Source organism: Furipterus horrens, unplaced genomic scaffold, assembly GCF_987537825.1.
Source record: "Furipterus horrens unplaced genomic scaffold, mFurHor1.1.pri manual_scaffold_13, whole genome shotgun sequence".
NCBI classification, from domain to species: Eukaryota; Metazoa; Chordata; class Mammalia; order Chiroptera; family Furipteridae; genus Furipterus; species Furipterus horrens.
This window is the reverse complement of record NW_028327183.1, coordinates 51,958,927-52,075,210: the sequence shown is the minus strand read 5'-3', so window position 1 is coordinate 52,075,210 and position 116,284 is coordinate 51,958,927. Positions and strand designations below refer to the sequence as shown.

The window sequence follows — 116,284 nt, the reverse complement described above, 5'->3', positions numbered from 1 at the left end:
AGAGGGACTCCGATGATTAGCAGGGAGTCCACCCCGCCCCCCATGATTAGGGGCTTCTTTTCGCCAGGGATGATGCCAATATCTAGGGTGGGGCTTTGAGAACCAAAGGCCAATATTGCTAGAAGGCATAAATAAGATAACTACAGAAAGGATAAAAAGTTGTGCAAGGAAAAGTAATCACAGTATAATACGTGGCTGAGCGGTAAGTAGTTTTACATATCCATTGTAATGTAAACACTAAATCTGATTTTTAAAATTGTGGAAATGTAGCAAGGAAACGGTTTTTCCACGTTTTGTGGCCATTTTCGTAAATATCAAACGTGAGATGGAGTTTATGGAAGTTCCTGATTTATAGTCAGTGCATTAGAAATACAGGCAGCCCCGCCTTGTAATTCGCGTATGAAGAGGTGCAGGGGAAGGGCGGGGTGAGGGCATGGGTAGACCCTTAACCTGTGGGGTCTGCCCTGACTCCAGGAAGATAGTATCAGAATTTAATTGAATTGTAGGACACCCACTTGATATCCACAGATAACTAAAGAATTGCTTGATATGGAAAAAAACCCATACATTTGGTGTCAGATATATTGTGGGATAGAAGGTTTCCCTTTAGTTGGTTCTCCTTTTATGCAGCCACTTTGGAAAATACTCTGGCAGGTCCTCAAACAGCTAAACACATTTGCCACTTGACCCAGCAATTTCACTCCTAGGTTTATATCCAAGAGAAATGATAATGTATGTCCACATAAAAATTTGTGTATGTTTATAAAAGCATTAGTTAAAATAACCAAAAACAGAAACAACTCAAATACCCATAAACTGATATAGAGAAAAATAAAATGTGCCATACCCATACAATGGAATATTATTCAGGTATTAAAAAAAAGAAGTACAGAAACAGGTGTAACATGTATAAACCTTCAAATGTTGCATGAAAGATGCCAGTTACAAAGACTGCATATTATATGAGTGCACTTATAAAATGTCCAGAATAAGTCAATCTATATAGACAGAAAGTAGATTAATGGTTACTTAAAGGTAGGGCTAATGGAGGTAGAATTAGTAGGTATAACTAGGTATAAATATGATTAAGAAAAAGAAAACCAACCTGAAATAGAAAAGAGGGAATAAGCAAGTAATTTATAAAATAAGAAATAAAACTAAAATATTTACTAAACCTTAGGTTGGGCAAACTTTAAAAGATTGATGAGGTGGTGAGGAAATAGGCATTTTGATAGACTTAGCCTTTCTGTCTTTTTTTCCCCCCATATAAAGCGAGGATGATATTTATATCCACCATCTATAGCTTTCAGAGTATTAAATAAGTATTAATTTAATTATTACCCTTGGAATATTTCCCTGTTAATGTGTACACACTAAATAAAAATTAGCTATTAGCTTTATTGGCGTTCTTGAGGGAGGAAGGATAGCATCCAGTAAAATGTAGAGCATTTTTGGACAACAATCTAGAATCGCCTACCCAATTAAAAATTTTGATTCCCTTTGACTTGACAATTCCAATTTTAATAATTTCTTCACTAGAAATTATATATGGAAACATTTGAGATAAAGACAACACAGAAATTTCTACCAACAATTTCTGGTCTTTTTTCCGAACTCAAGAGTTAAAGATGTTAGGAGGGTTTTTAGGGTACGTAACTGGCCACCTTCTCAGGTCGCCAGCATCTGAATACAGCGCCCATAAAGATTCAATCCTTGTCTCCTGACAGTGACAGGCAGCACTAACCCGACTTTCCCAGTTTCAAAGTCACAACCCTCCACCTAGGTGAGGAACACAGCCCCTCTCTCCCTGTTACCGCTGTTCTCCCACTAGCTCTCTCACCTTTTGCTCCCGTCAACTGGTTAAATGTTTACTCTGTGCCCACAGTGAGGCATCCCGACTTCCTCTTAACACCTTGGCTTCTCCAAACCCTATACTGGTCTCGAGAAGCATCCCCAAAGGCCGTTCTCCCTGCTCCCAACTCCCTATCCTGTATCCCACACAGACACAACTTCTCCACGCTGGCCCCGCCCACTGTAATGTGGGGCAGCTTCGTCGGTATCAGCGGCAAAGCAAAGCTTCACGCGCCCCGCTGAAAGGGAATAGATCCTGGTCTCCCGAGAGACGGGCGAGAGAGCGTGCATCGCCCTTTGTGACGCCTGCGGTGGACGTTACCTTGTGCAGAAAGAGCGCTCGTACGGCAGGTGCTCCGAGATGGCGGCTCTCACAAAACTTCGCCATACTCCATCCTAGTGTCTCCGTCTAAAGGACCCTAGGGCTGAATGGCATTTTCGTCTGTGGAAGGACGCCCCGCGGTGGTGGTTGGCAGCCTGCAGTCTCAGATACCGCAGAGGTTAAACTTGACCAGCGAAGTGAGTCTGAAGCGGAAGTGATGGACCATGGCTCTTCCCATACAACTGGTGCGCGAAGGATCTGTTAAGGGTCTCAATTTGGCGTTCAGGGTTTGTGGAGATTTGGGGTTTGTTGTACAGGAGAGCTGTGGGGAGTCCTTGAGAAGAGCAAGCTGTTGTGGGGAGGGGGATGGTGAGCGATGGTGCTTGCCTCGGGGTGGTCAGGGACTGGAGTGGCTGGGCGTTAGCCTTTGTTGGGGGAGGTCAGTGATTGGCGTGACCTAGGGGGTGGGTCAGTGATTGGGATGCACTTGGGGGACAGGTGCGGGGCCAGGGGGTTGGGGGGTAGTTCATTGACTGGGGGGGAATGTCAGGAGGTCAACGATTGGGATGTCCCTGAAGGAAGTCAGGAATTGGTGTGTCAGTGCCTGAAAATGTCTGAAGATCAGTTCTTAGGATGGCCTTGGGGAATGGCAGCATCCCTGGAGGAAGGTCAGGGACTGGGGCACCCGTGGGAGTGTGTCAATGGGGGAAGGTTAGTAACTGACACAACCTTGGAAAGTAGTGCGGTCAGTTTTGGGGACTTCCTTGGGGAAGCGGGTCAGTGATTGGGGCAGCTTTGGGCTTGGTCTAAAGGGGAGGTCAGTGCATGGGGCAGCATTATTTCTTGTCATGTGGAGTTCTCCAACGGTCACCGAGAGTCATGGGGTCTGGCTGTTGGGGTCTGGATGCGCCAGCAACAATCTGATAGAACTCATGAACTATGAACTGAAGTAGGCATGTGGCCTGTGTTTTGGGTATGATGTTGTAAGGCATTGGTACCTGAGAGATTTAGGGGAGTTGGAACTTGAGAGGTCTCTGCATGTTGGAGAGAGCTCTGGGGTTTTAAAGCTCATCGACTTCTTGTAAGTTATATTGGTGCCTTCTTCAAAACCTGCTTTCCAACTTCCTCTGTCTTCTAAATCACCTCTCCCTCTCAGTCTCCAAAACATGAAAAATGCTTTGAAATGATCAAGGTCTATGCAAATCTAAGATAAAATGCTTATTATGAAAGATTGGTGTCTGACCCTCTTGTCATCAGATTTATTGCATATTATCTCTGGGATCTTTTTCTCGTCAATTCTGACATATGAGAGGGACCTTCCCACATCCCAAATTCTAGTAGTCAGAAATATATTAAAATTGTGGCATATTTTCTTCTCCACACTTTTCTATGACTTATTTTATTACAAAGATGTGGTAATACTGCATGAGTTGTTTATAATTTGCTTCTTCAAAGAAACTTAACCATAAATAATAAAATTATTCCAATATTACCGACTTATGGTACAAAGTCTTATTGACAGCTGCATGGTATTTGTTATTGTGATCTCCTTTCAATGTTGACTAAAGTTACATTATATCTTTGCAATAATTTGGATAGGCATGATGCATTAAAATATTCATATATGTCTGGATATTGCTTGTTTATTCCAGATCATATCTTTGTCTTTCCCTTGAACTGTTTTTTCTTTTTGCTTCCCCCCTCCCCTTGAACTTATTTTTTAATTTCTTGGTAGGTATAAAAAGTTTATCTTTCATTCCCTTACTGAACTCTTATCACTACTGTGTTTCAGTGGCAAGTCACAACTCACTTTACATCAAAGAACTCATATGGGAGAGAAACCCTACAGATGTGATGAATGTCAGAAAAGCTTCAGCAATAAGTCACAGCTCAATACTCATCAGCAGTCTCACATGGGAGATAAACCCTATAGTTGCAATGAATGTGGAAAAACATTCCCCCTTAAATTTAGCCTAATTTTATTTTAAAAACAAACAAACAAAACTCACGCAGGGGAAAATCCTTATGGATGTAGTGAATGTGGGAAAGCCTTCATCCGGAGATCTGAGCTCATTAGACACCAGAAAACTCGCACAGGAGAGAAACCTTATCGTTGTAGTGAATGCGGAAAAGGCTTCAGTGTGAAGTCGCTCCTCAATACTCACTGGAGAACTCATGCAGGAGAGAAACCTTTTGGATGCAGTGAATGTGGAAAGATGTTCTCTATCAAGTTTAGTCTCCTCCTACACCAAAGAACTCACACAGGAGAGAAACCCTATGAATGCAGTCAGTGTCAGAGAGCTTTCACCCAAAAGTCACACCTTGCTACTATGCATCAGAGGCCTCACACAAGAGGAGAAACCTTACCAATGCAGAGAATGTCATAAATCCTGCAGCTGGAAGTCATATCTCCTAATTCACCAGAGAATTTGCTCGGGGGAGAAACCTTAGGAATGCTCGAAACTTTCTCTCACAAGTTTGTAGTGTCATTATTCATCAGAGAATCCATACAGGAGAGAAACCTTACGGATGCAGTGAATGTAGGAAAGCTTTTCCTATCAAGTTCAGTCTCATTTTACATCAGGAAACACACAGGAGAGAAAACTCATGAATGTAGTGAATGTCAGAAATCTTTTGCCCAGAAGTCACATCTGATTATACACCAAAGAACTCATACAGATGAGAAACCTTATGGATATGGTGAGTGTTGGAGAACTTTCTCCCACAAATTTAGCCTCATTTTTCATAAGAAAACTCACAGAGGCAAGAAATCATGAATGAAGTAAATACCCAAAAGCTGTTATTGAGAGTGAATAGATTATTACACCACAGAGTTTACATAGGAGGGGAACCTTAAGACTGTAGTAGATGTGGACACACTTTATTTTCAAACTCACACGTCATAACTTATCAGAGAATGGTACTGGGTAGAGTACCAGACAGGAAATACCTTTCCCAAATAAATGTTCATTGATTGCAGCCCAAAGGGAACAAATAGGAAGCAACTTCTTTGTATGTATTGACTGTGAGGATGTTGGCATGAAATTCAGCGACACTGGTATCAGAGAATTGACATTGAGGGGAAAATTCTATACAGAATCTAGGGAATCATACTATCATGGGTATGATTATGAGGGGGGTAATGTTCTGTAACTGTTACACAATAAGCAGCATTACAGAAAGTATTAAATATGTAAATAAATACACTTGTCAGAAAAGAAAGCAAAGATTATAGCAGAACGGTGTGAGAATGTTTTGTACCTATTTTTATTATAAAAATGATTGTTCATATTTTGGAATTGCTTATGTTAACATAACAATGGTAACTCCCTAGTACATGTACTTAAATGTACATAAAACTTTCCCATAGAATACCTGCATCGAATTGTATCATTTCAGTGCTACATAAATTGTAGTTGAACTAATTCTTCATTATTTAATAAGAAATCTCTTTTCTAAAAAAGATTTTATCTATTTATTTTTAGAGAGAGGGGGAGGGAGGAAGGAGAGAGTGAGATACATCAATGTGAGAGAGAAGCATCGATTGGTTTCCTCTTGTACACACCCCCAACTGGGGACTGAACTCGCAACCCAGGCATGTGCCCTGACCAGGAATCCAACCAGCAGCCTTTCGCTTTGTGAGGTGATGCCCAACCAACTGAGCCACACCAGTCAGTTATAAGAAATCTTAATAAAATACTGGATATTCCCTCTCCCCTCCCTGCTATTTGCTGGTAGTAGTAAATGGGGCTGGCAGATTTTCAGCCTTTGTTGACTAACTTTTATTTTCATTGATTCTGAGCTGAAAAATTTCCCTCACTACCAACACTCTTGAAGTTAAAATGCATCATATACTGTTGATGGCTTGACATATTTAAATGGAGAACTTGGTACATAAAATAGTGGTGTATCATACAACCAAGGGTGTCTTAGCTTGGATGAAATACAGTAGAAGTCATCATCTTTATAAAGAATTTGTTTCTCTAACCAGTTGATGTTTATGGTTTGAATATGATGACCACTCTCAGATTGTATATCCATTTGAAATATAAACTGCTTGAGAGAAGGTCCCTGATATCAGAAAATGGAAATTAAATGTTAGCTTTAGTCCTGGTGTTGTTTGATTGAATAATGTGGCTTGTTTTTACGATCAGATGAAGCAGGCTTCTATTTCCTCCACACTGCACAAGTCATGCTTCCCTTTGAAAGGGCATCAGCCAAACTTTAGAGATCGTTTTATTAATCCCTCTCTAGAATGTAGCCGGGAAGTTTAATAAATTATTTTCTTCAATGTAAGATACAGTGAGCTTGTTTTTTTTTTAAGTGACTTAAAATTTATTGATTCTTAGAGAAAAAGGAAAGGAGAAAGAGAAATATTGACTTGTTGTCCCTCTTATTTATGGGTTCACTGGCTGATTCTTGCGTGTGCCTTGACTGGGGATCGAACCTGCAACCTCGGCGTATTGGGACAATGCTCTAACCAACTGAGCTACCCAGCCAGGGCACAGAGAGCTTGGTTTTTATTTTTATGATTTACTGATTTTAGAGAGAGAGAAACATCAATTTTTTTTGTTTCACCCTTTATGCATTCATTGGTTGCTTCTTGTATGTGCCCTGGCCAGGGATCAAACCCAAGCCTTGGCACATCAGGATGATATTCTAACCAACTGAGCTGTCCAGCCAGGGCACAATGACCTTGATTTTAATTTACAAAAGTAGGTTTCCTTTTCAAGCACAATGTTTCACATTAAAATGGGGGAACTGCAACTATAGCAGTTACCCTGTTTAAGGTGACTGAGTGAGCTCAGAAGACTCCACAAGTCATATTTATGTAAAACGCCAATAAAGACAAAAACTACAATATAGCATGAGGAAAAAAATATTACAGGTAAATATCAAAGTGTTCTGCAACATATAGGCACAGGTTCTAGCCACCTTTTTCAGTCACTATCCATCTCCAAATCACAAGCCACCAAAATGTATGTGAAGTCTCTTCGTTTCAGGGGAACCAAAGCGTAAGTTTACTGAGAGATCTTTTACTCACTGGTCCCAGAGCCAAAATCTTTAGAGGTATAAATCATCCATCTCCGTATTTCCAGAAGCAATGTAGCCAAGCTGGTATTTGCACCTTAAATGATACAGTATGGCAGGGTAAAAAAATGAAGGGCGGACATTAATTCCGGGGACAATAACAGACTTTCTATTTCAAACTCAGGAATCAACGTCTTCCACATGGAGAAAGTTTGAGAATCTTGGGGTTGTGAGGGGAGATATTCGTATCTCAAGTACAATACGACATATTGGTTAGCAAAACAAGTATTACTGTTCTTCTGTCTGCATTCCCGAAGGGTTTGTTCAGGAATGACTGGCCAGGAGCTGTCCATGGTGCTGAGTGTAAAGCTCGGGAAGTTGACCATGACACGGCCTTTTCTGTTTTGGTTTGATTTGTTTGTTTGTTTTTAAAGGCAAGGATTCTTAACTGTGAACAGCAAAATCATTTTAGTGACTTGGGAGTCCTCACGTACCTTGTGCCTCACCAGCTCTCACCCCGGAGCACTTTCCAACAAGAAAGTCACTGTACCGACAGTCAGCTAAGTACTTCCCAACTTTTCCTTCACATGTTCAAAATACCAAAAGAGGTCCCAGTGGAGGAATCTTTTCATTATAAAGGTGGAAGGTATCTGACTCATCTTCCCTCATCTTCGCTTACTTTCAGCCTCTTATATTCGCTCTCAGGCCCTATTTACAGGAAAGTAACTCCCATTAGATAACAACCAAGAGTTGGAAAGGCCTACTCTCTCCAGGTTAAATCTTAAACTCAAACTTTAACCTTTAATATACTTAAAGCATCCATTTTGTTTTGTGAGAGTGAAGATTAGATAAACTACCTCTTGCCTGGCAAGCCCATTGGCAATTTGTCATGTGTGATTCATTCCTGTTTCGCTATGATGTGAAACTGGCAGCTAACGATCGTATTGCTGACCCCATCAGCTCTTTCCTTACTAGCCCTGATCTGTTCAGGGTGCGAGGAAAATATCACAATGAGAAAGACCATTATGGACTGCAGAATCTTATCTCCCCCCCCCCCCCCTGTTGCTTACTCTCAGCCGTGCAGGATAAACATGCAAAGGCCACATCACGAAGAATAATTATTGCCCTGGCTGGTGTGGCTCAATTGAGTGCTGGCCCATGAACCAAAGCGTTGCTGGTTTGATTCCCAGTCAGGGCACATGCCTGGGTTATGGGCCAGGTCCTCAATTGGGGTGAGGGAGAGGCAACCACACATTAGTGTTTCTCTCCCTCTCTTTCTCCCTCCCTTCCTCTCTCTAAAAATAAATAAAATCTTAAATAAAAATAATAAATATTTTAAAGTTTCCCATGATTTCTTCTCATGACATGGTACAGAACCCTCCAGGTTTACCTCCCCATCCTATCATAACAGGTAACAACCTTACACTGGCAGTGGGTCTTCAGAACTGGTATACTGAAGCTGTATCTGGTGATGATTTATTTCGTGATGGTCTCTGTGTGCGTCCTTGTCATCACTGAGTGAATTCAGGTGCTCTTGGCATTTCGGCTCACACTGGAGAGTAGCCCTGTGACTGCACTGAGTGTGGGAAGGCTCGTAGTGATTTCATACAGGAAAGATTCCCTTTCTGGGTACCGAATGTGGAAAATCCTGTTGGCAGCTATCAGGACTCATTAAACAGCAGAGAATCCACACAGGAGAGAAACCCTATACACGCCTTCACTGGAAAGACAGTGCTCAGTGTCCATCAAAGAACTCACACAGGGAGACCTTATGGATGTGATGCATGTGGGAAAGCATTTTCCCATGTGTCATGCCTAGTGAAACAAGAGGACACACGCAAGAGAGAAACATGTAGATTCAGTGAAGGTGGGATATCCTCCCACAAATGGTCACAGCTTATTAGATGCTAGTGAGCCCTGCAGGGGGAAAACCCTGCTATTGTGTGACTGCGGATGCCTCAGACATCATTAAATATTGGTGAGCTCCTGGTAGACAGGAATGCAGCCACTGTGGGGCAGCCAGTTGCTGGATATGCACCCTCAGCAGAGAGTTCGTACAGGAGAGAAACCTTATGAATAAAGTGAATGTGGTTATGATCAATTACATCTTATTTAACGTCACAAAAAAACACAGGAAAAAACTGGTACATTCAATTTGGAAAGCCTTGAGCAATAATATCTGGCTAACTCTATGGTGGTGTGTCAACAGAAAGCCTATGAATGCAGCAGCCAGGAGAGCTGTGTTTAGGAAGACAGACCCTGTCTATCATCATTGGTCAGCATAGGTCATCAGTGAGCTCCTAGTGGGCAAATGTCCTTGCCCTCAACAGGTGTCAGTATGGACTGGAGAGACTGTGTTGGAGGGCAGGGAATGTGGCAGGGTTTTCAGTGGTACATTCTGCCTCAAATCTTGGCAGAAGAAATATACAAATAAACACTATGAACAGGGTAAATGTGGAAAACTTTTAACAAAATATTACAGTTCTTGTGAATCAAATAAGGCCTGTAAAAATGAGGAATGTTTGAGAGCTTTGTGTACTATAGTCAAGTTCACTGTACATCACATAACGCACGTGATGAAACTTTTTGGACAGGATACGTCGAACCATTTTCCTAACATTTACTATGTTAATGACTCCATAATTTAAAGGAGAGAGTCTCTACTCCACATCACCAGTTAAGATTATCACACAGTCACTTCTCAATTTGTGGATTCTTTAAAAAAAAATTATTTCCAATATCCACCCAATATACAAGTATGATTAGCTATTGCATTTCTTTGGCTTTATTTAAATATATCAGACAACTAAAGTTCTTCAGAAAGTAAACTGTTAAATTCATAGGCCCTGGCTGGATAGCTCAGTTGGTTAGTCATCCTAATATGCCAAGGTTGCAGGTTCGATCCCCAGTCAGGGCACACTCAAGAATCAACCAATAAATAAGTGGAACAACAAATCAGTGTTTCTCTCAATCTCTTCCTCTCTAAAATCAATTAAAAATTTTTGTAAATGTAACAATGTCCGTAGATGAGTTTAACATCAATTTATAAATAAGATCAAACATAATGTCACTGTAAATATGGTTTTAAGAATTTTCTAGACTTCAATGGTAGGGAAATCAGGGTTGCAAAATGAACTGGAAGCCCAAGCACAATTATTTATTTAAACATATAAATAACAAAATATGTTCCAACAGAGCTCTTGGTAGTTTTTTTTTGAAACCACAAAAAAAAAAAGAAAAAAGAAAAAAGAAAAAAAGATAAGGTGATTATAGCACAAAGTTTTAGTTGCGTCTACTTGACTCTAACCTAGCTCTCCCCCTTCCCTGCATATTGAAATTACTCCTCTCAGAATCCTGCCAGTATGAAGTTCGAACTACCCAGCTGCAGTCTTTCCTGCAGAGGTAGTTCCCTGCCTAACCCCTACTCTGCCTCGCTGATGGAACTGCCCCGACCTCCTTCCTCACATCTATTCCCATTTCCTCTCAAGTCAGAGGGACCCAGAGTCTTACAAATTCTGGTGTCCTGTGAGGAAGAGGAAAGTAGATCTTCACAGGGAAATTCACCTTGGCTTGAAAACTCATATGACAGACACAGAGCTGGAGAGACTGAACTGGATCAGGAGTAGACAAAGGAGATCTAGGTAAGTGGGCTGGATCTGGTTCTAAACTGGAATACTGCAGGCCTTTGACCAACCTGGCAAATATTTTCAGAATCTGATGTCAGTAGGGGCTGGCATAAAACTGATGTAGTGTAAGGTTTATAGCAAGGTCTCTTAAGGAGGAGATAGAGGTGGAGGCCTGTCAGTAGGTGAGGTATCCTAATGGCATTGTAAATGCTAATTTAAAAAAAATCAATGCATGATGTAAAAACTATTAGAATCACTTGTACAGAAAAACTCATTTTTAAAAATTTATTGCCTTTGGAGAGAGAAACATCCATTTGTTGTTCCACTTACTTATGCATTCATTGGTTGATTCCTGTATGTGCCCTGACCCTGCAACTTTGGCATAGTGGGATGATGATCTAACCAGTTGAGCTACCCAGCCAGGGTCAATTGTTTTCTTAAAGATTTTGATATGGGATATATAAAGATCTTGGGCCATGTATGAATATTTACTCACTGTATCAATCTCAGTACAAATCGTATGAGAACAAACAACTTCCTGGATCGCTCAAGTATAAGGTCATGTTATAGACTGCAAAAGTTAGACTGTAAACTCTGCAAGGGCAGGCAACTTCTGTTAACTTCTATACACTAGATGTTTAGATTACCAGGCATGCATAAAAGCAGGCAAGTGAGACCAATGTTGAGGAAAATATAAAATCAACAAAAAAACTGACCTAAGACTGCTAGATTGAGCAACAAAGGACATTATAACTGTGTAAACAGTTATAAAACTATTTTCATTAATGAAAAAAGTGGTGACTATGTTAACATTGTTTATGGGTTTATAAGATATGCAATACATATATATATTTTAAGATTTTATTTTTAGAGGGGGGAAGGGAGGGAAAAAAGAGAGGGAGAGAAACATTGATGTGTGAGAGATACATTGAATGGTTGTCTCTCCCACACCAACTGGGAACCTGGCCTGCAACCCAAGCATGTGCCCTGACTGGGGATCGAACTGGCGACCTTTCAGTTCTCAGTCTGGCACTCAGTCCACTGAGCCACACAAACCAGGGCAAGATATGCAATATATTTTCCTTTTTCTTATCTTATAAATGCTCCCAAAGTATTGTTTTTCATTCACTATCTTGATCAGAGAACAAAGGGAAGTTGGAGATGTTTCCACTTGGCACACCTCAGAATGATACCTCTTAACCCATTGGCCAAGAATTCAAGGCTTTTCTCTTACAAGCTTGTATTAGCTTTTGTTCTTTGTACTTGAGTTTGTATACTTTCTTTTGCCTTGTCATCAAGTTTACTGATCTTTTGCATACAAAAATATTTTAAAATACTGTTCATATCTTTTTTTGTTTTCCCCGTTTTTCATTTTGGATAGTTTCTATCTTCAAATGCACTGGTCTTTTATACTGTAATAACTCATCTGCCATTAATCCCATCCAGTGTATGTTTTATTTCAGGAATCATAGTTTTCAGCTCTACAGATTTGACTTTGGACTTTCTTTATATCTTCTGTGTTTGTTTGTTTATTTATAGAGAGAGGAAGGGAGGGAGAGATAGAGAGGGAGAGAAACATCAATGTGTGGTTGCCTCTCGTGTGCCCCCAGCTGGGTACCTGGCCTGCAACCCAGGCATGTGCCATGACAAGGAACTGAACTGGCAACCCTTTGGTTTGCAGGTTGGTGCTCAATCCGCTGAGCCACACCAGCCAGGGCTTTTGTGTCTCTTTCTAACACGGTTTACTTTCAAACTATTTGTGACTTCATATTTAAAGTGGGTTTCTGGTAGGTACCATATAGTTGGGCCTTGCTTTTTTAAATTGACAGTGTCTTTTTTATTGTATTTAGTTAGTATTTATTTAATGTGAGAATTAACATGGTTAGGTTTAAATTGGTAACATGTAATATCCAATTTATCAAATCCGTTCTTTGCTTGGCTTTTCTTCTTTTTCTACCTTCCTTTGCAGTAACTGAGTATGTTTCATTATCATTTATCTCCTTTATTGACTTATTAGCTGGAACTTTGTTACTTAAGTGGTTCCTTGAGTTTTCAGCATATATCATTAGCTTATCAGCCTAAGTTCAAGTGTTATATACCTCTTCCTGTATGGGAACAGGGTCTTTTTAATTTTAAAAATATTTTATTTATTTTTAGAGAGGAAGGAAGGGAGAAAGAGAGGGAGAGAAACATCAATGTGGTTGCCTCTTGCATACTCCCAACTGGGGATCTGGCCTGCATCCCTGACCTGTGCCCTGACTGGGAATTGAACCAATGACCCTTTGGTTCGCAGGCCGGCACTCAGTCCACTGAGTCACACCAGCCAGGGCATAACAGAATCTTATAATAGTATACTTCCATCTTCTGTAGCAAGATCAGCTTCAATGAAGAGATTATTTTCTGGGTACTCCTGGGATACATTTTTAGGGATGGGAGAAGCTGATTTTACATAATAAATCCACATTATCATTCCTAACTGCATATACCTTGGATACTTTGCAGAATATGAAAAAATTTCTGGCACTCTGAGTTCACACATTAGAGCCAGCATCAATTCACAGTAGGTCCATATTATTAAATTTGCTTGACCCAAACTTATATTCTAACAAGATCCCACATATATTTCCCAGATTCCGACTGAACACATATGCAATATAAAAATACTTCATGACTCCATTGGGTTTATCCAAAGAATGCAAAGTAGGTTAAAATGTGTTTACTTTTCTAGGCAATGTAATTTACCACTATATCTGGCTACCATAACAAATACTACAGAATGAATAGTTTAAATAACAGAATTATTTTCTCACAGTTCTAGAGGTTAGAAGTCCAAGATCCAGGTTCCAGCAGATTTGGTTTCTGGTGGGGACCCTCTTCCTGGCTTGCAGATGGCCACCTTCTCACTATATTGTCACATGGCCTTTCCTTTGTCTGCACTGAGGAAGAGAGAGTTCTCTGGTGTCTCTTATAAGGACATTAAACTTATTGGATCAAAGCCTCATTTTTATGACCTCATTTAATCTTAATTACTTCCTTAGGGGCCCCAACTCCAAATATAGCCACACTGGGTATTAGGGCTTCAACGTATGAATTTGAATGGAGGCAAACATTCAGTTCCTAACGTTTCACCCTTGCCCCCTGCCCCCATTCATGTCCTTCTTGTATTTAAAATATATGAATTCCATCCTATCAGCCACAAAGTCTTAACTCATTCCAGCATTAACTCTAAAGTCTGCAGTTCAAAGTCTCATCTAAATATCATCTAAATCAGATATGGGTGAGACTGGAGGTACAATTTACCCTGAGCTGTGAACCCATGAAACCAGAGAAGTTATGTGCTTCCGAAATACAATGATGGGACAGGGGTGTGGAAATTAATAATTGGAACTTTAAAAAAAATTGGAGTTGGGACGGCCTATAGGGGGAGTTCGCACACCGTTACCCATTGTTAAGACCCCAAACAGGAAGACACACTTTCCATCTCCAATAGAAAGATGTTTCTAATTTACATCTCCAGCAGGAACATCTCTCCAGGCAACCACTCAGCCAAAGAAAAGCCAAGGGGCTTCCAACTGCCAGGTCCTCCCATAGACTGTTTTCAACAGCCCTCTAACTGCTCCCTCACTCTTTGCTGTTTCAAACACGTTCCTCTCCTTTGTCCCCCAGACTTGTCTACGGTTCTGCCCTAGCTTGCTTGCATGTCGAGCACTGTAATTCTTTGTTGCTCCTGAAAAAACTGGAGAAATACCTGGCTGTCTATTTATCTAAGATCAACAGGGGTAGGTTCGACAGTCCCATTCTAAAAGAGAAATTGGAAGGAAGAAAGGAGTGATGAATGGGTCCCTAGCAAATCTAAAACTTAGAAAATTCCATTAGAACTTAAGGCTTGAGAACAATCTTCGGTTCAGTGCTCTGCCACCCAGGCATTGTAGGCAGAATCTTAACAGTCGTGCTAGAATGCGGACATCAAATCAACAACTTCATGGGATAGCTCCAGTGGAATGTAAAGCTCCACAAAGAAGGGTATTTTTTTCTATGTTTGACACGTAGTAGGAAGTAAACATCTGCTGGCTGAATGGGGTGATTAGTCCCTTTATTTTGGAGGCACTCTCAGCCTCGTTGTATAATTATGGGGATTAAGTTTTGCACTGGGGACTCGTCAGTTTAATCAGCTGTGACACAATATTGAACAAAACCCCTTTCTTTTCTCAGGTTTAAATTTTTTAAGATTTTTCAGCCCTGGCTGGTGTGGTTCAGTGGGTTGAGCGCCAGTCTGCAAAACAAAATGTCACCTGTTCGATTCCCAGTCAGGGCACGTGCCTGGGTTGGGGGCCAGGTCCCTGTGTGGGGGTGAGAGGCAACTAACTGATCCATGTATCTCTCGCACATGGCTGTTTCTCTCCCTTTCTCCCTCCCTTCCTCTCTCTCTAAAAAGTAAAATAAATAAAATCTTAAAAATAAGTATTTTTCCCCTAAGTTGACATACAATATTACATTAGCTCCAGGTGTACAATAGAGTGATTACACGTTTACATACTTGGCAAAGTGTTCACCCCCATCAGGCTACTACTGCTCTGGCGCCAATGCAGTGATTACAATATTACTGATCATATTCCCTATCCTGTATTTTACCTCCCAGTGACTGTTTTTATCACTGACCACCTGTACTTCCCAATCCCTTTCAGAGAAACAGGGAACACTTCACGGAACTTGCGTCACCCTTGCGCAGGGGCCACGATAATCTCCGCATGAGTTCAATTTCAGTACAAGCGCTGCAGGAAAGGCGCATTCTCGGGGCTTTTGCTTCACTCCCGCCCCCGCCCCCGCCCCCGCCCCCGGCTGAGGGAGAGCCGGGCTTCTCCGCTGGCACTGCCGTTTGCCGGCCCCTGAACGACCGTGTTCTCCGTCTTCCTCCACCCCAAGCATATCGACAGCTTTATAATCCTGCGGTTTTACTCGCTCTCTGATCAATGCTATACGGTCAGCGGGTCTCTAAAGCCTTGACTGGCCTCAGACGCCGCTTTCTCCACAAAGCGCCCGCCATCCAGAATCCTCGGGCCAAGAGCCGGTTCCCTTCCAACTGTTCGAGTTCCGCTCCGGTCCCCTTCCGTGGAACTTACTCCAAGATGACCGCGTCCACTTAGCCCTCTTCTAGCCTTGGGCTCAAAGAACTTAACGTCGAGACCACCTCTCCGGGCCGGCTTGAGCTTCTAAGCAGCTCAGTTTGCGGAGCGCCCCCGGCCAAGGTCGCAGAGTCGGGGCTCCGTGGCTCCAGTGGCCGGGAAAGAGGGGGACACAGGTCGTTCCCAGCAGCTTCTCACGGTTCTGAGCCTGCCCGGGCAAAGCGAGCAAAAAGAAATCACGCCTGCGCTGAAGCAGCAGGTACGACCGCAGTTGCTCCGGGTGAGAATAGCGTCCGGTTGGGCGCGTCACATCTACGTCATAGAGAGGCGACCCGGGCCCGACGCCGAGACCCCGCCCCGACGCGCGCCGACCCTCGTCGGCCGCCATCCTGCCTGCGTCTGCGTGTCCTGCCGGCTGCGGAGGCGGGGCCGCGGGCGCTGCGGCAACGTGTTCAGAGAAAAGGCTTCGAGATTTGGGTCCGGCTGCAGGACGGAGGTCGGTGTCGGGCTGCGGGCGCTGGGTTTTCTTGTTGTTGTTGAAGCGGCAGCGGTTGGTGGTGGGGAAGCGGGTGGGAGTCCGCGCGGCGGCGGCTCCGTGTTGGGGCGAACGCTTGGCTTGTCAGTGTGGGAGGTCGCGTTTGGGGAATTCGGTGTTTATTGCTGATCGCGGGCTTAACGTTAGCGATGGCGTTTCTGGTCGTCCCGCGGCCCTGTTGACTGTGTAGTCCTTAGAAGATTTGTTTTCGGGCTCTGTTACGACCCAGGTAATGTCACCCCCATCCTCCTAAAGACCCCTCCAGAAAATAGCTTGTTAAAGTTTAGTGTATATACTTTTTAGTGTTGGGATCAGGTGTGTGGGTACTGATAATACTCAGTACATGTTTCATCTAACGTCTTATTATAAGCATTTCCATATTGCCAACTCTTTAGACGTTTTCTTTTCTTTTTGAAACTGCTGCAATTCTGTTTCAGGTGGGTGCTTTAATTTTGGTAGAGCTGACGGAGATTTAGATACACTTCCAGGCGCGTGCGATGGATTTCCTTTAACCCGAGTTATTTGTTTCTGACCAGCTGTGGTGGTTTTCCTTGTGTGTCTTGGACATATTTATTCCTAAATGGTTTTGACGTTTGTTGTAATTGTAAATGGTGTCTTTTTTCTCCATATAGCCCTACCCCCTTTTTGTTTCTTCTAATTTTATGTAATTTATAAAAGCAAAAAACAAAAAACACTTCCTCACCTCATTCTGCTCATGTAATTACTAATAGCTTCTAATCTGATTTCTTTATGTTTTGTCCTCTGCAAATCATTTTGGCCAGGTGGCAAGTGGATGATATGGACTGCGATGTAAGAAGAACTTGGGTCTGCTTCTGACTTGGGTAGGTTAATGTCTGAGTCAGGCTTCTTCATTTTTGCGGGGGGAAAACTCATAAAAAAATAATAATTTCTACTTCATAGAGTTGTTACGAAGATTAAATGAGCTAATTGTACAAAGTATAGTGTCTGGCAGAAGGTATAGTTTGAATAAATGGTAATCGCAATTTATCAAATTTTTGTTCCTCTTTCTCAAAGGCTTCCTGTTCTGTAAGTTTTTAGGTGTAGTGTTGATTTGTTGCGCTTATATATTGCAGAAGCATTACCACCAGAGTGTTAACTATCACCTGCATCATGTCATGTGATTACCATTTCTTCTTTGTAGTGAGAACATTTAAGATCTACTCTCTTAGCAACTTCCAGGTATGTAACAGTGATATTAACTGTAATCACTATACTGTACACACTAGATACCCCTCAAAGGCGTTTTAACATTAAAGTTTTAATTTTTAATTTCTTTCTCTTTAAAATTTCTTTATGTTGCTAGATTCCATATACTTGTGTGTATATATATATATGCATTATACATATGTATTATTTTAATCCTTACCTAAAGATATATTTTTTTATTGAATTTATAAAGAGAAGGGGTGTGAATAGAGAGACAGAGAGAGAGAGATTGATGTGAGAGAGAAACGTCGATTGGTTGGCTCCCGTATGTGCCCTGACCTGGGATCAAACCTGCAGTCTAGGTATGTGCCCTGTTGGGAATTGAACCTACAACCTTCTGGTATATGGGATGATGATCCAAATAACTGAGCCACCCGGACGTAGCTAGATTCTCAATATCTATATATTTTTCCATAATGATTTCTTCTTTTAATGTGGTACTGGATTCTGTTTAGTAGTAGTTTACTTAATATATTTTTGCATCTAGAAATGAAAAGGTATATTGGATTTTCTTCAAAATAATCCAGTGGTTGCCCTGGCTGGTGTGGCTCAGTGGATTGAGCACTGGCCTGCAAACCAAAAGGGCACTGGTTCAATTCCAGTCAGGACACATGCCTGGGTTGTGGGCCAGGTCCCCAGCAGGGGGTGTGTGAGAGGCAACCAATCAATGTATCTCTCACACACATCAATGTTTTTTTCCCTCTCTTTCTCCCTGCTTCCCTCTGCCCCCCACCCCCACCCCCCCAGTGGTGAAGGGGGAGTGAGTGGTGGGTATGCTGCATACAAGGAGAAATGTCAAATGTCCAGTCATAATGAGAGATTCTTAACATACCTCCCAGTAACAGAACAAGGAGACAGAAGGCTTGAAGGCTATAGCTTCGCAAGGGTCAGCAAACTTCTTCTGTAAAGGGGCAGAGAGTAAATATTTTAGGCTCTGCTGGCTTGATGGTCTGTTTGCACCTACTGAATTCTGCCATTGTAATCAGAAAGTAGCCACAGAATACATAAACAAATGGGTGTGGTTGTGTTCCAATAAAACATTATTTCCAAAAACAGATCACCAGCCTGCCATAGTGCCAGCCCCTGAAAGGTTCTTATAATTAACAAACTTGGCCAATATCAGATGCTATACCCCACAAATGTTTTCAAATGCATATGGAACATTTATAATGGTGGGCCCTAAAGCAAGTCTGAACAAATTACAAAGGACTGACATCATACAGACCGTCTTCTCTAACCATAGTAAAATTAAGCAATAAAGCAATATAAAAATGGTAAGTAGAAAATTCCCATTCAGCAAATACGGCATGCATGACTGAATAATCATGAGTCAAAAAAATATTACAGTGGAAATGTGCTGAACTGCACTTAATAATGATCCTACATGTCAAACCTTTTTGACTTCAACTAAAGCAGCCAGTGGACAGAATTTATAGCCTTATATGCATGTGAGAAAAGAAGGAAAGATGAAGTCAGTGAATAAGCATTTATGTCTATAGTTCTCTCTTTTCCTAATCTGTTGATTAGTATATTGAAACGCTGGCTTCATACAATTAGTAGAGTAACTCTCTCTTTGACATAATATAGGAATCAATGTGTATATAAAGATGAAGTAGAACTCATCAGGCCCTGATAAGTTCTTATTTTTACTTCTTTTCCATGGAAATTCAGAGGATAGAGACAATAGTATAATAATATGTGTCTATCACTTAGGTTCAGCAGTTATCAACTCATGAACAATTATGTTCATCTGTGCCTCCCCCCCTTTAGATTTTCTTTTGGAGAACTTCATTGTAAATCCAAGGTTTCATGTCCTTAAACCTGTAGACATTCCAGTATGTATCTCTAAGTGGTAAATTTATAACCAGCAGGTCACTTTCAAATGTATCAGAATTAGTAACTGTTCTTTTATTTCATCCATTACCCAGTGTGTAGTCATTTTTTTCCTGATCATCTCAAAGTTATCTTTTAACAGTGAATAATGATCCAAATAATGTGTGTGCATTGCATTTGTTTGTTACATCTCCTAGGTCTCTTATTCTGCAATAGTTCCTCTTCTATTTTTTTCTTTTATCTTTATGCTTGTTAATACATTGCAATAAGCAGTTTACAGCACCATTAATGAGGAATTCTTGCCTAGTTAAATATGGAATGATTACCCCAGTGTAATAACCAAAAAACTTAGGCATATGTGGGCACTCCTAGGTGGTTTTAAGTCCATTTCCAGCGCTACTGCTTCTATGCATTACCTTTCCTAAAATTGATCTATATGAGAACTTGGCAGTGGACAAGACCATGAGCTGGTTTTTGTTTCCCATCTTCTCTTTCACATCTTCTTTATTCCTCCTTCACGCACACACACAAGGGCATCCTTCTTGCCCATTCCCTATCTTCCTTAGGAGCATGGGCCCCATGATGTAGAAGCGTCCAGAGTGTCAAAGATGCTGATGTACTGTCAGGGCCTTATGTTAGAATGAGTCCATGCAGTAAGAGGGCTGTGGACCCAGGCGCATGTCTTCTCTTAACTGTATTTGCTTTTGAATCCACAGGTACAGGTTCTGGTCTCTAGGAACAAGAGGTTTTCAGTCTAGAAGGAGGAGGTTGCAGGTTTGGGAGATCATTTTTTGACCTGAGCTATCTGACTACAACTTCCTGGCAGACCCAGAGACACAGGACGGAGCAGACCGCAGAGCTTCTAGTATTTTCTTCAGAACTTGAGAAAATGACCAAGGCCCAGGTGAGGTTTGTTTTACCTACTTTTTATCCTTTGTTTCCCTGTGAATGTATGGAAGCTTCTAATGTTTGATGAACCTATACGGTATATGTTGATAAAAATCGGGATCTGTCCAAAAATAAGTCTTGGTTATATTCTTAAAATCGGGACAAATTAGGCAGTGTGAACTGTGTAGGCCGTAGTGTCCATATAAAGTTCTTAAAGTTGGAACATAGGTAAGTAACTGTGTAAGACCCTGTGGATTGCCTTAGCTTTGAACTTGTGTCTACTTTTCTTGGCAGCAATACTAACAAGAAAAACATGAAAAGTAACATGATTTGCAGCGTCTGAGGAGAAGGCAATCTAGTTCTTCAGGGGAAGCAAACATTTCATTGCTCTTAGATTGTAAGAAATTTCTTATTCTAGGTCTTTGTAGAGATTTTGTAGTGGACCCTGTACTCAATATTAGTCATGTAATAGAAGACATAAAATGACTGCTTTGGCCTTTTCTTATTATTTTCCTCAGAGTAAGCTAAGGGGCTGAGGCCAAAGCAGAACTTAATTGGACAAAATTCTTCACAAGCAATGTGCATTGACCATAGAGCCTTGTGGGAATCTGTACCCAAAAATAAAGCTTGGATTATTTAATAGAATGAATGAGCTGCTCTGAGTGGTCTTTCACGAAAATGTCTCTCAACCAGATTTTTGTTACTGATTTGGCAGGAGACAGCTGAAAGTTCTCTCTTTGAGGACAGGTTGGTTTATAGACATTGACAAAAATGCTCCCTTTATACCTTCTTTACCCCAGGTTCAATAATGAAGTCAGAGCCAATTGTTTTGGTCTTTGTATTTTTAAAGATATATATATATATATATTTTTTAGAGAGAGAGAGGAAGGGAGGGAGAAAGAGAGGAAGAGAAACATCAGTGGGTTGCCTGTCTCTTGTACACCCCAACTGGGGACCTGGCCTGCAACACAGGCATGTGCCCCGACAGGGAATCGAACCAGTGACCTTTTGATTTGCAGCCTGCGCTCAGTCCACTGAGCCACACCAGCCAGGGTTGGGTTTTGTATTTTTAATTACTCAAATTATACGTGGATACATTTATATGCAAGAAATTCAAGCAAATACAAGGATTTGCATCAAAAGGGAACATTTCCTTTCACCTTTTCCCTGCTCAACTCCCAATCCAAGGGATGACAAATGTTAATAGTTTGGGTCTCCAATCAGTTTCTTTCTATAATTGACATGTAGTAGAATATATCTATACTTATATATATTTTTATATGCATAACTGTGTATATATATATATATATATAAAATGTATAGAGATTTTTTACATGTCTGGGATATTATACTATTTGGGGCTTTGATTTTTCATTTAAGAGAATACCTTGAAGGTTATTGGTATCAGTATGTTTACATCTACCTCCTTGATTTTAATGTTTGCATATTATTTTATAGCAGGGAGGTGCTGTAATCTGACCCTGTGTGCTTTTGATATATTTAGATTATTGGTAGTTTTTCAGTTGTAAACAAATGAACACTCTTATTGCACATTGTTTTCTGTATGCAAATATTATTCTGGTACTCTTTTAGCCTAGGAAGAACTAATTAGTAGAATTGCATAGGGTGGTGATCTGTGTGCCCCCCAGATGCATTATGTTGAAATCTTAACCCCCAAAGATGATGGTATTAGGAAGTGGGGCCTTAGGAAAGGACGTAGGTCATGAGGATGAAGCCTTCATGAAAGGGATCAGTGTTCTTGTAAGAGAGACCCCACAGAGCTCCCTTCCACTATGTGAGGACGCAGCAGGACGGTGTCCACTGTGAACCAGGAAGTGGGCTCTTGCCAGATTACAACCATGCTGGCTCCTTGATCTTGGACTTCACAGATTCTACAACTGTGAGAAATAAATTTCTGTTTTCATAAGCTACCCAGTCTGTGGGCTTTTGTTAACAGCAGCCTGAGTGGACGAGGACACATGGCCTTATGGTATGTTAAGTGGTCACAGTGCGCAGGACATCTGGGGGAAGGTGATCAGGTTGTGTTCCTGTCCCCCTTTTCCACGTCATCTCTTTCACCTGATTGCCTTGACATTTGTTCTTACAGGCGCTGTTATCATTTGAGGACGTGGTTGTGGGCTTCACGTGGGAGGAGTGGCGGCTCTTGGCTCCGTCTCAGAAGGAGCTGTACCGGGATGTGATGTTGGAGAACTACAGCAACCTGGTGTCAGTAGGTGAGGCCAGCATCACCATCAGTTGCCTTTTCCTTCTCATTCAGTGAAACCTGTAGGGTTCCGGAGATATTTTATGGTGAGGACTAAAGCATTGTCGGTGACAGACTTTTACTCTCCTGTTTGGTCCTGGAGTCTACGCTCTGCCTCTCCAAGTCAAAGGTCTTTACCAAAGTACAACAGATGTGGTCCCCGACATACAGCTTTCTTCAGTTTTCATAGAGTCTTCAAGCTTAAATACTGGGCGCCAAGTGCTCACCGATTTCCCTTTCACAGGATATGAAGCTCCCAGCCCAGATTCCCTCTTCTGGCTGGAGCAAGGAGGACCGCCATGGATAGCAGGGGGAGCAGCGCATGGTCCAACCTGTCCAGGTAAGTGAGTGAACTTGACCGAGGAAGTGAGGAGAGAGGACACTGAATTTCCAGTCAGTCAGTAGAAGGCTGACACTTGAAATGCTTAGAGAACTTTTCTTACCCCAGTTGGTGACCCAGAAACCTACCACCTTTCCGTATCTTTGTTCTGTCTTTGGGATGATGTCTCCCTTTTTTCAGTTTTCTGGATCTGATTACATTCTGTCACCTAGAACCTTGGTTTCTGACTTGGTTCCATTCTTCCCAGCCTGCTGGTTTTAGTTCTGCAGCAGGCTCATGTCCTATTCTCCACGTTACTTACTATGAAATTCCTCTCGCTACCCATACAGCTCACTTTGCACTTAGCACTGCTTTCTACCTGCAGGGAGGGCCCGTGTCCATCCCTGACAACCCACCTCAGCTTAGTTCATCTGAAAAGCGCGCACACCTCATCTCTCAGGGTACCTCTACCTGCTTACCCACTGCTGCCCCAGCCTCCGGTTGTTGGTTTGTTTTTTAAAAATCTGCTTGGTTCTCCTGTTAAGTTTACTTCATTCTCAAGGCCTAAGCCCTCTGTTCTGTTCCGGAGTCTCAGATGGACTGCTGCTGCTACTGTCGAATCTGCACTCTAACCCCCGGGTGCTGTTGGCCAGGCGCCCGAGGCAGCTGCCCTGGGAGGCCCCACTTCCTGTTTGTGAAACCAGGGTCCTCCTTTCTCCCAGATAACGTCTGCATCATCATAGAGTGTATTTCTCTATACCGAAGAGTGACGCTGTCAGTACCCCAATAGATATTCCCGAGCTGTCATCTCTCTACACTCTAATCTGCCCTCTAATTCTACATTTTGCCTGCACCTAGGATAATTATCCAGGGAACTCCTTTTTCCGTCAGCTTCACTGTCAGAACCTGAGGACATTTTTCAGCCTGGTGTATCCTTTTTTTCCTTGTGCATTTTATTCTTTGTTGTGTCGAAAAGGCCTTTGCACCCTGGCTGGTGTGGCTCAGCGGATTGAGCACCAGCCTGCGAAATGAAAGGTCACCAGTTTGATTCCAATTCCCAGTCAGGGTACATGCCTGGGTCGCGGGCCAGGTTTATTGATGTTTCTCTCCCTCTCTTCCTATCTCTCTTCCCATCTCTCAAAATAAATAAAATCTCTTTAAAAAAAGAAAAAAGAAAAGGCCTTTGGAAACTTCCATTGTCTCAATTCCCATCTTAGGGTGGGGAGCCATCATTTAGACTTGCATTGTTCACTGCTACATACACCTGCTGGTTTCAGGTTTCTCTTAGTGCCTGCGGGTGTCCTGGCCGCATCCCGTAGAGGGTGGGCATTAAAGCAGCAGAACTTGATGAGAAAACATGAAGGTGAATGATGGTTGAAAACACAAGAGGTCCACATATACAAGGGTGGGCAAAAGTAGGTTTACAGCTGTTAATACAGAGAATGCAGTAATAACAATACAGGAATAAATTCTGTGTTTCATGTACTCACACCTGTAAACTCCTTTGCCTATCCCTGTTTTTAAAGCTTGAGAAGGTAAGTAAAATGGGAAGTATGTGGGGCCCTGGTTGGTAGCTCAGTTGGTTAGAGCATCATCATGATGCACCAAGTTTGTGGGTTTGATCCCTAGTCAGGGCGCATACAAGAATCAACCGATGATGCATAAATAAGTGGTACAACAAACCAATGGCTCTCTAAAATCAATTAAAAGAAAAAAGTATGTAGGCTCTGGTAGGAGGAGGGTCAGAAGGTGATGTCACAGAAATAAGTGATGAGCTTATTTCCAGGAGGAGGCAGTGATGTATTTTATTGAATATGAAATAACCTGAGGAACTGGCATCTCCACACTTGATTATGTTGCGTTTTTACATCCAGATACTGGCTTCTTTCACTTAAGCTCTTTCTTTCCAAGTGCACTTAGAACTTCCTCTTTCCTGACTTCCTGTCTGCTACCACACTTAGTCATGAGCATCTTTCATGGTATTATTTTACCTGTGGGTATGAGGGTTCTTTTTCCATATGGAGAAAAGGGTCTGTGTCTTACTCCCACTTAGTATAGACAACATTACTTGCATCCATTCATCACACCTTTCTTGAAAGCAGGTTTTGTTTTCTTTTTTGCTTTAATTTGTTTTTAAATAAGGGATGCGTGTAAACTAGGTTTGTCTCTGGAGATTTGGCTTCTGATTCGTTAGATATGGGGAGTTATCTAAGCATATGAAGTTTGAAAGACTTGCCGGGAAATTCTGCCACGATCCCTGTAGGTGAAGAAGCACCATGCTCCCCTGATCTGGTAACTCAGTTTGTTAGAGCACTGTCCTGATACGCCAAGGTTGCAGGTTCGATCTCTAGTTAGGGCACACAGAAGAAACAAGCAATGAATGCGAATTGATTCCTCTCTCTCTTTCAAATCAATAAGTAAAAATTTAAAAAGAAAAAAAAAAAAAAGGAAGCACCATGCTCTTGTCATCCAAGAGAGATGCAGATGTAGTAATGGATAGAAATATCTTCCAAGTTTTAAAGTCCCATTCAGAATGGGTTGACAAGGTGCATAAAATGTAAAACTTAGCATTTGATTATGAGGCACAGATAAGGACTCCTTTACAAAATTAGAGAAAATTGAGCTTCGATAAAATGTTACAGAAAGAATAAAGTGGTTTTTTAGGGAAGCATGATAAAATAATTTCTGCCAGAAAGGTTTTGCAAAGAAGTGATGATGGAAGGCCATGTGTGTCAGTAATACAAAGACTCTGAAGATGGGAATGAGAAAGGCAATGTGTGAGATTCTTATATATTGGTCTGTAGGAGACTGTGTGATTACTTTGGATTTTATGTTAATTAATGGCTTAGAAAGTGTAAATTAGGTTTTATCTTTTTTTTCTTTCTAGTTTTAGAGTCTTGTGTGACAGCTGGATTGTAGCAATAGAAAAACATAGCTTGGAGTTATAGGATAAATGTGCACTTTTTGGAAATATCAGTTCAGAGTGTATTGTATTCCTGCTAAAAAATGTTCAGTGGCTTCCTGCCGCAAGTCTTCCTACTTGATCTGTATGTTCTCAGTTGTACCCACCTTTCCAAACTTGTCCATTGCTACCTCAGTCAAGCTTGCAAGAGTGTAGGTACACCAGCCTCTTTTATGTGTCTTGGTCCTGCCTAAGATTTTCTACCTCATGGTTTTTGCACTGCCTATTATTCCCTCTTCTTGGAATGTTCTTCATGTAGGTATTTGCATAATATTGCTCATTCTTATCCTATGATGTCTGTTTAACTTTTCTTGTAGGTGACTACTATATGTAACTTTGACCTACCACTACTCTGCCCCCTCCTTCCTATCATTTTTCACATTCTTTAACTTAGTTTTTTGTTTGTTTTTTGCTGACCTGTTGATTCTCTTTCTCTCATTACTGGAATGACTGCTCCATGGAGAAAGAATATATTAGTCACTTTAAAAGTTGCACTAAAGTGACTATTCTAATATTCTAATATAATATTTTAATGTATCCTCAAATGCCTGCCCATTTGATGTTTGTTAGATGAATGGATCCATTCTCATCTTTTTTTGTTCTATTTCAGTTGCAATGTGGTTTTCTTTCTTTTCTGCCCACTTTTCAAGATCCTATTTGGAAAGAAGCCCAAGCAATACTTATTTAGTATAAACTATGTACGTTGTTTATACAGTAGTCCTTTTTCCTTTTGCTGTCTTATAATACTGTCTTTCACAGAGCGTAGGATACATTTCCATAAGGTACATTGCTCTTAGATTGGGATCTTATAAGAGCTAGCCCAAAACATGGCATTCTGTATCACCCCCCCCCCCATAATTATCATGGATGTTTTTATTGTTCTTTTTCCTAGAAGAAATATGGGAGAGTGATCATACGCAGTGGCACCCAGAAAACCAAAGCGAGATTAAAACTTTGGAAAGATGTCAGCAAAGTTATGCACTTGGAAATAATTTCGATTTATGCAAAAGTCTTGTTTCTTTAACAGCAAGACACAATAAGTTTGGCTCACACTGTAAAAATTTGAAGTCACACTTAGGTTTTGTTAACCAGAATAGAAGATATGCAGGAAAGGATTCTGATGAATTTATTGGTTATGGGAAACCATCTCTTTACCTCCAGCGTGATAAAACTCACACTGCAATTAAATACCATAGATGCGTTAAACCCAGTAGCACTAACTCACAGCTCAGTGACCATCAAAAAACTTACCCAGGAGAGAAACCACACAAATGCAGTGAGTGCGGGGAAGCCTTTTCCAGGAAGGCACAGCTCATTAGACATCAGAGAATAGAAAGAGGAGAGAAACCCCATGGATGCAGTGAATGTGGGAAAACATTCATGAGGAAGATTCAGCTCACTGAACATCAGAGAACTCACACAGGAGAGAGACCCCATGAATGTCACGAGTGTGGAAAAGCCTTTTCCAGAAAGTCACAGCTTATGGTACACCAGAGAACTCACACAGGAGAGAAACCCTATGTGTGCAGTGAATGTGGGAAAGCCTTCAGCCGGAAGTGCCTGCTCAATAGACATCAGCGATCACATACTGGAGAGAAACTCTATGGATGCAGTGTGTGTGGGAAAGCCTTTTCCCAGAAGGCCTACCTCATCGCACATCAGAGACTTCACACAGGGGAGAAGCCTTATAAATGCAGTGAATGTGGAAGAACCTTCTTTTTTAAGTCAGACCTGACCAAGCATCAGAGAATTCATACAGGAGAGAAACCTTATGAATGCAGTCAGTGTGAAAAAGCCTTCAGAAGCAAGTCAAAGCTCATTCAGCATCAGCGAACTCACAGTGGCGAGAGACCATATGCATGCACTGAATGTGGCAAAGCCTTTGCCCACATGTCAGTCCTCATTAAACATAAGAAAACTCATACGAGAGAGAAAGCTACAAATTCACTGATAGTGGAGAAAGCTTCTTCAGGGAGTCGTAGCTCTTTATACATGAGTGAACTTTTACAAGAGCAAAACCCGATGAACACAGTTCCTGTGGAAATGTCTTCTTCAGGAACTCAGCCCTTCTTAAACATTGGTGAACTTTTAGGGGATAGAAATGTGATTGTGAAACAGCCTTTCCCAAGAAGTCAAGCCTTAGTAGGTCATCAGGAATTTGCACAGGGAATAAACCTTGCAAATGCAGTGAGTGTGGCCACACCTCCAGTAATAAATTATGTCTTGTATGTTACAGATATTGTGTAGGAAAAGGTCCTGTGGTATGAGAAATGTGGGAAAGCCTTTAGCAAGAATCCTATGCATGTTCTGTGTCAGAGGTCACATAGGACAGGAATGCTGTGGGTACAGTAGTTGTGGAAAACACTTCTGTGAGAAGTTAGACTTACTCAGTGTAAGTGAAATCATTCTGGGCAGAAATGGCAGGATTGTGGGGAAGCCTTTGCCTGGAAGTGATAATAACCGTTGGTGTCAATGAATTCTCACAGGTGCAAAACCTTAGGAAAGAATGTGATGGTTTCCAGTGATAAATTGTACCTCATCACATGTCAGAGAAGCATAGAAAGACCACTCTAGAGAAACTGAATGTGGAAAACATTTTTAGTAAGATGTGGAAGAACACATAGGGAAAAAAATCCTGAAAGCAATAAAAGGTGGAAATTCTAACACCAAAGTAACTCATGTATCCCAATTTTATACCTTGGGACTCTGGGAAAGACTTCTCTATTAAATGGACAGGAATTGCATTATGTAGTGAAAATCTATGAATGAAAATAGAAGTACAACTGTATTAGTTTCTTATGGCTGCTGTAACAAATTACCACAAAGTTGTTGGCTTAAAACAATACAGATTTATTTTACAATTCTGGAAGTCTGCAGTCCGAAATGCAGCTCACTAGGCTAAGAGCAAGGTGTTTGTAGGGCTGCATTACTTTTTGGAGGGTCTAGGGAAGAATCTGTTCTTCCAGTTAATTAGCAACCTTACCTCCACCTGCTACTTTGATTTTCCTTTGCCTTGGAACTTAACGTAGTCACCAGTTCTGTAGATTAGGATGTAGACCCTCTGGCCCCCCGTGATTTGTGTCCATTACACATGCAAAATGCATCCACCCTTTCCCAACATCTCCAAATGTCTTAATCCACCACAGCACCAACTCAAAGTCTAGAATCTCATCTAAATTTTACCAGCTCACAAGTGCCAAATTTCATCAGGTAAATCAGTATCAGTGAGGGCTCTGAGTACAACCCATAATGAGACATAATTCTCTGTGAACCTATGAAACTCAAGAAACAATTATGGTCCCAAAATACTTGACTTCATTTTCTACTTTAATTCCCCTTTGTTATTGAATGTAACATAGTTGTCCTGACTGGTGTGGCTCAGTTGGGTGTCATCTGGCAGACCAGAAGGTTACTAGTTCAATTCCCAGTTGGGGCACATGCCTGGGTTGTGAGCCAGGTCCCTGGTTGGGGGCGTTTGAGAGGCTGCCCATCTGTGTTTGTGCATATTGATGTTTCTCTCCCCGTAGTCCTCCTTTTCCCTCTAAGAAAATAAAATCTTTTAAAATATTAAAAACTGAATGTAACATATTTACAGTTTCGCGGGGTTAGGACATACACATCTTTGTGAGGCCATTACTCTGCCTACCACAAGAATATTAGATTTCAAAAGAAATCACACTACAATAAATTCCTAACTAGCCATTAAATTTGAAAAAGCATGTTCCTAGAGAAGCAATTGTCTACAGTAACTATGACCTAAACACATTTACTTCTATAGGGAGAGAATCTTACACTGTGATTGTTATATATGGATACCATGGAATGCTGTTGAAATGTTTAAATCAAATTATCAGCGTCGGAAAAGAACTCTTAAATATCTTAAAGGAACATGAGATCTATGCTGCTGGAAATGTTGCCAAACATACAAGGGGGGACAAAAGAAACAACAACCCTAGAACTTATTTGTTAACAATTGTGTCTTTATTTTTCCATGTTTAAAGTTCAGTCACCTTCAAATTAGTTTTCATTTGATACAATACACCTATTAAGACGTTTTTTCCACTGCTCAAAAGTTTTTGAACTTGTTGATTTTGAGGCCTTTTAGTGCTTCTGCCATTTTTTGTTTCACTTCTTCCACACTGGCAAAATATTTCCCTTTGCGAACTCTTCATCCAGGGAAGCAGAAAAGTCACTGGGGGGCGAGATCGGGTGGACAGGGAGGTGATACACGGGCGTCATGCCGTTTTTGGTGAAAAACTGCTGAACACTCAGCATGGTGTGAGCAGTGTGCTTGTAAATAACCCATCATGCAATGGGCAAACGCACGGAAGTCTTCAAAAAAAAAAAAAATTCACTGAAGCTGAGTGCAGCGTCACAACACCAGCTGGTGCACTGATACAGATGGGTTCCTAGAACACTCACCTAGTCGGGGGAAGTCTACTACAAGGGGCCAGTCCTCTAGAAGATAATTCCAGTTTTTACTTTGGGTCTCCACTCATGTTTGCTTCTACTCTGAAACTCCATAAATTATTCTATTCTGAACATGGGATGCATATACCATAATGAACCTACAGACGGGCCAGCCAAGTCCAACAACTTTAACAACAAATGTGTTAAGGTATATACCCTTCACCTTAGATAACTAAAAAAAAATAATATTTTCATACATTAGGTAATAGGGAGCCCAGGACAGCTGTCACAGAGAGAAAGGGAACAAATGCAGTGATCCTTATCATTGTCCCAGCTTACTGCCTGGAAAGAGATTTCATTCTGCAGTGTAGGGAGGAGAAACCCAAACAGATCCCAGCATTCGCCCAGAACTGAGATGCGAGTTTAAGGTACAGAGAATGCAAGGTGGCTCAAATTCACGGGGCTCATTACAGCAGAGGAGCGACCTGCACCCAGTGTGTGAGTGCCCCAGTGTTCTCTAGAGCTCCCCAAGTTTTTAAGTTGCAGTCAGCACACATATGTGAGGAAACTCCCTAGGCTGGAGAAAGAACTGCTAAAATGAACAGGCAGAACCATCCTTGGAGCTAGCTAGCCCAAGGTTGAGAATAATTTGTGTTCCCACCAATAGAATGGAAACACCTCTAACATTTGGAGAGTCCTGGTGGAACGTCGGAAGAGAATTGCCTCAGTGGTTCAAGTCACATCTATACTAAAGGCTGCCCATAAACCCTCTTAGCAAAGCATAAATGCAAACCACTAAAGGACTGGTATCCAAATAATTTAACTGCTTCCATGAACAAAGCCAATAGTATTTAAATGACTAGAAAGAATCCATTGTGTAAATTTAAAGTGTACAACACGCTGATTTGACAGATTGTATTTCATAGTATGGCAAGATAGTTTTAATGACATTTTATTTCTTCCCATAATAATGGAAACTTACACAGAGACTTATGGTAAAACAGACATATATTGTACCTACAGGTCTTTGCATATCAGTAATGACCACCACAAACTGCATGTGCTACTACAGGGATTAACGTCATTTGAGGATTTGTTTGTGGCCTTTAGCTGGGAAAGCTGGTGGCTACAAGAACCTGTATCAGGACGTGATGTTGGAGAATTATGGCAACCTGTGACCCTGATTATAGATGACTGCCCTGTGTCGTTCAGAGTGTGCACAGCCAGTAGCCTTTCCTTCTCCAGCTGCCTTGGCTTCCAAAGAGCTGCCAGGTACTGGACTTGCGTTTCTGGGCAACAGATTCTTAGTCCCTCTTCTGTTCCCCTATAGAACTTGATGGCCTCTCACCTTGGATAGGTCTTTAATCTGCCAAGGTAAATTGTGTCAAGTTTCTGAAACATGTTATGCTCTTCCTGGACACCCCCTACCAAGTCCAGTGATAAGTGTCCAAGTCTTTGTCATTTACCATGAACAGGCTATCAAGCTACCAAACCAGACAGGATCCTTAATTTTGAGAACGGAGAAGAGCTGCAAAGAGAAGATGAAATGCAATGTCATTGCTTCGCAGTGAGTGAGCAACTGAGAACAAGCAAGACGAGGGACCCTTTCAAGTCTGTCAAGTGGCCACGGAGGACTGACCCCTTCCAAATGTGTTTAACAACTTTGAAGGTCATTACAAATACCTAAAGCATTGATGAGGCTCTATTTCAAGGAAGATGAGCCTCTTTCTCTCCCCTTTGGATTGCTCCAGTGTTCCGTAGAATATTGTCTTTGCAGCATCCAGACTTCTTTCCTCCTCTTCGACTTTATCAAAACGTTACTTCCTGTTTTCTCTGCATCTCTTGTTTTCACCCCTTTCACCTGATCATAAACAATTCTTTCTGACAATTAATCCTGGGATATTTGGCCCACTGTCCATGCGGTCTTCTGTGGGTCATGTGAGGTTGTATCAAAGCAAGTTAGAAGGTGGGGTTGGCCACAGTGGTGTTCTCTAAATATGATATCCAAGCCTTGAGAAGGTTAAGTGTCTGTGGCATGCAGAAATAGAGAAGAAAATCAGTAAGAGAGGATCCTTCAGTCTAATCAGCTTCCCCAGATATTTGGTTCAAGACTTCAGTGTCTTTCCTTGGTAGCCATTGTGCTTAATGGATAGATTTTCTCCATTCTCTGGGCGTCTTCTAAAGTTTCAGAGTCGGAGAGCATGAAGCTTCGTCCTTCCCTATTTCTATCATTTGTTCCCACTGTGATATCATTCAATTTCATGGCCTTAGCAATACTGATTATATGGTGATGATTCCCAAGTTCCTGTCCACAGGCCAGACCTTCCCTTATCCCCACATGTTTACCTGGCTATTTCATTTCTGCACATGAGTTATAAATGCTACCTCAAACTTCACATCACTCTTGGTTCCTTTTACATCACAAATTAATTTATAGCAAGTCTAGTATTTACTTTCTCTTTCTTATATCCTGAGGGTCTCCATGTCTTTCTGTAACTGTTGTTTTCACTCAACCCTCAGTGTACATTATCTCTTGCCAATATTTACTCTGGATTCTCTATTCTCTATATAATACCCATAGTTTTGTTTTATTTTACTATTTTTATTTATCTATAAAAAGGAAGTAATGGAAGTCAGTGTTTCTATTTCCCTTCACTCTGAAAATTTATGAACATAAAAGTAAACCAGAAATATCTGGATTTTTAAAGACAGTTACCTGGGTAGAAAAAAGGCATATATAAGATAATTAAACCACCATACAGAAAGAACAATAATTTGAGTTGGAGGATGGAGGGAAAGACCTAAAGTATAATCTAAGAAAAACTCTATATGACATGGCAAATTTTTACCAATTTTCACAACCAAAGTCCACAAACCTACAAATAGTATTTATGTCACAATATTTAAGACCCTGCCAATGTGATAACTGATGCAGATACACACAGGATGACATTTTAAAAATGAGAGTTAGGTTGGTGTCATTCTCCCCCACCAGTACCTTGAATGGCATCCCTTTACTCTTAACATACTATACAAATTCCTTCCAGGATCCTCATCATGTGTGAGCATTTTCGCACTTCTGCCTAAATTTTTGTTTACTTCTTTATGTAAAAAGATTTTGAGGTATACCATACTCTCAGAAAAGTATACTAATATAAGGGCACAGCTCAATTTTTCTAATCAGCACACTGTGTAATCAACACCTAGATCAGGAATCCCAGAGTACTGTGCTCAGTGCCACTGTGTGATTAAAAAATGATTTATCCATTCTGTGTTTAGGCCATTAAAAATAATGTAATTCTCTTCCTTTGTTTTTAATTTTTCTCCTTTGAAAATATTTATTTTTAAATCAATAGTCCGAATTCTCAAAATTACACACAAACTTCTTACACATTCTTTTTGCTGATTTTTCTGAGTGGAAATTTTTTACCACATATCATTTATCACATTCTATCTATCATCTCATACACACATGTACATATGTATTGTTTTTTGGAACTCTTTACCTTTAAATAAATGTGTATTTCCTAAAAACAAAGTAATTTTTTTACATGACCAAAATACAGTTCTCAAAATCAGGATATACACACTGATACAGAGCTACTACCCCATCTCCTGAGCTTACTCAAATATTCCTGATTGTCTCACTGATGTTTTCTATATTGAACAAAGTTTTTTTCTGCACCTCTTCTTGTTATCTAGATCACTCTGTTGTGGGTATACTGCCTTCCATCCAGAAGTCAGAGCTCACTGATTATGACTCAGCTGCACTAAGGAAGAAACTATATGCATACCAGGAATATGTGATGAATGCCTGTGAGCCACTTATGACCATGCCTCAGAGAACTCTCTCAGGAATGAAATCCCACAAATGCTGCGATTGTAGGAAAACCTTTCCCAGCAAGTTGAAGCTAATGAGTCATCAGCAAACTCACATAACGGAGAGACCATATGCATGCAATCAATGTCAAAAAGCCTGCATCACAAAGTCAGCGCTCACCTATCATCAGAAAACTCATCACAGAGAAGGGAAATCCTATGCATGCAGTAAATGTGGGAAAGCTTTTCCTTGGAAGTCAAAACTCGCTTTACATCAGAGAACTCATTCAGGAGAGAGACCTTTCAGGTGCAGAGTATGTGATAAAGCCTTCATGGCTCAGACACATCTCACTGTGCATCAGAGAACTCATACAGGAGAGAAGCCTTATGAGTGCTCAGACTGTGAGAAGGCCTTCTCAAAAAAGGCTCAGCTCATGGTCCACCTGCGAGTTCACACAGGAGAGAGACCGTATGGATGCAGTGAATGCCAACAAGCTTTCATCCAGAAGTCAGACCTCACTAATCATAAGAAGACTCACCGTGGACTAGGGAAAGCCCGTGAATGCAGTGAATGTGGGAAGGTTTTGTCTTCTAAGTCAACGCTCATTGTACATCACAGAACCCATACAGGGGAGAAACCCTTCAAATGCAGTGTGTGTGATAAAGCCTTCACATCAAAGGCACATCTTATTGTACACCAGAGAACTCATACAGGAGAGAAACCATACGAATGCCTGGATTGTGAGAAAGCCTTCTCTACGAAGGCACATCTCATGCTTCATCAGCGAGTTCATACAGGAGAGAGACCTTATGGATGCAATCAGTGTCAACAAGCTTTCATCCAGAAGTCGGGTCTCACTAACCATCTGCAAAATTGTCACGCAAAAGTGAAATCTTACAGATGCAGTGAATGTGGGAAGGTTTTGTCCTGTAAGTCAACCCTCATTATACATCAGAGAACCCATACAGGCGAGAAACCCTTCAAATGCACTGTGTGTGATAAAGCCTTCACGGCTAAATCCTATCTTACTGTGCACCAGAGGATTCATACAGGAGAAAAACCATATGCATGCTGTGATTGTAAGAGAGCATTTGCTACTTTGTCAACTCTCATTGGTCACCGGAGGACTCACACAGGAGAGAGGCCCTATGGATGCAGTGAATGTCAAAAAGCTTTCTTTCGGAAGTCAGCTCTTACTAATCATCAGCAAACTCAGCACAGAGAAAAATCCTCTATGTGATGACTGTGGAAATGTGAGCAAGTTTTTTCGATGAGTCTTATCTGCTCAAGAGACTCATGGAGAATAGAAATGCCCTAATTGCTGTGTTTATAATAGACCCTGCTGATACTTCTGAAGGAAAGACACCTTATAGATGAAATGAAAGTGGCAAGTCTTCCATTTGAAGACATCCCCTCATTTTACCCTAGGGAACTCACCCCTAGAGAAATATCCTAAATGCAGTGATTTATCAAAAGGTTTCACTTGAAAGTCAGGGGCTATGCATTTAGAAGCCAACACCTACGGATGCAGTCAAAAGTAGAGGAATTTTTTTTCAAATCGTATTTGTTATACATTAGGATATTCATTCAGGACAGGGACTCTACAGTTGTGGCAAATGCAGGAAATCTAAGAAAAATCACATTAAGTTGTACATAAAAGAAAAAATATCAGGAATGTTGTGATAATGAGAGCATTCCCCAGAAAGTCAAAACTCAAACATTTTATACAGGAGAGAGACCCTATAGATGTGGTGAATGTGGTAAAGTCTTCCCAGTTAATGCATATCTTCCTTATATAAAAATATCTAGATGTCAAAGCTCACTAATCATCAGCAAACTCATATAATACATCAATCCTATTGAAACAGGGGATGTGGAAGGCTTTTGAAAGGGGGATTTTATACCCCAGATACTTAATTCAGGAGAGAATCCAATGGATATTGTTTAAGTCTGCCTTTGACCACAAATCACACCGCACAGCAAAAATGAAATAGCATGAATTGCAGTGGGGTCTAAAATTCTTTATTTACACATCAGAGTTCTTTAGTTACCCATTAGCTCACATAGCAGAGAAACCCTGTTTCCAGATAAGAAAGTAATTTCTAGATTCCATGAAGGTATTAAATCCTTAATCAATCCTATTTCAATTGTACTCCATCACGTATATTACAGAAATACTGTGATTATAGTCACTGAAAATGCTTTCTGTGGAGGACTGGCTACCATTAAGTATCATAAGCTCTTAAAAATAGAACTTGGTCTACACAGAGATTTTAAGAATGCAATGAATGTGGCAAAAGCATTAGTAATGTCACTTTTTATTTTTGTATGTTGAGGATTTATTTCTGCACATCTAGCTATATTCTAAATTGTGATGCATGTTACAGTTGATGGAATGTCATTATCGGGGCTTTTCTGTGTTTGATGGAGTTTTAGATTTGAGTGATTAAGTAAACTTGGAAACTATACACAGAATGAAGTAATTTCAGAAGGGTTCAACATAATTGTTGTAGGAAGGATTCCAGAATATTCTACCACAAATACTAAACATTATCACTGTGCAAATACAATGCCATTTGATTATATGAAAAAAAAATAGAACATAATGAGGATCATTTGAATAGTGACAAAGGTTTATAGGGGTTATGTTATGGTCTCTACTATCTGACATAGGCTTTTATGTATTTAACTTTTATTTTGGGAATTACATGAAGGAACATAATGTTCAAGGTTTACTTATTCTAGAATACTGAGTAATATATTCTAGTATAAATAGCAGTGTTCTTTCTTATAAATCAAAATATCTTGTAATAAGTTGAGTAATTAACAAGAAGTCTAAGAAATTTTTACCACAAAGTTTGCTCTTTGCTTTTACTATCATTCTGCCAATTGTGATGCTCCATCCTGACTTGAAGCCTGTATTTTTCTAGAGCCTTAGTTCTTAAATATCCAAAGGTAATAAAGACTTACATGAAATGCTAAAAACAAGCAATTGAAGGGGGGGGGGAAGACTTGGAGTTACATGTGCAGAGTTCATGTGTATATTTCAAGTGCTGTGTCAGCCAGGAACTTTATATTTATTATGATGATGTGTCCATGGGTGGTACAAACACTTCCTCTCTTAGCATTTCCTTAAATGCCTGGTGTTAGGAATAACATTGCAGAAATTGGAACTCTTGAGCATTGCTGGAATGTAAAATGGCTCAGTTGCTGTGGAAAACAACTCGGCAGCTCTTCCAAAAAGTTAAACTGAGAACTACTGTGTGACCCAGGGTTTCCACTTCCAGGTATATACCCAACACAACTGCAAACAGGCACTTAAATACTTGTACATGAACGTTGATGCCACTGTTCCCAGTAGCCAAAATGTGGAAACAACCTAAATTGCCATTGATGGAGAGAGAATAAAAATGTGTGTACATACATACATACATGTACATACACACACAAAATACTAAACTATACAAGTATTAATGCATATTATAACATGAATAAGCCTCAAACAGTATGCTGAGTGGAAAAAGCCAGGCATAAAAGACCACATATTGTATTTCTACTTACAGGAAATAATGTAGAACAGGTAAATTTATAGAGACATAACGCAAGTTGGTGGTGACCAGGGCCCAGAGGGAAGGAAGCATGGAGACTGATAGATTCTTGGGTACATGGTTTTCTTTTAGAATGATGAAAATGTTTGGGATCTAGATAGAGGTGGTGTTTGCATAACACTGTGAATGTAAATATCACTGAACTGTGTATGTGAAATGGTTAATTTTATATTATGTGAATTTGTACATCAATAAAAAAATTTTTTAAAAGAATTAACATTTCAAGAACCCTGGCCCTCAAAATGCATTAATCATCAACATCTGTTTATGAGGGGGGAAAAAACTGCTTGGCAAAACAGGTGTAAATATATCTTCTTTGACTTAACAGATATTAGCTACCAAAATGTTAACAGCTGACATATTTAATGATGAAATTTTAAAGACGTCTGGCAATGGGACACACACACCTGCTGCCACTATTTCTGCTAAGTCCTCTGTTCGGGGGTCTTAAGCAGCACAGCTAGACAATAATAAAAACTAAAGGACTTAAAGCTGGAAATGAAGAAACACAGTTGTCAGTATTTGCAGATGATGTAATTGCCTATGTGGGAAGACAGAAGAGTGCACAGACAACCACGTAGAATGAGAGAGCCCAGTAGGATTGGTGGGTACTTGGTCAATCTGCAACTTCAGTTGAGTGCTAGGTACAAGCAACAGAACATTTTGGAAAAGTACTTTGTTTACAATAAAAATTACAAAAGAATTTGAAAAATTTCTACTACTTTACTGGAAGATCTTTAGGATGACAAAATAAAGGAAGACATGGACTGGTTATTAAACGTAAAGGCTCAGTATCACAAAGATAACTTTCATTTCCAATAATTGTCTGTTAAGTACCAAGATGCAGACACTGTTGAACATGCAAGAACTTAGTAAAATTCCTAAGAACTTGCTAACAAAATTACTGGAAGATGAATTTTACCATAAGATACGAACAGATAAATAATGGCAAAAGAAATGAGCGGAAACACTGAATCCATTTAACCACAGGTAAAAATCCTTCGGTAGATTTATTATAACTTCTGCATGAGAATTTTAGTTACAGAGCCTGATGGGTCTTGTTACAATTCATGCTGAGGGGGAAACGTGAGAAGGAAGACATAAATAGATCACAAAATGCAGAGATACTGGAGGTAATAAAACTGATTTGCAGGTGGATCTAATTAGTCCCAGACTCTAACCAGAACTTTGACTATTATTCTTCAGGCTCAGCTGCTTTCTTTACCTTTGGGGGCACAATTTCCATTAAGTATGTGTGTCTCTCATGATATCCCAACAATACTGCATTATATATTGATGCAAGATCTTATTATATATGACTTTCTTTGTTCCCTGGTATACTATACTCACATTAAAATGGAAAAAAGCAGAATCTTTAAGGTACTTGCTACTCACCGACATACAAACATCCTTGTCGGTGAAGATGGTATTAAATCCACCTCCAGGGGTATTTTAAGCCTTATGTGTGTTTATGTGTGGGCATATTGCCTAGAAAAAGACTCAATGTAAAAAATTCAGTCATAACTATGGTGCCTCCAGATATGTGGTTGACAGCCACATGGGAGGACGGCTGAAAAAGGTACAGATGAAATTCAGTTACCATTGTTTCAAATATATTTGCTGACCCTGTTCTGTGGGCCAACTACTCTGCTGAGTGCTGGGTCAGCAGAGGCAACAGAACAAAAATGCCTCCTGCTAATACTGAATTTGAGCTCAAGGAGTGAAATAAGAATTAACTACAAAATCTTATGTAAATAGCAGAAAAAGACCTGGAGGAAAACTAAAGAATCTCCCCCCCCCCCACCCCCCCAGCTCCTGAGAGAAAATAACTGGTAGTACCTAACAGGATGAAGCATTAGTGATGGCCTCTCAGATAGAGGCATTAACTCAGACCAGAATGACTAAGAGTGATCTGGTCCACACACTGTGGAAAATGTTGCAGCAAAAAGAAGAGGATGTTAGATGCTCTTAAAGTAGGAACAAGCTTGAAAACTCCAGTTATCAAAAGAAACACTGTAACTGGAGTGTACTGGACGAGAAGTGGGTGATGAAATTGGGACTTTGTCTTTTTTCCTAAATACTCTAGGAAACCATTTGAAATCTTTTCTGTTTCTCCTAAGTTTGTTCCTAAGATGTTTAACTTTTGGTTGGTTTTGTAAGTAGGATTTTCTTTTCCTGTTTTCCTGATTATATATTATAACATTATTATTTGTGCATATATGTTCTGTATATTAATTTTATAGCTTGCTACCTTCCTGCATTATTTCATTAACTTAGTTTTAACATTGTTTCTCTAGGATTTCTTGCTATATTATTTCATCTGCAAATATATTTTTACTTTTTACATTTCTGTGCTGTGTTTTCTCTTGTATAATTACACTGACTCATACTCACAGTACAATATTAATTATTAGTTGAAATAATGGACCTCCTTGCTTTGTTCCTGCAGTATTTCCCCTTAAGCAAAGTGCTAGTATATAAATACAAAATCATACTGAGGAAGTATCCATAAATTCCTATTTCCTTTTTAAAAATCAATAGTTAATTTTTCTTAAAGGCTTTTCTTCTTAGATGTATCATGTCAGGTTTACATGATCAAGGTGTGGTGAATGCTCTTAATAAAATTGCTGTCCTTGCATCCCTGGTATGTGTCTCACATGGCTGGCCATGTGTATTAGTTTCCTAATGCCATGTTTCTAGTATGATTTTATCCTTGGCTCATATTTTATGAGGAATAATGCTCTAAATTTCTATACATAAGCAGCACGCTTAATCCTGTATTTATTGCTCATTGCTAAAGCAATCCTATATTTATTACTGATTACTGACATGCGCACATTTTATAAGGGCAGGAGAGTATCATGGATGACAGCACGCCTGATATGCATGGTTACCTTAGGGAAGAGAGGACTAGACTGACTAGAAATGAGAGGCAGGGGATACAGATGAACTTGTTTTTCTATAGATTGTTGTGTTATTTTATTTCTTGTGGTATACATATTAATCCTATAACTTAGAACAATTTAGTAACTTATAATAAAAATTTCTGTATATCACCACTGAATCACTAAGTGCTGGAATCCCAAATGCATGTTTCCACAATACCATTTATATCCTTCATTCATGGCATGACTTATATTTTATTCATGTTAGATTTTACATATGTATCTTCCACACTAGGTTCTGTGCCCTTAGGAACAGGGATCCAGGTCAATTAATCTTTGTATATCTGAGGAATGACAACCCGTTCTGGCATATAGCAGATGTTAGAACACCTTTTGAAGTGAAAGATAAGGCTGCATCTTGGAGGCCATGTCCTGAAAGTGTATACCAAAGGATTTGGGAAATAGACTGACTAATGAACCATTTTCCATGGCTGTATGAGCATAAACGGAAATATGACTTGATGACTACTCTGAGTAGCAATTTTAAGCTCACTGGTGTAGAGTCCCTGCCTCAGAAAAGTAGTTTTTACTCACAAAGGGCAGTTCTGAGGGCCCAAGAGTCCCTGTCAAAATTGGGAACATTGGAGCAAATCCGTGACTAGTCCTGTCACACTGAGTTGTAACTCAATACCTTCAGGGTCTTTTTTAAAGTTCTTTTTTCTGTAATCCTCTAAGAATGACTTTTGGTGACTTGGTCCTCAGGCTACTTTTCCTGGTCCAGACTGGGATTGGGGTCCTGGGGAATACATTTCTTCTCTTAACCATGCTTCCACATTCTGCATTGGCCGTGCACTGAGGCCCATACACTTGATTTTCACCAACATGGCTGTGGCCAACCTTCAAGGGGACCCCCCACATGATGTTTATGTGGGGGGGGGGGGTGACACACATCCTGGACAACACTGGGGGTAAACTTGTCTATTATATCCACAGAATGGCCCGAGGCCTTTCCCTCTGCACCACTTGCCTCTTGAGCCATGTTCAGGCAATAACCATCAGGCTCAGAACTGCTCAAAGGTAGAGCTTGGAAGGACACTGGTTCTTCCTGCTTTCTATGTCGGATCTCCAACTTGCTCATAAACATCTTTATTCCTATGAAATTAAAGGTTCATCAGCACAATTCTACCAAAACATGGGATTATGGATTGTGCTTTTCTAAAAACCCTACACCTGTTGCTGCTGCGAAGTACACGCTTCTAATGACTTTATCAGATGTTATGTTCATGGGACTCATGACCGGGGCCGGTGTTTACATGGTACTTCTACACCAGTGGCTCTAACTTTCCTAAGGCCGCGACCCTTTAATACAGGTCCTCATGTAGTGGGGACCCCCAACCATAAAATTACTTTCGTTGCTACTTCCTAACTGTAATTTTGCTACTGTTATGAGTCATAATGTAAATATCTGATATGCAGCATGTACTTTCATTATTACAAATTAAACATAATTAAAGTATAGTGATTAATCACAAAAACAATATGAAATTATATGTTTTCTGATGGTCTTACGTGACCCCTGTGAAAGGGTTATTCGACCCCCAAAGGGGTCGCGACCCACAGGTTGAGAACCGCTGTGCTACACAGACATCATCAGAGAGTGAAGCATCTTCACACGCTCAGAAATGCCCAGAGATTTTCCCCTAAGTCAAAAGCCACTGAAACTGCCCTGCTTCTAGCAAGCACCTTCATTTTGCTTTACTTCACCAATTCTACCTTCACAATGTATACTGTTGCTTTTTTCAAATCTCACATCTGGATTCGGGACACCACCCCCTTTCTGACAGCATGTTATCCTACCTTGGGCTCCCTAGTATTGTTGCTTTGAGATCCCCAAACACCAAAATTCTTCTCTTAAATGGTGACTTAAAAAAAAAACAAAAAAAAAACATCCTGAATTACTTGTGGTTCCATTCACAAGTATCTCTTTTCTTCGAAGAATCTGGTTATTCACTGATCAAGCAAGGATGTACTGATGTCTAGAACACGACAGACATACAACTGACATACTGAAGATGAAAAGACTTGTGTGACATTGACTTAAATGTGTAGACACTTTCAGCTTCACTCAGAAAGCAGTCAAATAAATACAATTCTGCATAAGTGTTAGCACAGTCTCGATGCTTTGTGAATTTTTTTCTTTGAAATATTTGATGGAAACATGGAAGTAGAGTTGGACAGAAAAAATTTGGGGACACATCTGAATTTGTAATGGTTTATTATGGTAATTATTAAATTGGATGCAGCACTGTGTATAGATAAAGAGCAATGTCTTTGTGTGCCAAAGACAACTATAACCCATGGGAAGCAGCATAATCACTACTGACTTAGGGTATTCGCTTGGAAAATTAATAGATTGCATCCTATTATTGTGTAAAAATAAATGAGAGGATGAAGTCAGACTTCCAAAATAGTATATTGAGGGCCTCTGTAAATCCACTCTTCCAAAAAAGCAACATAAATACTGGGAAAATTGTCAAAGTCAACTTTTCTACAATTGCAGTAAGTAACCAAAAGTTTACAACAGTCTGAAGAGCATTTAGTCAAGAAAAAAGTTTGGGTGCTGGCTGGTGTGGCTCAGTGGGTTGAGTGCCGGCATGTGAACCGAGAGGTTGCCCGCTGGATTCCCAGCCAGGGCACATGCCTGGGTTGCGGGTCAGATCTCTGGTTGGTGGCATGTGAGAGGCAACCTATTGATGTTTCTCTCCTTCTCTTCCCCCCTCCCTTCCCCTCTCTCTAAAAAAATAAATAAAATATTTGGGTCACAGGTTCTATTCTCGGTCAGGGCACATACCCAAGTTGTGGGTTCAATTCCTGGCTGGGGTGTGTCTGAGAAGGCAGCTGATTGATGTTGCTCTCTCAGGTCCATGTTTCTCTCTCTCTCTCTCTCCTTCTCTGAAAGCTATGAAAAAATGTCGTTGGGTGAGGATAAACAAAAAACAAAAAAAGTTTGAACCTCAGTAAAAACTGTGAGTTATATATAGTTTTCATTCTGTTTACTCCCATCCCTTTCCCTGGCTGGTTTGGCTCAGTGGATTGAGCGTCGGCCTGCGAGCTAAGTGTCGCTGGTTCGATCTTCCAGTCAGGGCACATCAGAGAAGGAAAACTCTGACTCCAAAAAACCTCCGCTGCCTTGCGGCATACCTCTTCAGGGGAAAGGCTAAGGGAGTAAACCCCGACAGAAAATCCGGAGCCGGAGTCCCTAAGGCGGTTTGATGTTGTAGTCAACACCGGCAACTCCTGCGGCGCACCTGAAGCCAAGCTGTATTGACTCCGTCTTTCCCTTGGACCCTTCAGCTGCGAAGAGAGGGGGGGGTCTGCTGCATGGGCAACAGCAGACCCTCCATATCACCCTGCCCAGGCTCTGTAGCTTCAGCTTCACTGGAGAGGACACTCCAGCGTCATCGCAAGATGTCGATTCAACACGGGAGGAGACAGATACCGTGTCACTCCCGAGTCGGACTGCACAGCCATTCTCGGCGGTGCAGATAGACTCTTAAGAAGCTACACCATCGTCTCTCGAGACGGACGGCTGCCAAACGAACTCCCATCCCTGTTTCCCCAGCTCTGCACTAGCCATGGAAAAATGTTAGCCTCACAAGTATAACCACCATGAAACCACTTTTTAAGAACAATCAGTTTAAATTTTTAACTCTGCAGTTGCTTAAGGCTGTAGTACAAACTGGTGTAAACAAAAGCCCAGTCAAAAATTTTGTTTTATATATTTTTAAAGAAACATCCCATCCATTCTCCCTTCTACATGTAGAGACAATTTTCATATCAGAAGGCAATATGGCTCTCTATGGGCATTTTATTTATTTTTTTAAAGGCTTTATTTATTTTTAGAGAGAGGGGAAAGGAGGGATAGGGAGAGAAACATCAATGTGGAATGGGTTGCCTCTCACACGCCCCCAACTGGGGACCAGGCCTGCAAACCAGGCATGTGCCCTGACTGGGAATCGAACCAGCGACCTTTAGGTTCTCAGGCTGGCACTCAATCTACTGAGCCACACCAGCCAGGGTCCAGCCAAAAAATTTTAAAGGAATATGTGAAGTATATGATGTTCACAAGGAGCTATTAAACACTGACATATTCCTAAAGATCTAGAAAGCCACATACATTCACAGGGATGTATATATGCCCGGGAAATACCTGAAGGGCACCAATAATTCACCTCTTGGTGATCCTTGAAATCCTGCAGCAGGAAGAGAATGCTCAGGCAGAATTGTAAAGCGCCTGAGCATTTAAGTAGGGCCTCAACACACACACAATGTATCCCTTGGCAAAGGGTAGAGGACTTACTGACTCAAGGTGACTAAGAAAATTTCTGATCAACCATTAGCTAACCAAGAAGACACTTCAGTAATCATGCATTATGGGAAAACAGAAGGTACAGAATTGGTCCAGCAATGTCACTAAACAAACTACAACAAACCAGCAACAGCAACAAGCCCTGGGGAGGCGGGGGACGTGATCCTCAATGTATAATAGTAGCATTATATTGTCTGAAATATCTAGCCTCAACAAAAATTTGTGATAAACGAAGAATCAGAAAAGTTTGGCTCATACACAGGAAAAAAAGTTCACAGAAACTGTCCTTTAGGAGTCTTATAAGTCAGCCTTACTACACAAAGACTTTAAATCAGCTATGTTCAAGGCACTAAAGTAAGTCATCTTCAGAGAACTAAAGGACAGTCGATAATGTTTCACCAAAGGAACTTGTGGCAGAGGTCAACCGTATTACACTGGCTGTCTGGTGTCCTCAGAGCTTCTTTATGGGGATTGTGAGGCAGTGGAAAAATAGGAAGTTTAAAAAATTTACAATATAATGATTAAACAAAAACTACCAGAATTAATAAGTTTTTCTAGTTTGCTTGGTATAATATCAATATACAAGTCAACTGTATTTCTACTACCAACAGAGTGAAACAACGAAATTATAAAATATCATTTACAAGAGCATTAAAAATATGACGTATCATTAAGTTAATCTAATAAAATTTACAAGACTTTTATAAGGAACATCAACTTTATTCAGAAACATTAAAGAAGACCTAAATATGCGCGGTGATACACACTGTTTGTGGATTTTAAGACTTCATATTGTATAGGTGTCGTTACTCAAAATGATTTATAGATTCAGTGCAGTCCCAATACGAATTCCACTTTTTTTCTCTGATGGAAGTTGACAAAGTTAAAATTTTATTTGAAAATATAAAGGGCCAAAAGAACAAAGATACTCGTGTAGAGAAACAATATGGTCAGATGGACTTGTTCAGATTATAATACTGGGAGAGATCCCATAGGGAGGTAATACATAGTATTGGCCTGGAATAAAGAAACAGATCCATGGAACAGAACATTGGAGATCAGAGTCATACAGACAGGGAGGGACACGTGATCTGTGACAGAGATATCACTACCAAGCAGTAGATAAAAGATCGACATGATGCTCCTGGAATAATTATCTATACCTAGGAAGATGACCGGTCCACAGTAGTCAACGAAACAAATGACTGGCCCATTTTTTTTTTTTTAATGTATCTCAGTTTTATCTCGTAACATCAGAAACAAGTGATATTTTCTCGTCCTGCATCGCGGCTGCCACTGTCACACCACAACCATTTTTGCCTCCCGTCCTTGCCCCCTCCCTGTGTCTCATCACGAGGCGCACAGAGCGCTCTCCTCCTACCACCTCTGCGCCATGTCCAGTTCTAGTCTCCTAACCCCCACCTTCCAGACGTGTCACCGGCGCCTTACCTCTTAACGTTCGCTCCAGGCCCGGCCGTTATTGTACGGACCCGAAGGTCTGCAATATGGCCGCGTCTTTTCTGCGTTTTCAAAAGGGCTCCGAGACTGCCCAGGCGCGGCCATTTTCTGCAGAGGCCTGACGCGTGACTGCTGTAGCTTTTCGGGTCCGGTCGGAAGACGTCGGCCCAGAGCGCAGAAATGCTGCTAAGCATGCGCGCTGATTGCTGACAGCCGGGGCGGAAGGAGCAGAACCCAAGGGAAGCACTTGTGAAAAGAAGACAAAGGATCGGTTGAGCCTTCCCCTTTCCGGCCCGGTCGGCGAAAACCGGTGGCCCATCTTGGCCATCTCGCTCTCCGTACGGCGCTCAATCCAAAATGGCGGACCCGGGTCAAACATGGCCGCTCTCGCCCAGCGCGGCCATATTGGAAAACTGGGCACCAAATCAGCGCTCGGAGGTAGGTCCCTCACTTCCGGAGTGCTACTGAGTCTGCGCAGTAGCACGAGACACGGACCCGCCAGACATGGGATCAGAAGCGGAAGTGGCGTGTGGAAGCTTGGCTTCCTCGGGTCCCGTCACAATTCTCATTCGAATGTACGTCTGATTTCTGCGAGCGTCTTTAAGAATCCGGCGCCGGGGGGATTCCGTGACGGGAGATGGGCTCTGTGGTGGGTATGCGTGGGTGGGGGGTTGTTCTCTAAGGCGGATCGTCATGGGTGGCCTGCCCGGCATCAGTGTTTGATTAGGGTGGCGGTGACCATCCCTGTTGACAGTGACAGGTCAGAGGCGGGGAGTGGAGAGAGGCGTTGCCCGAGGGGCCCGTGGGATGTGCTCGGTGAGAATAGAGATTGGTGGGTAGGCATCCGGGATTCTCGTGGGCTTGGTTGGGAACATCTGAGGTGCCGTGGTCCACGTGAAAACAGGTTTCCGTGGAGCGTGAATGGGGGCGGCAGCCAGGTGCGGGGCACCCTTGGGAGACGGTGGGGTCGGAACGCAGGAGGCCTCGGGAGGACGGGTACGTGGGTGCGCACCGGACACCGGGGTATTGTTCCCCAGCGGTTTATGCTGAACAGTTTCAAGCACACGGAGAAGTCGAGAGAACGGTGAACGGTCACCTTTACACTCGCGTTCCATTAACACCCTGAGAGAGTGTGTCAGCCAGTGTGCACGTGCGTTCATACGCGCTCGAAGTCACTTTTGTCCTAGCCTTCTGTGTCAGTTCTGCCGCTGGTTTGTGTGACTTCGGGTAAGTTTCCAAGTTCTTTAAATCAGTTTTCCCGTTTAAACGAATGATGTCTGCCTTACAGGCCCTCAGGAGCCGCGCCTGCATGACCTGGCTCACCCGAATTACCTTGCAGAGGCCCCGCTCCCAAATAACATCACACCGAGGATTAGCGCTTCAGCATAGCAATTTGGGGCGCACACTATTAAGTCTGTAACAGGTAGGGACTTGACCAAAAGCTATTCAAATATACGTCTTTATAATCGGAGGTTTTCTATTTAAAATAATTCTATTAACTTACTTTTATCAAATATATTTTATAACTTCTATGAGTTCATGCTTGCTATTAAATGGAGATCTCTAATTTTTGTCTCAATATCATTGTATGCTTGTCATCAAAAAGCAGAGAATAAAAATCACCTTCAATTTACTAACTGATCTATCTGTAATGTTTTGAAATATGTATTAAAACTGAGTTATATATTATGGGTAATTTTCTTTTTATAACTTATAAAATAAGTCAGATTAAATGCATATTTCAAAGGCTTCTGATTTAATTTTACCAAACTTATCCAATGATGTTCTATTATATAATGCCTCCATGTACAGTATGCCAGATTTTTCTGCATCTTTGGCTGACAGTGGGTACATCATCCTTTTATTCTTTTCTAATATGAAAGCCCAGTTTTGGCTTGTTGACCATCTTTTGGGTATAAAAGTCATCTCACTGTGGTCTGCTCTCATTACTAACATCATTTATTATTATTTCTATATGTTTACCAGCCAATTTTAAACTGGAAAAGTTTGTTTTTTCTTTACTCATTTTTTGAAACTGGTCACATATTGGGAATAGTAGTTTTTTGTTACTTATTTTGTACTAAACAATTTGGCTGGCCTTTGTTGCCAGTTCCTGGCCTGTAGCCTCTACATTGTTGGAATGTCCTGAAGGACAGGAATATCTGTGTTATTCATGGTGGACCTTGATAACTTGTGTTAACAAGGTGACACATGATGGGTCTGTAGATACATTGTTTATGCTAGTGAGATGCCTCAGGATGGGGCTGCTTCTGCCAGAAGGACTAGTCGCGGTGATTAGAGGGTTGGGGCTTTGAGCCAGGTCATATCAGTCCAACCTCCAGGAGGGTAGGGTTGCTGGAAGATGAGTTACATGGCCAGTGATGATTTAATCATGCTCATTTAATGGAACACTAATAAGAACTATAGGCAGTGGAGTTTGGGTGAGCTTCTTTGGTTGGCAGTACCCCACGTATTGTGTCACACAGAAATACTGGATAAGGAATGTGTCCTGACTCCAAGGGGAGAGAATAGTGGAAGCTTCTAGTTTGGGACCCTCCCAGACCTCGCTCTATTGTGTCTCTCCTCCAGTAGACTGGTTATGATCTGTATCCTTTTGCTATAATAAAACTCCAATTTCATACATTTCCCCTTCAGGAACCTAATAAATTATGTTGTTGTTGTAAATAGTGCTTTTTTTTTTTTCCTTTTAATTTGAACGTGAAATTTTAATTAATATTGACATTGATCTTAAAGCAGTTGGGTAATGAGTTTTGTTTGTCCTTTTGCAATTTTCATTCCTTGAGTTTATTTTTCCCACTTGACTAGTCAAATTTTGATCTGTGGTACAGTTTGGGGTAAATATTTTGAGAGTGGTTATCATTGTCATGTCCCTAAGCTTAAAGAAATGCTGTAGATTTTACTTTTGTAGATACTTTATCAAGTTAACAAAATTCTTGTCTATTTTTAGTGGAGTAACATTTTTAAAACTTGTGAGTGGCTATGCTATTTTATTACTTGTCTTTTCTTCACCCACAGAAATAATTAATTAGTTCTTCGTACACTATCCTTTCATTCCTTAAATAAAGTCAACTATGCATTGTATAATTCTTCCTATGTATCAGTGGATATGGTTTTTAATACTTTATATAGCATTTTTATAGCCGAGTTCATAAATAAGATTGGCCCATAAGTTTCTTTCTCATATTGTCCTTGAAATCTAGGTCTGTTTTCTTTAGTTCTTTTGCTTCTTTGCATGTCTGGTAATTTTTGATTGAATGTCAGATAGTTTTACATTGTTGTTTGCAGGATTTTTTTATTCTTTTAACTTTTTGAGGTTTACTCTGGGTCATAGTTAAGTTACTTGGAAAGAGTTTGATTCTTTTTTTTTTGTTTTTGTTTTGAATTTTTATGAATATATTTCAGCCAAACTGACGAGACATGCCAGGGAGCAAGATCAAATACTCCAAAGGACAGTTTTGCAGCTCAGTTTGATTCCTTGGAGGCTTTCTTTTTGTATTGTTAGGTTGGGCAAAAATAGTCTTTTGTCTTGGGTACTTTGTCTCTGCTACTGAGGCAGTACTTTGCTGAGAACTCTATTTGAAGTCCCTGTGTATTAGAAGGTCTTTCCACCCTGGTTAGTGAGAACACAGACCATTCCTGATGTTCTGTGAGCTCCAGGAATTGTTATGCCTAGTTCTTTCCAGTGGCCTTCTCCCAGTTCATTAGTAGTTAGCCAGAGAGTCAAGGGAACCCTCTGCACATCTTAGGAGTTCTTTCTGTCTCCCTTCCATCTCTCCACCCCCACTTCTCTCTCTCCCTCCTTTTTTGTCTTCCTCCCTCCTTCCCTCTGTCCCTGTCTCACCCTGCCCTTGTGCACTGCCTGGCAAGCTTACCACCTCATTAACTTAGCAAGGCTGCAGATTTTGGGGGGGGCTCCTTCACTCTGTGTTGTGGCCAAAAAAGTCTCCCCGGGCAGTGAGCTGCAGCATACAAGGGCCTTTGCTTATTTGTTTCTCCTCTTCTCTGATTTCTGTGTCTGAAAAATAGTTGTTCTAGATATTTTTCCCCCATTTTTTAAAAATTGGTTAAGATGAAGAATAATTCTAGTAATTGCCCCTGGAATCGGGGGATTTTTTGATTATGAGGGTTTGTGTTTTATCCTTGCTCCGTGGGTTACTACGTGTGTGGCTTTTAGCTAATCGCTGGACCTTTCCTTTCTTGGTTTACCCTGAAGTAGAATAGTTATAGTATGTACCTCATAGCATTGTTGTGAGGGTTATGTGAGAAAAGAAGATGCTTAAAATGGTTCATTGACTGTATAGGAACTTGCTTTGATTATTTTCATGCCAAACAAATCTTTCCTTGACTCCACAGATGCTGGCTTCCTAAAATGAGCAGCTTCTGTCAGTGAAAAAAAGCAGATCTCAGTCCAGAAATTATTCCTTGTGGAGGCTGCCCTTGATGAGACACCAGTGTCAGGATTTCAGGAAAGATACTAAAAGTTGTGGCTGTTTCCTGAAAGCTCCTGAAATGACTAAGTCCCAGGTGAGCTTGTTATTTCCTAGTTTGTTATCCAGTAGGTTTCTGGAAACTTATAAAAATGTGTATAATCAAAGTCAACAATATAGAGAGACACATTGGGGCTGGGAGAGATGTGCTTGGACTGGGAGACAGAATAAATGATTCTGAGTAGCCATCAGGAAGAAAGATTTGTCCGCTTGTCATAGGGTCCTGCAAAGTGCTACTAATTAGCATGTTGCCAGATGAGCAGGATCCAGAACTGATTTGCGTACTTTTCTATGGAAATACTGGAAACCATCACAAAAGACTAAAAACGTGTTACAAGATTGACTTTGTATATACGGAGGAAGCAGATGTATTCCTTGAGATCAGTGAATATTTCTGGGATGTTAAGTGTGAAAAAATGTCTTTGATGTGTTGTCTTCTTCCATTTTTCTTTTTCTTTCCTTTTTCTTTTTTTTTTTTAAAGAGTTTATTTACTTATTTTTAGAGAGAGGAGAAGGGACGAAGAAAGAGAGGGAGAGAAACATCAATTGGTTGCCTCTCACACATCCCCAACTAGGGACCTGGCCTGCAACCCAGGCAGGTGCCCTGACTGGGAATCAAACCGGAAACCTTTTGGTTCTCAGGCTGACACTTAATCTGCTGAGTCACACTGGTCAGGGCTCTTCCATTTTCCTTATCCAGAAAATAGACCCAGTAAACAGTCATCTACCTAAGGAAATAGGGGAGATATAAAAGGCACAGCTAGGAAACTTTTAAAATCTCTTCATACCTATAACAAAAGATAATAGTGCTTACATAAATGCTGTTGTACAGATCATTGTATTAATATTTGTAAAATGTTTAGAATGATACATAGCACATAGTAAGAGCTCTGTGTTTGGTTGTGAGTATTATGGTTTAATATCTATTTCTCATAGGCAGTCCTGAGAGTAACATACTTTTGTGTGTGAACAACACTGCACTGGCTACTGAGTGTCTGCAGGAAATGTGTGCTCTTGCTCCAAGGCTAGTTTCTGCCTGTTCTCATCAGCTGCTTCTCCTGTCTCACTGAACTATTTGCAGTTCCTTGAGCCCAAATAGATCAGAAGCTATATGACACAGAGCCATGCTTTATTTCCCTTTTTTTTTTTTTTTAAATTGAAAAATGTGTAGTAGGTAACATTCAGTGCTCCTAAGGTGGCTGGCAGATAGTTTTTAGGTAGTTCAAAGTTTTAACATTTTATGTTGGGTGAATGAATGAATGAATGAAGGAGTGAAAGAAGATAGCACAAAGGGAGGAAAGTTTTAACAAATTTAGCCCAAAACTGTAAATCAAAACTAGATATAGAAAAATGTTTTCTTAGTATAAATAATAAGAATATTCTATAGTTATTTTGTACTTTATTCTATCCTAATAACTCCAGACTAAAACAGATTGTGTTATAACAGGGCATGTTGTCATTCAGTGATGTGGCTGTATATTTCACCTGGGAAGAGTGGCAGCTACTAGACACTGCTCAGAAGAATCTCTACTGGGATGTGATGTTGGAAAATCATAGCAACCTGATTTCATTGGGTAAAGACAACTTTCCTCAATACCTTAACTACAGCTCATTAGTTGCCTGTCTTTTTTTCCATTGCTACAATTTATGAGTATGCTGATATTCTCGGTGATTTTGGACTGGGACTTAAATAGAACTTATTTTGCTTATGATTAGACAGCGACAATACTTTTATTTCCAGATGAAAATTTTTAATTTTACTGAGATTTAAATTATGTAGTCTCTGGGACTGAGGGAATCTGGTGTTGGGACGGGGTGGAGGTGGGCAAAGGAGGAAAAAGTGGTGACAACTGTAATAGTGTAAGCAGTAAAAAAAATAAAGAAAAATAATAATAAAGTCCCCCCACCCCCCCAAAAAAGGAGAAATATTCTCACATAAAAATGTTTGGAGTTAAAAATAAGTAAATAAGTTACACATTATCTGAAACAGAACTGTTGCCACAGGCCCCAATTCCGCTCATGTTCTCTGTGATTACCCCTTGACAGGTTATCAGACTACTAAGCCCAAAGCAGTGCTCTGCTTGGAAAAAGGAGAAGAACAAGGAATTGTAGAGAGGGAATTTCCAGGTCATTTTAGTCCAGGTGAGTGAAACCAATGCAATGAGAGTTAGTGGGAGTAAAGTAATGGTTGGTCATTGATGTGGGACCCTTGTCATTTTAACATTTTTTCTTATAGTCTCTGAACCTTCAGAGGTGACTGAGAGTGAGTGAAAAAGTCTCTTGTATGAATGTTGTCTGCTTCTAATATTAACCTTCTGTATATGACTGTCTTTTTTAGCCACATAGGACGTGTACCTCCTTTCATCTACTCTGAATCAGATCTTTGCCTATTTTGTTTGGTCTTTATTTGCTTAGTTGTTCTTCTTTTGAAGCTTGTTAGATACAACTGGGTTCCTCCACCTTTTACCCATATTCACATACCTCTTATATTATGCTTTTAAGTAGTCATAGATGTGTTCAAAAGTTTGATGACCCCCTTGTCCTTCGTTTTATTACTCATTAGTTTCTTTTATTGAAAGCCTCAGACTTATATTGTGCACCGGCTATATCACTTTCTTCATTCTCTTTGAATATTGACTTGAGATTCCATCACCCTCCATTTCATGGTAATGGTAGTATTCATTGATTTTTTTTTCCCCTTAGAAGTAATGTGGCAAGTTTGTAACTGGTATCAGAAAGACATTGAGAAGGATCAACCCATGGAGAGAGACCATGAAAGTAATGCGTTGGAGAAAATATTTTCGCGTAGCAAAAATTTTGTTCCATTTCTACAAAAACCCAATAAATGTATCTCAAGAGGAATATCTTTGAAACAACATTCAGATTCAAATGTTCAAAGTGAAAACTACACAGTCAAGAACTCTAATGAGTTAAGTGGTTCTGGGAAATCGTTTTTCTATACTCTACATGAAACTTCTACCATTCATGCCCAGTACTATGAACCGAATTTACATGTGAAAGCTTTCAGCCTTGGGACAAATCCTAAAAGACTTCGCAGAATTCACACAGAGGGGAAACATGAATGCAGTGAATGTCCAAAATCTTTCATGTATAAGTCAAAGCTCATAATACACCAGAGAATTCATACAGGAGAGAAACCCTATGAATGCAAAGAATGTGGAAAAGCTTACAGAGAGAAGACGAAGCTCAGATTACATTGCAAAACTCACACAGGAGAGAAGCCTTTTGAGTGTAGTGATTGTGGGAAAGGTTTTATGCAGAAGTCAAACCTGATTATCCATCAACGAACTCATACAGGAGAGAAACCCTATGGATGTAGAGAATGTGGAAAGGCCTTCTGTGGTAAATCTCAGCTTGTTGTTCACCAGCGAATTCATACAGAAGGAAAATACTATAAATGCAGGGAATGTGGGATAGCCTTCAATAAAAACTCACACCTCATAACACATCAGAGAATTCACACAGGAGAGAAACCTTATAAATGTGAATGTGGAAGAGCTTTTGTGTATGCCTCACAGCTCATTGTCCATCATAGAATTCACACAGGAAGAAAACCTTATGAATGCAAGGAATGTGGGAAATCCTTTAACAAAAAGTCACACCTCATAAGACATCAGAGAATCCATACGGGAGAGAAGCCATATGAATGCAGTGAATGTGGGAAAGCATTTATAGACAATTCACATCTTATTGTTCATCGAAGAACTCATACAGGAGAGAAGCCTTATGAATGCAGGGAATGTAGGAAAGCCTTTAATAAAAAGTCATCCCTCATAACACATCAGAGAATTCATACAGGAGAGAAGCCTTATGAATGCAATGAATGTAGAAAAGCTTTTATAGACAAGTCACATCTCATTGTCCACCAGAGAACCCATACAGGAGAGAAACCCTATGAATGCAGTGAATGTGGAAAAGCTTTTATAGACCATTCACAGCTTATTGTTCATCAAAGAACTCATACAGGAGAGAAGCCTTTTGAATGCAGGGAATGTAGGAAAGCCTTTAGTTATAAGTCATCCCTCATGGCACATCAGAGAATTCATACAGGAGAGAGGCCTTATGAATGCAGTGAATGTAGGAAAGCTTTTATATACAAGTCACATCTCATTGTCCATCAGAGAACCCATACAGGAGAGAAACCCTATGAATGCAGTGAATGTGGAAAAGCTTTCATACGAAAGGCAGTGCTCATTGTACATCAGAGAACACATACAAGGGAGAAACCCTATGTCTGTCATGAATGCCAAAAAGCGTTTAGCAGTACGGCTATGCTCAGTACCCATCAGTTGATTCATACAGGAGAGAAGCCCCATGGATGCAATGAATGTGGAAAAGCTTTCCGCCAAAAAAGCCATCTTATTATTCATCAGCGGTGCCATACTGGAGAGAGACCCTATGGATGCATTCCATGTGGTCAGATCTTTAGCTAGAAGTCCTGGCTCATTAGATGTCAAAGACGTCACACAACAGAGAAACATATCAATGTCCTTAGTGTGAGCAAAACTTTTTTGAGAAGTCATACCTCTGTCCTGCAGAGAGGTCATGCAGGACAAAAAACCTTATCAATGGAATGAATGTGGGAAAACTTTACCTGTCAAGTTTTTTCTCACTTTTCATGAAGAAATTTATACAGAAATCTAAGAAACTGTTAAGTGCTGGAAAGACTTCAGTGAGACGTCAAATCTCACTGAAAGGAGAATTTATACAAGAGGCATCTTACAAATGTGGTGAAAGTTCCAATATTTTAAAATTGTTTTTGACCTTTCTAAGTTTCCAGGAGTGAAATCTTTTAAAGGCAGTGGATATACAAAAGTTATTTGCCACCAATGTAGCCTAGTATTTCATTAGAGGCATATGAATGAACTGAAAACTCAAAATCACTTCTTAAGGAGAGGAATCCCATTATACATCACATAAAGAAATGTTTTTGATAGGTCATCAAAAATTTTTCAATTTTCACAGGAAAAATCTCATGAATGTTGTGAATCCTGGAATATCTTCCAAACAAATGGGTTTTCATATCAAAGAAGACAGATAATACTTGTGGATATTTTTCTTTGTTTATTTTCTTTTTTTTAATTTATTTTTTTATTGATCTATTACAGTTGTCCCAATTTTTCCCCTGTTGCTCTCCACTGCCTCCTCCACTCCCACAGTCAGTCCCCACCCTGTTGCCCATGTCCATGGGTCATTTATATTAGTTCCTTGGCTAGGCCCTCCCCCCTTTTTCCCCTGTTCTTCCCCTCTCCCCTCCCCTCTGAATACTTGTGATAAGGGCTGCCTCTGGCAATAAATCCAACGTTACTGTGCATCAGACAATATTAAGGAGAATGAGTACAGTCTAATGATGGTGGAAAAGGTTGTTTACATATAAACAACTATAATAAAAATTTTAATCTTGCCAATTATTATATATTTATAAAAAGTGAACCACGAAGTAGTCAGTTGTGAAGGGTAAATACCTTTAGCATGCCAAATAACACTTTATTTCATGTTTGGTTATATTGATAGTGAAAGCAGTAAATTTAAAAAGGTCGTGGATGTATGTATTTTGCTTTGTGTCTGAGTATTTTTGTAGAACATGTACAAATTTGTTTCCAGATTTCACAAGATAAAGTTGTGTACCACAAAATTTTTGTTTCAATTTGAATGTGTAGTATCCACCCTCCAAAATGCCAACATTGTAAATTTTTGTATATCATATAAGTTGAAAGGGAAGTAATTAGACTTAAGATTGAGACAGTAGTAACATAACACCATACACACATATATTTACTGTTGTTTACTGGTATATATATAAATGGAACTATTACTTTTCAGCACTTTGTAATAAAATTTTTGAAACAAATTGTCTTTTGGTTGTCCCTTAGAAAAGAACACTCCTTAAAATAATTGAGTTTTAAAAAAACCCTCACCCAAGGACATTTTTTCATTGCTTTTAGAGAGGGAGAGGAAGGGAGAGAAGAAGGAAGTGAAAGAAACATCAATGCAAGAGAGAAGCATCTATTGGTTGCCTCTTGTAGGCACCCCAACCAAGGTTTTTATATCCCTGGACTGGGGATTGTCCATGCTGAACTGGGGATTCTACACGCCAGTACTGAGGATTGAACCTGCAACCTAGGTATGTGCCCTGATCAGGAATCAAACCTATAATCTTTTGATTATGGGATGACACTCCAACCAACTGAGCCGCACTGGCCAGGGCAAAAGTAATTGAGTTTTAAGAATGAAGGGTAATCACAACTTCTCTTTTCCAAGCTGAGTCCTAAAAAACTGGAATTGGCTGCTATTCAAATAAATAAAGATTAAAATACCACCTTCGTTGGTGGTATTGCTTATATGAGGATTGTGGCCAGATGGTGCTTCCCACTACTTTCGCCCCTACGACCTAGTTTATTAGTTTCCTAGGGCTGCCATAGGAAAGTACTATAAATGGAGTGGCTTAAAACAACAGAAAGTTCTGGAGGCTAGAAGTCCAAAATCAAGGTGTCATCAGGGCCATCCTCCCTCTGAATCCTGTTGTGGAATCTTTCCTTGCCTCCCAGCTTCCGGTAGACTTGCTGGCAGTTTTTGACATTCCTTAGCTTGCAGGTGCGCAAGTCTAATCTCCGTCTCCATCATCACGTGGCATTCTTCCCATGTGCCTCTGTGTCTTCATATGGCCATCTTATAAAAACGCTAGTCACAGGGGCCCACCCTAGTCCATTATGACATCATCTTTTTTATTTTTTAATTTTTTAAAATTTAAGACCTTTATTAACAGGTGCTTGCAGTTTGTTGACTTTTTTGAAAAAAATCAAGTTGTAAACTTTTATTACAAATTAAAAATGAGGTTCTTAAAAACCTCAACTTGACCAGATATGAAACAATTTAAAAACCTTTAAAGGTGCATGGAGAAAAACCAGGCTTATTTTTTTTAAAAAACACATTTGTCATTACCAAAAAGAGACATCTTTAGATAAAAATAATAAAAACCCCATGCTGCATAGGTAATGCAGATAGTTCTAGTCATCTGGTCAACGGGCAGAAAGCAAGCACTTAAGGTCTTCAGCTCCAATCTTTTGTTCGTTTCTTATTGCTGGAATTTCATATTCATTTCTTCTTGTTAGATGACTAAACCGGATATGGTAGAGATGGTAAGATGGCATTTACTCAGCCCCACCCTGCTCATCCTCAGGAGTGGACGAGTTCTCAGCTGTTGGATCGGCTGCTTTTGTCTCTTTGCCATCTTGTGGTTTAGGGTTCTCTGGGCGTCTGCGTCGGTAATTGAAGTTGTGGCTATACCGACGTCGAGGTGGCTAATGACCTTGGGTCTCATCTTGATTTTCTTTATCTTCTTCATTGCCGTCCTCTCTAGGCTGTCTTTGGCGAGGAGGGCCCCTGCGAAATCGTGGTCTGTAGCCCCGATACGTATTCTGTCTCACTGGTCTACCTTGTTCTCCCGCACCCTGGTTGTCAGCACCCTGCATCACCTCTCCCTGCACAGGAGGGTTGGAATATTGTGGTCGACGCCCATAGGGTCTCCGCATGTGGTAAGATGGGAACCGTTGCCTGCGATAGGGCGGGCGCTGTCAGGCCTGGGCTGCAGAAGGCTCTCGGATCCCTCGTTCTTTTCCCCACTCTCACTGTTCTGGTAATTCTGCTGGTAGTTGCGGGGAGGGCCCCTGCGACGCGGACAGCGTCTGTAATGGTGACGGTCTGCTGCGTGTTTGCTGCCTTGCACTGGAGCTCCACCGGGGCCTCTAACATTTGCTGCCTCCGCACCCTTTTCTCCTTCAACAGCATCAGACTCCACCGTCTCTCCGTGTCCTGCGCTGCGAAGGGACTTCCTGGGGTTGTGCTTTGGGGCAGTCTGGTGCCCAAATACATCCTCCTTGGTGTTCATTCCTGTTGATGAAACCATATCCGTTTCTTACATTGAGCCGTTTTACTGTCCCCAAAACCTTCGTTGCGATGACCTTCTTGTCGCCGCCCAATGTGAGGCCGCCCGGGCCGCCGCTCCCTGCGCCCCTGCCCGTGGTGCCCGGCCTGGTGTCGGCAGCGCTGAGGGTGGCGGCGGCGGGGGCCGGCAGGCGGCTGCTGGGCCTCGGTCGCTGCTCATGGTTGCGGTGACGGTGACTGGGGCCGGCCGCGGCAGCTGCGGCTCCTCCCGGGGTGTGATCGTAACTAGGCCGGTGGCGGCGGTGGGACTGCTCAGGGCTCTCTGGGGTCCGCCCTCCGCTCCCGCTCCCGATGGAACTCTATGACATCACCTTAATTACACCCGCAACTACTGTACAGCACTCCCTCACTTACCGCGGGTATTATGTTCCAGACCCCGCTGCAAAGTAGGAACCTTACATTTATTCTACACTCCTAAACCTACGTAACTTTAACAACATATGATACAGTACCACAAAATCCCGCGGTATAGCAAAGAACCTACGATAAATAATATTTTAAAAAATCCCGCGATACAGTGAGGCCGCGATAAGTGACCCGCGGTATAGCGAGGGACTGCTGTATTTCCAAATACAGTCACATGCTGAGGTATTGGAGGTTAGGACTCAAGTATGCCTCTTGGAGGGAGGGTGCGTTGGTTCTGGTACCGATTTCATTGTGTGTGTTTCCAGGGGTGAGGGTGTAGTTTCCCACGCCAACCAATAATCCTCAGACATTAGCAGGGTGTCCAAGAATTCAGCTCTTTCCTGACACTGTCTACCTGGAGAAAGCATCAGATCCCACAGTTAAGCGTTCTGGTCCACAAGACTGGCCCCTTCCTTCTGATGGCAGCCACAGTCTCAGGCCCTTAACCATGCTTCTGACCAGTGACTCTAAACTGCAGGTTTCAATGACCCCTTCCAACACGGAATGCCAATCGTAAGTCTAAGTTATTACCTGTACTTCTGCGTCATGGGCTATAAATTAAGAGTTTCCCCCAGCCCCCTTATCCGGTTTGTTTACTTTGCTAGAATGACTCAGAACTCACAAACATGTTGATTACTACATTACCTTCCGTTTGTGTGTAAAAGGATCTAAGGCAGGAACAGACATGGGATAGATGCATAAGGCAAGGTACAATGGGGAGGGGTGTGAAGCTTCCATGCCCTCTCCAGCCACGCCTCTTCCCACATGTATTCACCAGCCTGGAAGCCCTGACCTCATCCTCTTGGGTTTTTATGGAAGCTTCATTATATAATCACAAGTGATTACACCATTGCTATTGGCAACTGATTCAACCTCCTGGCCCCTCCCCTCTTGGAGTGGGGTATGCGTGGAACTCGCAGTCCCAACCCTCTAATTGCATGGTCGGCTCCACTGGCAACGAACCCCCAATAATGTGACAAAAGACACCTCTAATGCTCTCAACACTTAAGAAATTCCAAAGGCTTGAGAAGCCGTGGCTCAGGAATTGTGGCTGAAGGCTATATATTTCTTATAAACCATAGTAGTATTACCGAAGGACACATTCATTGTAAGCACCAAACAATTTGGATGTGTAACTATAGAGATAGTCCCAGTCTCAGATCAGACACATTTATCTAGGCAGTGACACTCGTCATCCTCCTAAGTGGGGACTGAGGAAGGAGACCCTGCATATAGGCCTCTTCAGGGCACACCCTGGGTCCCCTAGCGATGGTGTTGACCACTGTTGCAGCAGGCGTGAGAGGAAATGTCCTGTTCTGCCAACAGGCTAACACAAACAGAAAAAGGAAATGAGCACAGACACCCCAGACAGAGACTGTTTGGGTAACTCACAGATGGGACAGTTTACCTTCTTTCTTGGAGCGCAAAAGGTAAGGGCACAGGAAAGAGTTCTTCCCAATTTAGTGGATATAGTTGAACTTTATTTAGTAAGTTTAGTTATAAATTTGAGAAGATGGAGAAAATGCTTCAGCATATTCAAAAAGGGGGTGAGGCCATGCCAGTTACATTGAATGTCCCAGCTCATGAAACAGCTATATCAGTACAATAGAATACTAAAAACAGGAAATAAGTGGCCGAGGGCCACCTTCATCAAAGGGATGCCCGTCACAAGCCAGGTACACAAGCTAGTTGCATAAGAATACAGTACGCCTAGTGTGTCACTTCCTGTTATTGCCTGTACCAGTGTATTGACTCTCAGACCCAGTCTACCCTTAACACCCGTTAACGATGCCAGAGCCGGACCTTTGTCAGCTGCTGCGGTCGTAGGGTTATTAACAGAGTACAAGAGGAACATTATGTGGCCATAGCAAAGGGGCTTCTCTTTCTCGTTCTGGTGCGCTCTTTTCCCCTGAATGTGTGGCTACCAGCAGAGTGGCTGGCTGGAGTCCCCTGGCCTTCACTTCAGTGTTCCTCGCTACCGAGTTCCATCTCCTGTAGCTTCCAGTGAGCTTCACCGTCATCGGCAGGTCACATTTTGTGGATGAGCTTTGCCCTGTCGCTTAGTTTTACCAACTATAATATTAATTATTCTCACCTGGTTCAGTTATTACCATGATGGCTGCAAAATAGCGATTTTATTCCTATTTTGTATGTATTTAATATTTGGAATTCTGTAAGGAAGGGCTTTTCTCCCCCATTTGTTTGTTTGTTTAATGTCAATGTGGTTTCAAGAGTTATTTTAGTCACTGGTTTGTCGTCTTTGCTATCATTGTTTTGAACTCATATTTCTCCAGATTTGGCCAATACAAGTCCTGTCAGCTTGGCTTCTGTGTATTTTTGACATGTTTCCACCATTTTTTGAGCACTTCGTTTGCTTCAAGAATATTGTCCGGGTTCCTTTATTTTCCTTGTCCCAGTACAGGAATCAGTGATTTCTCCAAGCAGTCCTAGGTTTTTAAGGTGCAGAGTTGTATTTAGAAACAAAGATCAGGGTGCTAGGTATCCCCATTGCTACTGAGGTCACTACTTTTAGGCTGTCTTGGTGGACAAAACTTAGGAAACACACTCTTGTATATCTGTGTGTATATGTTTGCATGTGTACATCCTCGTATATGGATGTAATAACCATCAATCACACTGACAATTCTCATTGAAGTCTAACACCTTGATCTCATTCTGATCTTCCCCCTCTCCATATTTGTTACTCTGTTCTCCAAGAGTGTCAAAGTTTGTCTCCCATCATTCTAAAATAGTTACTCATTTTCTCAACTCCTAGAATACACAGAAAGGAATATCAGGGTAGCTAATCCATACTGTTGTAAAAAACTGACTAGAGTTAATATTCATTTATAGTTCTTTTTGTCCCAAATATTAGTGTACAAAGTTAAAATACTGTGTTGAAAAGTTACTCGGGACAGTTTCTAAAATCACTTCGTTGTGGTTTATGAATAACATATAATTAAATTAGTTATTTTCTGTTTATATTTTAGAATTTTTCTACCCACGCTTCTTGATGTTAATTTTTGTGTGCGTGTGCCAAACATCAACGTGATTCCAGATGTCAAAACTATATTGAAAGTTTTGTATAGAATTGCTCAACAAACTAATTCATGTGATTTTTAGTTTGAGACTTTTTGTAAAAATTCCTACATTTGCATTTAATGTTATAACAATGCAGTACCATAAGTGAGGTAGTGTGAATTATTGTACCATTGACCTATTTTTATGAATGGGGATGACTGAGGATGTAGAGGGAAGGAAGAAACTGACTTTCCCAATATTTCTGAAAGGGTTGAAATTCCTGTTTTCTACGTTCAATCATGAATGTGGAATAGGAATAAGGACAGTTCCCTTTGGTTTTAAAAAAGGTTAGTTATTTTATGTATTTTAGATATGCAAAGGAAAAAGACATATGTTCACCAATGGCATATTTCATAACACAGTGAAAAGAAATGACCCAGAGCTACATTTATCAGTGTGATCGACTCTCACAGGTACAATGTTCATTGAGAAATTTGATCATAGAAAACAAACAGTGTAATATTTAATTAGGCAATACAAACAAAGAAGTTTCTTAAAGGTACCTATTTAGCAAAACTATACAGAAAAGTCAGGGAATGCTAGACACAGGATTTAGCATAGTGGTAACTTCTTGGTGTGAAAGGGTATTTGATCAGAGAAGGGCAAAGAAAAAGCTTCACCTCAGCAGTGTTGATTGTATTCTTTCTCTTAAGGTGATGGATATGAACCTTCAGTATTTTTTTTCTATCTTCCATACAAAGAATGCATAGTCCTTTGTATGAAATATATTACAATGTCAGAAAGCACTAGTGTGTGAATAAAAAACACATCACTGGGTTCTTTTGTTTTCACGGTGCTACCTCGCTGACAAAAAGTATAACCCAAGTACTTTGGAACTGAGAAGCCCCTTATACTTGAACAGTAAGGTTTCATAGTGTCTTTCCAATGCCTTTGTCACCTTAGGATTTCACGAAGGATCCGACAGTCATAGCTGAACAACTTTATTATACTAATCCAATACTTTAGAAATCTCCATCCAGAGGTTGTTTTTATTATTTTTTTAATGTATTTTATTGATTATATTGTTACAACAGTTCCAATTTTCTCCCCTTTACTCTCCTCCACCCAGCATCTCCCACCCCCAGCAATGCCCCCCCCAAGTCCATACCCCTGGTTCATAAAAAATAACTATCCCCCCCCTCAGATATTAAGACCCTTTGTAATCTTGTAAAGGACAATGGGCGAAGGTCTCAAGCTCAGAGATTTTTTTTTTTAACAGTAAGAATTATTTGGCTTTATTTTTGCTTCATTGCAAATATCCATATAACAAATTATTAGAAACCATGGTTTTTATTATTGTTTTAAAGAAATAGGTATTTTTTCCTTCCAGGTATTGCCATAATATCAGTGTAAGAAAACCTACCTTTATTAAACCAATAATTGGCAAAGTGTGCACTCTAAAATTGCATGATACAAACATCAGTTAAGATATTGATTGCTCTCAGTTATTTCTGACCACGCCAAAGAAGAAAAACCACTTTTTATGAATGTTGGTTATACTAAAAGATAAATTAATACTGATTCCAGTTCCTAAAAATTGTATTTCTCTTTAAGAATAATACAATTTTTTTAAAAAAATATTGAACTGGTGTATTAAAAAGTAACCTGAAGTGTCCCCTTCTCCTTTGCCCTCTCGAGGAGTCTGTTGGAAGGTGGGTGCTATTTCATCTGTAAATGTTTGGTAGAATTCACAGGGGAAGCAATGCAGGCCTGGAATTTTCTTTATGGTTTTTGATTAGGAATTCAACTTCTTAATATTGTACTGTTATACTTAGATTTTCTAGTTCTTTGTGTCAATTTCATATGTTGTACTTTTCAAGGAACTTGTTTATTTCATCTAAATTGTTAAATATAGTGACATAGAATTATAATATCCTTTTAATATGTTTAGGATCTGTAACGATGTCCCTTTATTCATTCCTAAGGTAATTCATGTTTTCTGGACATTCATCACTTTTATTGATATCTTAAAATAACCTACTTATTGACTTAGTTGATTTTCTCTATTGATCTCTATTTCATCTATTTTCACTTTTCTTGTTAGTATTTTTTTATACTTTCTTTGGGTTTAATTTGATCTTTTTCTGTTTCTTTAAGGATGGGGTTAGCTGTTGAGTTCATATCTTTCTCTTCTGTTAAAAGCACTAGAAGGTAAAAATTTCTCTTTAAATATGTTCTTTAGATGCAAATTACAGTTTGATATGTTTTATTTTTATCACCAGTTAAAAATATTTTTTAATTTTCCTTGAGATTTCTTCTATGGCCCATAGGTTGTTTAAAAGTATGTTTAATTTTTCAACTGTTTGAGCATTTTCTAGGTGTGTTATTGTTACTGATTTTTAATTTGATGTGTTGTGATCATAGAATATACTTTTTGTGATTTCAAGCCTTTGATTTTTATTGAGATGTTTTATGACCCAGCATTGAAAAGAATTTTGTTGTGTATTGTGTTCTTGTTAGGTGTAGTATTTCATTCATGCCAGTTAGGGCATTTGGTTGTATTGTTTAAGTCTCCCTATATTTTTACTGATTAATTTTTTATTAGACCATTTGGTATTTTCTCACTGGTCTTGGATACTCCATTCTGTTTATCTTCACACTGTTGTTTTTTTTTTTTTTTTTAATATTTTACTCTTGAGTCTTTCTATTGATCTGAATCCATGTTCACTCATTCTTAATCTTGAGTTTAATCTGCTGCAAACATCTGACATTTTATTTTTCAGTTCTACAATTTCCATTTATTTGTTTATTCTATTTTCTCCTGAAATTTCCCAGCTCTTTGTACGTGGTCCACCTTTTTCCACAAAATCCTTTATTTTTATTTTTTCCACTAAATCCTTTAGCATTTTTATAATGAAGTCCCTGTCTGCTAATTCCAAAATCTGGGCTTTTCTCCAGGTCTACCTTTTATGTGTTTCTCTCCTTCAGTACGTATCAAATTTTCTTTCTTTGTGTGTATCTTTTAACCTTTTATTTTATGCCAGACATTTTATATAAATGAATTGTAGAGACTGAAGTTAATATTTACTTTACAATGGTCTTACAGATTTCTAACACCCTGTATTTTTAACTTAAAGAAATTGTGAAGTATAACATACAGAAACCTTCAGAAACCAAATGAATATACCAGTTTATCCACACTCCTATTGATGGACTCGGGTTGTTTCCAGTTTGGGGCTGTTATGAATGAAGCTACTGTGGACCTTCTTGTCATCTCTTTGTTGAAATATGTTTTTTAAATTTTCTTGGGTAAATATCTAGGAGTTGAGGAGCTTTTCAGAATATATAGTCATCCCCTTCCCCTCCCAGTTTTATTAAGGTGTAATTGCCATTCAGTACTGTGTAAGTTTAAGGCACCCAGTATAATGGTTTGATTTACATATATTGTAAATGATTACTGTAATCACTGAGCATCTATCATCTCATAGGTGAAATAAAGAGAAAAAATTCTCTTTATGATGAGAACTCCTACGATTTACCTGTGAACAACTTTCCTATATGTCATACAGCGGTGTTAGTTATAATCCTTATGTTGTACATTACGTCCCTAATACTTCTATCTTATAACTGGAAGTTTGACCTTTTGACTACCTTCCTCCAATTTCCCCGACCCCCACCCTTCACTCTGGTAATCACAAATCTGATTTTTCCATGACCTTGGTGTTTAGTTTGTTTTTAAGTTTCACATGGAAGTGAGATCATACAGTACTTGTCTTTCTGTCTGATTTGTTTTACTTAGCTGAAAGTAAAACAAGGTCCATTTATGTTGTTGTAAATGGCAGGACGTGATCATTAAAAAAATATTTTAATTAATTAATTTTTAGGGAGGGAGAAAGAGACGGAGAGAAACATTGATGGGGGAGAGATACGTCAAAGGTTGCCTCTCTCGCGCCTCCCGCTGGGGACCTGGCCTGCAACCCAGGCATGTGCCCTGACGGGGAATCGAACCGGAGACCTTTCAGATGAGATCGGGCGTGTTCAGGGTGGTATAGTCCTAGACAAAACAGGCAGCCTTTCACTTCGCAGGCCAGCACTTAATCCACTGAGACACACCAGCCAGGGCGCTCTTTTTTTTTTTTTTTTTTTTTTAACGGCTGAATAATGGAATATGTAGTTTCTCAATCTGTCTTTTCAACTACCTCCCTAGCTGACTCGGCTGTGACCGCACTAGAAAGGAACATGTGGGAAGAAGCACCGCTGTACTTGGTATTCGGAGGTGGGAGACGGGAGGGAGTGGGAATGTGAGGGGAAGACAGTTGTACAACAGTGTCCCAAGACTGTAAGACATTTTTGTTCGTTCGTTTGTTTTTTTGGTCTAGCAACAGTGAGGGTTGAGAGAGGGCCAAGAAGATACCCGGGATTTCTCGGAAGGTTATTTATTCAGAGGGTCCGAGACAACTGAGAGAAGCCGCCAGGGAACTTAGCAAGGTCTCCGGAGGCTCCCCGCCCGGGGCTGAGGCGGGATGGAGCGGAGAAAGCGTCCCCGTCCTCCCTTGCGTTTTAGTGCCCGGCGACCACTAGGTGGAGACTGTGTTCTGCCCTGAGTTCTCATTAGCTCTCGGGATGAATAAGGGAAGGGGAGCGGCGACAACTCCAGGCCCCCGCGGAGTGGTTTAGCTTTTGCGGCATTTGGTTCCCCCGCTTTCTCTCTTCTAATGAGCCCAACTTTAGATAACATCACCCTGACACGAATACGTTGCCGGGCTTCAGGCAGCCTGAACTCCAGAAGCTATAAGGCTTCTTTAATATAAAGGAGAAGGGACGTGCCCTGGCCGGGTGGTACCGTTGGCTGGGGCGTAGTCTCCTACCCTGAAAGGTTGAGTGTTTGATCCCCGGTTGGGGCACGTGTGGGAGGTAACTGATCTGTCTCTCTCTCCGCCCCCTTCCCTCCCTCTAATTCACCCTACAGATAAACCCATATGTCTTTAAAGGGATGTGTTTGCAATTATTCATAAGAGCATTGTTGGTCACAGCAAAAGATTAGAAACAATTTACAACTGATATTAGCCAAAAGGCCAGAGAAGCATTTAGACACAGTTTAAGTGTTCATTAATATGTGACAGGTTAAATAAATTCTGTCACACCACTGGAATACAACGCATGCATGAAAAAGAACGAGGAAGCTTTTTATGTACCGATGGGATGTGACCATTGGGTCTCATTGCTTTGAAGTAATTCACATCTAGCCAAAAGGATGGCTGAAGAAAGTATTGTTTTAGGTGAATGAATTTTCACAAATTTTGGCAAGGAAGGATAGGGCAAATATTGAGTAGGAGGCTTTGAGTCTCTGTCACATCCTACCCCTCTGTCTACGCACCATCCCTGTATACCCTGCTCCTCAAATAGAAGTAGTCCCATCCTTCCCCAGGGTGACGATGCAAGGTTTTATTTTGGAGTTTTAGACTCAGTCAGGTCTAGAAGTGTTTCTTTGTGGTAAACGTTCCCTACACTTACCAGGATCCTCAGCTCCCGGACTCCCCATATACAGTGGAGCAATGGCAATGAAGCATCCACAGTGGAAATTTCCAGTGCAGCCCAGAAAAGTAGAGAGGATGTAGCAGGCACAATCGCATTGCAATTAACCGAAGCCAGTGGGGAGGACTATTAAGAATTCCCTGCTCTGACAATGGAAGAGGTTTCATAATTAGCCACTTTGGAAGCATTGGCTCTCCTGTCTAGAGAATGTACACTGTCCTTTATTGCTGCTGTCATTACCCTCTTGCATGCATTTCTTGTACTTTAAAATATTATTTAAAATTTTTTTAAATTTAAATTTATTGGTGTGATATTAATAGGGTCACATAGATTTCAAGTGTACCTTTCTGTGATCCAAGACCTGTATTTTGCACTGTGTACCCATCACCCAAAGTTAACCCATTTTCCATCACCATTTATTAGGCCCCACCCCCACCCCTATTGCATTTCTTGTTTCTTATTTCCTGTGGCCACACCTTAGAAGGGCATTGGAGGGTATGTATTTCTTGGGCAGTAAAAAGCATTTCTAGCCCTGGCCGGGTGGCTCAGTTGATTGGAGCATCATCCCATACACCAAAAGGTTGCGAGTTGATCCATGGTTCAGGGCACATACCTAGGTTGTGGGTTCGATCCCCAGTCAGGGTGCACTCACATCGATGTTTTGCTCTCTCTCCCGTCCTCCATCTCTAAAATAATAAGATATCCTCGGTGAGGATTTTTTTTTTAAAGCATTTCTAGGAGTCAAGAGTGCAAGTGAAATAGGTAAACTGCTCTGCATTGGAAATGCAAAAACTTCAGGGGTGACATGAAAGAAAGGGAAAGGGTGACTAAGTAGTGGATGAGTGAAGGATTTTTTTAAAATTACATGTATTGGGGTAACATAGGTTAACAACACATATGTTTTAGGTACACAATTCTGTAATACATCATCTGTATATTACATTGTGTGCCCGCCACCCAAAGTCTAGTGTTCTGGGTGAAGGGTTTTTGATAACAAGACTACCTAACATGTATTTTGAGGTTTTTTGTTTGTTATTGTTTTTTGCCAATGAGTCAGAAAAGTGCTACACAATAAAGGACAACTTATGAGTGATGATTTGCAGAAAGCAAGGAAAAGGGCTGAGTACTATTGTGGATTGATTTATTTGAAAACAAAGTCATCATTCAACAGCCAGAGTACTTTATATGAAATAGCAAGTCAAAATCTGAGGTATTCATGAAAATATAAACCACATGAGGATATGTAAAAATTGTGGGCATGGTGCTGAGAGTTCACTGGACATGGCTCAACTCATGACATGAGGGTCAGGGATCATTTTAATTGGAAATCAAATGTTCTCGCTTGACATCTGTGTGATACTATATTTATCGATTCATTAATTCAACTTCTTATTGAGTGTCTGTCACATAACAGGCACTATTTTACACATGGGATATCAGGACCCATTAGAGAACAGTACAGACCAAATCCCTGCCCTCAGATAACTTACATTTTCATTATGTAAAGGAAATCACACCAAGTACTGTTAATAGTGATTATACTGTTTCATGCCATTAAATTTGATAGTTTGTATGAAATGCTCAATTTCTTGAAAGTCACCATTTATCAAAACTGACAGAAATAAAAAATCTGAAGATTCCAATAACTATTAAAGAAATAAGAAACTGTTATTATAAGCCTTCCTGTAAAGAAAACCCAAGACCCAATTGGCTTCACTGGTGAATTTCTGTAAAGATTTATAAAACATTAACAGCAGAGGACAGGATCAGAGGAATCACTTCCCAGCACTTTTTAGAAGGTCATTATCTGTTTGATGTAAAACCTGTCACAAACACCAGAAGAAAGTAAGAGAACAGACTAATCTTCACACAAACATAAATGCAGAAAATTCCAAACTGACCTAGTGAAATTAGTTAGAAGTATATAAAATACATCATGGCCAAATGTGGTTTATTCTAGGAATACAAGGGGAGTCAAACATTCAAAAATAAATTAATTTATAATGATGTAAATGAAAGGATAACTATAATATGATCATCTTAATACCAATATATTCAGAAATACATTTCATAGAATGCAATAGCTATGCATGATTTAAAAAGGAAGAAACTCTTTAGTTAGCTGGGAGTAGAAAATCTTCCTCATCATTCTTTCTCTTCCCTTCCTTTCTACTTTTTTCCACCTCTACCTATGCCAGGGTATAGGCCGAGGTACTAAAACCAGAAATGACACCAATATACCCTTATGTTCATTTTTTCCCTCACCATGCAAGGGGCACCAAAGTAGTTTTCATGATGAGTGGCTCAGTATGACCCAAAGGAAGATGAAGCTGGAACTGGGAGCAGGCTAGGAGCAGGCAGAGCTCAAAGATGCCTCCAGTCACCTCCCATCTCCTGTAACTGGGCCTTTCCAGGACACGAAGCAGATTTAGTTTCTGTGTCACTGGTCGGGGCTGAGTCCTCCGTCAGGGCCCTCTCCAGACTGGCAGGCAGGGAGTGGATCAGTCTCTTTCGGAAGTCCTGGCCCACGAAGACATAGAGCATTGGGTTGAGGCAGCTGTTGAAGAAGGCCAGCGAGCTCGTTGGGTTTACCAAGATATCAAGGATTTTGTATTTACCCTCCAACATTAGCTCTCTGACCCAAACTGTGCACTGAAGGGCAACCAGTTGAAAGGGGCACCAGCAAATGAAGAAGGAGGCCACGACAGCCGTGAGGACCCGTAAGGGATGGTTGGAATTGATCATGTCTTTTTTGCGTATCTTGGCGGCAATGAGCCCATAGCAGATGGCGACGATGGACATTGGCATAGTGAAGCCAATGATAAACCGGATGATCCCTCTGGCTGTCAGCCCGGTGATGGTTGCCTTTATTATCTCCTCAATGGTGCTATTTGTGGGTGCGAAGTTCAAAGTACAGTATGTATTCCCTCTCTCATTCCTTACAGTCATGAACAGGAAAATCTGTGAGGTAAGGACTAGTGCAAGAACCCAGGGTCCAATGATCACTTTTTTAGCCAGACTTACAGTGCGGTGGTTCTGGGCCCAGACCGGATGCAGGACACAAATACAGCGGTCCAGAGCAATGAAGGCAATGAGGAAGACACTTCCGAACAGGTTAATGTCCACGATGATGTTAATTAACTTGCATAGGAACAAGCCAAAAGGCCATTGTGATTTCGTGGCCATCGAGGTCATGAGGAACGGCAGAGTGGCAATGAAAGAGAAGTCGGCAATGGCCAGGTTCAGGTAACACAAGGTGGTGACTGTGCGTGCCATCCGGAATCCAGCCACCCAGATCACAAGCCCAACTGCCTTCACTAGTGAATTTTTCTAAACATTTATACAAGATATGATACCAGAGAATAGAATTGGAAGAATCACTTTGCAGCTCTTTTTATATCTTTTGATGTAAGACTGGACGCAGATAGTAGAGGAAAGTAAAAGAATAGACCCATCTTTAGATAAATATAGATGTAGGAATTCCAAACCAATCTAGTGGGATTAATTAGAAATATATAAAATACATCATGAGTAAGTGCAGTTTGTTCTAGGAACACAATGGTAGTTTAAGATTAAAAAATGAATATAGTTTATGATGATATAAGAAAGATGATAAAAATAATATGGTCATCTTAATATATGCAGAACATGCATTTAATACAATCCAATAATTATTTGTGATTAATCAAAGAAGAAAACTGCCCTGGCTGGTGTGACTCGGTGGGTTGAACTCTGGCCTGAGAACCAAAGGGCTGCTGGTTCGATTTCCAGTCAGGGCACAGGCCTGGGTTGCAGACCAGGTCCCTGGTTGGGGGCGTGCGAGAGGCAACCACTCATTGATGTTTCTCTCCTTCTCTTTCTCCCTCCCTTTCCCTCTCTAAAAATAAAATCTTAAAAGAAAAAAAAAGAAGAAAATTGTTAATGAATTAAGAATAGGATATTTCTGTGGTCATATAAAAATAGCTAAAAGTGATCATAAGCAAACAGCTTACTTCATGGTGAAATACCCAAAATTTCTCCTTCGTATACTCTCTCATCTAAGCTTTAAAATTCCCCATTGCTCTTTCTCTTTTCTTCCCTTGTACTTTTTCCCACCTCCACCTCCCCCAGGGTCTATAGGCTGAGGTGCCAAAACCAAAAACGACACCAATAGTACCCTGAGGTCCATGTTCCCAAATCAGGGGCCCCCAAGTATTCTTTATGATGAGTGGGTGAATGTGAAGAAGAAACTAGTCTCTAATGTGACTGCTGCCAGATGTCTAGCCAGACCCAGCCAGATTCAGGCCAGAACAGATTGCTTCCATAAATCCCCTCAGAGACCTAATTAGCACCCCCATCCCCCCCCCCCCCCCCCCCCCCGCCCCAGGCATACTGGTTCCTGGGCTGGGCCCTCACACTGCCCTGGGGAAGTATGTAAGGCAGTTCCTCCTCAGTGCGGTGAGTCATTCCCCAGTACCCCCATTCATGCTGCCCCGTCATATAAATACCGTCCATGTGGCACGGAAGATATCCAGGTTGAGGCTCATCTGTACGTTCCCTTAATAAATTCTGAATGTAATGATAGTGCCCTTTGTCTCTTCTGATGATCTCCTGGCCAGGGAAAGGTTACCTAACACTCAGTATGACCCAAGGTAAGATGAAGCTGCAAGCAGGCAGGGCTCAAAAATAACCCCGGTCACCTCACTTCTCCTGTAACTGGGCCTCTCTAGGACACGAAGCAGATTTGGCTTCTGTGTCAGTGGTCGGGGCTGAGTCCTCCGTCAGGGCCCTCTCCAGACTGGCAGGCAGGGAGTGGATCAGTCTCTTTCGGAAGTCCTGGCCCACGAAGACATAGAGCATTGGGTTGAGGCAGCTGTTGAAGAAGGCCAGTGAGCTCGTTGGGTCTACCAAGATAAGAAGGATTTTGTATTTACCCTCCAACATTAGCTCTCTGATCCAAACTGTGCACAGAAGGGCAACCAGTTGAAAGGGGCACCAGCAAATGAAGAAGGAGGCCACGACAGCCGTGAGGACCCGTAAGGGACGGTTGGAATTGATCATGTCTTTTCTGCGTATCTTGGCGGCAATGAGCCCATAGCAGATGGCGACGACGGACATTGGCATAGTGAAGCCAATGATAAACCGGATGATCCCTCTGGCTGTCTGCCCGGCGATGTTCCACTTTATTGTCTCCTCAACAGTGCTATTCTTGGGTGCGAAGTTCAAAGTACAGTATGTATTCCCTCTTTCATTCCTTACAGTCATGAACAGGAAAATCTGTGAGGTAAGGACTAGTGCAAGAACCCAGGGTCCAATGATCACTTTTTTAGCCAGACTTACAGTGCGGTGGTTCTGGGCCCAGACCGGATGCAGGACACAAATACAGCGGTCCAGAGCAATGAAGGCAATGAGGAAGACACTTCCGAACAGGTTAATGTCCACGATGATGTTAATTAACTTGCATAGGAACCAGCCAAAAGGCCATTGTGATTTCATGGCCATCGAGGTCATGAGGAACGGCAGAGTGGCAATGAAAGAGAAATCGGCGATGGCCAGGTTCAGGTAACACAAGGTGGTGACTGTGCGTGCCATCCGGAATCCAGCCACCCAGATCACAAGCCCATTGCCCAGGATACCGAGGATGAAGGTGATCCCAAGAACCACCAATGAGGTGATTTGGAGGCCAGTGAACACAGGGTTCTCAAAGAGTGCCTCACGAGATCTCTGCAGAGAATTGGAGGAGTTGGTGAAGTTGGTTTCCATCTTGTCCACACCTGAAACATTTCAGCAACAGGAATTTGTCAGCTGTGAAACCATCCTACAGCATTTCTATTCAGGCCAACGTCAACTTCCACTCTAGCTTCCTCTCCAGACAGGACACCCACTTTACTGAACTTTGTGGCCACTCACTATACATTTGGCAAACTCTTGGCTGCTCCTTTGGGAAAAGACAGTTCTCCATATTTCCATAATTATTAATATGCATTCCACCTATTGGGCTGCTTACTTAACCAAGAGGGTTACAAGGCTCCTGCCCATCAGCAAAATCCTGAGCTGAGGGTATATAAACAACAGAAAATCAATGGGAAGCATCTTCAGGTTCACATCATCTTTCACCCACAACTCAACGCACAGTTGCTGGTCAGCTCAGCACCTCTGCTGGCCCCAGGTTCTCACAGACTCCCATCCAGCTCCTGTCCCCCCCACACCCGTGTGGACCCTTGCCCTCTGTGTTCTTAGTCTCACCACGCTCCTCTCATGGCTCTTGGAGATTGCATGTATGAATATAAGTCTATACTGAAAGAGAATCTTGAACAATAACTGGTATTATGTAGTAATATGTTACATCCTGTGGTGTCTGCAAAGGGGCCCCTTTTCTACATTCAACCCTCTGTTTTTCATTGTCTCTGTTTGATATGGAGCTCTCCTCTGTTTGGGGTGCAAAGAATTTTCATCCATTGTATAGCTTTAGTGTCTTTGGCTTAAAGAAACAAGATCAGTTGATTTAGTTAGTACTTATGGGGTTCTTATTAGAGACCATGCATTATATTCAGTGTGGATCTAGTAACATATGCAGTGATCCAGTTTGACCTCATGCAACTCTATAATATCCAGTTTCCAATTTTCGTAAGAATAAAAATGATATTCTGAGCAATTATAAGACCTGAGGAAGTCACTAAGGAGGTAAACAATAGAGAAAGGACTTCAATCCAGCTTGATCTGAATTCCAAGTCCTGCCTCCACTACACAACTGTGACAGACATTGCTGATTACCACCCAACATCCATTCCCTCATTATTCTTTGCTAACCAAACCCAATTTTGTGTAGCTACTCACTCTACAGGGTAGATGTTCCTCTCCATCTCTGGAGCCAAATCCTGACAGTATCACTGGCAAACAGAACCCCATTTCCTTCTCAAAGGAGTATTTTAGCAGTAAGTACAGGACTGAATTCTTTGTTATGGGGACTGTCTTGTACATCGTAGGCTGCTTAGAAGTACCCCTGGCCTCCATCTGCTAGGTGCCATTGCCAACCTCCTTCGGTTGTGGCAGCCGAAAGTCTCTACATTGTGAAGTGTCCCTTGGGGAAAAGGTACCCAAGTTGAGAGTCACTGTTAGAGTGTAGAGTGCTGGGCTCAGGAGCTTGACCAATCTATATCCTCATCTCCTCACTGACACCTGCCCAGTGACAGTGATCTAACTTTGAATTTCAGTTTCCTCCTCTACAGAATGATGTGTTTGTGGGGTGAAGATGGTTCTTTGGTGAATATCAGATGAAAATAGACATGGAAATCTTTCAGGCTGCACTGGGTGTCTTTTTTTTTTTTTTTTAAAGCTTTTATTTATTTATTTTTAGAGAGCAGGGAAGAAAAGGATAAAGAGAGGGAGAGAAACATTGATGTGTGGTTACCTCTTGCACACCCTGACTAGGGACATGGCCCACAACCCAGGCCTGTGCCCTGACTGGGAATCGAACTGGTGACCCTTTGGTTCACAGGCCGGCATGCAATCCACTGAGCCACACCAACCAGGGCTGAACTGGGTGTCTTTAACACATGGGAAGTCTTGGTGCTCACCAGTCTCTGTCCTGTGTCCTGGGATTCAGTCCTGGTTTATACATTGTGGAAGTTCAAGTTCAGGTCAAGACAATGCTTAGAATATTCAAAATTACTACTCATGAATGTTTTGAATGTGCCAAGAGCTCTTCTTTTAACCCTCACCACAACCCTTCCCTTATGGCTTTTGAGAACTGCAGGTGTGAAAATAGGCACGGCACTAATCATTCTCTGTGAAATTGTAAATATGGAGAATGTCAGTTATAATCAGTATAACCATTGTTCAGATGAAGAAGTGAAGACTTAAACTGGTACATTAATTGTTGAAAGCCCCCGGTTAGAAAGAGGCAGAGTCCAAATTTGAGTTCAGCTAGATGGATTCCACCAAAAATGTGCTCTTAACTTTCTTCCACCTGATACTTCCTCAACAGGGTCCTCTCTACCCACCCACTCAGCACCCTACCAAGACCTCGGAGGATATGATGAACAAATAATCTCTAAATTATTGGTCTAAACATGTTGATACAACAAGGAAGGATGATTGTACAATGACAGGTGGGGAAAGGTCAGTGAGGCAAAGTTGTGAAATTATGGGCCCACTTCTCTCAATGTGGGGTGGGGAGAACCTGTGCGCCCCAGATGGTAGGCAAATGGATTACGGTGCCTGCTCTTTGGTGGGCCCCTAAAAGCTGTCATTTTATCAGCTCCAGAGTCATCATCCTTGCTTTTGGGTGAATATTGTCATCATGTAAATCAAGTGGAAACCAGGGTCCTGGCAAAGAAAGCGACGTGCCCAGTGTCTCAATTATTAAGGGTGCGACTGGGTTTACGACCACAGATCCCATACACAAACCCGGCAGTTCCCTGTTATTTTACTCTATTTCTTCATTGTGTTCACAGTTTCATGCTTTGATGTAATTGTTTCAGTTCTGCTTTCTCCTTAAAATTGTTAACCTCTTCCCCATCCCTGCTCTCAGTGGACTTCCCTGCCTCCCTCATATTTTAATGAGAAGATAGTAATCATTGTTTGTGAAGTTTGTAGCTCTCTCTCACCCCAACCCTCCCACATCTGCACCTGTTACAGTGAATCCAGGGTCCTTGTCCTCCCCCTTTTGCGTTTGCTCTGGAGCCCTCTCCCCCTCACCTTCCCAAGAATTTCCCTCCTGAAGGACCGGTTTTACTTTCTGCCAAAACATCCCCAAGACTTTCTTTCTCCTAGATCATTCTATCACCCAGACTGCTCCTCTCCCCTCCTTGGCCCACGTTTCTCCCCAGCATCAGCCCTGTTCTCGCACGGAAATTCTCTCAGTGAAGGGGATTCACAGCAAACACTAAGGGGCAGTGTCTGCACCTGTCACCTCACTTTGCCCCTAAACTCACCACACACTGACTTAGGTCCTGAGCACCCCACCGACTGTGCTCCCCTGAAGGACGCCGAAGCCCTCCATGTCACCGCCCCAGGGGTGCCTTGTCAGTTCTCATCCTGACAGCTCAGTGACGAGGGACCTACGAGACCCCCTCTTCCTCCCTGCAACACATTTTTCTTATGCCTTTGGATGATAAAATACACACACAATAGACTCTTGGTTGTCATAGCTCAATAGTCCGCCTCATCTCAGCCCAGTTTACCAGCTTTCTCTCTCCCAAACTGAACATTACCTAAACCAAACTCTTAATTCTTCCAGCCTCCCAAATCTGCCACTCGATATTCTGTGTCCATTTGGAACCTCAGCACTCGGTTGTTACATCACCAAATTTAACTCAGCCTTGTATCCCTTTCCATGCCCATCCAATCCAAGTCAGGCACTGTCTACAGAGTAACTGAGTCCACTCATGGAATCCCGTTTGTCACCACCGCCCTTGTGTTTGGCTCTCGTCTGGCTGCTTATTTGCACTGGCCTTGGGAATAGTTTATTCTTGCCACTGATGCTGCCCCCTGCCAATCCATTCTCCAGACATAAGCCAAGTGATGTTTTAGAAACACTAACCATGACATCATTCTGCTCAGCACCTTCCAATGGCTTCCAAAGTCCTAACTCAAGCTTACCAAGCCCTCCTAGGTTGGCCCTGTGCACCCCTCAGAGCTCACACGCCCGCTGTCCTCTCACACGCCGTGATGGATCCACACCAAATTCCTTCCATCCCTTGAAAATGCCAAGCTCATTGCCATCTCGGGGCTTTCGCATCCTCTGTCCCTTCTGCATTCAGTGCTCTTTCTTTCAAGCTCCCCACCTCTGGCTCTTTCTGAATATTCTTGCCTCTGCTTAGATATTATGTCCTCAGTCAGAGACATTGTACGTGACCCACCATGCAAAGCAGCTACCCTAGGTACAGCCTATCTCACCAGGTACTGCTCTTATTTATTAGTCTATTCATTTGTGTTTTGTTCTAAATACCCTCCATATTGGTATGTAAGCCACAGAAGAGCACCTAGTTCTTCCCGTGCTCTATCCTCATAGTAACACTGACCAATAGAACCATAAATGCAAGCCACAGATGCGACTTGCAATTTTTTACAAAGCAAAAGAAATTAATCTTAATAAAATATTAATTCATTTTAATAATATATTTTATTTAACTCAACACATAAAGACTATCAGCTGAACCCATAACCCATCTAAGATTGTCAATGAGATATTGAGCATTCTTTTGTCGTACTGTCTTTGAATATACTGAATACATTTTAACATCTGAGGTCAGACTAGCAAGAGCTTAGTAACCATATGTGGCAAGTGGATTCTTACTGGACAGCCCAGCTCTAGAGTTTGAAGGTATCTGCCACATAGCACATGTTCAAACGAGAATCTTTAAATTGCCAGGCTGAGAACTTACCACCAGCTACGACCCTGTTCCTGTGGCCAGCTCCTGACTTCCTGTGGAATAACCCCGGCCAGAAGGGCTTCGGCAGATGCTTTATTGAAAGACAAGGAGGGGGAGGGACAATGGGACTCAACCAATCACGTGAGTCAAAGCTTCTTACAATTCCCCTAAAGCATTCTGGATATATTGTCAGCTTTCTCTTTTCTAGAACCTTAATATTGAATGTTTCCCACACCTCCCGCCTTCTACGGGAGACAGGCGTTTAGTCCTAAATTTCAAGGGTCAAGGGTGCTGGGTGTCCAGGCCGTTTCTCTTCCCAAGATTCAGGAAAATGAAAGACACAATTACAGAGGTGAGAGGGTTTGGAGGCAAGCAGTAAAAAACAGATCATGGTTAAACAAAAACTTGTTTCTGCACTGAAACAACACTCTGACACTATATGTGTGGGTTTGTTCTCCAATTCTCTGTGGACCCGAACTGCGTGTTCTACAATTATTCAGTCTGACACTGTCTACCTGCAATTAGGGTCAGATCCCACAAGGCAAAGGGCTCAGTGCTACAAGGCTACCCCCGGCTTCAGATGCCATTTGGGAGTTCCAGGTTGTCAGCTGTAGTTATGACTGACCAGCTGTCAATCAGGGTTCCCGTGGCCCTCTCCTCAGACCCCAGGAAGGAATTTACTTACGTCTCACAGCTCATTATTAAGAATACAACTCGCCCTGGCTGTTGTGGCTCAGTGTGGTGAGCATCGGCCTGAGAACCAAAAGGTTACTGGTTCGATTCCTAGTCAGGGCACATGCCTCGGTTGCTGTTTGGGGCTGGGCAAGAAGCCGATTATTTATTTTCAGTTCATCTTTTACCAATGAATCAGGATGCTGTGTTACACAATAGATGACAATGTGTGAGTGATTATTTGCAGAAGCCAAGAGAAAAGGCTGAGTACTATTGCAGATTTATTTATTTAAAAACAAAGACATCAGTCACCAGTTAGCCAGAGTACCATATTTGAAACAGGAATTCAAAACCCGAGGTGTTCCTAAAAATACGAACCACATGAGAATTTGTAAATTTTTGGAATGGAACTGAGTTCAATAAGCACGGTCCAACTCATGATTAGTTCAGAATTCGTTTTACGGAGACATTCAAGGTTTTCAGTTGACACCTACATGATATGATGTTTCACTGGCCACTAATTCAGTGACTCCTATTGATTGTCTGTCGCGTGTCAAACACCATTGTATACCCACAGTGTTAGGGTCCACTCATCAACAGTGAAGGCCAAACCCTGCCCTCAGACAGATGACATTTTTATTATGTAAAGATAATTGTACCAAACACTGTATGTACTTATCATACTGTTTCATACCAATACATTGGACAGTTTTGATAAAATGCCTAAATTCCTTGAAAGTCACTGGTTGCCAAAGCTGACAGAAGAGGAAATGGGAAATCTGAATAATCTGATAATTATTAAAGACATTGAACCTGTTTAGAAGTCTTTTCATAAAGGAAGCCCAAGACCCAATTGGCTTCACTAGTGAACTTTTCTAAACATTTATACAAGATATAATACCAGAGAAGAGAATTGGAAGAATCACTTTGCAGCTCTTTTTATATCTCTTGATGTAAGACTGGACGCAGATAGTAGAGGAAAGTAAAAGAATAGACCCATCTTTAGATAAATATAGATGTAGGAATTCCAAACCAATCTAGTGGGATTAATTAGAAATATATAAAATACATCATGAGTAAGTGCAGTTTGTTCTAGGAACACAATGGTAGTTTAAGATAAAAAAATGCATATAGTTTATGATGATATAAATCGTCGGCAGCCGTCCGTCTCGAGAGACGATGGTGTAGCTTCTTAAGAGTCTATCTGCACCGCCGAGAATGGCTGTGCAGTCCGACTCGGGAGTGACATCGTATCTGTCTCCTCCCGTGTTGAATTGACATCTTGCGATGACGCTGAAGCTACAGAGCCTGGGCAGGGTGATATGGAGGGTCTGCTGTTGCCCATGCAGCAGACCCCCCCTCTCTTCGCAGCTGAAGGGTCCAAGGGAAAGACGGAGTCAATACAGCTTGGCTTCAGGTGCGCCACAGGAGTTGCCGGTGTTGACTACAACGTCAAACCGCCTTAGGGACTCCGGCTCCAGATTTTCTGTCAGGGTTTACTCCCTTAGCCTTTCCCCTGAAGAGGTATGCCGCAAGGCAGCGGAGGTATGATATAAATAAGATGATAAAAATAATATGGTCATCTTAATATATGCAGAACATGCATTTAATACAATCCAATAATTATTTGTGATTAAGAAAAGAAGAAAACTGCCCTGGCTGGTGTGACTCGGTGGGTTGAACACTGGCCTGAGAACCAAAGGGCTGCTGGTTCGATTCCCAGTCAAGGCACATGCCTGGGTTGCGGACCAGGTCTCCAGTTGAGGGCGTGCGAGAGGCAACCACTCATTGATGTTTCTCTCCTTCGCTTTCTCCATCCCTTTCCCTCTCTAAAAATAAAATCTTAAAAGAAAAAAAAAAGAAGAAAACTGTTAGTAAATTAGGAATAGGATATTTCTGTGGTCATATAAAAATAGCTAAAAGTGATCACAAGCAAACAGCTTACTTCATGGTGAAATACCCAAAATTTCCCCTTCGTATACTCTCTCATCTAGGCTTTAAGATTCCCCATCGCTCTTTCTCTTTTCTTCCCTTGTACTTTTTCCCACCTCCACCTCCCCCAGGGTCTATAGGCTGAGGTGCCAAAACCAAAAACGACACCAATAGTACCCTGAGGTCCATGTTCCCAAATCAGGGGCCCCCAAGTATTCTTTATGATGAGTGGGTGAATGTGAAGAAGAAACTAGTCTCTAATGTGACTGCTGCCAGATGTCTAGCCAGACCCAGCTAGATTCAGGCCAGAACAGATTGCTTCCCATAAATCCCCTCAGAGATCTAATTATCCCTCACACTGCCCTGGGCAAGTATGTAAGGCAGTTCCTCCTCAGTGCGGTGAGTCATTCCCCAGTACCCCCATTCATGCTGCCCCGTCATATAAATACCATCCATATGGCACGGAAGATATCCTGGTTTAGCGTCATCTGTACATTCCCTTAATAAATTCTGAATGTAATGATAGTGCCCTTTGTCTCTTCTGATGATCTCCTGGCCAGGGAAAAGTTACCTAACACTCAGTATGACCCAAGGTAAGATGAAGTTGCAAGCAGGCAGGGCTCAAAAATAACCCCTGTCACCTCACATCTCCTGTAACTGGGTCTCTCTAGGACACGAAGTAGATTTGGCTTCTGTGTCAGTGGTCAGGGCTGAGTCCTCAGTCAGGGCCCTCTCCAGACTGGCAGGCAGGGAGTGGATCAGTCTCTTTCGGAAGTCCTGGCCCAGGAAGACATAGAGCATTGGGTTGAGGCAGCAGTTGAAGAAGGCCAGGGAGCTTGTTAGTTGTACCAGGAGAATAAGGGTGATGTACTTATTTTCAGACACTATCGCTCTGAGGTAGAGTGAGCGCAGAAGAAGACACAGTTGAAAGGGGAGCCAGCAAATGAAGAAGGAGGCCATGACAGCCGTGAGGACCCGCAAGGGACGGCTGGAATTAATCCTGCCTTTTTTTCGGATTTGGGCAGCAACGAGCCCATAGCAGATAGTGATGATGAACATTGGAATAGTGAAGCCAACAACAAACCGGTTGGCCCCTGTGACTTCTGAAAAGGTGAAGGTCCTTTGCAACGCCTCCTCTTCAGTGACATTTCCCCAGTATTTAAGGTCAAAACCACAGTATTCATTATTATTCTCATCTTTTAATGTAGTAGCGAAGAAAAGAACTGGCAAGTTTAGGACTAGTGTAAGAATCCAGGGTACAAAGATCACTTTTTTAGCCAGACTTACAGTGCGGTGGTTCTGCACCCAGACTGGACACAGGACACAAATACAGCGGTCCAGAGCAATGAAGGCAATGAGGAAGACACTTCCGAACAGGTTAATGTCCGAAGAGGTGAAAATTAACTTGCAGAGGAACAAACCAAAAGGCCATTGTGATTTCATGGCCAATGAGGTCATGAGGAACGGCAGAGTGGCAGCAAAGAAGAAGTCAGCAATGGCCAGGTTCAGGTAACACAAGTTGGTGACTGTGCGTGCCATCCGGAATCCAGCCACCCAGATCACAAGCCCATTGCCCAGGATACCAAGGATGAAGGTGATCCCTTGTGTCACCAATGTGAAGATCTGCAGAGCAGTGAGGCCAGTTTCCATCTTGTCCACACCTGAAACATTTCAGCAATGGGAATTTGTCAGCTGTGAAACCATCCTACAGCATTTTTGTTCAGGCCAACCCGACTTCCACCATAGCTTCCTCTCTGAACAGAATGCTCAATCTACTGAACCTTGCGGCCGCTCACTAAACATTTGGCAAACCCTTAGCTGTTCCTTTGGAAGAGGATAGTTCTCCATTGTCCCATAATCATTAATGTGCATTCCATCTATTAGGCTGGTTACTTAAGAGCATTACATGACTGCTGTTTACCAGAAGACCCCTGAGCTGAGGGCATATAAACAACAGAAAGTTGATGGGAGGCATCTTCAGCACAGGGAGGGAGGCACCAGACTCAGTCAGTAGGGTCCCATCTTCTATCACCCACGACTCAATGCACAGATGCTGGCTGGCTCTCCAGCCTCTGCCAGCCCCAGGTTCTTGCAGACTCCCTCCCAGCTCCTGTCCCTCCCCTCTGTGAGAACCCTTGCCCTATTGTGTTCTTAGTCTTTAAAGTTTTAGAGTGTGGTTTGAGTTTATAGCTGAAGAGGGTCTTGGACAGTTACTGGTAATATGTAGTCACATGTTACATCCTATAGAGTTTGCACTAGAGGAGATAAGCAAAAGGGACCCTTTTCTACATTCAGATCTCTGTTTTTCATGGCCTGTGTTTGATATGGAGCTGTTCTCTGTTTGGGATACAAAGAATTTTTATGCATGGTATAGCTTTTAGCATCTGCAGCATAGAAAAAATGACAGTAATAAATTTAGTTAATACTTGTGGGGTTCTTATTAGAGACCATGCATTACATCAAGTGGGGTTCATGTCATATATGTGTGTGTGTATACATATATATGTGTATATATTCAGTTTGACCTACATACAACTCTATAGTGGTCATTATTTCTACTTTTCATAAGCATAAGTTGATATTCAGGGAACTATGAGAGTTAGAAGGTCAGTTAGGCAGTAAATGGTAGAGGAAAGACTTCAATCCAGCTTGACCTGACTTGCAGGCCCTTCCTCCACTACACAACTGTGACAGACATTGCTGGAGTCCCACCTTACACTTATTCTCACATTCTTCTCTACCAATCAAACCCAACTTTGTGTATTTACTCACTCTTCAGGGGAGAATGTCCCTGTCCATCTTTGGAGCCAAATCCTGATTAATCTCACCAGTAGCAGGAATTTGCTTGCATTGCCAAGGATTGTTTTAGCAGTGGGACTTGACTAAGTCCTGGTCAATCACTCTAGGGGAAGATACCTGGGTGAGCTTTTGCCATAAATCTGCTTTTTGTTAAGAATGAGAATCCACAAAAACGTAGTAGTGTCTTGTCTCTGGACCAGGTCACATCTGTAACTATTGCCCCTAGGTTCAACCCAATACCTATGTGACCCACTTGTCCATTTCACTTGACCAGATTACTTTATACTGTGGTCTGTGAGCTTTATCGCAAACGTGAGGGTGGCTGTCACAAGGCACATGCATGGACTCCATCCTAGAATCTCTTTGCATAAAATCTAGGGTAATTTTTTATGGCCTCAAACTTTGAGAATCATCTTAGCCTAGGCTGTTCGTCCTCCTAAAGAGAAATAACAATTTTTGTGCTCCTATGTACATTTAATACTTGTAATAATATTACAAGACATCCACTACCATCTTTCTTTCACCAAAGGGAAACCACGGTCCAGCAGTTTCACCATGAGCCCAGCCAGTCTGTAGAAGCAAGCAGCTTTGAAACCAGATCGAACCGATTCCAGAGTCACTGCCTTAGTCACTGTGAAGTGCTGCCAGCTTTCCCGGAGATTACCTGGAGATGACAGGTAATCTCCGTATGACAGTTTGCCTCACTTCCTTCTTCTTTCTTATGTTCTTTTCTTCCTTCACCAGTCACTTCACCCAGACGTCCATGGGATATTGCTTAATGGAGCCCAGTGTTTCTCAACCTGGGCAATCCTGACATTTGGGTGGACCATTCTTTGTTGTGGGGGACTGTCCTGTATGTTGTAGGATGTTAATCTGCATCTCTGGTCTCCTTCTGCTAGAACCCAGTAGCCTCCCCTTCTAGCTGTGACACCCCAAAGTGTCAGATGCCCCCTGTGGGGAAAGTCACCTCCAGCTGGGAGTCATTGTTGTAACGTAATGATGGGCTCAGGAATTAGGTCCATCTGTGTTCTAGCGTCTCTGACACCTGCCCAATATGGGTGTTCGGTCAGTGGCATCTCTTAGAACTACAGTCCCCTTCTCTATGGAATCGGGTGATTTTCTGTTGAAACTGGTTTCTGGGTGAGGATCAGATGAAAGTAGACGTGGAAGTCTCTTAGACTGAACTGGGTGTTGTTAACACACAGGAGCTCCTGGTGCTTAGCAGCCTCTGTCCTGTGTTCTGGGACTCAATCCTGGACCACACATTGTCGAAGCTAAGTTCAGGCCAAGAACAGCGCTCATAATGATCACGATTACTAGATTACTACTGATGAGCATGTTGTATGTGCCAAGAGCACCACTTGTGGCCCTCACATGACCCCTCTCATATGGCTCCTCAGAATGGCATGTGTGAATATGCAGAAAGCACTGGGCCTACTCTGCAAATTTGTAAATATGGAATCATGTTAGTTATAATTAGTATAACCATTGTACAGGTGAGTCGGTGAACACTTAAATTGATTACATGACTTGTTCAAAGTTCTCAGTTAGAAAGAGCCGAATTTGAGCTCAGGCAGACAGATTCCACCAGAAATATGCTCCCACCTGATACTTCCTTAACAGGGTCAGGTCCTCTCTACCCACCCACTCAGCACCCTACCAGGACCTCGGAGGATATGATGAACAAATAATCTCTAAATTATTGGTCTAAACATGTTGATACAACAAGGAAGGATGATTGTACAAGGACAGGTAGGGAAAGGTCCATGAGGCAAAGTTGTGAAATTATGGGCCCACTCTCTCAATGCGGGGTGGGGAGAACCTGTGTGCCCCAGATGGGGCACTTTTCTCCTAAACTCACCACACGCTAACTTGAGTCCTGAGCACCCCATGGACTGTGCTCCCCTGAAGGATGCCGATGGCCTCCATGTCACCGTCCCAGAGGAGACTTCTCAGTTCTTATCCTGATAGCTCAGTGACGAGGGACCCATAAACCCCTACCTTTTTCTAAAAATACATTTCCTTATGTCTGTGGATGTTAAAAGGCACACAGAACACACTCTTGCTTGTCGTTATAGCCACCTCATCTCCATCTTATTTACTTGCTTTTTCTCCCCTACATTTAACTCTAAATTGGGGTGTTCAGGTCATGTTCCTGCCTCCCCCATCCTCTACTTCTTCTTGTGGCTAATAATATTGCACTGGTAACTTCCGCTTTCTGTAATTAGCCTTGACCTCTCCCCGCAGTTCTAGCCTGACGCAGAACCAACCGACTCCTGGCATCTCTCCACGGGAGGCCCATAGGCACCCCAAGCCTACCATTGCCTAAACCAAACTCTTTTAAAAATTTTATTTATTTAATATTTATTTATTTTTTAGGGAGATGGGAAGAAAGGGAGAGAAACATCGATGTGTGAGAGATACGATGCGTAAGAGATACATTGACTGGTTGCCTCTCTCTCACCCCCAAATGGGGACCTGGCCCACAAACCAGGCCTGTGCCCTGACTGGGAATCCAACTGGTGACCTTTGGGCTTGCAGGCCAGTGCCCAATCCAGTGAGCCACACCAGCCAGGGCCCTAAAACAAACTCCCAATTCTTCTATTCTCTCATATCTGCTGCTCTCAATATTCTGTTTCTGTTTGGAGCCTACACATTCAATTGTTAAACTTCCAAATCTAACACTTATACTTGATTTCCCTTTCCTTGGCCATCCAATCCAATCCAAGTCAATCAATTCTATCAACAAAGCAACTGAGTCGACCCTTGAAATCATTTTTATCACCCTTACCCTTGTTCAAGGCTCTTGTCTGGCTGTTTATTTGCACTGACCTTGGGAATAGCTTTGTTTTGGCAATGATGCTTCCTCCCCTCCAATCCATTCTGTAGACATAAGACAAATAATCTTTTAGAAATACTGATCAAGCCCTGGCTGCTGTGGCTCAGTGGATTGAGCATCAGCCTGCGAGCCAAGTGTCGCTGGTTTGATTCCCTGTCAGGGCACATTACTAGGTTGCATGCCAGGTCCCCAGTTGGGGATGTGAGTTAGAGGCAACCACACAGTGATATTTCTCTCCCTCTCTTTCTCCTTTCCCCTCTCTCTAAAAATAAAATAAATAAACAAGTAAGTTTTTAAAAATAAAAAATAAAAAAAGAAAGAAATACTAATCATACCATGACATCATTCTGCTCAGCACCTTCCAATGGCTTCCAAAGTCCTAACTCAAGCTTACCAAGCCCTCCTAGGTCGTCCTTGTGCACCCCTCAGAGCTCACACGCCTGCTGTCCTCTCACACGCCGTGATCGATCCACACTGAATTTCTTCCATCCCTTGGAAATGCCAAGCTCATTGCCATCTCGGGGCTTTCGCATCCTCTGTCCCTTCTGCATTCAGTGCTCTTTCTTTCAAGCTCCCCACCTCTGGCTCTTTCTGAATATTCCCGTCTCTGCTTAGATATTATGTCCTCAGTCAGAGACATTGTACGTGACCCACCATGCAAAGCAGCTACGCCAGGTACTGTTCTTATTTATTTGTCCATTTATTTGCTTTGTTTTGTTTTTATTCTAAATAACCTCCACATTAGTACGTATGCTTCAAAGAATGCCAAGTTTTTTCAAGGCTATATTTCTACAGTAACCCTGTTCAATAAAAACATCAATGCAAACCATAAATGCAAGCCACATATGTGATTTGCAATTTTTTACAAAGTAAAAAGTAATCTAAGAAATTAATCTTAATAATACATTAATTAATTTTAATCATATTTTTATTTAACCCAACATATCAGAAAGAATATAGTTGGAACATGTAACTAGTATAAGGATTATCAAGGAGCTATTTTGTATTCTTTTTCATACTAAGTCCCAAATATACTAAATGCATTTCTGACTAGCATCTCTCAGGTCAGACTAGCAAGAGTTCAGTAACCATATGTGGCAAGTGGATTCTTATTGGAAAGCCCAGCTCTAGAGTTCAGAAGGTATCTGTCACATAGCATATGTTCAAGTAATAATTTATAAATTGTCAGGCTTCAAACTCACCACCAGCTGCAATCCTATTCCTGTGGCCAATTCTTGGCTTTCCGTGGAGTAACTCAGTCTGGACAGGCTTCAGAACATGTTTTATTAAAGGATAAGTGGGAGGGACAATGGGGCTTGAATCAATCAAGTGACAGAGCATCTTTCAGTTCCCATAGAGCACCCTTGATATACTGTCAGCATTATTAGAAACTTAATGTCTGAATATTCCCCTCACTTCAGTCCTTTAACTGTCAGGGGTCAAGAATGCTGGGTATCTAGTTCCTCTCTCAGAGATTCGGGAAAAGAAACAATTGCTGAGCTGAGGGGAATTAGGGGCATGCAAGAAAAATCAGAAGTGATGGTTAAACAAAAACTTGTTTTCCTCTCACACAACACACTTCTGATCCCAAATGTGTGGGTTTGTTCTACACCAAGAAATTCTCCAAGTCTCTGTGGACCTGAACTGGGTGTTCTACAATTATCCAGTCTGACACTGTCTATCTGGAATTAGGGTCAGATCCCACAAGGTAAAGGGCTCCATGCCATAAGCCTTCTCTCTGTTGAGTTGGCACTTGCGAGTCCAAGGTTGCCAACTGCACTTCTAACTGAGCAGCCCTTACCCTGTCCTCAGATTTGATAATTTGCTAGAATGCGTCATAGAAGTCAGAAGGACAGCTTACATATGTTTACCAGTTTATTATAAAGTATCCAACTTGAAAACAGTCAAATGGAAGAGATACACAGGGCAAGTTATGGGGGATGTGTGTGCACAGAGCTTCCATGTTCTTTCTAGGGCTACCACTCTCCCACCACCTTGATGGGTTCATTAACCTATAAGATCATCAAATCTCATTGTTCAAGAGTTTTTATAGAGCTGAGTCTCCAGCCTCACTCTCACCTCCCCTTCTCAGAAGTTGGTGTGTGAGGCTAAAACTTCCAAAGCTTTAATCACTTGGTCCTATTAAGACTATCTGAGGGTCCACCCTAATTCACCTCATTAGCAAAAATCCTGGTGTGATCAAAAGGGGATTCCTCATAAATAAAATAAGACACTTCTGTTACTCAGGAACTTGCAAGGGTTTTAGCCTTGTCCCAGGAACCTGGGACAAAGACCAAATATGTTTCTTTTCCTACTACAGTGAAGGCAAAAGAAATGGTAACTAAGAACACAGAGAGAGGACTCTTCACCCAACACCATCACCAAGATTGACTCTCTAACCTTCTGCTCCTGAAAGTGATAATCTGTGAGTCTGAGGAGATGAGCCTTTTCTGAGCTTTTAAGTACCATCAGAATATACTATAGTGTTGTTCTCAAACCCGGTGGATACAACCATGGAGAAAAGTGGAAAAAGAGAAAACAGGAGTCTAAGAGAAACAGATAAAGACAATTTTTTGTTTTACCCAACTTACTATACAATTGGATGTTTTCAGGTATAAATTATAGCAAACCCATGAATCACGTAAACCATGAAAAAAATTGGAAGGAGGTACATTCTGAATCTGAATAAAAATTGGGTTTAATTTAATTCTTCTACTCTATTATCCTGTTGGTTTTCTTTTTGTGGATTTCTTGAGCATGACCACAAAATGGCTGCCAGTGTTCCAGACATCACACCTACATATCCTAGAGGCCAGAAGGAAGGGACTGGGAAGAAAAATCAACTCTATTCACACACTTCTCTCATTTAATAAAGAAGGAAACTTTCTAGAAGCTACACAGGACCTCTTCTTACATTTCACTGGCAGAACTGAGTGACATACCCATTTATAGGTCAATCCCTGGCAATCTGAAAAAAGATTGGTTCACTGAATTGCCTTAGGATGAAGGTACATTGTCACCTGAATAAAATGGTGTTCACTTATCCAGGAACAAGGGGTGGTAGGTACGGTATAGGTATTGTCTCCGAAGAGGTGCTCCCTTGCTGGTTTCTGGGATTAATCAGCCGGGGACTCTACCCTGGAGAAGCTGACCAAGTGGATGAAGATATTAGAGTGAGGTGCTCAGTCACAGAAGAGTGGGGGTATAGGTAGTGATGGAGAGATGCTTTGTTCATTATGGGATCCCTCCAAAGGAAGAGTTAACTCAGGCTGACAGGGTCTAGTGTCACTTCCTGGAGGAGGTAAAACCTAGGCTGAGTCTTGGAGACTTGGGTAAAGAGGAGAAGGAGAATTGCATTCCAGGCCGAGGGGTGTGAAAATGTACAGGAACGGGCCAATAAATAGGTTACATTTGGTTGTTGGGCACATGGTGAGGGAGAAAGCAGTAAGTGATGAGTCTGTAGAAGGTGAGAGGGCTCATTGCCTAGTGGGTCTCGAATGTGACAGGAGGGACCTGGAATTTCTCCCTAAGAAAATGAAAAGCCATTTAGGCAGGACAGGGGCTTGTTGGGTGTGTGCTTCAGGGGGAAATAAAGTCTTAGAGTCCTGCAAAGGGATGGATTTGAGAATGTTCCCAATTGGTGGCAAGATCTTGGAGTAGAGGGTATCGCAAGAGATCAAGATGAAGCTATTGAAGAGTTACTGAGGCCGGGAAGAAATATTGACTATCTGGCTTTTTACAGAGAACACTCGCTGACCTCTGGGTGAAATGACTTGACCAGTGGCAGAACTAATCAAAGACAGACCTGGGTGTCCAGCCCAGACACTCTGGGTTCCCCGTCTCAGGCACCATGATTTGCTGAAAGTCGTGGCTGTTCCCAGAGGCCGTTTCAGACATCAGCTGCCAGAACAGTCAGGGATTTTGGCAGCACAGGTAAGAATTGTCCAGGTTAGCCCCAATGTCATTCTGCCTTCGGCCTTTCCCAGTTTAGACAGTGGGGCCACACCAGAGTAGGAGTTCATCTGAGACCTTTCTTCTTCTCTTCACCTTAGTCATGGTGCCTTTGTCCATTTCTGCAAATTCTGGTAGCAAGGAACAAAGCCTGCTTATGCTTCAGCAAGGAGAGCGCACAAGAAACATGCCTCCGTTCCAGGAAGAATAGCCAGACTTCTATTTTATTTTATTTTACAGTTATAGTTGGCATCAATATTATATTAGTATTGCATAGTGGTTAGACATTTATATAACTTATGAAGTGATCCCCCTGATCATTCTAATACCCACCTGGCACCATCCATAGTCATTACAATATTATTGACTAGATTCCCTAGGCTGGACTTCACATCCCCGTGACTGTAACTACCAATCTGTACTCCTTCATCCCTTCACCTTTTTTACCCAGTCACCTAACCCTCTCCCCTCTGGACACCATCAGTTTGTCCTCTGTATCTATGAGTACATTTCTGTCTTGTTTATTTATTTTGCTTTTTTTGATTCCACATATTAGTAAAATCACATGGTATTTGTCTTTGCCTGATCTATTTCACTTTCTATAATATCCATCCATGTTGTTGCAAGTGGTAAGATTTCATTCTTTTTTATAGACACGTAATGTTCCATGATGCAGATGCACCACATCTTCTTTATCCGCTCATTTATTCATGGGCACTTAGGTCGCTTCCATATCTTGGTTATGGTAAATAATGCTGCAATTGTTACTGGACAGGAACTGGCCTAGACCAGGTCTGCCTTAGGCTGGCCAGTAGTGTGTGGGTATTTGACTTCATGTAGGAAATATTTCACAATATGAGTCCAGGTGATCTTGAGAATATGCTTAGTCGAGCTGTGAACAGTGAACCGAAGGAAGGACTTAGGGTAGAAATAACAGGGGAGCCTAGGCAGTGCTCTGCTTTGCTCCCTAAAAATGTGGTAAGAGAAGAAGTGAGCCAAGGCAGGGCTGCTGTTAGCTCACTGGGAGGTCAGAGAAAAGGGAGCCTTGGAGACCAGATCAGGGGGTGAGCCCAGTCTGAGCGTCTCTGAGCACTGCACCCCTGGCCGCAAGTCTCCTGGGGATCCTTAGAGTTTAGGAGGAAGTAAAACATTCCAGCCCAAGAAGGGGCATGGGTGAGCTCTAGCATGAGCTCCCCCTGAGTCTTTGTCCTGAGGGTTTTTATCTCTTTTCTGCAGGTGAGAATCTTAGGGTTTCAGCAGAATACTCATTAGCTTTCCAGGTGTGTTTTTAATATGTGGATGCATCCAAATGAGTGGCTGGAGGCGGGGTTGGGATTACGCCTTGGTCTGCTTTACTTACTGTTTTACTTTTATCTTGGGTCTGTCTGGCTCTCATGAGGTTTTTGTTATTTGTTCCCCTGACTACATCTGTCCTTGGGCTTAGCTGGCACAAATGGCACTAATTGGGTCTCTGTTCTCTATTTACCCAGGCCAGGGGGATTTAAGCTGTGTATTCTCCAGTCAGGGAGGAGAGGTGTAAGCTGTTGGCTCTCAGCGTCCTTGGTTAGGGCAGGTGAGGTCCTGGGACTCACCAGCTGGCTGTAAGCTGCTCATACTGTTTGGCCTTGTTTCATTTTCTTGTCTGTTTCCCCATCCCGCTGGCCCCAGAATTTTCCTGGCTTCTCACTATCCTGTCACACAACGAACATGGGGTGCGTACATCTTTTCAATTTAGTAAATACTCAGAAGTACAATTGCTGGGTCACAAGGGAGTTCCATTTTTAATTTTCTGAGGAACCCTCACACTGTTTTCCACAGTAGCTGAGTCAATCTGCATTCCCGCCAGCAGTGCACTAGGGTTCCCATTTCTCCTCATCCTCATCAGCATCTGCTGTTTGGTGGATTGCTGAGGACGGCCATTCTGACTGGCATGGGATGGAATCTCACTGTGGTTTTAACTTGCATTTTCCTGATGGTGAGTGATGTTGAGCATCTTTTCATATGTCTCTTCAGCCAGACTTGGATAGATGCTTGGAAATCTGTGTGTCAGTTACTCTCCGCGGGGTCCCCCACCTCTTGCTTTTTTCTTAGCATGTGGGCCTTTCTGCTCTATGCACTGCAGTGTCCTCTGCCATACTGTTCATTTTAATTCCCCATAACTTTGGCTTACATTTGACTCTCTGTCACATGCACATTGTTACACTTCCTTCCTTGGCAGCCGGCTAAGAAAATGTCTTCATGTATAACCCCAAAGAAACGTGTGTACAATGCAAATCTGAACATATCTCACTCCTGATTTAAAATTTTCAATGACTCCCTATTTCATCTGTATTTTTCCAGTTTGGGATGCCGTAGTGTGAAGTCAGGAGCTATGGCAGCTGTCTTGCAGTCATGAGGTTGGCAATCCCCAGAAAGAAATCCACCATCTTGGGGTTGATAAAGTGAGAGGATGAAAATAAATGTGGTTCTTGATGATATTAAAGTATTAGATAGAACCTAACCTAGCACTACCCACCTCCAAACTTCTTGTAAAATAAACCAGGAATGTTGTCCTGGTTTATGCCATTGTGAGGTGTAATTATAAATGACAAATTAGTTCTAATTTAAAACATCCTAACTGATACAAGGCCTTAGGAAGAATGCTTTTAGGATGACTGCCTTTACCTCTGTCTCTGTCTTCCCCTAATTCCTTATATCACTCTGATACCCATGGATAATGCAGACAATTTTGAGATGACTGTTGTCCTTTTGGGCTAGAGGCCTACCAAGGAACTTCCACATGAGCAGAGGATTGTGGGATTAGTCTTGGCCACGGTGGGCAGGTGGGGAGCACTGTCTTGTCCAACTGCCTCAGCTTCTCTGCCTCCTGTGTGGGAGCTCTCTCTGTGTTTCTGGTCTCTCTCTCTCTCTCTCTCTCTCTCACTGTCATCTCTGTCTTCCATTGCTTACCCCTATTCCTCTCACCTCAGTACTGGCTCCTTTATTTATTTGTTCTGATTCATTGAGAGAGAAGAGTTCTGGACACCCAGGTCCTTTGACCCTTGATGTTGAGAGGGTTAAACTTCTGCATTCCACAGAGGACCGAGGTTGAGGAAAACAGTCAGGTAGTTGAGTCTCTGAAAGGGCCCAGCCTGCTCCCTAAATGCTCTTAGAACAAGTGCCATCTTAGTTTATCTTGGTGTGTTGGGGCCAGAGAAAAGCACAAGGAGCCTTGGTTTCCTGTTACCCAATTGTTTCCTGTTCAGTTGTCCCTCCTCAGTTTCTCTTGTGGATCTTCTGCTAAGACCATTAGAGCTAGAGTCACTCTCCTCAGGAAGCCAGAGTGCAGAACTGTCCAGATGATAGATCACAGTTGGTGTCGGGGCTGATGAGCTTGACAAGGGCACACTCAGTAGAAGAGTGGGGACAAAGGACTCCTTGGAGGGAGTTCTAGAGAAATGCAAGGTAAAGAAATGAAAACAGCAAATGCACACAACTCTTTCCAGATGTGTGGCTGTAAGAGAGAGCCGAGAGATTGGTTAGAAACCAAAAAAGAACGTGGAGTTCAAGAATAAAATTTTTTAAAGATAAGAGGTTCTAGACTGTTTTGGGGGTGCTGATGGGAATGATGGAGTGGGGAGAAAATATTGATGCTGCAAGAGAGAGAGGGTAAGTGAAGGAGGGAGTTTCTTGAGAAAATGATGGGGTGAGATTCAGAGGACAAGCAGAACATAGGTCCTGGGTAGGGATGCTCGTCTTCCGGTCATGGAGGTGGAAGGAGGGGCAGACAGGAGTGTGGATTTGGCAGAGTATAAGGCAGGGCCCTGACCTCTGAGCGAGCGTGACAATGGTTCAGAGCTTTAAGGAGAAAGCGGAAGGGCCAAGTAATAATTGCTATGGGTCATGGGGGACTGAATGTAACAGGGAAGCAGTTGCCTTCCCAAGCTGTTAAGTGTCTCCCCATGAAGACGCTGGTCCTGGGTGTTGTCTGGGACCCCCTCAGCAGGACTCAGCTGTGCCCCGTCCAGACTGCAACTGTAAGCTGCCAGCCAGTCACTTCCCCTTCTCAAAGCGCAAGCTGCTTCTGTCATTCAAGAAGATGGTGACATTAAGCCAATTCCCTGGTTATGGAGCTCAGAGGCAAGAAAGATGCAGATTTGATACAGTGACTGCCCCGTAGAAGGGGCTCAATAAATGGCCACCAGCATGATTGGTGTTGGTTGGCGATTACAGGTTTTCTCCCTTCCCCAAGCCTTGGCGGAGTCCTGGTTACACAACTTTTCCTTTCTGGTGTGTCCCTTCCTGTCATTGCAGAATCTTCCTTATTCATTGCATCGACCTTTGCAAATGATTGCCTTAGTGATTCTTGAGAAGAAGCCATGCTCAGGGTACCTCTGTGGTTGGATGACAGTGGAGAAACATCTACAGATTATTTCCTGCACTGTGCAGCGTCAAAGTTCAAAAGAAATGTGAGCCACTCATGTAACTTTAAATGGTCTGGCAGGCACTTTGAAAAAGAAGAAACCGGTGAAGTTGATTTTCTTAATGGTTTACTTTTTATTGTATTTTTTCCCCATTATCATTTATCCCCCTTATACCCTTTTCCCCCTCCTCCCTTCCCTCTTCCCCCTGAATATAAAAATTATTAACAGGATAATTCTTCTTATCTTCTCATTCCAGGTCTTTGAAATCCGATGTATTTTATTCTTAAAGCTCATCTTAGATAGGACTAGCCGTATTTCAAGTGCTCAAAATCTGCAGAGTGGCATTAGTGAGCCCAACTGCAGAGGCACCCTGGCAGGGCAAGGAAGGGTGAGACCTTTGCTGGTATTTGACAGCCTGAGCTTTTTGGTGACTTTAAGCAATGAACTTAAGTGCGCCAAGTCTCAGCTTCCTCATCTGCAAAATAATTGCAAAAATTTAACATTGCCCTGGTTGGTGTGGTTCAATGAATTGTGCGCTGGCCTATGAACCAAAGGGTCGCTGGTTCGATTCCCAGTCTCGGCACATGCCTGGGTTGCAGGCCACATCCTCAGTTGAGGGCATGTGAGAGGTAACCACACATTGTTGTTTCTCTCCCTCTCTTTCTCTCTCCCTTACCCTCTCTCTAAAAATAAATTTAAAAAATCTTTTAAACAACCTAACATTATTCAGTACCTACCATGTGTTAATCACTGGCCCATGCTTTATGATATTAACCTATTTTATCCTCACAAGAAATGTTTGGGGGAAGTTGATGTAGGGTTTGAAAGGAAGCTGAGCTCTTGGCAAGAGCCTGGCATATACTGTAACCAGTCTAAGTAACTTATACCCAGCATCTATTTGGATTGGTTGTTGCCATCAGGCTCTTCTTTAACCTCAGGAGTATTGAGCCTATCCAATGGGTGGAGAAGAGCCTCCTTCTATTGGGTGGAAATAACCACAGAGACAAGAGTAGAAATGAATTCTCCTGTTCTGACTTCCTCTAGCATGAGAATGTAAGATATAATAGTACTTGATTACAGCCCTGACTGGTATGGCTCAGTGGTTTGGGCGTTGTCTTGCAAACTGAAGGGTCACCAGTTCAATTCCCAGTCAGGGCACATACCAGCGTTGTGCAAGAGGTGACAGCTCAACATCTGTCTCCAGAACTTTTTCATCACCGCAAACAGAAACTCTAAACCTATCATGAAAAAATTCTCCATGCCGCAGCCGCTGGCAACCACTAATCTGCTTCCTGTCTGCGAGTCTGCCTATTCTGGATATTTCATCTAAATGGAATCATACACCACTTGACCTTTTATGTCTGGCTCCTTTCACTTTTCAGGGTTCATCCACATGGTAGCACGTACTCCATTCCTTTTAACAGCTAAATAATATTCCATTGTATGGATAGACCACATTTTGTTTCTCCATTATCCATTGATAGACTTTTGGTAGTTTTTACTTTCTGCTTGTTGAGAAGAATGCTATTATGAACATCTCTGCCTACAAGTTTTCGTTGGAGTGCCTGTTTTCTCTATACACCCTTTGCCCCGTAGTTTCTCTTAGGGGGCAAGAACTTTATCTTCTTTAGCTAAATAATGTGCCTGGTAGTGGCTTCCATGCTAGCAATTGTGGAAGCAACTGGGACACTGTGACTTATGATAAGGAACGTATATTTGATCTTTATCCAGCTTCCTGGCACAGGGCTCCTAAAGCCCTTGGAATTGCCTGTAATGAGAGTGATAAGAGGGTCTTTTGTTACATTAATTAATGACTTTTGGAAACCTACCCATGGAGGTTGGTTACCAGAAGAACCAACCAACCCTGTGACTAGAGGGCTGGAACTTTCTGTCCCACCCCTGGACCTCTGGGGAGAAGGGAGTGGCTGGAGACTGAGTTCAATAACCAATGATGTAATCAATCGTGGCTATGTGATGAAGCCTCCACTAAAAAAAAAAAAAAAAAAAAAAAAGATGGGGTCCAGAGAGCTTCCATGTGCCAGGCTCCAACCCCCATGGGGACGGATGCTCCTTTGTTTCAGACCTTGCTTGATGCATCTCTTCTTCTGGCTGTTGATTTGTTCCCTTTAATATACTTCGTAATAAACAGGTAATCTAGTGAGTAAATGGGTTTCCTGAGTTCTGTGAGCCATCCCAGCAAATGAACTGAACCTAACGAGGAACCTCTGACCTATAGCGGACCAGTCAGAAGCACAGCTGACAGCCTGGACTAGTGATTGGCATCAGAAGTGGGGAGAGGGACAGGCTTGTAGGACTGAGCCCTTCACCTGCGGATCTGATGCTGTCTCTGGGTAGTTTGTGTCAGAACTGAGTTAGTTTGCAGGACACCAAGCCGGTGTGGGACAATTGCTTGGTGTGGGGGTAAAAGCCCACACAGTAAAATTGGGGTCAGAATTGGACCATTGCACCACCCCTCCCAGCCTCTCCCAACTTTCCTCCTCATTGACCACACCCTTTTTCATGGCAGTCGTGTACCCAGTCCAGAGTCTAAATCCCCAGTGGCGGAACTAGATTATAAATTTAATTTCATTTTAATCCACTTAAATCTAATTAGCTGCATGTGGCTAGTGGCCACAGGCTCGGCCAGGGTGGCTCCAGGGTGACCGAGGACCTCCCCACACCACATTGAGATGATTACGGTTTTTCCGCACCCAGTTTGTCTGTGTTCTGGCCACCGAGCCTGGCACGTGCAGGCCCCAGGAAATATGGAGAAACGAGTGTCCTCTCGTGTTCGCATTTGTCTTTGTAGTCCCAGTTTTTCCTCTGCTTTTGACCAATGGACTTGTAAGAGAGTCAGTGGTATTTTCTGAAAACCTTTAAAAACTCAAGAGACCTCTGTGTCCCCGGCCCAGAAGATCCCAAAGCAACTCCAAGGTGCAGAGGGCCCCAGGATGGTAGCAGCGAGGCAGTAAGAATCAGGAGGGTCCCTGGTCCCTGTTACTCGAGCAGCTCCAGGTCTACAGTACTTTCCTCTTATTAGCAGGGGATATGTTCCAAGACCCCCACTGGATGCATGAACCTTATATATACTATGCTTTTCCTACGCATACATACCTACGATAAAGGTATGTATGCATTTAATGTATAAATTAGGCATGGTTAAGAGGTTAACAACAACTAATAACTAAGTAGAACACTTATAAAAATATACTGCAGTAAGGGCTATATGAATGTCTTTGGAGCCATTATTAAGTAAAATAATGGTTCCTTGAATACAAGCGACAGGGCATCTAATAACGGTGAGAGCTATAAAGTAACTGGGCAGGCAGTGTGCCCAGCAAGGGGACGCTGGGCAAAGGGGCGGTTCCCGGCCCGGTGGCGTGGGGCGGTGGGATGGAGCTGGATGGCGTGAGTGTTCATCCAGCCGCTCAGAGCTGCGTTTCAGTTGTTTGTTTCCGCCATTTCCCATTTCCTCTTCTCAGCCCCCGGTGCGCCTCGTGGACCTGGAACCGCAGGCAGGGGAGCTGAGGGTACGCGGCGCGGGCGCTCCCGTACTTCCCCTTTCCTTCCCACGGCTCTGCTGCTCGAGAAACCACGGAAATGTGAGAGGCCTGGCCCCGGCCAGGACGCGATTCGCGAGGGGGAAGAGACCGCAGCCCTTCAGCTGCTGGCGGACCGAGGAGGGTGGGGACCCGCGCTCCTGGCACCGAGAGGTCCTCATCTCTGCGAGCCTCTGTCTTCCCGCTTGGAAACGGCGTCTTAACAAGCCCTCCGGTAGGGGCCGTGTCTGCGCACAGAAGGGGGACGGACGATGATCACACGGCGAAGCGCTCCTGCGGGAAAGAGAAGGAGCGATCGGCGGCCACACGCACGGCTGCGGAGGACGCTCACGGACGTAACGTGCGAACGCAGCCGGGCGCCAGGGGACGTGCTGTGCGGGGCCGTCTGCAGGACGCGTGGGAACCGGGGCGCCGCCGCCTATGCCGCCTGGAGCGAGAGCAGCGCTGATCCGTGTGCGTGCGTGCGTGCGCGTGTGCGTGCGGTGCGCGTGCGTGTGCGTGCGCGTGCGTGCGCGTGTAGGGGGTTGGAAGAGGGCTGGAAGGGGGCGGTTGGGGATGTCCTGCTTCTTGATGCGGGTGCTGGTCACGCGGGTGTGCTACCCTTGCGAACAAGAGGGCTGGAAGGGGGCGGTTGGGGATGTCCTGCTTCTTGATGCGGGTGCTGGTCACGCGGGTGTGCTACCCTTGCGAACGGTGGCTGATCGGACAGTTATGACATGGGCCGTGTTCCGTGTGTTCAGTAAACATTGGAGACAGGGAGAGAGAGATTGATTTGCTTGACACGTGGGTCTGAATTTCTCTGTGTTCAATTTTAAGTCGAACCAAATGAAATCGCCGATAGTTGGCCAGTCTTGACCTGTAAAAATGGCAATTTCATATGGTGCCAACTCTGACCTATTTAAGTCACTGTTTCTGGGGCCCTGGTCTTAGTGAACCCGAATACATGGGAGTGGGGCCCAGTAACCTGTATCTTTAGCAAATGCACCCAGGTGACTGGTGCTCTGAACACTTGGGTTTGATGACCAGGGCAGAGGGTGGAGCCAGTTTCTAGCTGTGTGCTCTCGGGCGCCTTCCTTGGTCTCTCTGATCCCCAAGTTCGGCATTCGGAAAGCGGGCCTCATCGCAGGGATCAGGGGGGTGTCGGCCAGGAGGAGACCTGGGTTGAAACCCACAGCCCGGTGCTGGCAATAGACAGACAGAAGACGGTGGCAGCACTCAATTTCTCTTCTCACCTCCTCGGGGTCCGGCCACCGGGCTGCGGCGCCTCCAGCACCGGCCGCAGGAGGGGCCTCCAGCCTCCGCCTCTGACTTCCTCTCTGGGGAGCCCGCAGGGGCGCCCCCTCATGGCACACCATCTATGCCGCACAGTCTGTCTGCTCCCCAGACTTTTCCGAGCTTCCTGCTGTGCCAAGCTCATAGAAATGGCCGGGGGTGGGAGGGTCTTTTCACCCCACCCTGTGACAGGAGGGAGCCGGGGTCCAGGCATCACGCTATGGGTGATCGGCCCTCCTGGCCCGCAGAAGGAGGGAGAAGCTACACCGAGGCAGGGAGGTGGGCTGCCTGAGGCCACCAGCCGTGGAACCCAGGAGCATCTGACTCCAGAGCTCCTCCCAGCCCCAACCTGGCTGACTCCCCTAAACCAGAGCTAAGGTAGCCGGGGGTGTGTGTGTGTGTGTGAAGGGTCCCCCTTTTGCCACTGGAGTCAGTCATGGGGACCCTGAATTGCTGCTGGTTGAGGAACAGCTAACACTCAACAAAAATCCAGGGTGCCAGGCACTGTCTCCTGATTTGAACAGCTCCCCGGTGAGGGGCATTTGAAACAGTTCCATTTCACAGATGACAAATAGAGGCTCAGGAGAATATGACAGTGGTGAGCTCACAATGCCATGTGTAGATGATGTGTTATAGAGTTGTGCACTTGAAACCTGTATGGTTTTATTAACCAATGTCACCTCAATAAATCCAATTAAAGAGAAAAAAAAAAAAACAAGAAAGGAAAAAAAAAAAGTCCTGGTCCCTTGCCAAGAACATGTAAGTAACCGGCTCCTCCCTGTCGCTCCGGGCACTCCATCCTCATGTCCGCCTTCTGACTCAGACCTGTGTGGCTCCCAGGGAGGTGCCTCAGGCTCTGGTCTGGGGTGAAGGCCGGCCTGGGACTCAAGATGGACCCCAGAACTCCAGCAGCGGTGCAGGGGAGGCACAGAGCCAGAGCATGCGTGCAAGGGAAACCTGGGTCCTGCAGCGTCTCCTGTGTGCTCAGAAGGGATGCATTGCAGGGGCCAGAGGCCAGGCATCCTCTTCAGCACACAGGAGAGCAGGTCCCAGATGCCTCCTCCCTCAGACCCGGGGGTCCCGACCCCCCCTCCCTCAGACCCAGGAGTCAGGCCCGCGGCCCCTCCTCCCTCAGACCCAGGGGTCCGGGCCCCCGGCCCCTCCTCCCTCAGACCCAGGAGTCCAGCCCCCCCGGCCCCTCCTCCCTCAGACCCAGTGATCTAGGCCCCCAGCCCCTCCTCCCTCAGACCCAGGGGTCCGGACCCCCGGCCCCTCCTCCCTTAGTGACTTTTTTACCTACGTAGCTCTGCTGCCCCCTGGGTCTGAGGGAGGGGGGGTCGGGACCCCCGGGTCTGAGGGAGGAGGCATCTGGGACCTGCTCTCCTGTGTGCTGAAGAGGATGCCTGGCCTCTGGCCCCTGCAGTGCATCCCTTCTGAGCACACAGGAGACGCTGCAGGACCCAGGTTTCCCTTGCACGCATGCTCTGGCTCTGTGCCTCCCCTGCACCGCTGCTGGAGTTCTGGGGTCCACCTTGAGTTCCTGGCTGGCCTTCATCACAGACCAGGGCCTGAAAACCGGCCTGGGAGGCACTAGTCTGAGTCAGGAAACTGCTCTTTCCAGGCCTGTTTCCCTCTCTGGAAAATGAGACCACTCCTGTCTTGCTTCCCTGGGAGAGAGGATAGTCCTGGGAACAAGGAAGTCTCTCTCCTCCTCTCCCTGGCTCTTTTCATCTGTTTTTCTCCGGGGACAGGGTATGAGTGATGGAGGAAGCCAGTGGACGCATCTTCAGCTGGATGGACAGGATTATGGGCATCCAGCAGCCTCCCCTCCTCCCGGCCCAGAGGTCCCACAGCTCTCTCCAGAGGCAGAGCAGGGTGCACCATCATGGCAGCCTGCCTCTCTCCATCCCTCCCAGGATTTCGGCAGAATCTGGCAGGCCCAGGTGTTTCCCAGACGTGATGTGTGGGAGGAACAGCTTGTGCAACTACAGCCCAGCCAGAGCTCCACTGAGGTCCAAGCCTTCTGAGTTCCCGGAAGTCCAGGGCAGCCTGCTTCCAGATTTGGGAACTTCGCTGATCTGGGACGCCTGGCCCAGGGTCCTACCTTGCTGGGCGCTTCTCATGCCATCCCTCTCAGGACTGGCCGCTCTGAGGGCTGGACTCCAGGATGCTGGGTACCATGGGAGCCTCCCAGCTGCTGGGCTCTCTCCCTCCCACTGCTCTGCCTTCCTCCCCATCCTCCCCTCTGTCTCCCCCTCCTCTTCCCCTCCCTCTTCTTTCCTCCCTCTTCTCTCCTTCCTTACTCTCTTTCCCCACTCCACCTACCATTCTGACTCTCCATCCTGACCTCACTCACTCATTCGACACATATGCACCAAGCACCTACTGGTTCCAGGCACGGTCCAGACCCTGGGGAAACAGAGTCATGAGCAAAACAGGTAGAGACCTGGGTAGAGCTCACATGCTAACCAGGGAGATGCCCATTATACAAAAAAGATAATAATTGGGCAAGTTATCCTTTATGTGGGAGGATTATAGCTGCTAAGGGAAAAAGAAAAAGCAGAGGCAGGTATAAAGGATCAGGAGTTCAGGGTAGGGCAGTGTTCATGTTGAATAGGGTGGTCAGGTGAGCCAGTCCCCTCTGCTCCCCCTTCCTCCCTTTCTCGCTCCTCTGTCTCTCAGTATCTAGATCAGTGGTTCTCAACCTGTGGGTCACGACCCCTTTGGGGGTCGAATGACCCTTTCACAGGGGTCGCCTAAGACCATCGGAAAACACATATATAATTACATATTGTTTTTGTGATTAATCACTATGCTTTAATTATGTTCAATTTGTAACAATGAAAATACATCCTGCATGTCAGATATTTACATTACGATTCATAACAGTAGCAAAATTACAGTTATGAAGTAGCAACAAAAATAATTTTATGTTTGGGGGTCACCACAACATGAAGTACTGTATTAAAGGGTCACGGCATTAGGAAGGTTGAGAACCACTGATATGGATGGTTCTCAAGCAGACCCCCTTCTCTGGAGGACACCTTACAGAGAAATCATTTGCCTGGACTTAAGCATTTAACAAAACACAGACCTTCTCAAGTTACTTCCCTGGGCCCCCGGCTCTCCCTAGTTCCCCCTGAGGCAAGCAATTATTAAGACAATAAAATACGTCCCTGAAATGTTGCAGACACAGTCGGGACAGCTCCAATGAACAAATGGCTGAGTCGGCCCGCCCCTTCTGCTGTCCATCTTCTGTCTCCTGGCTCCTCTGGGTCAACCTGGCTCTGCGAGTCCTATCCCTAGTGCTTCTCCTGTCCCATAACTTCCAGCCTCAGGCTCAGAGCTCACTCTGGCCCAGAGAAGACCCTGACATGACCCACCACACAGATGCCCAGGCCAAAAGTCCTCAGTATGTCCTTTCACTGTGTCCCTCACAGATGCCAGAGCTGCCCCTGCCCCTCCCCTGCTCTCAGCCCTCCTATGGCTTCCCGGGGCCCCTGGACAAAGTCCTAGCCTCTGAATCTGGCATTCAAAACCTCGGGGGGATGGACCTTGCTCTGCACACACACACACACACACACACACCCCACACCTCCTATGTTTTACCATTTATACTTCCACATCAATCAGCCCATACTTTCCTGACTAGCCAGGACATTCCTTGTCTTGGATACCTTTTCTGTTCCACCATTCAACCTCCACCCCCACCCCTGCCCTTACACTGGCTAATTCCTCCTCCAGGAAGTCCTCCCTGACTCTCTGGCTGGGTTGGTGCATCCTCAAACTGGTCTGTGGTCCTCTGTTTACACAGCTGTCTCCTCCACCAGACTGGCATCTCCTCAAGGGCCAGGCCAGGTCTGAGTCATCTCTGTGCCCGGCATCGCCCAACTGGAAGCCTAGCCTGCTACCCGTGCAAGAGATGTCCCTACAGTGAGCAAATGTTCTGTCCTCTGCCTTTCCCCCATGTCTACCTTATTATAACTCCCCACTGTTCTCTCCTCTGTCCCACTGGTCTGTAAACCACACCCTGAGGTTTTCTGATGATGGTGGAAATCTTGGGCCACTGTGGACCCAGGGCAGGGACTGGAGATCAGTCCCATTGGATGGCTGTTAGTGAGGGGAGCAGGAGGTAGTCCCACCACTACCAGTCCCTGCCTGCTGTGGGAGGGCCCACTGTCCTCTGCCCTTGTCTTTCAGCTCTGTCTTCTTTTATTCCAGCCTTGGTTATCTCTCCCTGCAAGGGATGTGGGAGCCTGAGCTCCTGGGTCAGAGGGAGCAGGGGCTGGGGTCCTGGACTCCTGGGTCTGGGGGCCTGAACTCCTGGATCCTAGAGGAGGAAACCATTGGGGTGTAAAGTCCTGGTCCCTCCTCCCTCTTCCACACTCTGGTTTTAGAAACATCTGGTTTTATACAGCAGCTCCACCCGGCAGGGCGGGGTGGGGACTGGGTAGTCAAATGCCCAGCTTCTGAGTGGAGCCTGGACTTCCCTCAGCCCCACCCTGGGGTAGAGGAATCACCCACCCCTCCAGCTCTGGGCTCAGCTCCCATCTGAGGGACCCATCATCCTGACACAGCCAGACACCAGGCGGTGGCTCAGGCTCCCAGCAAGCGCGTCAGCCGGGGGCCAACTCTGCTCTGGTGTGTGGGTGGGGTTCCCATGCTTGGGCCCTGAACTGGCCTCCTTCCCCTTGACAGCCAGGCTCAGGCAAAGGCCCAACCTGGCGCTGGCCCTGCACACCCGGCCTCTCTGGGGAAACCCAGGGAGTGAGGGCTTGGCATCTTGCAGGGGAAAGCACCAGGACAGGCAGGAGGAAATGGAGCAGTGGGAAGAAGGGAGGACTTAGAGGCAGGAAAACAGAGAGAAACAGTGAATGAGATGGGGGGGGTGGAGAGAGAGGGAGAGAGATACAGTGAAACCCAGAACACAGAGATGGAGTCTCAGAAAGAGACACATACAGATACAGAGAGAATAATGGAGGCTAGAGACCAAGACAGAAAGATCGATGGATAGATAGAGGCAGGGAAAGGAGAAACAGGCAGCCCCTTAGAAGGACAGAGAGAAACCAAAACTGGAAGACAGGAAAAAAAGAAAGGGAGGGACACAGTCATTCAGAAAGAAGGAGATAGAAATATATAAAGACAGACAAAGGCAGAGAAACTCAAGAGGAAAAAGACAGACAGACAGACGGACAGACCATGGATGAGAAAGTCAGGGAGAGGCACTTGAAAAGAAAGAGCACAGAGTAAGCAGAATAAGAACATCAGGAAGACTGAGAGCCAGAAATTTAGAGACAGAGAAACACAAAGCCAGAGTGAGCAGGGAGAGAGAGAGGGAAAGAGGGAGAGGGAGAGAGAGAGACAGAAACACACAGAGAAAGCGAACCAGACAGGCAGATGGACAGAGAAACAGAACCAGGAAGAGAGGGTCAAAATGACAGATGTAGAGAAAGACACAGGCAAAGAGAGTGAAGGTGATGGGAAGGCACAGGGATAAAGAATTAGAGTCCAAGACACAGAGAGCAGAGAGCTATGGAGGGAGAGAGACAGACACTAGTTTCACAGGAAGAGAAGACAGAAATAATCGTGAAAAGAAGGCATGGCATGGAGACATGACTTTTATCACTGAGTCTTCTGGTTCTGAGGGGCTGGGAGGCTCAGATGCCCCAGGGTCCCCACTCGCACCTTTAGGCTGACTCAGTTTCCCCAGCAGCTCTCTGGGGCAGATGACCAACAACTCTGAGATGACCCCCAAGCCCCTAGGAAGACAAATCCCAGGGCCTCAGCCTCCTCTCCAGTCCCTGGCACATATGCACGCACGCCCACGCCCAGACCCACACCCCACGCACACGCACATGTACACACGCACGCACACTTGGACCTGTCAATTAGGTGCTGACCGGACAGACAGACGTTCACTCACAGCTCCGACTCCAGACAGCCGTGCCTCACAAGCGAGCGCACACAGTCACACCCAGTCACGCACGTGTATTCGTTTTATTCCATCTGCCAGTTTCCAGACAAGTCCCCAGGGGACCCAACTCAGACCGGATTCTGGGGCTAGGAGGGGAGGCGATGTGGCCGGGGTGCTGTGGTGGGTGAGAAGGGGGAGGCGAGGAGAGCTGCGGATGCGGGAGGAGAGAGAAATCGGGGATGAGGAAAGAGGTAGGGGGCGGGGAGAAATACGCAAAGGGGAGAGAGAGAGGAGAGACAGACACACAGACAGGCAGACCGGGGAAAAACAGACAGGGAGAGGGGAGAGAGAAGTGAGAAAAATGGAGAGTAATGGGGAGACCAAGGAGGAGAGGGGAGGGTGTGATGATGGGGGACTGGGAAGGGAAGCCCGTCTGGGCGCGGGGGGTAGGGGGCGGGGGGCTGGCGGGAAGCGGGTGGAGCTGCCCGGCGGCCGTGACCTCAGAGCCCCTGGCCCAGCTCAGCCCTGACGTCAGCCCCGCCTCCCGCCCCCGCCAGCGCTGGTCTTCAAATGCCCCCCCCCCCAGCTCAGGGCCACGGAGAAACTCAGAGAGCGGCAGGAGAGCGGAGAGCGCAGCCGGACCCGCAGCGATGAGACAGGTGTGTGCATGAGGGTGTGTGGGACGCGGCCACGGGGCCGTGAGGGCACTACCAGGTGTGTGACCACGGGCGCCCGCAGGGGAACCACGTGTGCTTGAGAGCTATGTATGGGCTCAGGTGTGTGACAGCGACCACCTGTGGGGCAGTGACCACGTGAGGCTGAGGGTGCAGGTCCCATCTGTGTGTGCGTGGCCATTCTGCCTATGCGTATGTGACATGTGACATAGCCATGTTCCTGTTAAATGAGAGAGTGTGAGAGAGAGAGACGTATTTACTTGACATGGGGGCCTGAATTTCTTCTTAAGTGTTCCAGTTGAACCAAATGAAATCTCTGGTATTAGATCACTCTTAATTTGTAAAAATGGCAATTTCATATGGTTCGAACTTCAGTTACGATTTCTGTCCTGCTATTCCAGACCCAGGGGTGGGCATCTCCTCCCGGTATTGCTCCTTTCTGCTGAGAGGCGTATGTCCCCAAGTTCATCTGTGTGGCTGTTAGTGGGGGTCTCAGGATCACTAAGTTCTGCCTTAGAACAGGTGTCTGGGTCATTTTCTAGGGCATGTTTTCCTATGTGGGCACACTGTGTGCCACTTGTCATGTGGCACACATGGATGTGTGTGTGTGTCCATGGCCAATAGGTGTGTGTTCTTGCATGTGGTTGCAGTTAAAACTCTGCGGATGCCCACCCATCTTGGTGATTTCCAGCATAAATCAGGCCACCCCCAGAAACTCAGGCAGGGCTCGGTTTGAGGCAAACAGAGCAGAAGGACTCCAGGAGAAGTAATGATAATTGTTAATATCGAGCGATTGCTTGCACCAGGCCTAAAGCTCCACGTTAACCCTGTCCTATAAAAACAGAACGTGAGCTACGTACATGATTTAAAATTTTATAGTCACTACACTAAAACAGGTAAAAAGAAACAGGTGAAATTAATTTTAATAATATATTTTATTTCACCCAATGTATCAGGGGTTGGCAGACTTTTCCTGTACAAGGCCAGGTAGTCCATGCTTGAGGCTTTGCCAGCTGCACGGTCTCCTTTGCAACTAAACTTTGGCCTAGTGTGAAACCAGCCACAGACGACATATACAGATGTGTTTGGTGGTATGCCGACAGCACTTGATTTAAAGATCCTGAAATCTGAACTTCATGTAATTTTCATGTGCCACAAAGTAGGGTTCCCCTTTTCACTTTTTCCAACCATTTAAAAATGTAAACACCAATGTTAGCTTACGGCCCATAGTGAGAAAGACGGCAGGTATTGGGCCACAGATATGTAGTGTGCCTATATCAAAATAGTATCATCTTAGTGAGACATTTTACTTTCTTTTTCTCATACTCTGTATTTTCAATAGAAACACTTAGATTTTTGTAAAAGTTACAGTTGAAAAAGAACACAGATCCTACTTGTTTCACGCATGCTTGAGAGCTTTCCAATAACTGAACCAAGGATCACTGTTACATTTCAATTAGTTTAAATTAAATAAAATGAACAGTTCGGTTCTTCAGTCATACTGGCTGCATTTCAAGGGCTCAGGAGCCACATGGGGCCGGCGACCCCTGTACTGGACAACACAGCTCTATATAGTAATGATTCATCTATCTCATAATAAACCCATGGGGTGGGCACTGGTGGCAGAGGAGGCAGTTTAGCATAGAGGACAACAGAGCCGGGCTGCCGAGGGCCCTTGGCAAGAGCATACGCCTCTCTGTGCCTCAGTTTCCTTATCTGTAACAGGAGAGAGTAACGGTACCTACCTCCCTAGAGCGGTGCCTGGCACGTGGAACAGGCTAAGTCCATACTTAACAGCCAATAAAACAGAGGCACCCCTCCCCTCTTATTCTGGGCTTTTCCAGCCTCGCAAACTAGGCACCTGGCCCTGTCAAGGAGTGGGGGAGTGGAGGAGAACTAGTCCGTGCCTGTGGGAAGTCAGAGAAACCTCCTCCCCCCTGTGAGCTTCGTGACCTTGAGCAACCCACTCCTCCCGGCTCACCCGTCCTCAGTTTTGCCACCTACATGGTGGCAGTAAACATTATCCGGTCCTGCAGGGCTCTTCAGGGGAGTGAGTAAACCCAGTATAGTAGGTTGTGGTTTAGTGATTGGATTGTTAGGGTTCAAATCCTGCCTCCTCCTTTTTCCAGGTGTGACTGTGGCCAGGTTGCTGCACCTGTGTGATTCATCTGTAAAATGGGGATAGTAATTGCACCTGTGCTAAGGATTAAACTAAATTAGCGCCTTAGAAGGCTTAGAGCAGCCCCTGGTACATACTATATAGTATTGTTCTTTTACATGTACAGTATATTATCATTACTATTATAGTTTCAACCCTGAGGAACCTTTGATTGTGAGATGAATCATTATTTTATGTGCCACCAAGAAAGGGGGGGGGCTGTTAATTAAACTGTGACACTCCACTGCGGGGAACCCTCATGGATTTAAGAGCTGTTAACATGTGAAAAGACGCATTAGAATGAATATAATTGGGCTTTCGGCTTTGATAACTGTTTGCCTCAATTATTTTAACTAATGAAAATAACTTGGCAGTACCCAGGAGATTTTGTTTACAAAACGGGGATGTTATCACTAACTTGGGAACAAATCCAGATCTTCCCTTCCGGAAAGGGCCCTTTCCCCTTACTCTCCTCTCTCTCCGTTTCCAACAGGACTTGACCAAGCCCAGCCGGGCGGCCCGTCAGTGCTCCGGCCTGGCCAGGCGGGTGCTGACCATCGTCTTCGCTCTGCTCATCCTGGGCCTCATCACCTGGGCCTACGCCGCCGGCGTGCCGCTGGCCTCCGATCGCTACGGCCTCCTGGCCTTCGGCCTCTACGGGGCCTTCCTCTCCACGCACTTGGTGGCGCAGAGCCTGTTCGCGTACCTGGAGCACCGGCGGGTGGCGGCGGCCGCGCGGCGGGCGGCGCGGCGGGGGCCCCCGGACGCGGCCACCGCGCGCAGTGTGGCGCTGACCATCTCGGCGTACCAGGAGGACCCCGCGTACCTGCGCCAGTGCCTGGTGTCCGCCCGCGCCCTGCTGTACCCGCGCGCGCGGCTGCGCGTCGTCATGGTGGTGGACGGCAACCGCGCCGAGGACCTCTACATGGTGGACATGTTCCGCGAGATCTTCGCCGACGAGGACCCCGCCACCTACGTGTGGGACGGCAACTACCACCAGCCTTGGGAACCTGCGGCGGCGGGCGCGGTGGGCGAGGGCGCCTACCGGGAGGTGGAGGCCGAGGACCCCGGGCGGCTGGCGGTGGAGGCGCTGGTGAGGACGCGCAGGTGCGTGTGCGTGGCGCAGCGCTGGGGCGGCAAGCGCGAGGTCATGTACACCGCCTTCAAGGCGCTCGGAGACTCGGTGGACTACGTGCAGGTGAGTGGAAGGCGCCCCCACCCCACCGTGACCCCAACAGTCCAATCCCACTTCCCCAAGGCCTTTGTTCAACGCAGATGGCAGCGAACCTCTTCCTTTCTTTATTCATTCAACCATTCACTGTAGAAGTTCTTTCCTTTACTTATTCATCCACCCAATGTAGATTCCTCCCTTTCTTCCTGTGATCTAGGAACTCTCTTCTTAACACATTCATTCATAAATCCCTCTCCATCTAATATGGAGATCATTCATTCATTTATTATTCATTAAATTTAGAGATTCCTTTCTCTTCCTTCAGTGTTGAGGTTCTCTTGTTTATTTTTTCATCCTCTTTCCTATCTGTTCAATACAGGTTCATTTCTTCACGTAGGCATTCACTCATTCATTAGTGTAGCGATTCATTCGTGAGTGCACTGCATTAGTTTTCTACGGCTGCATAACAAATGACCATACATTTTGCAACTTGAAAAAATACACATTTATTATCTCGTAGTTTCCATGGTCACGAGTCTGGGCAAAGCTTACCTGGATCCTCTGTTCAGGGTATCATTGGGCTGCAATTATGGGTCTTATCTATGGCTCAAGGGCCTCTTCCAAGCTCACGTGTTTGTTGATAGAATTTTTTTTTTTTCCTGCAGTCATTAAACTCTTGGTAGCTTGCCTCTTCCAGACTAGTGACAGAAAGTCTCAGACTTCTAGACCCTCTTTTATGGGGCTTACTTGACTAGGTCAGCCCACTGAGTATAACCCCTCTTTGATTAATTAACAGTCAAAAGATTAGGGACCTTAATTACATTGCAAAACCCCTTCACCATTTCCATATAAGGTCATATAATCGTGGGAGTTATATCCCATCACTTTGACATATTCTGTTGGTTAGAAGAAAGTTACAGGTCTTGCCCAAACACCAGAGGAGGGTATTATACAACAGCATGGGTCTTGGGAGGGTTAGGATCACCTTAAGATGTGATTTTAGACATTGAAGATTACTAAAAATTCAAGGTTACATTCAAATTGGCTGCATTGTGTTCCAACTGCTCTCCACCCCTTGGTGCCCTCCCCTCAAGCACCAGCTGCATTCAGGGATCTAGCCTGATCCTGACCCCTTCTACCCCACAGGTCTGTGACTCAGACACCAGGCTGGACCCAATGGCACTGCTGGAGTTGGTGCGGGTGCTGGATGAGGATCCCCGGGTAGGGGCTGTTGGGGGAGATGTACGAATCCTCAACCCTCTGGACTCCTGGGTCAGCTTCTTAAGTAGCCTGCGGTACTGGGTGGCCTTCAATGTGGAGCGGGCTTGTCAGAGCTACTTCCACTGTGTGTCCTGCATCAGTGGTCCCCTAGGTGAGCAGGGATAAAGCTTGGGAGGGCTGTGGATGGGGTGGAGAGGGAGAAGGGGCGCCAGAATGGGTTGAGGATGTGACTGAGGTTGTGAACAATGATGGGGCTTGGACAGAAACTGGGGACAGGGATAAGGGAGGAAGTTGGAAGTGGGGATGGTGTTTGGTGTCAGGAATGGTTGATGAGGGTTGAGCTGGAGGGGAGAGCCTGGGGAAGGGGATGAAATGAGTTTGGAGTCAAGGTCAGGGTTGGCGGGCCAGGTTTGGGGTTGGAGACAGGTTTTGTATATGGATGAGTAGGGGTTGGGGCAGAGGACAGATGTGGAATTGGGAAAGGGGCTGGAGTGAATTTGCTGTCAAAGTAGATATGGGTCAAGGTCAAGATTGCAGCAAGTTTGGGATGGGGTGGGGTTGAGGAAGGATTTTGAGTTGAGAACAGGATAGGGGCTTGGCGCTGTGGTTGCAATAGGGCTGAGAATGGGATTGAGGTGGTTAAGGATGAGGTTGGAATGGAGAGGAGTTTGAGTTTGAGGTAGAAGTGGGGATGATGTTGGCGACAGCACAGACTGACATTCCTGTACCCACCCACCCCCCCCCCACACACACCTAGGCCTATATAGGAACAACCTCCTGCAGCAGTTTCTTGAGGCCTGGTACAACCAGAAGTTCCTGGGCACCCACTGCACTTTTGGGGATGACCGGCACCTCACCAACCGCATGCTCAGCATGGGCTACGCCACCAAGTAAGTTGAGGGGGCCAGGTAGTGGAGACCACAGTATCTCAACAAATGTGTGTGTGTGTGTGTGTGTGTGTGTGTGTGTGTGTGCACGCGCACGCGCGCACGTGTTAGGAATTCTCCAAACCCGCAGTAACTTGCAGGACAGCGGGCTCTTAAAAGTCAGTCACTGGGTGGTGTGGGGGGGCTTGGGAGGGGGAAGAGACCATAACGGGCAGAGGCAGCATTTGCACTGAACCGTGTGACTCAATAGACTCTACCACGGGAGGCAAGGGGGGGGGGAATCCCCCCTAGAAGATACAGCATGAGATGGGGGAACCAGCTCTGTCACGGAGAGCAGAGACTACAGTGGCAGCACAATTACTCTTAAGTGAGGGTGGAAGAGAAAGAGATAAATAGATAGAGTAGGCTCTAACCAGTGAGAGAGTAAGCAAGAAGTAAATGGCGGAGGAGGAGAGTGCCTAAACTAGTAGGCGCTTCAGGAAGAGACGTAATTCCACGAGACTCAGGGAAGTAAGGGCTGGAGCAGGGGAAAGTGATTTCTACAACGTTAGACCCAGTGGAAGGGCCAGAAAGAACTTGGGGTAAACCAAACTCATGCATTCACTCACTCAACAGATATTAAGTACCTATAATGTTTAATTTTTTTATTTATTGATTTGAGGAGGGGATAGGGAGAGATTGCTTTGTTGTTCCACTTATTTATGGATTCATTGGTTGTTTTTTGTATGTGCCCTGACTGGGGATAGAACCCACAACCTTGGCATATTGGGATGATGCTCTAACCAAGCAAGCTAGCTGGCCAGGGCAAGTGCCTACAATGTTTTAGGCTCTGGGGATGCAGCAGTTAACAAAAGAGACACAAATTCAGGCTTATGTTGATTGGGGAGACAGACAATAAGAAAAGTGTAGAACATATAATATGCTAGACAAAGATACGTGCTGTGGATAAATAAAGCCAGGAAGGGGGATAGGAAGTTTAAAGGTAGGGAATGAAATCCTAAATAGGCTGCCAGAGGAAAGACAGGGACGGAGGCTGAAAATGGTGCCCCTGGAGCAGTAGCAAGGGAAGGAGTGTCAGGAAAGGAGGACAGTGAACAGGGGAGTCAGCTCTTGAAAGGCTTGTGGGCCAGGTAAGAACTTTGACCTAAGATGAGGGAAGGTTTTCGGCAGAGGGCAGACATGTTGTTGCAACATGACCCCTTTAGCAGCTGTTTTGAGTACAGACTGCAGGAGGGGAAGAGGGTTAGCAGGGAGACCATTGAGGATATGCCAAGTGACACAGGGGAAGGAGATTGGACACTGTTGAGTAATGCCTGTGGGGACAGCATAGTTTGACCCCTCCTAACAAATTGACTGCTGGTGGCCATCTGGTGACATTACATAAAGGGGATCCTAGCCTTGTGTGCTTGTGGCTGGAAACCCGGTAGGGATTGATTAGCGATCACAGGAAGGGAGGTTTATGTTTCCCTTGAGAAGCTCCAACACATGCGCTCTTCTGGGTGGGAGCCACGCCTGGCTTATTCCTCACCGTGGGGCCTGCCAATAACAGTAAGCGCAAGAGTATTCGTAATAGTTTAGTGACAGTATTAGTAATAGCGTCAGTAACCGTAATGTTGTTAGTAATGGCGATAGTACTATTAGTCATGGATTAAACAGTAGTACATAGTAACTGACAGTTACTGAGCAAGTACTGGTCCTGAGCCCTTGGCAATGAATCCTCACAATTAAGTAGGAACCATTATTGACAGCATTTTAAATATGGTAACACCGAGGCTCAGAGAGGCTGAGAAAACTTGCCCAGGGGCCACGAGGAGTGGCCACTTCTGGCTCCGGATTCCTACCCGCGAGGAGAGCCGTGCTGATGCCTGCTTCTCTGTCACCTGCCCAGGTACACCTCCAGGTCCCGCTGCTACTCGGAGACTCCCGCGTCCTTTCTGCGCTGGCTGAGCCAGCAGACGCGCTGGTCCAAGTCGTACTTCCGCGAGTGGCTGTATAACGCGCTGTGGTGGCATCGGCACCACGCGTGGATGACCTACGAGGCGGTGGTCTCGGGACTCTTCCCCTTCTTCGTGGCGGCCACGGTGCTGCGGCTTTTCTACGCCGGCCGCCCGTGGGCGCTGCTGTGGGTGCTGCTGTGCGTGCAGGGCGTGGCGCTGGCCAAGGCGGCCTTCGCGGCCTGGCTGCGGGGCTGCGCGCGTATGCTGCTGCTCTCGCTCTACGCGCCCCTCTACATGGGGGGCCTCCTGCCCGCCAAGTTCCTGGCGCTGGCCACCATGAACCAGAGCGGCTGGGGCACGTCAGGCCGGAGGAAGCTGGCCGCCAACTACGTCCCTGTGCTGCCGCTGGCCCTCTGGGCTTTGCTGCTGCTCGGCGGCCTGGTGCGCAGCGTGGTGCTCGAGGCCAGAGCCGACTGGAGCGGCCCCTCCAGGACTGCCGAGGTCTATCACCTGGCGGCCGGGGCCGGCGCCTATGTGGGGTACTGGGTGCTCATGCTCACGTTCTACTGGGTGGGCGTGAAGAGGCTCTGCCGGCGGCGGGCCGGGGGCTACCACGTCCAGGTGTGAATTCGGGTGCGCGGGTGCCGACCCAGGGGGTCTTCAGAGGAGGCAAGAGACCTGTCCGACTCCAGGAACCACGAACTTACTGGGTGAATTCTCCGGGCCTCAAGTTTTCCCTCCTCTATGAAGTGAGGGGGTGTCCACCTAAGATTCTTCAGCCTGGACTGTTTTGGGGCTCGGACTTCTGGGTGTCTGGGGAGGGGTATTTATTGATCAGGGTGTGGATTTTTTAGGGGAGGGGGTGGGGGAATGGGTCTCCACATATTGTTCTGGGGTCCCCACTTTCTCCTTGCTCTTATTTAATCTCCATTTGTACTGTGGATTAGGATATAATAAAGAATTTTTATTTATTTTCTTCCAAGCCTCTCCCACCACGTTATTTTTCTTTTCTTTTTTTGAAAATGGCGGGGGCTTCAGGGTTGAGAATTGGGGACTCCTGACTCAGTCTTGGGTTCCAGCTGTTTGAACCTAGACAGGATAACCTCCTTCCTTGGCGGCTCAGAGCCCTCAAAAGAAAATGGGAATATTAATCCTAAGGGTCAGGGTCACTGTGAGGGTGGGATTTCTCAACTCCTCATTCACAGATACTTACAGAGCACCCACTACATGCAGACACTGTTAGGCATGTGGATCGTGTTTCCCTGGTCCACTCAGAAGAAGGGTAACTCATACCTCCTCTCCCCAAAGCCCCAGCACCTCCTCCCCCAGCCTCACCTTATCTCACTGGGAAAACAGAAGCGGCAAGAAGAAAACCTCCCAAGTCCCCACTGCCACGACCCTCACTCCTCTGTGTCTGTGCCTACACAGGCCACCTTCCCTCCTCACTGAAGGTGACCTGCCTGAGCTCAGCGCCAGCCCTCCCACTTGACATGCCTTCCTCACTTGGCTTTCAGAATGCCAGGTGCCTTGCTTCCCATTTTCCTTCTGGGGTCCTCTTAATGTTGCCTACTGCTTAACAGGAGGGAACCACATGGTCGTCTTCTCCACCTGCCCTCATTTCCTCTGTGCGTCCAGTATTATGGCACTGAATGCCCCATTCATGCTCCGTGCCTGGAGCAGGGACGCTGAATTTTTTGGCTTTGGATCAGACCACGTGCCTGAATTCCAGACTTGTGTACCCGATTGCCTCCAGGACATTTCCACTCGGTTACTGAATGACCTGACCCAACTCCTGATTTGTGCTCCCCATGCTTCTCTTTCGTCCCCATGAAACCTGCTCCTGCAAATCTCTGCATCTTGGTCAACAGAACTCTGTCCTTTCAGCCGCTCAGGCCAAATATGCTAGAGCTGCACTGTCTACAACAGTAGTCGCTACTACATGAGACTATTCAATTTCTTCCCATTCATCCATTTTTTGATTCAGTCACAAAAAAACATTTACCAAGCATCTGCTGATTTCCACAGACTTGGCCAGTTTTGCAAAGGGCTAGCATCTGCCTTCCAGGAGCTCTTAAGGAAACAAAGAGTGTGTGCTTTTAAGATTTATTGTACAGAGGGATGATTTAGATACGTTATTAAAGCTATATAAAAGATTATACATTCGGTTCCTCAGCGGCGCTGGCCACATGCCACACGCTTCATGGCTGTGTGCGCTGGAGGCTGCCGTACTGGACATGACAGATCTAGAACATTTCCCTAGCAGAGGGTTGTACTGGACGTCGCTCTTGTCCTGACCATTGGTCCTTGACACTTCTCTCCTTTCTCTCATACTCAACATTCTGATTCAACAGCAATTCCTACTGGTTCTCTCTTTAGGACAGGTCTTGGAACCACTGTGCCTTACCTTCACTGTCACCATTTTGTCCCCAAGCTGCATCTCTTTCCTGGATCAAAGGTGCTATTTTGCTCTGGCTGGTGTGGCTCAGTGGACTGAGTGTTGGTCTGTGAACCAAAGGGTCGCCGGTTCAATTTCCAGTCAGGGCACATGCCTGGGTTGCAGGCCAGGTCCCCATTT

General features: G+C 43.7%; 7 protein-coding genes, 1 non-coding gene and 1 pseudogene across 10 annotated transcripts; 4 read left to right on the top strand and 5 right to left on the bottom strand.

The window, feature by feature from the left end:
* Positions 1–15,515: 15,515 nt before the first annotated feature.
* Positions 15,516–15,617, bottom strand: LOC149995271 (U6 spliceosomal RNA). Its single transcript, XR_016508006.1, has one exon. It is a non-coding gene; the product is annotated as a U6 spliceosomal RNA (small nuclear RNA).
* A 2,276-nt stretch (positions 15,618–17,893) lies between these two features.
* On the top strand, positions 17,894–28,544 carry LOC149995270 (uncharacterized). The gene is made up of 5 exons (XM_090259164.1): positions 17,894–18,017; positions 20,265–20,452; positions 22,544–22,670; positions 22,944–23,039; positions 26,873–28,544. The coding sequence occupies exons 2-5, from the start codon at positions 20,438–20,440 to the stop codon at positions 28,225–28,227; spliced, it is 1,593 nt and encodes a 530-aa protein (XP_090115290.1). The 5' UTR covers positions 17,894–18,017; positions 20,265–20,437; the 3' UTR covers positions 28,228–28,544.
* A 5,971-nt stretch (positions 28,545–34,515) lies between these two features.
* Positions 34,516–35,462, top strand: LOC149995269 (uncharacterized). Its single transcript, XM_090260308.1, has one exon. It carries the CDS (start codon positions 34,542–34,544, stop codon positions 35,448–35,450), a length of 909 nt encoding a protein of 302 aa, XP_090116434.1. The 5' UTR covers positions 34,516–34,541; the 3' UTR covers positions 35,451–35,462.
* A 12,361-nt stretch (positions 35,463–47,823) lies between these two features.
* On the top strand, positions 47,824–56,876 carry LOC149995268 (uncharacterized). The gene is made up of 5 exons (XM_090260264.1): positions 47,824–47,953; positions 50,905–51,075; positions 52,486–52,612; positions 53,085–53,180; positions 53,742–56,876. Exons 2-5 carry the CDS (start codon positions 50,992–50,994, stop codon positions 55,490–55,492), a joined length of 2,058 nt encoding a protein of 685 aa, XP_090116390.1. The 5' UTR covers positions 47,824–47,953; positions 50,905–50,991; the 3' UTR covers positions 55,493–56,876.
* Positions 56,877–58,210: 1,334 nt separating this feature from the next.
* On the bottom strand, positions 58,211–67,111 carry LOC149995267 (Y-box-binding protein 1-like; annotated as a pseudogene).
* A 2,974-nt stretch (positions 67,112–70,085) lies between these two features.
* LOC149995266 (N-formyl peptide receptor 2-like) lies at positions 70,086–72,490 on the bottom strand. The gene is made up of 2 exons (XM_090259163.1): positions 72,452–72,490; positions 70,086–71,294 (listed from the first exon to the last, which is right to left on the bottom strand). The coding sequence occupies exons 1-2, from the start codon at positions 72,488–72,490 to the stop codon at positions 70,329–70,331; spliced, it is 1,005 nt and encodes a 334-aa protein (XP_090115289.1). The 3' UTR covers positions 70,086–70,328.
* A 154-nt stretch (positions 72,491–72,644) lies between these two features.
* Positions 72,645–78,449, bottom strand: LOC149995265 (N-formyl peptide receptor 2-like). The gene is made up of 2 exons (XM_090259162.1): positions 78,332–78,449; positions 72,645–73,717 (listed from the first exon to the last, which is right to left on the bottom strand). The coding sequence occupies exon 2, from the start codon at positions 73,704–73,706 to the stop codon at positions 72,645–72,647; it is 1,062 nt and encodes a 353-aa protein (XP_090115288.1). The 5' UTR covers positions 73,707–73,717; positions 78,332–78,449.
* Positions 78,450–80,731: 2,282 nt separating this feature from the next.
* LOC149995264 (N-formyl peptide receptor 2-like) lies at positions 80,732–87,905 on the bottom strand. Of its 3 annotated transcripts, none has more exons than XM_090260303.1 (3): positions 87,764–87,812; positions 86,956–87,052; positions 80,732–82,584 (listed from the first exon to the last, which is right to left on the bottom strand). In XM_090260303.1, the coding sequence occupies exon 3, from the start codon at positions 82,571–82,573 to the stop codon at positions 81,566–81,568; it is 1,008 nt and encodes a 335-aa protein (XP_090116429.1). In that variant the 5' UTR covers positions 82,574–82,584; positions 86,956–87,052; positions 87,764–87,812; the 3' UTR covers positions 80,732–81,565. The 3 variants fall into 3 exon arrangements, with proteins under 3 accessions (XP_090116429.1, XP_090116428.1, XP_090116427.1); XM_090260302.1 differs by lacking the exon at positions 86,956–87,052 and adding an exon at positions 86,514–86,605; XM_090260301.1 differs by lacking the exon at positions 86,956–87,052 and having other exon boundaries at positions 87,764–87,905.
* Positions 87,906–106,271: 18,366 nt separating this feature from the next.
* Positions 106,272–114,650, top strand: HAS1 (hyaluronan synthase 1). The gene is made up of 5 exons (XM_090260270.1): positions 106,272–106,320; positions 108,987–109,691; positions 110,811–111,036; positions 111,643–111,775; positions 113,661–114,650. Exons 1-5 carry the CDS (start codon positions 106,312–106,314, stop codon positions 114,334–114,336), a joined length of 1,749 nt encoding a protein of 582 aa, XP_090116396.1. The 5' UTR covers positions 106,272–106,311; the 3' UTR covers positions 114,337–114,650.
* The last annotated feature ends 1,634 nt before the right edge of the window (positions 114,651–116,284 follow it).

Bases quoted from the DNA above. Each gene is read 5' to 3' on its own strand.
- HAS1 (XM_090260270.1), top strand. The intron at 111,037-111,642 runs GTGAGCAGGGAT...ACACACACCTAG, and splicing joins CTGCATCAGTGGTCCCCTAG to GCCTATATAGGAACAACCTC. The intron at 111,776-113,660 runs GTAAGTTGAGGG...TCACCTGCCCAG, and splicing joins AGCATGGGCTACGCCACCAA to GTACACCTCCAGGTCCCGCT.
- LOC149995264 (XM_090260301.1), bottom strand. From the start codon at position 87,902: ATGCTCTGTCACTTGATTGATTCAAGCCCCATTGTCCCTCCCACTTAT. The intron at 82,585-87,763 runs GTGAGTTTGAAG...GAAATGTTTCAG, and splicing joins GAATAGGATTGCAGCTGGTG to GTGTGGACAAGATGGAAACT.
- LOC149995270 (XM_090259164.1), top strand. The intron at 22,671-22,943 runs GTGAGGCCAGCA...TCCCTTTCACAG, and splicing joins CAGCAACCTGGTGTCAGTAG to GATATGAAGCTCCCAGCCCA. The intron at 23,040-26,872 runs GTAAGTGAGTGA...TCTTTTTCCTAG, and splicing joins GCATGGTCCAACCTGTCCAG to AAGAAATATGGGAGAGTGAT.
- LOC149995266 (XM_090259163.1), bottom strand. From the start codon at position 72,490: ATGAGCCTCAACCTGGATATCTTCCGTGCCACATGGACG. The intron at 71,295-72,451 runs GTATTTATATGA...ATAAATGTTTAG, and splicing joins TCTTCCGTGCCACATGGACG to AAAAATTCACTAGTGAAGGC.
- LOC149995268 (XM_090260264.1), top strand. From the start codon at position 50,992: ATGAGACACCAGTGTCAGGATTTCAGGAAAGATACTAAAAGTTGTGGC. The intron at 52,613-53,084 runs GTAAAGACAACT...ACCCCTTGACAG, and splicing joins TAGCAACCTGATTTCATTGG to GTTATCAGACTACTAAGCCC. The intron at 53,181-53,741 runs GTGAGTGAAACC...TTTTCCCCTTAG, and splicing joins TCCAGGTCATTTTAGTCCAG to AAGTAATGTGGCAAGTTTGT.
- LOC149995269 (XM_090260308.1), top strand. From the start codon at position 34,542: ATGGCTCAGACACATCTCACTGTGCATCAGAGAACTCATACAGGAGAG.
- LOC149995265 (XM_090259162.1), bottom strand. From the start codon at position 73,706: ATGGAAACCAACTTCACCAACTCCTCCAATTCTCTGCAGAGATCTCGT.